The 144179-nt window shown below is 39.5% G+C and overlaps 1 protein-coding gene across 1 annotated transcript; it reads right to left on the reverse strand.

The window, feature by feature from the left end:
- Window positions 1-18724: 18724 nt before the first annotated feature.
- On the reverse strand, window positions 18725-81419 carry LOC126238506 (adenylate kinase 7-like). Its single transcript, XM_049947795.1, has 5 exons — window positions 81361-81419; window positions 69056-69207; window positions 59044-59183; window positions 40199-40357; window positions 18725-19015 (listed from the first exon to the last, which is right to left on the reverse strand). The coding sequence occupies exons 1-5, from the start codon at window positions 81384-81386 to the stop codon at window positions 18863-18865; spliced, it is 630 nt and encodes a 209-aa protein (XP_049803752.1). The 5' UTR covers window positions 81387-81419; the 3' UTR covers window positions 18725-18862.
- Window positions 81420-144179: the final 62760 nt, after the last annotated feature.

A 144179-nucleotide genomic window follows, 5' to 3' on the forward strand; every position in this document is an offset into this window, starting at 1 on the left:
TTCAGTAAGTCACAGCATCTTTGTTTTTTATATGTATCATTAGATAATTATACTACATCTATTTTTTGGTGGTGTGTTCCTTAATAATGCATGATGCCATCTCTTACAACTGGGTTCATAAGTTTTCTCCAGTTGAATGAGCTTCAATATTAAGTGCAAAAGGTAACCTATATGGTAAGATGCTTCATTTATGTTTTCATTTCAAATTTTGCAAAAGTAGTTTTCTGCTGATTAGGCTTTTCTGTTGAGTCACATTTGAAAAGTGAACATATTTCCTTTGTGATTGCATGCACTGTTTATATGTGCACTGCTACAGGAGGATCTGATAAACCAGTACACATGAAACCAACTTTTAAATAGCTTTGATCATACGTCTGTTTAGATCTATTTGTTTGAGACATTTATTCTTTAATATTATCTTTTGAAGAAATCTCAGTTGTGTAACCTTTTCTTCTTCAGTAGTATATGTATCAGTTGAATTACCACAGCTTCGTACCCTCAAATTTCTTCTATTTAACCACGAGTCCATGGACACTTTTCAGTAATATATAAAGTTTATAAAAAGAAAAACAGTTTTGATGAAACACCTTCTTTACACTCTAAATAATATATTTATAAAAGTATACTGGCTATAACTAGTCAATGCTAAGTTGAGGTTTAACTTCAAGGAATGCAGGAAGCATAGGAAGAAAATGGTTCCCACATGGTGTGTAGACAGAAGAGAGGAACTTTTCTATGTTTGTCTTTCACTGGTGACCATTCAGGCACGCAGCCACTTCACCAACTGCAGTACAAATTGCAAGTGGAAATAGCAAATTTCATCAAACACCCTCATGGAGTTGTTAACATTCAAACCCATCCATTGCATTATTTACTTCTCAATTAACACAAAATGTCATCACAATAGTACCACATCTGTCAGATCTTTGCCAGCAGTCAGAAACATAAGACAGTGGATGTAAAAATGTACTGACTTGCACCAACATGTGCTATGATTGAATTTCGAATGCTGCACACTACAGACAGCTTTCTTAGCATGTAAGCCCGATCATTTGCATAAGCAAACCAGTGTGAAAACCAAATCGCAGCATACAAAATTTTATCACCTATCATTATGTGTGCTGTCATTTTAATTGTAAATCCAGCCTTCAGCTCAACTGAATGCTTAATTGAATTTAGGTAAGAAAATAGGAACTAGTCTATTATCCAGTTAGAAAAAAAATTGTTCAGTATGAACCAATTCGGGAGAATGAAAACATGGATAAGCTGACCCACTTTTCCATTCTACTCCGACTTAGTTCATCTTGAAGAATTTATTCAGCTATGGTCACCATCAAAAACTCAGCAATGGACAATGACAACATTTAATATATATAAATGTGTTATTTACTAAGTTATACTCAAAAAAATAAACTGTTCTGCAGGTTGTACATGGATTTTAGGTAAAGTAATTGGTGCTTTATTTTATTTTTGGTTTTCAGTTACCCAGAATTCACTTGGGTTTTCAAAATTCATGAGTTTAGACTTAAGGTGTAAATTTTAGTCCCAATTACATTATGTAAAAAAAGTCAGAAAGCAATTTGAAAGCACTGAATATTGTATCAAGTTTAGGTGAGTATAATTCATGTTGCCAAGCCTGGTTTTAATGTATTAGCACCTATTGTGCTGACTTCTACAGTACCATTACAAGTAAATGGAGATTAATTAATACTGGGGAATGGAAGATGTTCTGTTCTGCTTCTCTGCACTGGCAGACCTACCAACTGGTAATTTTCATTATTTCATTGCCCTTATTCAGAGTGATATGGAGTGCCGTACTTTAATAGTATAAGTCACCGATTATACTGAGTGAAGCAAATTTGCCCAAACCCAACCACCATCTCATGTCATTATTGTAACAGATACAATCAAGAAATAGGAAGTCACTTGAGGTAACAAGGAAGACTTCAGAAGTGCAGAAGTCTCCCATTGCACATGTCCTGTTGGATTGTAGGTCAAACTGCTTAGTTATACCATACATTTTATCAGCATACACACAATGAGGTAATAATACTGCTGCAGTATCTTTATCAGATCTCAGTAACACTATGCCAGTATTTGTCTTGCTGTGTCAGAATCCTCTAGGAAATTTCATAGTGCAGCTCTTTCTGTGAAAGTTACTACATTGAGGAGGAGCTTTCAAAAGAGCACAGCAAGTTTCCCTTCTTATTTCTTCTGCAGCATCCAATAGAAGGTGCTATATGCCTCTTCATCTCTAATAAGATTTGTGAGTGGTACTGAAGAATCCATATGGTGCCTTCCTTTGGATACTGAAGAAATAAGAAGGAAACTTGCCATGCTTTTTTGAAAGCTCCTTCTCATGGTGTTAACTAAATCTCCTCAGAAATGACAGAGGAATCTGACATAGTGGTACTGAGAGATGGTGAAGGAAATGCAACAGTACTGTACTGTTTGCATAAGATGTGTGGTCTACTGAACAGTTTGACCTATAGGAGGACTGATTATGATCTTACAGGATGTGTGTAATGGAATATTTCTGCTCTTCTGAGTTCCTCCTTGTTACCTCAAGAGACCATCAAGAGGTTCAGACCACATAGTTACATACCATAAATACTGTATGGCCTTCCTAAGATTCATAAGGAAAATCTGCCTTTATAGCCAATAGTAAACAATATTGATGCCCTCACATAGGATTTAGCCATACATCTTGCTTCCTTGCTGAGGTCACTGGGAGCAATGCTCATATCATATACATATTGTGGCCAGTTTTAGCAACAGACTGAGGACTCTGTGTAAGTTGTCTGCACTGTTTAATTAGCTTTGATGTAGTGTCTCTTTTTACAAAGGTCCTTCTCAAATATTCTTTGGGATTACTTGTTAATATGTTCCAGGTGGATATCGGCTTTGTTCCAGAGTGCAACCTCAACCTTATGTTCAACCAACGACATTTTGAGCAAACTAATGGCATTGCCAATTGTAGCCCTCTGTTTCTCCTGGTGGCCAACCTTTTTATGGAGAACTTTGAGGGGAGAGTGCTTCTATCAGCAGCCCTTAAACCAACTCTCTTTTGGAAGTATGTGGATGATACTTTCATATCATGGCCTCATGGAGGAGATAAATTAATGGAGTTTATCCATCACCTCAACTCCATTCATAAGAAGACCCAGTTCACTATAGAATTAGAGAAAGATGGTTGGGTGCCTTTCCTGGATGTTTTGGTTATCAAAAGAATGATGGCTCTCTTTGGCATTTGGTTTATTAAGCCATCACGTACTGACTTCTATTTACAACCATCAAGTTGTCATCACACATCACAAACTGAGTGTGCTTAAAATAAGAGCTCACACAGGGTCAGATGCATGTAGTTTACTTACAGAGCTTGCTTCAGGGAAAATGGATATTCTACTTCACAGATTAACAGGGCACTATCAGTTAAAACCAAGAACCATGAAGTGGATGAAGAGGAGTGTATGACAGCTAAATCTCTAGCTTTTCTTCCCTTTGTTGGTAATATTTCATCCTCTGTAATTTTCTGGTGAAAGTAGTTTTCTGCTCACTGTCTAAGATTGCCAACCTGCTCGAATCAATGAAGGACAATTTATTATTATGTAAGGCTGGCGTTTATAAAATACCTTGCTAATGTGATATGGCTGCACTGAACATCAATGCTTCACTTGCCTTGTACAACAAAATAAGTCTGCTATTGCCGAACATCACACCTCCAACAGACATTCAATGGAGTATGATAAAACAATAATTTTCATTATTATAGAATACATGGAAATATGCATGGTGGAAAATCTGATGAACTGTGACAATGGCTGCAAGTTGGATAATAATGTGTGTAATGCTATAGTCTCTATGATTTGCTCAAATCAAAGGCAACAGAGTGCACTGAAGATTGCTGCAAGTGACAAAGCTGAGAACAGTGGAGTTTTGCAGCTCCACTAGTGAAGACATTGCCACCAGGCAGAGTGATGTGTCTGTAAGCTTGATTTTTATGTGTACACAGAGTACTAACAATGCGCTGTATATTGCTGAATTGAGGACATCTCCATCAGTCTTTGATAGCTCACCCAAAGAAGATTGGCAGGTGCCAAGTTGAAACATCGTGGAGTGTAGTTAACAACTGGCTGCACGGCTGACATTTCTACAAACATGTACTTACCTGTGAATGATGTATTATTCCTGCAGATCTGTTCCCTCCAGAATTTAGATGTCCATATGCTAAATACTAAACAAGTATTTTTCTGATGTATTTTACTCAGATTTATGAATAATGTATCAGAAGTGCTGCCATGATAACTAGCCCATTGGTGCCCCGAATACTGGCAACAGAGAAAAAGAGAATAATAAGGAATGCAGTTGCTGAGTGGGTTGGAGGTGTGTTGAAACAACTTTTCACTATCTTCTCTCTCTACCAACAACACAATCATGTCATGTTATTGGTAATCACATGTACATGATGTTTTTGGCACCAATAGCAGTCACTTGGGAAATTTACATCCGTTACATAAGTATGTCAAAATGTTGAGGGGAAAAAAGCCAAGTTATTAATAGTTCTTTGTGGAGCACTTATTCTCTTCCTGCAGAACACCACTGTTCTGTGGAACACAGTTTGGGAGCCCTGGCCTAGACCCACTGCTTCAAGAGCAGTGTGACTCCACATGTACTGAAATGAAAATGTGAAGTGCTTTGAATCAGTAACAATACATGACTTCATCAAATGCGTCACTTCTACTATCTGGTGTATTAAACTGCATTGCCCTTGTGCACCCAGGCAATAACCACAGGGGGGCTAAAATTTTAATGGAAAAAAGGTAGATGAAAAGCCTAGGACATTTGAGTTTAGTTTTATTATTATATTTTGTTTTTGTTAAATGATGTAGTGTTAAAATGATTAATAATGTGGATGTACATAAGGAGTGTTCAAATGATAAGGTACAAAGTGCTGCTACAACTAAACTGTTAGAAATTTGGGTATGTTGATTTAGGATAACATATTGAGACATCAAGGGACACAAATGTAGTGCCTGGTGTGGTTGTACTCATGTGTCACATCCCCCTAAAAATGCAAAGCTGTGCCCTAAATAGGCAAGGTGATGTTAATCGCATTTTTCAGTGTTCAAGTTCCGATATTCATCAAATTCCTTGAGCACAGAAGAACCATTAACTGTGTTGTGTACTGTTGTCACTCCATAGCCTATGCACAAGTCCATCAGGAGCAAATTAGCTGGACTGCTCCGAGAGGGAGTGATACTGCTCTGTGATAATGTGTTTCCACATGTCACTGAGGTTACACAAAGTGTAATGGCCAAGTTTAAGTGTGAGCAACATGAGCATCCACCCTACAGCCAGGACATCTTGCCCTCCAACTTTCATGTTTTCCCTGCAACTTTCATGTGTTTGGTCCACGCTTCAACTCAGTTGATGAACTGGAGGACACAGTGGAGGACTGGCTCCTGTCACAGCCACAGGAATTCTAGGAACAAGAAATCCTTCAGCTCGTGAAACAGTGGGATAGTTGTGTTCAGGCCTCTGGTGATTACTTTTGAATAAAGAATTAAATAATACTTAGTGCTGTTTTGTACTTCTACTTTGGACATCCATCATATATTGAGACAAATGGGGTAAAGTGTACTGTGGATATACCGATTATTGTGAATGATATTGGGATAAATGAGACATTGTATAAATGAATGATAAGACATAAGTATCTTGGAACTGCTATTGAAACACAGTCATGAAGATACATGTGAAACAATGACAGGTTATTGACCTTGTGAAGAAGTATACTATGAGAGAGAATCTTGTATGTGTAGAAAATGACCAAATTGGGACAGAATTGTAGACAGAAAAGATGTAGATTTGAGTTGCCAGAAAGAGAAAAATAGTTACACCTCATTAGGAAGTGCACCACTCACAAAACAATTATTCACTACAGAGTAGCAAGCCCCCTACATAAATGCTTTATTCATTTTTCGGAATGTTTTGAATTATGTTTGCAAAATGGATGTTTCCCAGATTAAGAAATACTTCAAAGTTAGGTGGGTGAAATATAAAACAGATTACATATAGGATGTATGGTTTCAAATCTGTTACATTTTTCAGCCAAATATTGTATCAGATTTAGAACAGGTAAGTTCATAGGCACTGTCTAGAGGAATTCTGACTACTTTGAATTGACCATAGTATACATGCATAAAGTTTCATGTCTCTTGATTTACCTTACTGGATATTTCCTTTTTCACTAGTACTAAAACCCTTATTTTGAAACTGACAGGCTTAATATTGTCATTATGTCTCCTACTCATTTCCGCATCCTTTTACTTTATCATTTCTTTACCTAACCTTATCTTTTCACCTTGAGCTATTTTGCTCAAGGAAGAAAACTCAGTCCCTTCCTAAATATTATTAGCAGGTTTTTCTCTGAATATTAGTTCACAAGGAGCAAATCTAGTAATTTCATCCCCTAAATTGTTGATAATGGTCTCAAAACTGAGTGTGTGACTAACCCAAGCAGATTGTTTCTTAGCATAGCATGTCCTGTGCAGCCTATTGATTTCTTTCATGACCCTCTCACGCATATTCCCTTGTGGAAAACAGGTGGAAATTTTTGTGTGATTAAGTTTGTGCATTTCCATAGATAGCATAAATCTTCCAGGTGTAAACTGGGGCCTACTGTTCGATAGCAGAGATTTTGGCAACCACAGATTTTAAAAATAATCATTTTCTAGTATTTTTTTACGCTAGTTTTGTGTTGGCCTTCTTTATAGGGGAAAGTTTCACATGTTTTGAAAAAGTATGCAGAACTACAAAAATATGTGAATATAATAGAGGGAAACATTCCACATGGGAAAAATACATCTAAAAACAAAGATGATGTGACTTACCAAACAAAAGCGCTGGCATGTCGATAGACACACAAACATACACACAAAATTCAAGCTTTCACAACCAACGGTTGCTTTGTCAGGAAAGAGGGAAGGAGAGGGAAAGACGAAAGGATGTGGGTTTTAAGGAAGAAGGTAAGGAGTCATTCCAATCCCAGGAGCGGAAAGAGTTACCTTAGGGGGAAAAAAGGACAGGTATACACTCGCACACACACACACACACACACACACACACACACACACACACACACATATATCGATCCGCACATACGCAGACACAAGCAGACATTGTGCTTGTGTATGTGTGTGTGTGTGTGTGTGTGTGTGTGTGTGTAGTTTGTTAAGCAAAATTTTATCAGTAGGCCTAATGGATACACAAACAGACAAGTTTACACCATAGGGTACCATGCAATATTTGTTACACTTACTTTCATGCAGAAATACTATACATGGTGTAAACTCTTTATTCAAACTTATGTTCCAGTATCCACAGTCATATCAAATGAAGTAAGGAAATTAGACATGGAATTTTTGCAAACATTCATTTTCACCAATGTTTGTTGCCCTGTCACTTTCCCTCAATAAATTTCATTTATTTTACTAGTATACAAAAAACTCTAATACACCCATTCTGTTTTTCAACTACTACCACTGGATTGTTGTACCTGCTCTCTGACCTCTCAATAATTGTTAACCATGTCACCGTTTTCTCTATTTCCTCCCTTACAGCTCTTTTTTTTCTTTTTATAGAAAATGGGATAGCACAAGGCTTGATAAAAAAAGGTTAGAGTTCTTTAAATTTTAACTTGCACTCAAAATCTTTCACTAGGCCGGGCTTATCTGACAATACTCTTCTATTTTGCACTGACATTTCCTCCAGTTCATTCTTTTGACTAGCTGTTGCACTTCTAATATTCTCTTTATTCCTGACAACACTTGGTCTTCCTCTGATTTACCTGTGTTACTTCTAGTAGCCAAGCATCCCAAAGGAAATCTGTCTCATCATTTTTTTGTAGAAACGTTATTTCATACAAATTTTCATCATACGCAAAATAAAATTTTCCAGCAGAAAACCAATGCTGACATTCCATTTACACAAAAATTCTGTATCCAAAAATCACATCCATGTTCAGGTCAGGTATCTCTACTTCTGAATCAACAGTTACCAACATTTCTTATTTAATGCTTTTGGACACCTTCCAAGTAGCTCATATTATTATGATTTCTGAAATGTGCAGTTTTACTTCTCCTCCTTTGTCTTTGATTGATTCAAAATATATTTGGAAAATACCATTTAATTCACTAGTAAACACAAGCAGGTATTCCTTGTAACTCAGCTAAAATCAGAGGATGCCACATTCTCTGTTACTTACCAGCATGTCTTCATCATGCAACAAATCCTGGTTAATCCTTCCCAAAGGAATACTATCATTCTTATCACCAAATTTATTTTCATTTACAGCTAAGTGACACACAGCATAATTCTTACTGACCTACCTCTCTTCCATTTCGTAAATCTTCCTCATTATCACTGTGTTTACTTATATCATTTATCCTTTCCTTAACATATTCCCTTCATTATCATAGATAAATTCAAATACTTTGCCTTCCTCATATTCTTCATTACTACTTCATATTTCACTATCTTCAACACTAATTGACCTGCTACTGGTGCCACTGTCAACTTTCAAATTCTTGGCTATCAGCTGTTCTCCTTTTTCACTATTTGGACATAAAGCAAGACACTTAAACTGTGTTGTTTTCTACAGCTGGCATCCTGGAAGTCCTTATGATAATATTTGTTACATTGATCAGTCCATAAATCTCCTATTTTATCAATCTGTTTGGTTATTACTTGTTTTAATTGTACAAGATCCTCCCCCACTGGAACAGTTTCACTGAGCACTAGACAAGATTTCAGGTTTTTACTTTCTTCACTATTTCTAATTTCACCAGTACTGTTTAAGGCTGGTCTATTTTAATTTACAAGTGGTTCTTAGCTATGTCTTGTGCCCAAGTGGGAGTCCCAACTGGAGCAAATGTTTGTTTCCCAGTTGGACCTATAATTGTTACCCCACAACACAGCTATCATTGGAATTCCTCCTCATCTCTTTTTCCATTTGTTATGGATTCACTGTCAAATTCCTTGTCTAAGCACACAATTTCGTTAATTCAACACTGACAAAACGCTCTAACAGTACCACTTATGCTATCATATCTGTCACCACACCAGAATTCACTCAAAATTCTTTGCTGTTTATTTTTAGACCAATATTCTTCTAAGAATGACTTCTTAAATTCTTCCCATGAATTACATATGGCTTGAAAATTTGAAATTTCTTACAGATTAAAAAAGAAGCTCCAGTAGGAACAGTAAAAACATGAACTTAACATGCCAAATTTTACTTACTTTGGTTCCAAATTCAATGAACTTACATTCTTTGTTTTCGTTCACATTTTCCATCTTTTCTTCAATAATTAATATATGTATGTTTGTACTTGATTCCCCAAAGTTTCAATTTTATTATTTAATTCTACTTTGATTTATTCAATTTGAGTTATGAGCTCATCTATGTTTTCATTAGACAATTTCTTTATCCTTACACAGGTTTACTGACATAATTAAATACAGGTCCCACCCCTGTTTCCACAATATTGTACAATTTTGTCTTTTTCTTTAGCTTCCCATTCTTCACTGACAGTTTTTATTTTTACATCCATTTCTTTATCACATTTTCTAATTGATTTTCAAAGCAAACCTTATGGCATCTTTATTTTTGTCCAATGTTTTAGATTCCTTTTTAATTTCATCACTATTTATGTCCATTTTTTGATTCAACTCACAAATATTGCTATTATTTTTGTCCAATTTCAGATGAATTTCTTTATTGTTTTTGTCCAATTTAAATTTAAACTGTCCACAGGCAGTTGTATTGATGTAATGCCATCAGCTCCATACCTTTTGTACACATCTTGTCTTCTTTCACAAAATTCGTGTTTAACATTATCCCATTCTGTCAGTTTGTAATTGTCCTCTTCCTGCTTCATATAACAGTATTCAATGGGTGAAGCCCTTGACATTTTGTTTAGTATCTGAATAGCAACAACTTCATCATAAAAGGTAAATTCTTACAATTTTACCCTACTATTAACATAAAGTTCACTTTTATTTACTACATTCTGTTTCTCTCCAAATACTAGTTCTTCATCCCTATACTCAAACATACTGTTTCCACAAGGTTCAGTTTTAATTTTTACCAGCTGGCCCTCAACATTAACGATGCTTTACCTTACGTTATCCTGGCACCAGTTGCTGTTACCATTCATGACTGACGCCCACTTGCTACTCCTCCCCCTAACTCCCACTTCAGCTCACCACATTGTTTTTATTTCTGGGGTCTGCTGATGGCATCCATTCACCTTTGCCTTCTCATTGGTGGAAAAAAGATGGATCCATTGTGGCAGAATCCATTCACTATTTGTCAATGCAGCATTGTGTTTAACTATGTCTACTATTGTTTTAAGTGTTACACACACTATCTTATCTATTGTCCACAAACATTTAGTCTCTCAAAATTCTTTTCATTCACTGTTTAATACCACTCATAAACTAATTAGTTTCCTATAATTCAAAATACTATACAGTAAATTCAGGATATCACTCTTTCTAATGGGTGGTGTCAATATTATCAGAGCTGCTGATTAGCTCACAAGAAATTATTATTGCATTTTGTAGTAAAAAGTTCATTTATCCACAGTTTTCAACTAACAAAGTTTTCCTGAAAATTGCCTACACTATGAGAATCAGCACATTAAAAATAAGATTCTGAAAAATAAATGCAACTGAAACTTATCCTTGTAAATGTTTTGAAATATTCACAAATGGCTACATGTATTGTAGAGTATGTATCAAAAATGGAATAATGCACACTCTGTAACCATTGGAAAAATTGCTTTGAGTGTAAAACTGATTAATTATGAAAGGCCTGTTTGTATAGGAATTATTTGAAAAGGAAATAACATTTTGTACCAACAATGTGCAGCTGTTTTGTAGCATCCTATCACTTTGTAACAACTTAATACCTTTCTGCAGCTGTTTGTACCAGTGATCAATTCGTGTGCTGAGTGTAACACACATCTGCTGAAAGTAAGTTTCATCAGTTATTAGTATGAGTATTGGACTCTATGATGTTCATGTTGCAATATATTGCATGTGTATTATGAGTGTTCCTAATGTCCAGAAGTCAGGACAAATGCTGAATCTTATGAGTATGAGTATGGATGGAGAGCAAACTAGAGTATCATGGCATTAGTGGCATCCCTCCAGCATGAATGCAATCTTCCCTTCATAACATAAAGCAGAAGTGCTCAGCAGAAGACAGGCATATGGAAAACAAGTCAGGCCAAAGTATCATGGGGCAGCGGGAGACAAGTATGAAATGTGTTCCAATCTTCTCTTCCAATTTTTAATCTCTACAATTCCCTCATCTCTTAACACATATTCTATCTTGTCAGTGTTTTCCATGTGTTACTTTCTTCTCCTATTCTAGGGAGAATCTCCTCATTGCTTATCTATCAGTCCACCCTATTTTCAGTATAATTCTGTAGCACCACAACTCAAAATTCTTTGGTGGTCTTCTTTTTCAGTTTTCCATCAGTCCATGATTCACTACCATGCAATGCTGTAGTCCAGATGCATATTCTCAGAAATTTCTTTCCCTAATTCAGATGTTTGATAATAGTAGACTTCTTACAGACATGAATGCCCTCTGTGCTTGTGATAATCAGCTTTTTACGTCCTCCTTGCTTCATCCATCACATGTTATTGTCGATTCCACTCAACATGTCCAGTAATTCTTCTCCACTTTCACTGGGGATTGCAATGTCATCAGTCAGTCTTACCATTGATGTCTCTTCATTCTGAATTTTAATCCTGCTCTTGAACGTCCATTTTATTCATGTCATTGTTTCTTTAATTTATAGACTGAACAGTAATTCTTGTTGTTCCCTCTTGATTGTTGTATATATGGATATTATCCATATAGAATTTACTCCTCTTTTTCCCTGAATTATGACATCTTGTACCATTTTACATTGTCGAACTCTTTTTCCAGGTTGACAAATCCTATGAATGTGTCTTCCTTTAGTCTTGCTTCAATCATCAATCACTATGTCAAAGCTGCCTCTCTGATTCCCTTATCTTTCTGAAAGCCAAACTGGTCTTCATCTAACATATTCTCTCTTTTCTTTTCCATTCCTCTATCTACTACTCTTGGTAGCAACTTGCATGAGCATGAGCTGTTAAACTGATAGTGCAATAGTTCTTGCACTTATCTGTCCTTGCTATGTTTGGGATAGTGTGGATGATGTTTCTCCTGAAGTATATGATATGTCTCTAGGCTTATATGTTTTATACATTAACTGAAATAGTCACTTGTTTTCCATTTCCTCCAATGATTCCACGAATTCCAAAAACATTTTATATCTACCTTCTCCCTTGTTTGATCACAAGTCTTCCAAATCTCTATTAAACTATGACTTTAACAATGGATCCCCTATGTCTTCCCTACTGACTCCCATTTCATCCTCAGTCACATCATCAGACAAATCATCCCCCCATCCCGCAGTAAATGTACTCTTTACATCTATCTGCTCTCTTCTCTGAACTTAACAGTGGAATTTGTGTTTCACTCTGTGTTGACACCTCTGCTTTTAATTTCACTGAAGATTATTTAGAGATTTTATACCCTGAATCAGTCCTTTGACTTTCTTTGTCAGTTTATTTGCATTTCTCCTGTGGCCAGTTTGGCCTGGCTTCCCTGTACTTAATACTTATTTCATCTCGAAGTCACTTATATTTCTGTGTTCCAGAATATCCCTGAAAACTTTTGTATTTCCATTTTTCATCAATTAACTGAAGTATTTCTTCCATTACCCAAGGTTTCTTTGCAGTTACCTCCTTTGTACTTATGTTTGTCAGTCCAATTTTTGTGATTGCCCTTTTTAGAGATGTCAATTCCTCTTCAAATGAATTACCTACTGTGATATTTCTTATCACAATATTTATACTCTCAGAGAACTTCAAATGCATCTCATCAATCCTTAGGACTTCTGTGTCTTACATTTTTGGACAATGATTTTTCCATATGAGTCAGCCTACCTTTCATCATTATTAAATTGTTGCCCCAGCCTTTATCTGCTACTGGATATGCCTTGCAATCCAATATCTGTTTTCAGAACCTCTGTCCAACTATGATATTTCCAGCAGGACTCAGGCCTTTTTCAATTAAGCGTTCTCCTATTGTGAATTTTGAATAATGTATTTGAAATTATTTGCTGAAATTTATTGCAAAACTCAGTAATTCCTTCTCCCCAATCCCCCATGATTATTAGATTATCATTTCCTTTTACATACTGAATTACCAATTTAATATCCTCAAATTCTTTCTATATCCATTCACCTTCACCTTGTGGTGCCAGCATGTATAGCTGAACTATTGTTATTGGCATTCACTAGTGGTAATTTTTTTAAACATATTTGTCTGCTGCTCAGTGCCTCTTATATTTAGTTAATCTATCTATAAAAATTAATTCAAGTTATGACGAAACTAAAGTCATGAATATCTACACATGAGATACTGTAAAGAAGATTTTGTCTGTCTTGCAAACTAGAACAGGACAATGTGTTTCGGAAGGCATCAGACATCTCTCTGCAAATCACTATAAAGTACATGGTTGAGAGTAAATGACTCATTTATGTTCTGTGTTCTTTTACTATTACCTAGTGGCAACAGACATGTATGTGACATTTTGAACAGGCTTCTTACTTTTGATAAGTATATGCAAGATGAACTGCCTTATTGTCAAACTATTTAAATAACATGGCATTTTCATTTGTCTCAATTCTGCAATTATAGAACCTCAACCACATTCTTTAAAGAAATGTCTGTTTGAAAAGAGTGCCCTGCCAGTATGTCCTAATTTACAGCTCCAACCATTAAATACACCTACCTTCCTAAGTTACATAGTCAAGTTATATATCAACAAATAACCTGTACCTCCAAAGTTTACACACATTTTCCACCAACCTCATGACCACTTTCCAGATTAGACCTTAACAAGCATAATTAATTTTTCCCCTTTCCTACATAAATCCCAAAACTACGTATTTCCTTTTGATAAAATATCAAATACCATTTCAAAAAAGAATCATTTATTTAAAACATCACAAAAGTATGACAATACTGGAATAATACGCCAACCAACAAAGTACAACCAACACCACACTGAAGTCAACTTAAGAAGTTCCAATAACAACAGCTGACAACCTTCAAAGATTGATAATGCATACACATAACAAATCATAATAAACACTGATACTTTCATACTCTCCTGTAATGTTTACACATATGTTACTCCAGACACTATACCAAGAAGTTCCATCACATGTAACTTTGCAAAATAGGAACTGAGGATTCACAAACAGCTGTAAGTTCTTCCAAATATAAGTCTGATGACACAACTGATTTTAGACCTTTACATGCAGCTACATATTCTGCCTCCATTGAAATGAGCTGTAATTTACTTTTCCATGTAATTAGATCTAAAACTTGAGTAGAATGCCATGTCTTGATTGTCTTGTGCATTTGTTCCCACCATGATGAGCATCACTATAAGCTTCAGTACTACTGTCTTCATCTTTCTCAAACTTAAAGCCACCTGTAATTGTTGATTTAAGATGTCTGAGTATTCATTTGAGCAATGTGAAATGTGCTTTTGTTAGTCTCGAACTCTTGATGCAACGCTAACAGTATATGTATATAATAAATCTGGTCTCCTAACTTGTGTTAAACACATCACACTTCCAAATATTTCTCAATAGAGTTCAGTATTATTCAAAGGCGGTGACACAGCTGGTATCCATCCTGGTTCAGTGTTTATAGATAATGTTTTTGCATCCATCATCTCACATTTCTCTACAATTCATTCCATATATGCAGACTGACTTATTTGAATAGAGTTGTCATTTATTTTTATTTGTAAGCCAAGAAGAAATCAATCTTTTCTACTGTAAGCTGAAAGCATTTACCCAACTGTTCAATACATTTAGTTGTTACATTAATAGAGACCAAAGCAAATCCATTATTAAAGTACCACAGAAATACCAGATTTTCACCACAGAACTCACATGCATCTGAACAACTCTCCTGTAAATGACATTCAGTAAGAAATTTAACAAGACATTCATATGAACAGTTTGAGGCTTCATTTTAACCATACCAACTCTTCAGTAATATGCACACACATCCTGCACCATCATTAAAGCCCTCTGGTTGATACAAGGAGACATCCTCCTTCAAAATACCATTGAGAAATGCTGTCCTTTCATCAGACTGCCTTACACACAATGCATGTTTAATTACAATACTCAACAGGGCTCTCGTCATGTCCAATCATGCTATGTGGCTAAATGTGTCAACATATAAAATACTGAGTACATCCTTCTGCCATCAATTGAGCCTTATATTGAACCACTTCATTATTTGATTTTTAATCACCCTATTTGTTTTAGTTTTATAAACTAGGTTCCATGTTTAATTTTTCTTTGGAGCATTGATATCTTTCTCCATTGCTTTCTTCCATTCTTCAGAATTTTCTGCCTGCACTGCTTATTTAGAATTCCTTGGTATCTCGCAAAGATGCATCATTCTTGGTTGATTGACTGAACCTTCACAATAACGTGATAGTTTCTTCACATTTATTCATATATGTAAATTGTGGCTTCCTTTGTCTTTTGCAACCATCACACCCAGATACATATCATTTTTAAGATTTAGCATCAAACTTCATCAATTTTTCGTAGGAATCCAAACATAGCATTCTGTCCCAAACGTCACCAAATTATAAAAACAATCTCCTTTCTTCAAAAATATTTCAAACCAAATACATATCCTGTTGAAAATTTAGCATCAAACTTCTTTACCAAATTATCAAAATGCAATTCTTTCTTCAATAATATTTTAAATGGAGTTTTACCTTTAGTTTTTATGGGGCCAGTTTGATTCAAAGTGTATATATTATTGCAGCCAAAATTGCATCACCCCACAATGCGTTTGGTAGGTATTCAACAAAGCAGAGACAAGAATGTACCAACTTGCAAAAATTCTACTTCCCAGCACAGCAACTCTATTCTGCTGAGAAATATGTGGTGCAGTAAGTGAATATTTTAGTCCAACTGAATTAGTAAACTTTCTTACTTACATTTTTACTATGGAACTCATTGCCTCTGTCTGTATGTAATTCTTTCTCAATGTCCATGTGCTTAGCTGGGTGGTAATGTGTTTGCCTACCATGCTGGCCAGATTGAAGATTTTCTCTGCTCGTGGTCTGCATGTTGAGTTGTCCTCATCATCATTTCATCGTCACTGACATGCAAGTTACCCACTGTACTTTTCTTTAATTTCATATTTTTGTTACAAAAGGTATGTTACTCTGAAACTGGAAAAAATCATCCTTAAAAACAACAAAGTGTCAATGATCCTCAAACATTTTTCACCATTCATCCACAAACATCTGCATAAACTAATTCCCCATATTTGGTGACTTGTGTGTGCCTGAGCCAAGGGCACGCAGTGTATTTGAGCAGTCACCCATCCAAGAACTAATCAAACCCGACGTTGGTCAAATGTCATGATCAGGTGAGAACAGATGGATCCAAAGTGGTAATGCTATTGATATTGAATAACTAATGAGAGTGTACTGAATCAAATTAGGGAAAGGACAAATTTATGGTACAACCTGACTAAAAGAATGGGCTGGTTGATAGAACAAATGATCAGGCATCAAGGAATTTTTAATTTTATAATAGATGATAAAAACTGTACTGGAGACCAAGACTTGAATAAATAAGCATGTTCAGGTGGATATTGGTTGAATCACATATGAAGAGCCTTTAACAGGATAGATTAGTGTGGATAGCTACATCTTCAAACTTAAGACCATCGCCACCACCACCACCACCACCATCACCACCACCAATAACAACAATAATAATAACATTTTTCAAGGACATAATTAAAATGTTATGGCTACCCCTAATATGTACTCCTTTATCAATGGGCTGTATCATTTTGTTTGGACTCCTCTAGCAGTATTGTGGCATGGGGATTTCCTTGTGAACCAGGACTGTAGATGTGTGTCTAGAAACAAACAAAAAATTAGTTATGTAGCTTTATTTCTTTAAGTGATAATTGAAAAGTTAATAATAACCCTTATGACTCTGTCTTAACCTTGTGCCTTTCCTTAAAAAAGATACACATGTATGCTCTTGTGGATCAGAATAATCTGATTGGTATTTAAGGGAATACTCTCATTTACGATTTTAAATTACATTCTATTATCTCACATATCTTTACCTTTAAAAAGGATTATGTAATTTCAAATGTATCTGCATCCACTTTACCCACTAAACTGTTATATGTCCTAACTTGGCATTTTCCCTTCATGCTCTTTGCTCAGACTAGTCACCAAAGCATAACACACACACTGAGATGCAACAGAATAAGTTCTGTGACATTACGGCAGGAAAGATTTCTCTACCTGTTTCTGGATCCCATAGATTCCATTTATTCACCATATAACTTACACACATCAGCCAGGAATAACTAACCAACTCAAACTTCAAGTATAATTTGATTTAAGTCTTCTCAACTGTCACTATAAACTTTTTGAACCTGAATATTAGCCACTTACATCACAATACTCTAAATATTATCATTCATTGGAGTTTCAAAAAAGGATTTTACTAACTTACTCAGGTTTTAAATGTGTTGTGGGACCAGGAGTCATTTTACAACATTTGCCTGGATTTTTTTCCAGTTTGTGGAAAATGTTGCACATTGCCATGAGAAGTTTCAATGACTGGAACGTCTTTTTATTCAGGCATAGGATGAATGCTATTGTCAGTGGTGTGATTTCCTCCTTCACAGATATTCCCCTCACTATCATATGCTTCAAACTGCTCATCAGAAAGAAATAGTGTCATCAGAAATTACCACTTTAGTTACATGGAGGGCATCAGCATCAAACACTTTGTAAAACATTATTGGAATGGCAGAAAAATACTCTGAAGGTGGCTCAAAAAACCATCTGTCAGGCACTCAAGTGTGAGTTGCAGAGTAATCATGTCGATACAGATATGGATGTAATAAGTGATCTGAAATGGTGTGTAACTTCACACATTTGAACAATAAGTAAATAAAGACCTCCACTGTCAGAAAGAAATACATTATGCATATTGTGAAAAGGAAAGTTGCTACTCACCATATAGTGGAGATACTGAGTAACAGATATAACAAAAAGACTGTCACAAATATAGGTTTCAGCCAGTAAGACCTTCATCAGAATTAGATAGTGAACACACACACATGCACACTCACACAAATGCAACTCGTGTTTGTGTGTGTGTGTGTGTGTTTTTTTTTTTTTTTTTGAGGCCTTACTGGCTGAAAGCTATATTTGTGACAGTCTTTTTGTTGTGCCTATCTTCAACTCATCACCTTTGCTATATGGTGAATAGCAACTTTCCTTTTCACAATATTGTTACATTCCATCCTGGATTTTCTATTGTTACATTATGCACATCTCAGACATGCAGGAATAAAATTTTAGTACTTATATTTGTGCATGTTGTGAAGTTTTAAACACCCAAATCATATAGGTCCAAGTGACACAATTTTAACAAATTAAGTTTAAATTTAAAAATATTATGGAAAAATAAACTCTAGTACTGTCTTTACTTCTGAGTAACTAAATGTAAAACATGGACAGTTTTTATTTACGACAAATAAAATTATTTTATGATCTTCTCTCCTGAGAGCTAAATATTGGATACAATTCACTCATAAAGCAAGCAAACAGGCTTTGAAACTTCGTAAACAATAAAGTCTAAATGTGATAGTCAGCTGTTACTACGACTCAGTATCAGTGGACTGGCCTCCTTCCCCACTTTTTCTTGCAATACTTTGAAATTTCTTAATGGATGCAAAGAGTTCCTCAGCAGCTGGATGATAATGTGGCTCCAACATTTTGCCTTCTGGATTTTCTCTGAATAAATATTCAGCCTGGAAAAACAAAAGGTCAAGTACTAGTTGTCAGGTAAAAAGTGAATGGTTAATTTTACTAGTTCAGAGCAGCTCAGTCTTGGAGCAAGTCTGTAATGTTCTGCAAAGTACACTCATTTTTTCCATCACACTTCTCCACAAGTAGACTATTAGAAAAATTTCAAGGAATATGACAATATTTAGACTTAATAATAATGGAAGTTCCTGGATGGAAGGGCATGACAGATAACCAAATGTCTACTTGTATGAATAGCCACTGCCAAACTGTGGCCAACTGCAAACTTGACCTGTCACTGAACATGTTGTGCACCACAACAAAAATGACTTTAACAGCTGATTCATTACATGTACCATTTAGATACTCCCCTCCAGCACCAGTTTCTCTGAACCACACAGGTGGAAATTGTCTCTTCAGCATATCCTGCACTAAACTTTCACTAACCTGTTTCCCACTGCCCCATCTTACATTTTACTTTTTCTCTTCCGTAATTGTCCACACCACTCCTTCTCCATACCAGTCGTATAGGTCTTCTCCTGCCACTGTTCCCCACTCCCTTTTCACCACTTTCCCTTTCTCTTTCCTCGTCCTTCCCTCACCATCTCCACCTTCCTCCCTCCCTTCCACCCCCTCCCCCTGCCCAACCCTCCACATTCCTTCTATATGTCTTACATACTTTAATGCCCTCAGAACTTGTTTTGTTTTATTTAGCAGGCAAAGAGTCATTTGTGTTTCCAAATCCTGCCTTGTACTATCCCACTACAACCTCCTTGCCTCATAAGTCCTTCTATACTTCCTCCCCACATTCATCAGCACAGCCAACTTCTCTCAGTACCAGTAATCAATCATCAGTGTGTTTTGTAGTGTGTCTATGTGTAACACAGCAGTCTGATAAAGGTGAATGGTTGCCTCCCTTATTTTACGTAAGGTTTTCAATTACTTATCTTGTACACTGTATACAGCTTTGTTTTTCCTGTATGATTTTTGTGCTTAAATTTGGCTTCCTCAGTATAGAGCACTGATTACATGGTTCTTGCAGTGGATCATATTCTTATGTGTAACTAAACTGATTCCTTTGGCTACGAGTGTACAGAAAGCACCAACATTGCACGTTTCTTGTTTTGGCAGTGGGTGTAACTGTAAATAATACTCTGAGAGTCCATTACTCATGATCTGTAACACGTAGCAGGCTGTGAGCTTATACCAACATTGAATGCTATTACCTACATCAATACTAGGAAAAGTATTTATTTACTGACGTTATTTTTTTTAAAAAAAAAAAAAAAAAAAAAAAACTTGTCTATTGGATAAATTTTTTTCATTATTTTGTTTAAAAATTATTGCTACAATTATATGTAGAACAGCAGATTGCCTCTGAAAGTGTTCCGTAACTACAGCTTCTCTTCTTTAAAATGACTATGTGGTCTGTCTTCAATTACACTGACAAATCTGGTGTTGTCCAGGTATTGATATTGCCAATTTCCTATTAGAAACAAAAGCAAAAAATGAACTGTGTTTGTAGTGGAGTATCGAAAAAATTTACATCCTTGTATTTATGAAAACACCTTTTAAATTATGAAACAGCCATACAAATAAATATAGAAATATGCATAATGTACAGATGTATAAGTACAGTATCCAAATTAAAAAATATGATCCCCCAACAGTTGCAGTGTTTGCATGTCTGCAATGCAATTGTATACACATCTCTATGGCAACACCTCTTTCATAGCTCCATAGACAGCTACTGTTTTTGCCTAGAGCCATTTGCGCTTTAGTGAATTTAAACATCAAGCAAGATGCAGCAGTTTTTCAAGCGTCTTAGTGTTTGACACGTTATCTCCTGATCTATGTGTCATACAATGATATAACTTGTAGGTACATTCAGTGGCAGATGTGGATGCTGTCTGCAAAACGTGTTGAGAAAAACAAATCACATCTCCTGAACTAAGTCTGATGCCATGACATACTTTTGTGGGTGCATTTACTGGTATATGTGGATACTGCTTGGAAAATTTATTGTGATTACAGTTTGTAGCAAATAAGTAATACATTTAAACGTCATGCATGATGCAGCTGTTTTTCCTGCATCTCATTGTTTATGATGCTGTGTCTCCTGCTCTACGAGGTCTATTCAGAAAGTAGGGAATGTTTGTCTGACACCGCTAGGGATGCGCTGATCGCACATATTTTAGTATGTGCATGCTCGGCAGCTCAGTTGGCAGCCATTCATGACAGTGGGAACGTCTCTGTGCATCTGGTTTTTTTGATATTTGAATTTGAAATGTGTGCTGCAATCGAAAATCGCGCCAGTTGTGAGGTGCGGTCTGTGATACGGTTTTTGCTGGCGAAAAACCTGAAACCTATAGAAATTAATCGTGAACTGTGCGAAGTGTATGGAAACAATGTAATGAGTGAATGTTCCATCCAGAAATGGTGCATTTGGTTTAAAAATGGCCAAACCAACATTCAAGATGAAGAGAAGACTGGATACCCAAGCATTGTGACTGATGATCTTGTCACTAAAATTGATGAAACAATTCATGAAAACCGTCGCTTCACAATAATGGAGCTTTTGCTTTGTTTTCCACAAGTTTCACGGACTTTGTTATTTGAAATTGTTACTCAAAAACCTAGGCTAACACAAATTTTGTGCATGATGGGTGCCCAAAATGCTTACAGAGCACCAGAAAGAACAGCAAATGGGGGCAACGTTGACATTTTATGGAGGCCTACCACAAACATGGTGACTCATTACTGGATCGAACCATAACCGGTGATGAAACTTGAGTGAAACACATCAATTGCGAGACAAAATTACAGTCCATGGAGTGAGGGCACACAAAGTCCCACCACAAACCAAGAAAATTTTGGCAAACCTTGTCAGCAGCAAGGAAGTTGATGGCAACAGTGTTTTGGGATAGGCAAGGTGTGCTTCTTATTGATTTTCTCAAATGTGGAGCAACCATAAATTCTGCCCGGCACTGTCAAACTTTGCACAGCCTTAGAAGAGCATTTCAAAACAAACTCTGAGGAAAGCTCACTTCACAAATTTTGTTTTTGCATGACAATGCCCGACCTCACACGGCAAACCGCACTAAAGAACTCCTTAATTCAATCAAATGCGAAATTTTCCCTCATGCACCCTACAGCCCCAATCTTGCACCAATCGACTTCCACTTGTTTCCCAAGATGAAGAGCTGGCTTGCAATGCAGCGCCTTGATGACGGTGCGTAACTCCAGGCAGGCGTGACTCACAGGCTGAAGTCTCAGGTGGCAGAAATTTATGATGAAGGTATTTCACATCTTGTCCACGGTTATGGTAAGTGCCTCAATGTGTTTGGTGACTATGTGGAAAAGTAGTATGTCAGTCACTCTTTCAGATGTGTATAATAAAATGTATTTCATGTACTTAGTTTTTTTTAATGCCAAAATGTTCCCTACTTTTTCTGAATAGCCCTCGTATGGTAGGTAGTTGGTTCTTAACCCCACAGCAATTGTTGCCTGACAGCAATGGATATGTGTACAAAGTTTGGTTGGAAAAAGTTCCAGTGGTTTATGAGGAAACACACACACACACACACACACACCACACACACACACACACACAAATAAAAACTATGAAGATGAGGGTTATCCTCACAACACATCTGTTGTTCCCATAATCCTCCTGGCTTCAATTTCTGCTAACCCACTGCACCCACACCCTCTACCCAACAGTCTCCCCTTCCTCTGTTCAGTCACACCCCATCCCAACCCACTCCTCCACTTCATTGTCATCGTGCATTGCACAATCTCACTGGTCCTGCACCTGTGTCACATTCCTATCCTGGGTACCTGCTGCCTCTCTATGCCACATTCCTATCCCACACACCTGCTGTCTCGCTCCAAGCTGTCAGCCGTCCCTCCCCAAACCCCTCATCCTGCATCCCACTTCCTTTTTCCCTCCACCCACCCCTCTCAACACGATGACTCACCCCAATCTACTTGATGAACTGCTTGTGCTTGCGTGTGCCAGTGTGCACGTGCTCGCATTGCCTGGTGATTTCTCTTGTTACACAGAAAATTCTTCCACAGTGTCCTGTTAATTGCTAGAATTTTAAACTGATTGCTACAAAACTAATGTTTAGAATGAAACTTCTTGAATTTCCCACTTTGTATACCATAAACGGAGAAACAAAACTGGAAAAGCCAAGACACACACAGTGGAAATATGCATCAAAATCATAATTCATGACAACATAGAATAAAAGGTGTATATGTAAACTCAGTTACAGTTATTGTCTTTTTAAACACATCTGTGGAATTCTTCTGAGAAAATGACTGCCAGAACTCAAGAGAAATCAATTTTTCTACTTACCATGCACCACCACTGAAACAGCAAGGAGTATGACTCAAGTACAATGTTTTATCTGAAATGCTTTTAAGATCAAATAGAGTGTCAATATTTGTAAACCATGCATTTTTGAAATCGGGAGAAGTTGATTTTTCTCACACAGTAATTTTTGGTATTTTCACATCTATGTGCCCTTAAATTATCCTCCAAAACAGGAAATGCCACATCATATACAGGTCAGAGGACTGCTGGTCTCCAATTAATCTTGAAAGTGTCCAAATGGTTGCCAGAGGAATTCCTGATTCATGAAATGATAACATGGATGCCATGTCAAAAACAAATTGAACCTATATCTGAATATACAGGGTGTTTCAAAATGAATATATGGGTTTTAAGGCTTTGTAGCACATATTACATTCACCTTACAATTGTAAATAATACATCAAATAAAAGAGAAACACAAACAGTTTTTCTTACAATTATTCAGTGTGAACACCGATCACACATTGAGTTGATAGGCGAATTGTTCCAAAAACTTGGTCAGTGTGTCAGAAGTAACTGTTGCAATATCACTGTTTCTAAGGTTGGATAGATCAGCTGGTGTTAGAGGCACATACACATGATCACATCAGATTGTGTGTGAACATGGAGGTCATGCAAAAAATGTTGTGTCAACCGGCCCATTGCGCCCTATCCACTGGTCAGATACAATGTTATTTAAGCAGTCGCATACTGAGTTATGCTAGTGAGGCGGCACACCATCTTGCTCCCAAATAAATATGTGTTGTTCAGCTTCTTCCCATTGAGGCAGTGGCCATAACTGCAGCACATGAAGATAAGAAACATCAGTTATAGTTGTTCCACCAAAAAAGAAAGGCCCATAAACTTCCTGTGGGGATATTTCTTGGGGCTAAATGTGAAAGACTCACACTTGTTCAACAGTCACTTTTTGTCATTCCATACTCTTCCCATTGCACACAGGTATACAAATAAAACTGTTTGAGTTGCTCTTTCATTTGGTATATTATTTACAATTGTAAGTTGAACATAATAAGTGCTACAATGCCTTAAAACCGGTATGTTCAGTTTGAAACACCCTGTATTTAAAGATGGAAAAAAGTGATTAATTCCATATGAATCTACATGCAAATGACACAAGAACAACGACAACTAGCCAGTTGAGGGTTTATTGATGAAGATATACAGAATCTGGCATATTTATTACCTTTCCGAAATAGTGATTCCTTTGTCTCGTAAAAGAGACAGGTTCCATTTCACTCACTCATACCTTTCTCTTTTTTGGCTGACGAAGAAACTCTAGGAACTAGAGAATAAGTTAGTGATTATATATAAAATGGAAATCCAGGATGAAATAAAAACAATATGGCAAGAATAGATTGTCTTGACTAGCAGACAGCCACAATGGAGTAGACTCCTAGATATTGTTTAGGTATTGGTGTAAGTTGTTCATCAGACACAGACAACAGAACTCGCACACATACATATGTGACCACTGAAATTTCTGGGCACTATGGTCAAACTGTGATGGTGTCCAAGCTGGTATTTGCTGGGAAAAGTAGTGGGTGTACAGAAGAGGCATGGGGTGAGGATGGGGGAGGGATAGCAGGATAGGGTAGGAGAAGATGCTAGTGCTACTACTGGGAGCATGCAGGGGCTTGGTGGAGTCAGGATAGTGGGCTGCTAGGTGCATTGGGAGGTTGTGGTGTGAGGGAGGGAGGGGGGAGGGCAAAGGGGAGAGGGGAGAGGGGAGCTATAGAGATGCAGAAAGAACTATGCAGGTGTACAGCCAGGCCAGGATAGAAGGCATGTATCAGGCTGGAGTGAGAGTAGACATGGGCATGGGCTGGTGGAAGATAAGGACTAACAAATGCCTTCTCTATGTGACGAGTTGCAACCTATCTTTACATATTGGTAATTTCATCTATTGTTGCTATTCCAAAACTGAAAGTATAGTCTCTTTTAAATCTGTTTGGACAGATTGACAGAGAAAATTGATAAAAAAAGTAATGAGGAAAGTGAGACTGGTTGACCACTTCCAAAAAATAATTAGGTGAGCCAGTCACTCTGATAAAAATGTAAAATCTTCTTCCCAATCATTTAAAAGGCAAATTAAGCATTTCACAAAATCTTAAAACTCACACCACACTCCTCTTTTTGTCTATAAAAACAGTAGGGATGTTATCTGGTAAATGACTGCCACAAATACTACACACTAGAGCATTCTCCCATCGAAAAATGAACCCTTTGTTGAGGACAGTGTCTAATATGGAAGTAAGATAATAGGACATGACTTAATATTGAGCAATAGCTGCTAGTACTTATGAAACTTTACAATGTAGGTATTGACTGATGTGTCTGCCAGTTTATTACTCCAAATACCTACACAACCTGGCACCCACTAGAACATACATATCCTTCCTCAGGATCCAGGAAGATGTTACAGTGATTAAGAAACAGGATTTGAATTTTAGAAAACCAGCTTCAGATTCCCATCTGGGTGTGCTTCCCATCATTTCCCTAAACTGAATGGCAGAATAGGCCCTTTAAAAGGGGAACTTTTCCATTCTTAACCAGTCTTAAATTGTGGCTCCACCTGTAATGAACTTGGTGGATGTTAAATCTTACTTTTTTTTTCTTTTCTTTGTTCCCCACAACTTTCAGGTGATGGAGGAACTCCTAGTTCGGATAGCTTTCTTATCTTGACACTTGTATTGGACAAGCTGCAGAAACAGTAGACTGAGAGTGTCTCTTTTTCTCCTTGCCCTTAAAGTCATATGTATTTCTCCATCACAGACAAGGAATTTACTGGGTGAGAAGATCTTAAGGACACAACTTGAGCAAACAAAAGAGCAGCCAATGTTATTCACCTATTTAGGCACACCAGTGTATAGTATTAAACAATTATGTACCTGGTTAGCAACAATAGCAGGTTTCAGCTGCATTCCTGAGTAAGGGCTACGAGTGTAGGACAGTAAATCTTTGACGAGGGCTGTTTGGTTGAGGTTCTCGCTGCAATGGAGCACTTCCTTTCATGCCGATCACTTGCCACCCTACACCCTACCTAAAACCTCTTTCCTCATTACCTTAGTAACTCACAACTTCTTCACTTTTGAAGGCCAGACATACCAACAATTAAAGGGAACAGCCATGGGTACCAGGATAGCCCCCTCGTACACCAACCTATTTATGGGTCACTTAAGAGGAAGCCTTCATGGTTACCCGGGCCTGCCAGCCCAAAGTTTGGTACAGATTTATTGATGACATCTTCATCTTCATGATCTGGACTCACAGTGAAGAAGAACTCCAGAATTTCCTCTCCAACCTCAACTCCTTTGGTTCCATCAGATTCACCTGGTCCTACTCCAAATCCCACGCCACTTTCCTTGACATTGACCTCCATCTGTCCAATGGCCAGCTCCACACATCCGTCCACATCAAACCCACCAACAAGCAACAGTACCTACATTATGACAGCTGCCACCCATTCCATATCAAACAGTCCCTTCCCTACAGCTTAGGTCTTTGTGGCAAATGAATCTGCTCCAGTCCTGAATCCCTGAACTATTACACCAACCACCTGAAAACAGCTTTCGCATCCTACAACTACCCTCCTGCCCTGGAACAGAAGCAAATAACCAGAGCCACTTCCTCATCCCCTCAAACCCAGAGCCTCCCACAGAAGAACTCCAAAAGTGCCCCACTTGTGACAGGATACTTTCTGGGACTGGATCAGACTCTGAATGTGGCTCTCCAGCAGGGATAAGACTTCCTCAAATCCTGCCCTGAAATGAGATCCATCCTTCATGAAATCCTCCCCACTCCACCAAGAGTGTCTTTCTGCTGTCCACCTAACCTTCGTAACCTCTTGGTTAATCCCTATGAAATCCCCAAACTTCCTTCCCTACCCTCTGGTTCCTACCCTTGTAACTGCCCCCGGTGTAAAACCTGTCCCATGCATCGTCCCACCACCACCTACTCCAGTCTTGTAACCCGGAAGGTGTGCACGATCAAAGGCAGAGCCACGTGTGAAAGCACCCACGTGATTTACCAACTGACCTGCCTACACTGTGAAGACTTCTATGTGGGAATGAGCAGCAACAAACTGTCCATTCACACGAATGTACACAGGCAAACAGTGTTTGTTGGTAATGAGGATCACCCTGTGGCTAAACATGCCTTGGTGCACGGCCAGCACATCTTGGCACAGTGTTACACCATCCGGGTTATCTGGATACTTCCCACTGACACCAACCTATCAGAACTCCGGAGATGGGAACTTGCCGTTCAATATATCCTCTCTTCCCGTTACCCACCAGGCCTCAACCTCGACTAATTTCAAGTTGCCGCCCCCCCGTACATCACTTGTCACTCAACAACATCTTTGCCTCTGTACTTCCACCTCGACTGACATCTCTGCCCTAACTCTTTGTCTTTACATATGTCTGCTTGTGTCTGTATATGTGCGGATGGATATGTGTGTGTGTGAGTGTATACCTGTCCCTTTTTCCCCCTAAGGTAAGTCTTTCCTCTCCCAGGATTGGAATGCCTCCTTACCCTCTCCCTTAAAACCCACATCCTTTTGTCTTTCCCTCTCCTTCCCTCTTTCCTGATGAAGCAACCGTGGGTTGCAAAAGCTTGAAATTTGTGTGTGTGTGTGTGTGTGTGTGTGTGTGTGTGTGTGTGTGTGTGTGTGTGTTTGTGTGTTTTTTATTGTGTCTTTCTACCAGCGCTTCCTCGTTTGGTAAGTCACAGCATCTTTGATTTTTAATTTCAGTGCAGTAATGTGTTCATTGTAAATAAGTGTGTGTGTGTTTGTAAGTACAATTTAGCTTCTGCACCATTTCAGTGCAGTAATGTGTTCATTGTAAATAAGTATTTTAGTAGTTGTATTGCACGTTCATTACCTTACAAATAAATTTAAAAAAACTTTTAAATTCAGTGCATTAGTATTTGTAAAATAATTCTTTCATATAGAGTTCATTAAAAAAAAAAAAATAAAAAAAAAATAATAAATGATGAGCATTCCACTTGGGACCTGTGGAATGGTACATCAGCTTATTTGTTTGAGTTGTAAATATGTGTCATGTATTGTTGTTTTTCTGACATGTTCCACATATTGGAGGACCTCCTCACTACGGATCAATTGGAATGAAGTAAATCTAATCTAAACTGATTGTCAGAAGCAGAAAGATCATACTCTGTGTCAGAATTGGAAAGCTTAGCTGTAATATGAGCATTTAAAAAGTTTGGTATTCTTGCCCCGCAAAAAATATTCAAAGTTTACTGTGACCATCAGTCACTTTCATTTCTTTTAAAATGTAAACTATTGCGCTAGTGGTGTCTATATTTACAAGAATTCAATTTCAAGATCATTTATATTAAAGGAAGTCAGAAAGTTATTGCAGGTGCCTTGTTCAGGTTACCGCAAGGATTAGAGGAATTTGGTGAAGTAACAGAGCAAGATGCAGATCTCAGAACGTTATTGATGCAAAGTACAACGCAACAGTCTAATTACTAAAGTTTTGTAAGGAATTGAAAATTATACAACAGCAAGATCATAGATGGAGTAAAGTCATGCAAAACCTCAAACAGGATGAAGGTGTAAAGGTAAGTAAATGGTATCAGGAGTACAAGGATAAGACACACACATGAAGTATGGGGACATTGTGGAGTAAGCAAATGTACTAAAAAATTGCAATACTTTGTTATTTTCCAAATTTGAGAAGGCAAGTTCTACAGGTATTAAGAAAATGTGCAATATGTCAAAAATGAAAACAGTCAAATGTGTCAAAATATACTGAGCTGCACCCAATACTCAAAAAAAAACCTCTAGATATAGGATCCCTGGAAATAGCTGGTAATATCCAAGAAGTAAAGGATGATTAAGATATGTAGCAGCACTATACGATATTTTCTTGAAACATATCAAAATATATGCCATTAAAAAGGCAACAGCTACAAATATCAGAAAAAGAACTGAGGGAGAGTAGTTTAGAAGAGCAGGTAAACCAGGTACTACTAACAGATAATGCTTCATATTTTGTTGGGCAAAAGTAGAGACAACTGATGACCTCACAGCACTTAAAGCAGATATTAGTAAGTTCTTTTCAGCGAGAAACAAACCCAGTAGAATGAGTCCTTAAAGAATTTAGCAGATTTATTAGGACATACACCCCTCACAAACACACCCTATAGCAGCTCCATCTGCTTTTTTTCCCTCCATTTGTTGTCCTCAGTGTTGACATACTGCCTGAAATATGGGGTAGTAATTTGGACACTGACTATTGTAAATAATGTAGCTGATAGATGCACAGTTGCATTTCAGTGTCTTTTTGCTTTCCCTTTTCACAACCCCTGATATACACATTTATATGGCCAGCACACTATTGTTTAACTTTCCATAATCCCCTTGCATGAATATTAAGAGATCTGATGGAAACCCAGTTCTTAGCAAAGAAGGGAAAGCAGAAAGGTGGAAGGAGTATATAGAGGGTCTATACAAGGGTGATGTTCTTAAGGACAATATTATAGAAATGGAAGAGAATGTGGATGAAGATGAAATGGGAGATACGATACTGTGTGAAGCAGGTGTTGACAGATGTGAAAATTACCGAACTATCAATTTAATAAGCCACTGCTGCAAAATACTAACATGAATTCTTCACAGATGAATGGAAAAACTGGTAGAAGCGGACCTCAGAGAAGATCATTTTGGCTTTCGTAGAAATGTTGGAACACGTGAGGCAATACTGACCCTACAACTTATCTTAAAAAGTAGATTAAGGAAAGGCAAACCTACGTTTCTACCATTTGTAGACTTAGAGACAGCTTTTGACAATGTTGACTGGAATACTCTTTCATATTCTGAAGGTGGCAGGGGTAAAATACAGGGAGCGAAAGGCTATTTACAATTTGTACAGAAACCAGATGGCAGTTATAAGAGTCGAGGGACATGAAAGGGAAGCAGTGGTTGGGAAGGGAGTGAGACAGGGTTGTAGCCTCTCCCCGATGTTATTCAATCTGTATATTGAGCAAGCAGTAAAGGAAACAAAAGAAAAATTTGGAGTAGGAATTAAAATCCATGGAGAAGAAATAAAAACTTTGAGGTTTGCCGATGACATTGTAATTCTGTCAGAGACTGCAAAGGACATGGTAGAGCAGCTGAATGGAATGGACATGGTCTTGAAATGAGGATATAAGATGAACATCAACAAAAGCAAAATGAGGATAATGGAATGTAGTTGAATTAAATCGGGTGATGCTGAGGGAATTAGATTAGGAAATGAGATGCTTAAAGTAGTAAATGAGTTTTGCTATTTGGGGAGCAAAATAACTGATGATGGTCGAAGTAGAGAGGATATAAAATGTAGACTGGCAATGGCAAGTAAAGCATTTCTGAAGAAGAGAAATTTGTTAACATTGAGTATAGATTTAAGTGTCAGGAAGTCGTTTCTGAGGGTATTTGTATGGATTGTAGCCATGTATGGAAGTGAAACATGGACGATAAATAGTTTAGGCAAGAAGAGAATAGAAGCTTTCGAAATGTGGTGCTAGAGAAGAATGCTGAAGATTAGATGGGTGTATCACATAACTAATGAGGAGGTATTGAATAGAATTGGAGAGAAGAGAAATTTGTGGCACAACTTGACTAGAAGAAGGGATCAGTTGGTAGGGCATATACTGAGGCATCAAGGGATCACCAATTTAGTATTGGAGGGCAGCGTGGAGGGTAAAAACCACAGAGGGGGACCAAGAGATGAATACACTAAACAGATTCAGAAGAATGTAGGTTGCAGTAGGTACTGGGAGATGAAGAACCTTGCACTGGATAGAGTAGCATGGAGAGCTTCATCAAACCAGTCTCAGGACTGAAGACCACAATAACAACAAGCCCTGTTAATAGTTTGCAGGTGAACATTAACATACTGCTACAATAGTTTCCTGTTGAAACTCTAAGAGCAGTAAAACCTAACCACAAAGTTCACAGTTCTTGAAGAATAATCAGGTACATATGGAGCAAACAATGCCACTGTTTTTACACACAGCCTAAATGTTTAACACTTATTCCACAGTTAATTTTAAGCATTGTTTTCATTCTAACCAGCACAGGTTACTTGTCTGAAACTTGGCAGTGGACTGACTGCCTCGTGAACAAAAATTGGGCCCTTATATATCATAACAATAATTGGTGCTGAAACTACACATTGTTCAAAGTTAAATTTAAAGAAATTACAATTAAAACTTAACTCATTAAATTAACTGAATACACCAAAAAATTGCTTCTTTATAATAGTATCTTCAACTGCAAGAGTTAGGCCAAATTATTTGTTTAAATCATGAAATTAACAAACATCGTTATGCAAACAATACTTTTGACAAAACTGTTAATTACTTTGGAATTAATTAAGGGCTGGTTTTGCTAACATGTTTTTGAATAGAGCCAAATAGATGATTTAAGATTACCACTATTTTGTCTTCCAAATGTTTGATTAGTACAGAATTTATATTTGTTTATATGTCAACAACAGAATGTAAGTTATGAAACAATTACTGATTTTGCCCTATAATGAAAGGTACTATCTAGCAATAGTCAAAATAAATTAGAAAATCAATTGCATACATAAAACTATGCAAAACTATGCACAAAATTAGATCTGGTGTTATACTCTTTAAATCCAAGGGCTAATCTCTCTCTTCTGTGAAAATGCAGATTATGTTCACGTATGTTAATGGCAGTTAGTTAAAAATGAAAAAATGAATTTAAGGAGGCAGATGGCAAAACAAGAGGGGAATTAAAATTATCCCACATTGCTTTGTCAGAACCCGATGGGTAGAATTCGTAACTCCATTCATGTAAGTTGACAATTACCTTCCGAATTCTTCAACAGATGCACAGTTAACAAATTGATGTTCCGGGCAAAACAAGCAATTGAGTGTGAGTTGCCCAAAGGTAAACACTGCAGAAAAGATACTATAAGACAAAATCTAAAAAGCCATGCTTACCCTTGGGGAAAGGGCTGAGTATAGAAAGAAAATTTATAATAAGAAACTGAAATGTGTTATATAATTTTTTGAAGGGCAACGAGTCCTCTTAAGGATGCACCCTAAAATTAAAAAAATTGGCAAACTGAATAAGAAGTGGCAATTACTCTATTCAAGGCCATATATAATTTCCAAAATACCATACCCTGGGACATACAGATTAGTCTTTGAGAAAACAGGAAGAGAGAAGGGTCTCCACCCTCACAAAGATATAAAAGCCTTTATAGAATGATGAAGCTAGGTAGCAAATGTTTCATTGGTCACTGAGCTAGGTACTGCAATTAGTTTTAAGGTAGTTTTAAGTTTTTGCCTTCAGCAACCAGTGCATCATCACAGTGCAGAAGAAGAGAATTATGTCGAGAGTAGCAGACACCAAATAAAGAAATGGGCTGCGCCTCGAGTAAACAATTTAGTTGTAAGGTTATTTATACAAAGGTCATAAGGCAAATGAAAAATGAAATATGCATTGTCGCAGTGTATCTCCATGATAATTATCAGTACCTATTTACTGCAGAGTACACATAAACATTTGACCATGAGATTTTACAAAAACCAATTAATTTTCATTGTGTCACATGAAAGCTTGAATAATGACATTTCCAGGTATTTGAGAAAGATAAGCCTACAATGGTTAAAATGTCATTTTCACTATAAGCTACACATGAATTGAAGTTAATACCACTAACACATGATGAAACAACATGGTACGACGTGAATGATTAGTCAGTACACATTATTTCCATGAATCAAAAGTTCCTTGGCTACTAGTCCATGACTGTATGAGCAACATTTCCTCATAAATCATTGAGTATTTCCTTTCTTCTCTCCCAAACAAAGGAGGTGGTGCCAAGCATGGTTAGGGCCAGCAATGCATAATGCTTTAGTCCTCTTTCCAATGTATTTCTCCCAACTCTACCTAAGGAAGAAATGAGTTCCCATAAGTGATAAAAGCCTGTCTATAAAATGAAGCATAAATGTATCATGTGCTTGTATTGTATCATGATAATGTGTATGTAATTAATTTGTATATGTGATGTGAACAAAGATAATTTGAAGCTAACAAACAGACTGTAGCAACAGAATCCAGTTAATGAAAATTTTATAACGTTTTGAAACTTAAGAAATTTATGTTTGTAGTATAAGTGATGGATGGAATCTCAGCCATAGATATAAGCTATCATGTTATGTATATTGTTGTAACACAATACTTGTATGAATTTGCATTAGAAACCAAACTGCATATGAAGAAATGAACTTTAAAAACAAGCAGTTTATACTATGTCTTGGATGGCTATATGTGTCTTTCAAGTGGGATGACATGAACATGCATGTGATATGAAATAATTTCTGAGTATCATGGCTCACAATGCTTGACACATTAACAAGTGAACTATAGTTGTTCGGGCCAGTACTTTCCTCTTTGACGGGCGCTGTTGGTTGAGGTTCTCTCTGCTGAAAATGTGAGTACAATGGGTAATAATGATGCCTGGGCCATAAAAATGGAGATCTTCTGCGACAACGTTGGATTTTGAACAATAAGTACACACCCGCTGCACCCAGAATGAAGACAAATGCCATGGAAATTCTTCAGTATGTGAGACTCAGGTGAAAGTGTGACACTCAATGTGAAATCAACACTAAGAAAATGAGTGCATGCACATGTGACAGTAGCAGCTGATATATTGACCATTGGCGACTAGTTCTTTGCAGCCAAATCTGCCAGTGCGCAAGCGCAAAATCTGGCAGCAAGAATGAAGCAAACTGAACATTATTGTTAGTGCGCTAAATTCAAATATGTAATAGGCTATCATTTATATTAAATAGCTGCTCTTTATCTGTTTTGCTAACCTACAATTTACTTGAGTATACTATTATTTTTCAAAGGCAATAACGGCCTACATCTGTACAACAGAAGCCTGTACACAGTATGCTACTACTCAGATAGACAGTCATTAGTTACCACATAGCTAAAAGAAATGTTCAATCCCTTAATCTAGACAGTCAGATAATATGTATAAGGAGAGGCTAATGAAGTCTGTTTTAAATTTCCCTTTGAATTTGTAGGGAATCCCAGTTCTTAATCTACATCAGACAGGAGATTGTTTAATGCAGCTGAACCAGGCAACATAACTGCAGTCAGAATCTTGGCCAAGGAGGCAAAATATACAGGAAAACTATTCTTCCAATGACAATACTGCTAAAATTGATTTTTATTATCAGCAAAAAAACAATTAAGGAGTAAATGTACTAGGAATTGCGTTTAAGCTTTCCAAGACTCTTAATGAGACCTTTGCAAGATGTATAATTATTTACTTTAGGTGGAATTTTTACAGGTTGCTCATAATGAATAATTACATTATTTAATTTAACAATATTGTGAGAAGGAAAGTTGCTACTCACCAATTAATTATGAAAGTCATTTTGTTGTGCCTATCTGCAACTCAGTATCTCTACTATATGCTGAGTAGCAACTTTCCTTCTCACAATATTGTTATATTCCATTCTGGATTTTCCATTGTTTGATTTCATTATTTAATTTATGTCCACTGCCCCACACACGTGCCAGTGTGTGGGTCTGTGCACCTTCATTTCTCACTGAACTCCAGTACTGCAACTGCATTTAGACAGCCAGAGTGTGGTAAAGATTTGTGGAGTGGGGTGGTAGAGGGAGTGGGTACGTGAGTAAGGCAACAGGGCACTCAGAATGAAAATCTGGTGAAATAAAATTAAAAGAAAAGATATATTGCGGAATGTAATCTCTCTATCCATGTCATCCCACACAACGATCCATCACTCCTGTCTAACTGCCAGGTTGGCACAATGTAGCACAGGTGTGTGTGTGTGTGTGTGTGTGTGTGTGTGTGTGTGTGTGTGTGTGTGTGTGTGTGTGGGCGCGCGCGCGCATACTTTTCCATGCTAAAGTGTTTTAAAAAAGATTTCATTCTTTTTGTACCTGTCAGTAACTCAATGCCTCTACTTTGCCTCCTACACGCAGTGTACATTGTACATTGACCGCAAGAAAATTGACACATAGTGTGTGGTCATTAATAAATGTTTTTGCTGCTAACAGGAACAGGAGAGGAGAGAGAGAGAGAGAGAGAGAGAGAGAGAGAGAGAGAGAGAGAGAGTAAGAGTGTCCATAAACCCTTTAATGTGGGCAACTAAATAATAATTAGGTGCACTTCAGAAGAAACTTGGTAAATGGTGTTGTTGTTGTGGTCTTCAGTCCTGAGACTGGTTTGATGCAGCTCTCCATGCTACTCTATCCTGTGCAAGCTTCTTCATCTCCCAGTACCTACTGCAACCTACATCCTTCTGAATCTGCTTAGTGTATTCATCTCTTGGTCTCCCCCTACGATTTTTACCCTCCACGCTGCCCTCCAATACTAAATTGGTGATCCCTTGATGCCTCAGAACATGTCCTACCAACCGATCCCTTCTTCTGGTCAAGTTGTGCCACAAACTCCTCTTCTCCCCAATCCTATTCAGTACCTCCTCATTAGTTATGTGATCTACCCATCTAATCTTGAGCATTCTTCTGTAGCACCACATTTCGAAAGCTTCTATTCTCTTCTTGTCGAAACTATTTACCGTCCATGTTTCACTTCCATACATGGCTACACTCCATACAAATACTTTCAGAAATGACTTCCTGACACTTAAATCTATACTCGATGTTAACAAATTTCTCTTCTTCAGAAACGCTTTCCTTGCCATTGCCAGTCTACATTTTATATCCTCTCTACTTCGACCATCATCAGTTATTTTGCTCCCCAAATAGCAAAACTCCTTTACTACTTTAAGTGTCTCATTTCCTAATCTAATACCCTCAACATCACCCGACTTAATTCGACTACATTCCATTATCCTCGTTTTGCTTTTGTTGATGTTCATCTTATATCCTCCCTTCAAGACACCATCCATTCCGTTCAACTGCTCTTCCAAGTCCTTTGCTGTCTCTGACAGAATTACAATGTCATCGGCGAACCTCAAAGTTTTTATTTCTTCTCCATGGATTTTAATACCTACTCCGAATTTTTCTTTTGTTTCCTTTACTGCTTGCTCAATATACAGATTGAATAACATTGGGGAGAGGCTACAACCCTGTCTTACTCCCTTCCCAACCGCTGCTTCCCTTTCATGTCCCTCAACTCTTATAACTGCCATCTGGTTTCTGTACAAATTGTAAATAGCGTTTCGCTCCCTGTATTTTACCCCTGCCACCTTTAGAATTTGAAAGAGAGTATTCCAGTCAACATTGTCAAAAGCTTTCTCTAAGTCTACAAATGCTAGAAACGTAGGTTTGCCTTTCCTTAATCTTTCTTCTAAGATAAGTCGTAAGGTCAGTATTGCCTCACGTGTTCCAGTATTTCTACGGAATCCAAACTGATCTTCCCCGAGGCCGGCTTCTACTAGTTTTTCCATTCGTCTGTAAAGAATTCGTGTTAGTATTTTGCAGCTGTGGCTTATTAAACTGATTGTCCGGTAATTTTCACATCTGTCAACACCTGCTTTCTTTGGGATTGGAATTGTTATATTCTTCTTGAAGTCTGAGGGTATTTCACCTGTTTCATACATCTTGCTCACCAGATGGTAGAGTTTTGTCAGGACTGGCTCTCCCAAGGCCGTCAGTAGTTCCAATGGAATGTTGTCTACTCCGGGGGCCTTGTTTCGACACAGGTCTTTCAGTGCTCTGTCAAACTCTTCACGCAGTATCTTATCTCCCATTTCATCTTCATCTACATCCTCTTCCATTTCCATAATATTGTCTTCAAGTACATCGGCCTTGTATAGACCCTCTATATACTCCTTCCACCTTTCTGCTTTCCCTTCTTTGCTTAGAACTGGGTTTCCATCTGAGCTCTTGATGTTCATACAAGTGGTTCTCTTATCTCCAAAGGTCTCTTTAATTTTCCTGTAGGCAGTATCTATCTTACCCCTAGTGAGAAAAGCCTCTACATTCTTACATTTGTCCTCTAGCCATCCCTGCTTAGCCATTTTGCACTTCCTGTCGATCTCATTTTTGAGACGTTTGTATTCCTTTTTGCCTGCTTCATTTACTGCATTTTTATATTTTCTCCTTTCATCAATTAAATTCAATATTTCTTCTGTTACCCAAGGATTTCTACTAGCCCTCATCTTTTTACCTATTTGATCCTCTGCTGCTTTCACTACTTCATCCCTCAAAGCTACCCATTCCTCTTCTACTGTATTTCTTTCCCCCATTCCTGTCAATTGTTCCCTTATGCTCTCCCTGAAACTCTCTACAACCTCTGGTTCTTTCAGTTTATCCAGGTCCCATCTCCTTAAATTCCCACCTTTTTGCAGTTTCTTCAGTTTTAATCTACAGGTCATAACCAATAGATTGTGGTCAGAGTCCACATCTGCCCCTGGAAATGTCTTACAATTTAAAACCTGGTTCCTAAATCTCTGTCTTACCATTATATAATCTATCTGATACCTTTTAGTATCTCCAGGGTTCTTCCATGTATACAACCTTCTATCATGATTCTTAAACCAAGTGTTAGCTATGATTAAGTTGTGCTCTGTGCAAAATTCTACCAGGCGGCTTCCTCTTTCATTTCTTAGCCCCAATCCATATTCACCTACTACGTTTCCTTCTCTCCCTTTTCCTACACTCGAATTCCAGTCACCCATGACTATTAAATTTTCGTCTCCCTTCACTATCTGAATAATTTCTTTTATTTCATCGTACATTTCTTCAATTTCTTCGTCATCTGCAGAGCTAGTTGGCATATAAACTTGTACTACTGTAGTAGGTGTGGGCTTCATATCTATCTTGGCCACAATAATGCGTTCACTATGCTGTTTGTAGTAGCTTACCCGCATTCCTATTTTCCTATTCATTATTAAACCTACTCCTGCATTACCGCTATTTGACTTTGTGTTGATAACCCTGTAGTCACCTGACCAGAAGTCTTGTTCCTCCTGCCACCGAACTTCACTAATTCCCACTATATCTAACTTTAACCTATCCATTTCCCTTTTTAAATTTTCTAACCTACCTGCCCGATTAAGGGATCTGACATTCCACGCTCCGATCCGTAGAACGCCAGTTTTCTTTCTCCTGATAACGACATCCTCTTGAGTAGTCCCCGCCCGGAGATCCGAATGGGGGACTATTTTACCTCCGCAATATTTTACCCAAGAGGACGCCATCATCATTTAATCATACAGTAACGCTGCATGCCCTCGGGAAAAATTACGGCCGTAGTTTCCCCTTGCTTTCAGCCGTTCGCAGTACCAGCACAGCAAGGCTGTTTTGGTTATTGTTACAAGGCCAGATCAGTCAATCATCCAGACTGTTGCCCTTGCAACTACTGAAAAGGCTGCTGCCCCTCTTCAGGAACCACACGTTTGTCTGGCCTCTCAACAGATACCCCTCCGTTGTGGTTGTACCTACGGTACGGCTATCTGTATCGCTGAGGCACGCAAGCCTCCCCACCAACGGCAAGGTCCATGGTTCATGGGGGGAGGTTGGTAAATGGTAAAGAACAGAATTAGAAGTGATATCCTAACACAAAGAATTTCTACTAAAGGAGAGAACCAAGTCTGCTCAGTAATTGTCCTGCGAGCAGAAGGTATGGGAAACATGAGTAAGGACACTCAATATGAAAAGCAACAAAGGAAGAAGGTGAAATAAAATTACAAAAGATATTGTGCAATGTACATGAAATGTCAAATTATTCAGTCACAAATGAAGCCACACTTATGATATTGAGCTCTTTGATTCATGTTTTCTCCTACAACTTGTGTGTTTCTCTTTTTATGATGCTTTAATTGTTCTTTTCTGGCATCTGTTTTATTTTTTGTATGTTCTGACTTCTTTTTCTACAAAGATGTGGAAATAGCCTAATCAATTATTTATTAGTGTACCTTTATGCTAATGACACTATAGCTCCAGTGCATTAAAATTAATTTTTTTAACAACTATCACTAATGTGCAACACTAAATACTAAATTTTTCATGTTACCATCACCCTTGTTGCTTGTGAACTTAATGAGATTCTGATTTGGTCTGTGCTCCAGGTGGGTGTCAATTTTTAAAGCCAACTATTGTTTTTAGATTTTGTGTAAAATTATAACCACATCATCTGAGAGCCAAAGGGTTGCAGGCTTCAGCTTGGTTGATGTTTCAAATTTTCATCACTGTGTCACATTTCTTTACCTGCCCAGATAGCCATGCATGTTAAAGTGCCTCTTTTGGAATGGGGATGTACACCACCCCCAAACTGAATCTGCCTGCTGGATTAACAACAAGGGGCACTGTGTCAGTCAGTCTGGATTTGATTTTTTGGCAGTTACCCACATTGCACTACGCAAATATCAGGCTGGTACCTACGTCCCACATCAGCTACACATTTTGTAAACATTTGGAAAACTTGCACTTACTTTGACATCAGCAACACAACACACAAACAGTTGAGGTGCCGGTATTTAGTCCCAGGGGGTAACAGGAAGGGCTTCCAGCCACCCCTTAAATTAACAATGCTAAATCCATATAACCATGCTGACCCCAAAAAGAAGAAGTCGGTGACACATTGCTTTCTGTAATATTTTGGAATATTAACTTCACCCTGCACAAAATCACATATTCCAGTCCAGTATTGATGTCTTAATCAAAAAGGGAAACTATACTACATATACAGATCATTATGTGTAAATAATTTTTTCTACAATCTTTACAGATTTATGTCTTGATTTATTGCGTAAAATACTGTACCATTGGCATAGTAATTATTATATTTTGATGTAGCATACTTACCAGATAATCTATGGGGTCACTAGGACGTATTTGAGCAACCTGCATTAGACCCTTTGTTAGTGTAGGAAATACATATTTCATAAGGTAATGACGCAATGGTAGTGACTGTATAGCCAGCATCTCCTCCTCTTCTTGTTTCATAGCATCCATGAGACGAACCTAAAACAATATTATCTGTACAGCAGCATATTTTTCTACAATACAAAAAGTTTACTTCAACTATGACATTTAAGTTAAAATCCTATTTTCATTACTTAACTTTGAAAAGCCAATGACGTAGACTTCAGAAAATTCATGAAAATGCCAAAGCATTCAGGAACCAAAAACATTACTCAAGCTGTTTTCAGCCTTATACTAAAAAACCGCTGTTGAAGTTGAAAAATGAAAATTGGGGATACTGCACCACCTTCTTTCATTTACTAAATATGTTTCTACACAGAGCATAAATAACATAGGGTTCTAGAAACAGATCTGTACATTTCAGAAATCCTGTGACTTAACATTCCTTGCTCTGCAAATACTATGATTTTAAGGAACATGTAGGAATAACTACAGTTTGAATGAAATGTAAACAACAATTCTCAAACAAAATGACTTTCCATTTTTAGAAGCAAAGGCATACTACACTAATAAAAAAAGGTGCAAAAGCAGATCAATCATTTGTGTGGTGTAGCACATATTGTATCACAAACTGTTTTGAAAGAAACTGAAAATCAATTTCAGTAGTATACAAAAGATTCATCAATAAGTGTGATTACAATTCATCTCTGGTTTTCAAAGAGAAAATTAACTGAAGGCAACAAACTGTTGAGTTAATAGAATAAAAACATTACACAAGAAATGTGTAACAGCCTCAATGGGAAGAACAAACAAGTTTAGAAAAAGCAAAGAAACTTTAATGAGTGGGTTCCAAAGGAGGTCCATAGTGATTAATTGTTATCTCATTAAGGTAATGTATAGGACATGTTCCAATGATTCTGTGGAAAGGGAAGATCTAGGGGATGATTATAATTACACTTGTCATTGAGAAAAGCATAAATAAGGCATCAACTGGACAGGATTGGGAATAGACTGCCCAGGCAAGTTCAATGGACATTCTCTGTAAAACATAGGATGTAAAAGTTTATGAATAATGGGCCAACACCATGGGCAATAACAAGAAAGGAGCTCTGATTCTAACAGGCAAAAAGTATTAACATAAACAGAATTCTGCTGAAAGGCAAACTTAGAGTAATGTGATAAATCCATACCCACAGTTAGTAATGCAAGTTTCTAAAAACAATTTACAACAAATGTTTCGGACTTGTAGAACCATTTGCATAATCTTGTCAGTCATAATGACATGAACCCAAAAAGTGGAAAGGAGAAATCATATCTGAGATGGACCTTGTATATGCATGATACTCAATATACTGTATAGGAGAGTCTTCTAGAAAACTTATGTTATGATCATTCTGATGAACTCTTTTGGTAGAAAATAATTTGAAGCTGACCATAAAACTTAATTTTCCTTCCTGTTTAGTAACATGAGGTCTCAAATAACCTCATTTTTGTTATTTTGACAGGAACTTAAAATCCTGAGTATACCTGGAAACTTAAGAACAGACTGCTGAAAAAATAAAACCTTGCTTATATCCATTTCGCCCTGATAGTTGAGTGTTCAGCCACTAGTGAGCATCCAGTCCTACACTTGTAGTCCGATTGTCATTTTTTGGTTGAGGTGTGTGACATTCGATATCACCATTACTGTGTGCAGTTTTGGATATTCAAGAACAAAACACACACTTTCAGTCTCTCTTCTGTGTTATTGTTTAGTCCTGCATCTTAAAATGGTTATAGTGATACTACATTTTCGACATTGACTCTATTGGCTCAGACAGCGAAGAAGACTGCAACGTTACATCATTGGAGACTAAAGAGTGATGATGGTTCATCAGGTGACTGACAAGTGATCACCAGTGTTATGAGCTAGGTATGTGCTCCAGACAGCTGCTCCAAGATTCACATTCACAGGAAACCAATGTGGAATATGTGATTTGACTTCATACGTACATGATTAATTCTGATACAGTTGTGAAAATTATTTATTTCTAAAAATGGAAGTACAACCTGGTTCCAGGACATATATCCCATCATCAACTGCATATTAAAATATGAACCCACAAAGGATGCATAACTGAGGTTAAAAATAGCTTAAAATATGTTTAAATAGTGCTCCCCTGGTACATGACATGCACAGGATATCCTCTTCAATCTGAGGCCTGCCAGAAAGCCTATCACAGTGGAAGACAACTTTCTGGACTTACGGGCACACCATACACAGATTTGCATGAAGATAGAAAGTGCAAATACATGGAACATGTCTCATAATGTGAATTAAGATGTAATATTGGAGATAAAAGTTTTAGTTTGACATTACAAAAAATGGAAGAGGAACTGTACATTTACACACATTAAGCAGTCTTTTTGTTATGAAAAATGAGGTCCAACTTAAAATGAACACATTTCACAACATTTCATTTTTGTAAATGTACAGTTTCACTTCAGTTTTCTGAAATTCTAAACTAAAACTTTTATCTCAAACATTACATTTTAATTCAGGTTATGAGACAAATTCCATGTATATTCACTTTGCTACAGACCTGACAATGACAACAAAGTCTGTTAAAACCATGGTGGCAATCACACAATGCATCAGCAACAGCTGATATGGTGCTACTCTTATATACTGTTATGGCTTGTATGGCAGCTTTAGACAGCCTCTGAGCAGTGCATTGAAATCTTGCACACAGCTGTCAATAACGTAGTCTTCCATATTCTAAAATCAGAGCTGTGGAAGTCACCTAATGTATGGTAATGCTATTGTGAGTACATTTTCACTGGCAGAATTAGCATATTCCATACACAAACTGCATGTTTTCATCCCATAGAAATGGAGATATTTTTCCCAGCACCCAGATTAAATGATAAATTAAGTAAAATGTTTTTAAACTACAAAGAAAAAGAGGGGGAAGAAGTTATTTTAAGCTTTTTTGTTTTGTTTTTCATGCCACAAAAATGTTATATGCCACAAAAATGTTATATGCTCCCGAAAAAGAAATGCTCAGCAGTAGTTGCTTTCTGGAGTAAGTGAAGAATACTAGTCAGAAAAAGCCATTGTCTTTTGACACAAGTGACAGCTGTCACTGAGTGACGTAAACCATAAATTTGAAGAGCTGGAGACTATGTTTATTTATTTATCTTTATTCATCCGAGGATCATCTCATGATGATACAGAATATGTATGCATAAAATATGCAAATCAATGGTGCAAGATATACTGCTGGCAAGCCAGGGAAACTTGTAAAGCCTGCTGGCCTCATTGCTAATCCAAAATTATCCTCTAAGGTCCAGCAGGTAAAACTCAGCCTTAAAATCATACACCAGAATCTTGGTGGCCTTAGAAATAAGCATAATGATCTAGATGTAATTTCACAGATTGACAAACCCGATATATGAGTTGTAACTGATCATTGGTACAATGAAGGTCTGATTAGCATTAGTCAACCACTGTGTTTGAAATTCTGCACAGCCTTCAGTAGAAAAGACAAGACTGGGGGAGGTGTAGCAATTTTCACTGTAAATGAAAGTAATTTTAATGTTATTGATGTGAGTGCCTTCTGCTTGGGAGGAGTCTCAGAATTTGCTGCAATAAACCTAAAATCGGGTAGAGATAACATAACAGTTATCGGTGTTTACAGGCCACCTGCAGCAAATACAGATACCTTTTGTGTAAATCTTTCTGACTTGCTTGTATATATAGAGACAACATTTTCTGAGCCAAATGGTCATGTAAATATTATAGTTACAGCGGATATAAATATAGATTTATTAACAAATGATGTCAGCACCAAAAAGTTACATCACCTGTGTGATGAATTTGACCTGACCCCACTCATTCGAGAACCCACTAGAGAAATTGGCAATAGTAAAACATGTCTTGACAACATAATAACAAACATGACGCACCTATCCCACAGTGCATCAGTTTTAAAACTAGCCATCTCAGATCACCCTGCAGTACAGCTTAAATTGGAGCTCCATGAGGCCCTCATTGTCACCACAAAGCAACAGTTAGTAACTAAAAGAATAATGTATAATGATAACATAAATAGACTAAACTGCATGCTAGCACAAATAAAATGGTTTGAAAATAATAGCGTGTCATATGATAGCTTTGCTGCTGACTTCTATTACTGCTTTGATATCACATGCCCAGTTGTAATAAAATAATAATAATAATAATAATAATAATATGAAAAAAAATTGGGTAAATAGTAAGGTCACTGAAGCAAGGGAAAAATTAAAACTACTCCACAGTGCAATGCTCAATAATAGAGAGATTCCTGAGCTAAAGGAAGCCTTCAAAATACACTCCTGGAAATGGAAAAAAGAACACATTGACACCGGTGTGTCAGACCCACCATACTTGCTCCGGACACTGCGAGAGGGCTGTACAAGCAATGATCACACGCACGGCACAGCGGACACACCAGGAACCGTGGTGTTGGCCGTCGAATGGCGCTAGCTGCGCAGCATTTGTGCACCGCCGCCGTCAGTGTCAGCCAGTTTGCCGTGGCATACGGAGCTCCATCGCAGTCTTTAACACTGGTAGCATGCCGCGACAGCGTGGACGTGAACCGTATGTGCAGTTGACGGACTTTGAGCGAGGGCGTATAGTGGGCATGCGGGAGGCCGGGTGGACGTACCGCCGAATTGCTCAACACGTGGGGCGTGAGGTCTCCACAGTACATCGATGTTGTCGCCAGTGGTCGGCGGAAGGTGCACGTGCCCGTCGACCTGGGACCGGACCGCAGCGACGCACGGATGCACGCCAAGACCGTAGGATCCTACGCAGTACCGTAGGGGACCGCACCGCCACTTCCCAGCAAATTAGGGACACTGTTGCTCCTGGGGTATCGGCGAGGACCATTCGCAACCGTCTCCATGAAGCTGGGCTACGGTCCCGCACACCGTTAGGCCGTCTTCCGCTCACGCCCCAACATCGTGCAGCCCGCCTCCAGTGGTGTCGCGACAGGCGTGAATGGAGGGATGAATGGAGACGTGTCGTCTTCAGCGATGAGAGTCGCTTCTGCCTTGGTGCCAATGATGGTCGTATGCGTGTTTGGCGCCGTGCAGGTGAGCGCCACAATCAGGACTGCATACGACCGAGGCACACAGGGCCAACACCCGGCATCATGGTGTGGGGAGCGATCTCCTACACTGGCCGTACACCACTGGTGATCGTCGAGGGGACACTGAATAGTGCACGGTACATCCAAACCGTCATCGAACCCATCGTTCTACCATTCCTAGACCGGCAAGGGAACTTGCTGTTCCAACAGGACAATGCACGTCCGCATGTATCCCGTGCCACCCAACGTGCTCTAGAAGGTGTAAGTCAACTACCCTGGCCAGCAAGATCTCCGGATCTGTCCCCCATTGAGCATGTTTGGGACTGGATGAAGCGTCGTCTCACGCGGTCTGCACGTCCAGCACGAACGCTGGTCCAACTGAGGCGCCAGGTGGAAATGGCATGGCAAGCCGTTCCACAGGACTACATCCAGCATCTCTACGATCGTCTCCATGGGTGAATAGCAGCCTGCATTGCTGCCAAAGGTGGATATACACTGTACTAGTGCCGACATTGTGCATGCTCTGTTGCCTGTGTCTATGTGCCTGTGGTTCTGTCAGTGTGATCATGTGATGTATCTGACCCCAGGAATGTGTCAATAAAGTTTCCCCTTCCTGGGACAATGAATTCACGGTGTTCTTATTTCAATTTCCAGGAGTGTAGTTTCCAAAAACGTGTTAACTGTTATAAACACATACATTCTATCCCCTGTAGGTCCAGTGTAAGAATAGGCCTGAGGTATTCCTGCCTGACATAAGAGGTGACTAAAAGGAGTCCCTCCCCCTCAAGGGGGTAGTTTGCACCTGCGTCCGGAGATGAACGGTTGAACGACTTACATTTGTGGCGATTTTGGTTTTTCGCTTATTCTGATTTCTTCCTTCCTCTGTTTGTTTCCTTTCTTTGTCCTTCCCCCACTACCACTGTCTTCCTTACTTTCTACCTTGCCTTCTTCTCCTTGCCTTCTTGTCCACCCTATGGTCTCCGCCTCGGCGTTGAGACAGTCTGTCCTTTCTTTCCCTCTCTCCCTTTTTTCATCCTATTCTTCTTTCCTCGCGTGCATGCCTGAAGGCTGACCCATGTGTTCGCATGCATAGCCGGTGATGGGGTAAAGTGTAATTCCCCGCCTTGGGTAGAAAAGTAGGGCCCGTGTGTACCCCCTGGTAAAGGCCAGGCTCGAGGATGGGTGATTGCCCGAGCTGACACCTTCCGACCATGCTGATTAGTCCATCCGTCCATTTCTCGGGAGGTGTGACCTGAGGTGTAAACATTCACCTAAGGCGGGTGCGCCCTCTGAGAGGGTCCCCACAAGGAAGGAGTGCGCCATCGGAGACACTGGATATCATGGGGGATTCATCCACAATGGATTTCTCTTCTTCTTCTCTCTCAACTTCTGCACAAAAATGGAAACTTGACCAGCCACCAGTGACAAAAGTACTACCACCTGCCCCAAAGTTCCTCGTAGTTTCTAGATCTGAGGACAGAAAGGATTTTTTATCTGCCAACCCTTTCGTTATTCAGAAGGGCGTAGATGCCACAGCCGGACCTGTCAAGTCTTGTACCAGGATGCGTAACAGTACCTTGTTGTTGGAAACTGAGAGCGCCTTTCAGGCACTAAAACTCCTTCGGGCCACACTCCTGTACAACCTCCCTGTCCGGGTGGAGGCTCACCGCACTTTGAATTTGGTATCTACTAGATCACTCGACATATTGACTGACGAGGAGATTCAGTCTTTCCTCGCTAAGCAGGGTGTGACGGCTGTCCATAGGGTCATGAAAAAGGTTGACTATGACCTTGTACCGACCCGAACACTGTTCTAGACCTTTGATAGTTTTCAACCATTGCGCATCAAAGAGGGCTATGAGGTTATTTCTGTTCACCCCTATGTACCTTCACCTGTGCGCTGCTACCAGTGTCAGTACTTTAATCACACCCACCAGTCTTGTTCTAATATGGCTACAGCCTAGGTCTTCGTGACAAACGAATCTGCTCCAGTCCGGAATCCCTGAACCATTACACCAAAAACCTGATAACAGCTTTCGCATCCCGCAACTACCCTCCCAACCTGGTACAGAAGCAAATAACCAGAGCCACTTCCTCATCCCCTCAAACCCAGAACCTCCCACAGAAGAACCCCAAAAGTGCCCCACTTGTGTCAGGATACTTTCTGGGACTGGATCAGACTCTGAATGTGGCTCTCCAGCAGGGATACGACTTCCTCAAATCCTGCCCTGAAATGAGATCCATCCTTCATGAAATCCTCCCCACTCTACCAGGAGTGTCTTTCCGCTGTCCACCTAACCTTCGTAACCTCTTAGTTCATCCCTATGAAATCCCCAAACCACCTTCCCTACCCTCTGGCTCCTACCCTTGTAACTGCCCCTGGTGTAAAACCTGTCCCATGCACCCTCCCACCACCACCTACTCCTGTCCTGTAACCCGGAAGGTGTCCACGATCAAAGGCGGAGCCATGTGTGAAAGCACCCACGTGATTTACCAACTGACCTGCCTACACTGTGAAGCTTTCTATGTGGGAATGACCAGCAACAAACTGTCCATTCGGATGAATGGACACAGGCAGACAGTGTTTGTTGGTAATGAGGATCACCCTGTGGCTAAACATGCCTTGGTGTTCGGCCAGCACATCTTGGCACAGTGTTACACCGTCTGGGTTATCTGGATACTTCCCACTACCACCAACCTGTCAGAACTCCAGAGATGGGAACTTGCCCTTCAGTATATCCTCTCTTCTCGTTACCTGCCAGGCCTCAACCTCCGCTAATTTCAGGTTGCTGCCGCTCATACCTCACCTGTCGTTCAACAACATCTTTGCCTTTGTACTTCCGCCTCGACTGACATCTCTGCCCAAACTATTTGCCTTTACAAATGTCTGCTTGTGTCTGTGTATGTGCGGATGGATATTTGTGTGTATGCGAGTGTATACATGTCCTTTTTTCCCCGTAAGGTAAGTCTTTCCGCTCCCAGGATTGGAATGACTCCTTACCCTCTCCCTTAAAACCCACATCCTTTCGTCTTTCCCTCTCCTTCCCTCTTTCCTGATGAAGCAACCGTTGGTTGCGAAAGCTTGAATTTTGTGTGTATGATTCTGTTTGTTTGTGTGTCTATCAACCTGCCAGCACTTTCAATTGGTAAGTCACATTATCTTTGTTTTTATATATATTTTTCCCACGTGGAATGTTTCCCTCTATTATATTCAATTACGTTTGTTATTGTCTTCCCCCATGAACCATGGACCTTGCCGTTGGTGGGGAGGCTTGCGTGCCTCAGCGATACAGATGGCCGTACCGTAGGTGCAACCACAACAGAGGGGTATCTGTTGAGAGGCCAGACAAACATGTGGTTCCTGAAGAGGGGCAGCAGGCTTTTCAGTAGTTACAGGGGCAACAGTCTGGATGATTGACTGATCTGGCCTTGTAACATTAACCAAAACGGCCTTGCTGTGCTGGTACTGCGAACGGCTGAAAGCAAGGGGAAACTACACCCGTAATTTTTCCCGAGGACATGCAGCTTTACTGTATGATTAAATGATGATGGCATCCTCTTGGGTAAAATATTCCGGAGGTAAAATAGTCCCCCATTTGGATCTCCGGGCGGGGACTACTCTAGAGGACATCGTTATCAGGAGAAAGAAAACTGGCATTCTACGGATCGGAGCGTGGAATGTCAGATCCCTTAATCGGGCAGGTAGGTTAGAAAATTTAAAAAGGGAAATGGATAGGTTAAAGTTAGATATAGTGGGAATTAGTGAAGTTCGGTGGCAGGAGGAACAAGACTTTTGGTCAGGTGATTACAGGGTTATAAATACAAAATCAAATAGGGGTAATGCAGTAGTAGGTTTAATAATGAATAAAAAAATAGGAGTGCGGGTTAGCTACTACAAACAGCATAGTGAACGCATTATTGTGGCCAAGATAGACACAAAGCCCACGCCTACTACAGTAGTACAAGTTTATATGCCAACTAGCTCTGCAGATGATGAAGAAATTGATGAAATGTATGACGAGATAAAAGAAATTATTCAGGTAGTGAAGGGAGACAAAAATTAATAGTCATGGGTGACTGGAATTCGTCAGTAGGAAAAGGGAGAGATGGAAACATAGTAGGTGAATATGGATTGGGGGGAAGAAATGAAAGAGGAAGCCGCCTTGTAGAATTTTGTACAGAGCATAACTTAATCATAGCTAACACTTGGTTCAAGAATCATAAAAGAAGGTTGTATACCTGGAAGAATCCTGGAGATACTAATAGGTATCAGATAGATTATATAATGGTAAGACAGAGATTTAGGAACCAGGTTTTAAATTGTAAGACATTTCCAGGGGCAGATGTGGACTCTGACCACAATCTTTTGGTTATGAACTGCAGATTGAAACTGAAGAAACTGCAAAAAGGTGGGAATTTAAGGAGATGGGACCTGGTTAAACTGAAAGAACCAGAGGTTGTACAGAGTTTCAGGGAGAGCATAAGGGAACAATTGATAGGAATGGGGGAAAGAAATACAGTAGAAGAGGAATGGGTAGCTTTGAGGGATGAAGTAGTGAAAGCAGCAGAGGATCAAATAGGTAAAAAGACGAGGGCTAATAGAAATCCTTGGGTAACAGAAGAAATATTGAATTTAATTGATGAAAGGAGAAAATATAAAAATGCAGTAAATGAAGCAGGCAAAAAGGAATACAAACATCTCAAAAATGAGATCAACAGGAAGTGCAAAATGGCTAAGCAGGGATGGCTAGAGGACAAATGTAAGGATGTAGAGGCTTGTCTCACTAGGGGTAAGATAGATACTGCCTACAGGAAAATTAAAGAGACCTTTGGAGAGAAGAGAACCACTTGTATGAATATCAAGAGCTCAGATGGCAACCCACTTCTAAGCAAAGAAGGGAAGGCAGAAAGGTGGAAGGAGTATATAGAGGGTTTATACAAGGGCGATGTACTTGAGGACAAAATTATGGAAATGGAAGAGGATGTAGATGAAGATGAAATGGGAGATAAGATACTGCATGAAGAGTTTGACAGAGCACTGAAAGACCTGAGTCGAAACAAGGCCCCGGGAGTAGACAACATTCCATTAGAACTACTGATGACAGGCGAAATACCCACAGACTTCAAGAAGAATATAATAATTCCAATACCAAAGAAAGCAGGTGTTGACAGATGTGAAAATTACCGAACTATCAGTTTAATAAGTCACAGCTGCAAAATACTAACGCGAATTCTTTACAGACGAATGGAAAAACTGGTAGAAGCGGACCTCAGGGAAGATCAGTTTGGATTCCGTAGAAATGTTGGAACACGTGAGGCAATACTAACCTTACGACTTATCTTCGAAGAAAGATTAAGAAAAGGCAAACCTACATTTCTAGCATTTGTAGACTTAGAGAAAGCTTTTGACAACGTTAACTGGAATACTCTCTTTCAAATTCTGAAGGTGGCAGGGGTAAAATACAGGGAGCGAAAGGCTATTTACAATTTGTACAGAAACCAGATGGCAGTTATAAGAGTCGATGGGCATGAAAGGGAAGCAGTGGTTGGGAAAGGACTGAGACAGGTTTGTAGCCTCTCCCCGATGTTATTCAATCTGTATATTGAGCAAGCAGTAAAGGAAACAAAAGAAAAATTCGGAGTAGGTATTAAAATTCATGGAGAAGAAGTAAAAACTTTGAGGTTCACCGATGACATTGTAATTCTGTCAGAGACAGCAAAGGACTTGGAAGAGCAGTTGAACGGAATGGACAGTGTCTTGAAAGGAGGATATAAGATGAACATCAACAAAAGCAAAACAAGGATAATGGAATGTAGTCAAATTAAATCGGGTGATGCTGAGGGGATTAGATTAGGAAATGAGAGATTTAAAGTAGTAAAGGAGTTTTGCTATTTAGGGAGTAAAATAACTGATGATGGTCGAAGTAGAGAGGATATAAAATGTAGACTGGCAATGGCAAGGAAATCGTTTCTGAAGAAGAGAAATTTGTTAACATCGAGTATAGATTTAAGTGTCAGGAAGTCGTTTCTGAAAGTATTTGTATGGAGTGTAGCCATGTATGGAAGTAAAACATGGACGATAACCAGTTTGGACAAGAAGAGAATAGAAGCTTTCGAAATGTGGTGCTACAGAAGAATGCTGAAGATAAGGTGGGTAGATCACGTAACTAATGAGGAGGTATTGAATAGGATTGGGGAGAAGTGAAGTTTGTGGCACAACTTGACTAGAAGAAGGGATCGGTTGGTAGGACATGTTTTGAGGCATCAAGTGATCACAAATTTAGCATTGGAGGGCAGCGTGGAGGGTAAAAATCGTAGAGGGAGACCAAGAGATGAATACACTAAGCAGATTCAGAAGGATGTAGGTTGCAGTAGGTACTGGGAGATGAAGAAGCTTGCACAGGATAGAGTAGCATGGAGAGCTGCATCAAACCAGTCACAGGACTGAAGACCACAACAACAACAACATTGTCACTGTTGCATTTCGAAATCTTTTCTGTCATCTTATTTTCTCTTTCTGTTTTTGCAAGTAGTTTCACTTTGTATTCACCTTCTCCTCTTTACCGTAATCTACCATACAATTTTATCCCGCCTATATATACTCAATAATACGCAACCCACTCCCAAACCAAAACCAAAAAAAATTTTTTTTTCCCCACTTGAAAGACTACCTCTGCTATAAAATCCACCGTTTCCAGTTCACAAACATTTCCTTTCACCTATTAAACAACCATTTCGGCTATTTCTAATAACTTTTGCTTTATTTCCATTTCCGTTTTTCCCACATCACTGATCATTTTTAACCGCTTCCCACAGGTTTTAACGTCATTACTTGCTGTCATTACTTGCTGTTGCTGTTCCAACAGGACAATGCACGTCCGCATGTATCCCGTGCCACCCAACGTGCTCTAGAAGGTGTAAGTCAACTACCCTGGCCAGCAAGATCTCCGGATCTGTCCCCCATTGAGCATGTTTGGGACTGGATGAAGTGTCGTCTCACGCGGTCTGCACGTCCAGCACGAACGCTGGTCCAACTGAGGCGCCAGGTGGAAATGGCATGGCAAGCCGTTCCACAGGACTACATCCAGCATCTCTACGATCGTCTCCATGGGAGAATAGCAGCCTGCATTGCTGCGAAAGGTGGATATACATTGTACTAGTGCCGACATTGTGCATGCTCTGTTGCCTGTGTCTATGTGCCTGTGGTTCTGTCAGTGTGATCATGTGATGTATCTGACCCCAGGAATGTGTCAATAAAGTTTCCCCTTCCTGGGACAATGAATTCACGGTGTTCTTATTTCAATTTCCAGGAGTGTAGATAAAGCATCGGCCACTATATTACTTTTCCCAGTTACATATCTCACTTCCAAATCAAATTGCTGCAAATACATGGCCAACCTAGTTAACCTGACATGTTTCAATTTACATTTTTGTAGGTGGCTCAAAGCTTTATGATCTGTATATACTATTACGTTATGACCCAACAAATAGTACTCAAACTTTTGACACCCAAAAATGATCATGTAATGTACGGCTGGCAAAGGCTATAGTTATGTGTTCAACACCAGTTTCAGTCATAATCAACTGAAAGATTTTAACTCCCAGCCCACAAATACTGGCATCAGTACTCATACAAAAAGGTTGTGAAAATTCAGGATGGTACAATAGCTTACTGTTTACTAATCCTGTTTTTAATTTCTGAAAAGCTTCTTGGCATTCCTCTGTCCAAACCCATGGTTCATTTTTTTCAGTAATTTACCCAAACATGGATTATTGAATGATTGATCTGACACATATTTTCTGTAGAATCCAAATAGACCAAACATAGCTTTCAATTCTTTCTTATTTCTGCGAGGCGGAAATTCAGCAATTGCAGCCAATTTACTTTTGTCTTGTAGTATCCCTTGTTCATTAATTCTGTGTCCCAAAAATGACAGTTCCTTCTTAACAAATTCTGATTTACTTAATTTCAGTTTCATCCCTCCTTGGTATATAGCTCTCAACACAGTTTCCAAAGTCTTACAGTGCTGAAACCACTCGGAATTTGCAACGAATATATCATCTACATATACTGTTATTTCCTTGGATAATAAGTCTCCTAATACTTTATCCATAGCCCTGATAAAAACACATACAGATATACACTCCTGGAAATTGAAATAAGAACACCGTGAATTCATTGTCCCAGGAAGGGGAAACTTTATTGACACATTCCTGGGGTCAGATACATCACATGATCACACTGACAGAACCACAGGCACATAGACACAGGCAACAGAGCATGCACAATGTCGGCACTAGTACAATGTATATCCACCTTTCGCAGCAATGCAGGCTGCTATTCTCCCATGGAGACGATTGTAGAGATGCTGGATGTAGTCCTGTGGAACGGCTTGCCATGCCATTTCCACCTGGCGCCTCAGTTGGACCAGCGTTCGTGCTGGACGTGCAGACCGCGTGAGACGACGCTTCATCCAGTCCCAAACATGCTCAATGGGGGACAGATCCGGAGATCTTGCTGGCCAGGGTAGTTTACTTACACCTTCTAGAGCACGTTGGGTGGCACGGGATACATGCGGACGTGCATTGTCCTGTTGGAACAGCAAGTTCCCTTGCCGGTCTAGGAATGGTTGAACGATGGGTTCGATGATGGTTTGGATGTACCGTGCACTATTCAGTGTCCCCTCGACGATCACCAGTGGTGTACGGCCAGTGTATGAGATCGCTCCCCACACCATGATGCCGGGTGTTGGCCCTGTGTGCCTCGGTCGTATGCAGTCCTGATTGTGGCGCTCACCTGCACGGCGCCAAACACGCATACGACCATCATTGGCACCAAGGCAGAAGCGACTCTCATCGCTGAAGACGACACGTCTCCATTCGTCCCTCCATTCACGCCTGTCGCGACACCACTGGAGGCGGGCTGCACGATGTTGGGGCGTGAGCGGAAGATGGCCTAACGGTGTGTGGGACCGTAGCCCAGCTTCATGGAGACGGTTGCGAATGGTCCTCGCCGATACCCCAGGAGCAACAGTGTCCCTAATTTGCTGGGAAGTGGCGGTGCGGTCCCCTACGGCACTGCGTAGGATCCTACGGTCTTGGCGTGCATCCGTGCGTCGCTGCGGTCCGGTCCCAGGTCGACGGGCACGTGCACCTTCCGCCGACCACTGGCGACAACATCAATGTACTGTGGAGACCTCACGCCCCACGTGTTGAGCAATTCAGCGGTACGTCCACCTGGCCTCCCGCATGCCCACTATACGCCCACGCTCAAAGTCCGTCAACTGCACATACGGTTCACGTCCACGCTGTCGCGGCATGCTACCAGTGTTAAAGACTGCGATGGAGCTCCGTATGCCACGGCAAACTGGCTGACACTGACGGCGGCGGTGCACAAATGCTGCGCAGCTAGCGCCATTCGACGGCCAACACCGCGGTTCCTGGTGTGTCCGCTGTGCCGTGCATGTGATCATTCCTTGTACAGCCCTCTCGCAGTGTCCGGAGCAAGTATGGTGGGTCTGACACACCGGTGTCAATGTGTTCTGTTTTCCATTTCCAGGAGTGTATTTAGACCAAAAGGAACCACACAGTATTGGTAGCACTTACCTTCATGTAAAAATGCTGTACAGGACCTAGATCTCCTTGCCAGACTAATGTTCCAGTATCCATAAGTCACATCAAAAGAAGTCAGAAATTTACACCCATAAAACTTTTGTAAAATCTCATCAATGTTAGCTGGCCTGTCACTCTCTTTTATTACTATTTCATTCAATTTCCTAGCATCAAGGACCAGCCTAACACCCCCATCCTTCTTTTTTATTACAACTAAGTGGTTTGAGTACCTGCTGTTTGATCTTTCAATTATGTTCCAGGACAACATCCATTGTATTTCTTTCCTTACAGCTTCCTTTCTAGAAAATGGTATAGCATATGGCTTTTTAAAGAATTGTTCATGCTCTTTTAACCTCAGTTCACATTAAAAGTCCCTTACTAAACCAGGTTTATCAGAAAAAGATTTACTATTTTGTAACAACATCCCCTTCAGTTCCTCCTTTTGTTTGACTATGACGCCCTCAATAGCTTCTACCTTCTTTACTATTTCATCTTAATCTTTTCTTCCTCACCATACTCAGTTTGTTTCCACAGACATATATCTTAAAGGTAAATCTAAAGCACTTTCATTAGCACTATTAATCTTTTCTGAAAATGTCATTTTGTACATATTCTCTTGGCTCTTAAAACTAAATTTACCATTTGCAAAATCAATGTTTACTTGCCATTTACTTAAAAATTCAATCCCTAAAATAACTCCAACACTGAGACAGGGAACCACTAGGAAGTTGCATTCTAATAGTTGGTCTGCCAATTCCACATTTAAGAGTACTTCATGTTTTATGCTTCTAGATAGTTTACCAGTAGCACCAATAATTTTTATACCAGATACATGCACAACAAATATTCCTTCAGTATCTTTTATAAATTCAAAGAAAGCTTGTGAAATACAGTTTAAATCACTACCACTGTCCAGCAAACATTTCACAGGTACACCCTGTATCTTAGCAATAATCACAGGATGCCATATCTCACCAACTCTAGCCTCTGTGTTCTAATTATGAAAAAGATCTTCAATGATTTTCTCCCTGCTGAAATGGTCACCTGGTTCCCCAAAACCTTCATTAACCACAGCTAAGTGACAGATAGCTTGTTCCTCTTCACTTACCATTTCTTCATCATTTGCTACCATTTTTTTTCATTACCTAATCAGACTTACATTTAATATTCCTTTTACTTACTAAATTATTCTCATTATCCAACACAAATTCAAACACTTCATCATCATCATCATCATCATCATCAGTACTAGAATCATCACTATCCTCACCACTACTTATACTATTCTCACACTCTGAACTACTGTCACTTTCACTTTCTATCAATAATTGATCAATTAAAATTAATTGTTTCTTACCCTCTTCAGATGACCATAAGGCTAAACACCTGAATTCTCTCTGATAACTTGTACTCTAAGCATCTCCTATCATAAAACCTCTGGCAAAAGACATTTTCTCTTTATCACTCCAGGTATCAGGTAAATCATTGAATTCTCTAACAAAATCTAATGGATGCACTCCCCCACATGGGTCAAAGTTACTGAATTTCTTACAACTAATAAAAGAACTATTTACACCATTACACGAGTTGTGCTTCACAGTTTGCACTTTCTTTTCCATTTCAGCTAACTTACACTCTACACTAGTGTTTACATTCAGTAGCTTAACATCTAGTTCACTCTTTACATCCCCAATTTTGCTTTCAATTTTAGATCTATTTTCAGCACAAAATTTCATAGTTGGTTGTACTTCCAACTTACCCCTTTTCTCAACAGCCTGTACTGTATTCACAAAGTCCTCACATAACTTCCTTCTCCCCTCAACGCAACTAGTACTCACTTTTTTAAGTTTGTTATCAGTCTCTTCCCTTACTTTTATCATATTATTATCACAGCTCTTTTCTACTTCATTCACATGTTGTTCTAATCCAGACACTTTTTCCTGAATGAGACTAACTTCCTTTTTAATGCCATTAGCTAGTATGGTCATTCTGGTACCCATGCTAATCATATCACTCCTCACCTTACCAAGTTCATTTCTAAGTTCACTACTTATATCATTACCCATATTATTCACAGACCCCATGACTTGCATGAGCATATCTTGTAAATTATTCTCATTTGTCAAAGCCTTTACCCTTTGAGCATCACTATCAGTGTTCTTTTCCTCACTGAAGTCCTTTCCATCAACATTACTCCCCTCTCTTCCCACTTTGTCTCAAATTGCAGTGGACGAAGCCTTAATTTCCTCATCCTGAATACCACTTACTTCACTGTCAGTTATGGTCAAATTTAATTCTGACCTATACCTACTGTCGTCTGTGAATTCTAATACTTCAACTTTTCTACCCTCTAAAGTGTCACTCCCTTTCATTCCACTCGCAATGTCACTAATGTTTTCCACCCGCTCAGTCTCTACTGCTTTGTTTTCCTCACTTTCCATTTTGACGAAAGTTACAATATATATACTGCTCATACGATATCTTAAAGTTCCGGGTGTCTTCTCCGCCAGTCGTCAGCCGGTGTCTCGTTTATGATGTCCGTGGTCTGCTACTACTGCTGTTGCTGCAAACTCGCAATCTGCCAAGCTGCTCCCATTCATATTCGGCACCTGCTGTCACTGACCCTGGTCAGCTATGTCCGGCTTGCATGGATTGGCTGCTGCTTCCACCATGACCACCACTGCTGCAAACTCGTTGCATTCATTGGCTGCTACTGTTGCGGCTATTCTTAAACTGCGTCTGATGTAGTTATATGTGCACGGTTCTCACTTCTGCCGTTGTTGCCACTGATTTCACTCTCACTCAAAGTCGGTCTTCCAAATATAATCTTAAGGTTCGTAAGTTCGATATCCTCAGCCAAAGGGGCACCACATGTAACGTGCCGGGCTGTTTCCTCACCCGGGGTACCACATGTAACATGCCGGGACATGTCCTTTTTTATTAGTGCCACTTAAAGTTCACGTCACAACCGGATGTAACAGTATTGAAACATTTCCTCACCCAGTAGATAGTGCGCAGTGTTCTAGACCTACCTTGCTTTGCTTATTCAATATTGTCTTCCTGGTAGCTGCGTCCATCTCACCTAAATCACACTGAAATTAAGAAGCCAGGATCCTAGGTTAAGTTTTCCAAAATCAAAAGTCAAGATCGTATTCATTGTTGAACATTTTTGTCAACCACAGTGCGATTTATTTGTTATCACTCGCACACACAATATTCATGTGATCAGGCTTCTTACACTTAATCGTCACATTAGGTAGGTGAAAAACTTCCAGTCTTAAACAAAGTTCACTATTACAATTACCAAAAAATTAACCAACTTGCCGCACTTTTGCTCCAAGTGAATCTGACCGTGAACTAACTTAGAACTGCACCAGCTCGGACCTTATACAGACGAGCACTTGGATATTTGACTATTTACATTAATATATTATAGTTTATAATTTCCCAGGGTTAAAATATCTATTTAACTAATAGACTTTAGGTTAATTTCAACACTTTGCTGGAATCAGTAAAATTTAGGCTTTCTTTTGGATGCAGTCTTATAGCTGAATTAGATCTTTAGCTCAATCGAATTTTACTTAATATGTATTGCACAATATACATCACTGATTAGCTCAATACGTTCAGAGTAGACATTAGAATGTACTGAAATAATAGATTTTACTAGGGGAATTTTATTTAAACTACTTCTGAATTCTGTACTATGAGGCTGAAGGCCACAGAATGTGTAGTCAGAATCTGAGTAGTGAAAATGAAAAAAAAAAAAAAAATAAATAAATAAATAAATAAATTAAATAAATAAATAAATAAAAGTTCATTGCTTAACTAAGTTACTGAAGGAATGTAAAACCAAAACAGGATAGCAGTGGGCAACCTTGATTCGTTACAACTGTTTTCTCATTTTTCTCAACAGAAAAATAAAATTGTAATTGTCACTTGAAAAAAGATATCTGACAACTTAGAGTAGAGGACCAGTATATGTTTATCAGTTAGATTTCTGTATTGGGTCATTTAATGTTAAATTCTGCTGGCATTATAAAAAAACTGTCAACTTACCCATTCCTCCATTTTTTGCATGTGTGTCTCATGGGCTATTCTTTCTGCTTCTTTCCTTCTTTCCAGGTCTTCTTCTTCCTTTTGTTTTCTTTCTTGTTCTGCTTTCCATGCAAGCATCTCAAGCTCTTCCTCTGTTGGGCCTGGACAAAAATAATCAATGGGTCCAGTAAATTGGAAAAAAATGGCAATCTGGAAATGTAAGTGATATGCTGTAAAGGGGCAATACAAGTAAACTATAAAAGTAACAAGTAAAACGCAAACAAAGTGCAAAACATTTTACAAAATTACAACAGATGAAATTACAAAAGTAGTAATGCTGATGGCAGTATAACACAGGAAATTTAAGTAATATTCTGTCAGTTCTTGGAGGAACATGGGTATATTAAAAACTTGAGTACACAGTATTACTGTGGAACATTAACATTGTGTATTCAAGTTTTTAATAACATAGAGTACATAGTTTAAAAACAAAGATTCCATGACTTACCAAACGGGAAAGCGCTGGTAGATAGGCACAAAAAAACACACAAACACACACACAAAGGCAATTGCCTTTAAGAGTGTGTGTGTGTGTGTGTGTGTGTGTGTGTGTGTGTGTGTGTGTGTGTGTGTGTGTGCGTGCGTGCGTGCGTGCGTGTGTGTGTGTCTATTTTCGACAAAGGCGTTACTGGCTGGAAGTTTTATTTGCGGCAGTCCCTATCCGGCAGTCTTTTTGTTGTGCCTATCTGCCACTCAGCAATCCCACTATGGTGAGTCAAAGAATTAATTTGGTTGAGTCACATACTAAGTGTATTAGATGAAATGCCAGAACAATTTCCAGCACTTTACATTGATGATGCCAATGCATTACAACTAGCATATTGAATGAGTGCAATTTAATGTGCTATGTGCAGAGACTGGCATGCAGAAAATCGAACAGTAAATCTTTGTTTATTTATTTGATCAACTTTTCCTGTTAGAGGAAATGTTGCAATAAAAGAAAAAAATGTAAATTAATATTACAAGGTGTTTTTTAAATGGCACTGATTTTTTTCTAAAGAATTCTTTCTAATTTCTTCTGTTACTGTTACTGTTCATTTCATATCCCGTAAAGAAACCATTTGTAAATGAAACAGTGTTAGTTGAACTTAATAATTTACAGTATCACTTAATGCAATACTCTCATTGTATATCTCTCTAGAAAGAAATAACTCCAGTGCCTCTGAAGATTATGCCTTAGGACAGAACTGAGTGAAGCATGTGGAGTATGCTAACAACCCTGTCTCAAGTCAACACAGTGGGAGAGGTTTCAGAGTGCAAAGCAGGCACAACTGAGATTTTTGGTTAACTTATCCAATTCTAGAGCCACTTTATTGTCCATCTGCATGTCCAGGAATTTTACACATGTAGCCTCACCCAGCGTATACCCAATAATATCTACCTCTGATAGCTTTAAGTAATTTTGATTTGTTTTGGATTGTGTGATATGAGTTTTTATAAGATTAAGGACTAAGCTGTTGTTCTGATCAAGTTATATACTTTTTCTTTTATTCTCCTGCTTACATCTTATATGGATGTGTTTGGGCCCTTTATCAACATCCTTGTGTCATCAGCAAACAATTTTTGAAGAGGCTTCCAATGTCACAGATAGATCATATATAGAGACCAAGAACTAGACTCATCCTAGCACCAAACCTTGGAGCACACCATATTTAACATTTCCGCACTTTGAAGGTAATCTTAATCTGACAACACTGTGAAAAGGATATATTACTACTCACCATATAGAGAAGATGTTGAGGCACAGACATGCTATATATTTGAGCTTTTGGCCAAAAGGCATTCTTCTATAGCAGGAAAAACATCCACCTACTCACACAAACACACACACATTAATGCAAACACAACTCTCACACACGACCGTGTGTGTGTGTGTGTGTGTGTGTGTGCGTGTGTGTGTGTGTGTGTGTGTGTGTGTGTGTGTGGGGGGGGGGGGGGGGGCATGTCTGGACAATTTGTAGTTGCTTTATATTACGAAGCAGCGGGGGGGGGGGGGGGGGGGGGTTGCTACGGCATGTCTGGACAATTTGTAGTTGCTTTATATTACGAAGCAGCAGCATATAATGTAATACGAGGCAACTGCATGTTTTACACAGCCATGTAGCGTTGTTATTGATTACTAATGATTATAATTATATGTTTCTCTACTTCTGCAGGAGTTCCGACTCCTGGGGAGGTGGGTGGGTTATTTTTTTTTTAATTATTTTATCATTTCATATCTACTTCTACACATTGATCTTGCCAAAAGCCGAGAAGCGATTCTTCTTGGTGTTTTAGCTCACTGGGGCACTCTGGGATGCTCTCTGAGTCACTCTGGGATGCTCCCTGGGGCACTCTTGGATGCTCCCTGGGGCACTGTCTTATTATTTCTGTTTCGTATATTCATGTTTAGAATTCTTTTTATAATTAAAATTTTATTCTTTATTTTATTGATCAGTTTAAAGTTGCGAAGCATCCTTATCTATCTCGTGAGATTTTTTTTAAAAAAAAGACTAGGTCTAGTTTCACTTGAAATTCTTATCTTTTAAATCTGTTATTTAATTGTTTATTGATATTGATATTAAAGATGGCACCGATAGAAGAGTGTTGTGACACATCTCAGTCCTCAAAAAAGGTTAAATTAAATAGTTCATCGTGTAGGGAATGTTCAAAACGCGTCATGAAAGGCATCTTTTGTGTGAAGTGTAACTACTGGTTTCATGAAAAATGTGCGAAAGTGAATTTAAAACTCATAACAGACGAGTTTCCATGGTTGTGTCCACATTGTTTGCATATTGAGACGGCTGAACTCATAAGTACCGTGAACTCAAAAGAAGAAATTATTAAATTGCTTCAAAGCGACATTGAAGCACTGAAGGCGGAAATTTTAGCATTGAAACAAGAAAATTCTGAACTGGTTATTGAAAGAAAACCCTGTGTGTGTAGAAATCAACCCATTACTGAACAAAGTGGCAAACATCCGCATGTGTGTAATATGGCGAATAATACCACAGAGAACTCTGTCAGTGAAACAAGTGATAAGTATAAATGGAAAACAGTTTCCTATAATAAGAAGGACAAACGTAAAAGTGCAACGAACAAAGAAGATGACAAAAACGATTTTCTCTTAATAGGTGATTCTATATTAAAAAATGTTATTGTGCCGGACTGCAAGATCGATGTTCGACCTGGAATCCGATCGCATCAACTCAACAAACATTTTAAGAATGTATTGTCCACGAAAAGAAACACTGGTGAAACTGGTAACAAAACTTGAAGTACCGGCGATTACAGAGGTGTCTTAATCCACGTGGGCACAAACTCCATCCGCAGTAACAGTGAGGAAGAAATCGTGAATGAAACACGGACTCTGATTAGATCGGCGAAAACTGTATACCCAACATCCCGGCTGGTAATTAGTGGAATTATTCATCGAAGATCGGTAAGTGATACTTACATCAACAGGATAAATACCGGCATTAGGGAACAATGTAACAGACTCGGTACAGTATTCATTGACCCAAAAAAATTCTTAAACTGCAAGTGTCTGGGAAAAGACGGCCTGCACTTGAATAGATTAGGCTCTGTGAACCTTAGTAAAATGTTCATAGACGTGTGTAAAGTACTAAGAAGCAAGGGAAACTAATTCATTGTGATAGGGATGACAAAGAAAAAATTCAAACTGAAAATAAAAAGTTTAGGTACCAAACAAAGGATGCACGTGAAATAACTAAGCAAAAATGATCTATTGATGCACTGGAATATAAATGGCTTAGGGGCAGAACTACAAATTTGACAGTGGAAATAAGCACAAATACTGCTTAGACTTGGGTATTTCAGATCACTCAGCTCTGTTTATTGAGCTCCCAAAAGCAAATAACCTAAAGCCTCCAGAAGTGTGTATAAAAAGGGATCTCAGTAAAAGTAAAATGGATTTATTCCGCAGTAAATTAAGTAGAATAAGCTGGCCTGTAGACTACAATAGTTCAAGCTCGATAAACTATGACAAATTCTTAAATTGTTTCTTAGAGGTATTTAATGAATCATTTCCTCATATATATAAGCAAAAGAAAGTAAATGGTAAACTCAAATGGATTACAACAGGGATAAAAATCTCTAGTGCCAGAAAGAGAGAGCTCCACAATGAGTTAAAATCAAACAGAAATCCAGATTTTGTTATTTATGTCAAACAGTATAAAGCTGTATTTAGGAAAATTGTAGTGGCAGCTAAAAAAATGACAAATAATAAATTAATATGAGAACACAGAAATAAGACAAAAGCAGTGTGGTCAGTTGTTCAGTCTGAACTAGGAGTCAAAGTAAAAATTCATGAGATTTTGAAAATTAGACACGAAAATGAAATTATAGTAAACCCTGTTCAGATGTCAAGTTGTTTCAATGAATTCTTCCTAAATGTAGTAAGATTGTATGTGGATATGACATTCTATCAGGGCATCACAAATTTGGAAAACAGCCAGAACACATCTCTTAAACAATTTGAAAAAATCACCCGAAGGGATGTGGAAAAGGAAATATTGTCTCTAAAAAACAAAACCTCACATGGGTGGGATGAAATAACAACATCTGTAATCAAGTATGTGCACAATATTATTTTCCAACCACTGTCAACTATTATAAATCAATCTTTTGAACAGGGATGCTTTCCAGAGGTAATGAAATATGGTGAGATCAAACCTCTATTCAAGAAAGGATCGACAGAAGATATGGGGAATTACCGCCCTATCTCTCTCTTGCTGGTCTTCTCTAAAGTGTTTGAAAAGATTGCAGCAAAACAAATTAATAACTTTCTTACTGTAAATGATATAATTTTTAAAAACCAGTTCGGATTCCAACAGGGTAAAAGCACTGTGAATGCTATAAATGAGTTTATCCAAAAAATATGCTCCACGTTAGATAAAGGTAGAAAGGTCACAGGTATATTCTGTGATCTGACTAAAGCTTTTGATTCAGTGAACCATGCATTACTTCTCCACAAATTACAGATGTATGGAATCAGAGACACTGCTTTGAAATGGTTTAGCTCTTACCTGTCAGGTAGGAAACAAAGAGTAATTTTAACTTTAAATGGAACCAATTATTCATCAGACTGGAAAACAGTTCCCCAAGGAGTCCCACAAGGTTCGATATTGGGTCCCTATCTGTTTCTGTTTTACGCAAATGACCTACCACTTGCTATTGATGTTCATTCAGTCTTATTTGCTGATGATACATCAGTTCCAATTGAAAATGAGGTATCCGAAAATATTCCAGAAAAAGCCGAAAATACTTTAGAAAAACTTGAATCTTGGTTCTATCAAAATGGACTAAAACTAAGTGTAACTAAAACCAAAATGATGCAATTTGAAGCTAAATCAGTAGAAAGGAGTGAAATAAAGATAACTTGTAATGATCAGGATATCACAGAAGCAAACCGCATGAAGTTCGTAGGCCTAAATCTTGACAAAAATTTAAATTGGAAGGTACACATAGATTACTTAGCAAATAAACTGAACAACTTAGCATTTGCCATGTGTATTTTGTCAGGTACCACAAACATGGATACCAGAAAGATAGTTTATCACTGCTACTTTGAGTCAGTTATTCGTTATGGCATAATCTTCTGGGGAAATTCTGCAAATGTCACTAGGCTCCTAGTATTACAAAAGAAAGTAATTAGAAACATGTGTGTTGCAAAAAAACGGGAATCCTGTCGACCACTGTTAAAAAATTTAAAAATACTATCTATCCCCTCACTTAACATATATGAGATGGTGGTGTTCCTATATAGAAATCAACATACACTAGACACTTTCCGTTTTGACCACAACTACAGCACTCGCCACAGAGATAACTTCAAACTTCCAACACATCGTTTAAAACTTTATGCCCAAACGCCAGAGTATATAGGGTTAAAAATTTTCAATAAAATAAAAGGCAGTAATATATTTAAAATGGAGATTGGTTCACTGAAAAGATTGCTCTTTACTCTTCTGGTGGAAAAGTGTTATTATTCTGTCGATGAATTCATTGAGGACAGATTCACAATCTGAACAAAGGGATTGTATTACATTTATTATTTTATGTACATGTGTAGCTGTAACTTAGAACTGTAAAATATAATGTAAACTTTCGTATTTCTCTTAAAAAAGTGAAAAAAGTGTATTTTGTAAACCTTGACATGTCTCCTGTACATCAAATCAAATGATTTGAAAATTGTATGTAATGAGATGAATAAACCACATATCACGTATCACAATAGCAATCTGTCATTTCATAATATTGTCATTATTTCATTCAGTGTTTTCCATTTTTTATCTCATTCCTGTAGTTTCATTTGCTAATGCGATCCCCTGTTTTCTATTGCAAAATTATGATTCCATACATGCAAAGGGAAGAACTTTAAATGTCACATCATTTTAGATTCCATGCTGAAGATTAGATCGGTAGATCAAATGATGAAGTATTGAATAGAATTGGGGAGAAGAGGAGTTTGTGGCACAACTTGACAAAAAGAAGGGACCGGTTAGTAGGACATGTTCTGAGGCATCAAGGGATCACAAATTTAGCATTGGAGGGCAGCGTGGATGGTAAAAATCATAGAGGGAGACCAAGAGATGAATACACTAAGCAGATTCAGAAGGATGTAGGTTGCAGTAAGTACTGGGAGATGAAGAAGCTTGCCCAGGATAGGGTAGCATGGAGAGCTGCATCAAACCAATCTCAGGACCGAATACCACAACAACAACAGCAAATTATTATGATTTACACAATCAAAGGCCATGACAACACAACAGAGAACGCCATCAGAGTGATTTTCACTGTTTAGTTCTACTAAAATTGAGTTTGAGATCATATGTTGCCTTCTCAGTAGAGACACCTTTTCAGGTGACAAACTGAGCTGTTGTTATGGGCTGTTCTCAGATGGACAGTGTAGTATATTGTTGTCATATCTTTGTCAAAAAAATTGAGATTCTGTGAAGGAGACAGATTAATCTATCATTAGACGTTGTAGTGATTTGAGAATTTCTGTGTAAATTATAGAACCACTCACCCTTCTACCATCTCGAACACACGATAGTCTGGATATGAGTGTGGGATGGTAGACTCCTACCTATTGCATGTCACATGTTAGTGTGTGCAGGTTTAAAATCAGTTGTGGGAAGAATGTAGATGCGTCAGTCGAACAGCACCGACAAGTACCTGTTGGGCAATCCACAGATGTTTTAGAGATTGTGTAAGGAAGAACCATGGAGTTTATATGGAGCTCTATGCTTATTGTGTCATTGACTATTGTTATTAAAACAAGAACAGTTCAAAAAGTACTCCTGTAGACTCTTGATGCAACCTTGTTAGAGGCAATACTCATTTTATGATTCATATTAATAAAGGTCATGGTATCCAACCCAACTTTCTTTTAACTGTAACGCTATTTGTTTCTAATGTCTGACTGTATGAGAGACTTGCAGGAAGTTACATATTCATGTGGAAAATGAAATTTTTATTGTGTATGAAGGTCAAATACACTCCTGGAAATTGAAATAAGAACACCGTGAATTCATTGTCCCAGGAAGGGGAAACTTTATTGACACATTCCTGGGGTCAGATACATCACATGATCACACTGACAGAACCACAGGCACATAGACACAGGCAACAGAGCATGCACAATGTCGGCACTAGTACAGTGTATATCCACCTTTCGCAGCAATGCAGGCTGCTATTCTCCCATGGAGACGATCGTAGAGATGCTGGATGTAGTCCTGTGGAACGGCTTGCCATGCCATTTCCACCTGGTGCCTCAGTTGGACCAGCGTTCGTGCTGGACGTGCAGACCGCGTGAGACGACGCTTCATCCAGTCCCAAACATGCTCAATGGGGGACAGATCCGGAGATCTTGCTGGCCAGGGTAGTTGACTTACACCTTCTAGAGCACGTTGGGTGGCACGGGATACATGCGGACGTGCATTGTCCTGTTGGAACAGCAAGTTCCCTTGCCGGTCTAGGAATGGTAGAACGATGGGTTCGATGACGGTTTGGATGTACCGTGCACTATTCAGTGTCCCCTCGACGATCACCAGTGGTGTACGGCCAGTGTAGGAGATCGCTCCCCACACCATGATGCCGGGTGTTGGCCCTGTGTGCCTCGGTCGTATGCAGTCCTGATTGTGGCGCTCACCTGCACGGCGCCAAACACGCATACGACCATCATTGGCACCAAGGCAGAAGCGACTCTCATCGCTGAAGACGACACGTCTCCATTCGTCCCTCCATTCACGCCTGTCGTGACACCACTGGAGGCGGGCTGCACGATGTTGGGGCGTGAGCGGAAGACGGCCTAACGGTGTGCGGGACCGTAGCCCAGCTTCATGGAGACGGTTGCGAATGGTCCTCGCCAATACCCCAGGAGCAACAGTGTCCCTAATTTGCTGGGAAGTGGCGGTGCAGTCCCCTACGGCACTGCGTAGGATCCTACGGTCTTGGCGTGCATCCGTGCGTCGCTGCGGTCCGGTCCCAGGTCGACGGACACGTGCACCTTCCGCCGACCACTGGCGATAACATCGATGTACTGTGGAGACCTCACGCCCCACGTGTTGAGCAATTCGGCGGTACGTCCACCCGGCCTCCCGCATGCCCACTATACGCCCTCGCTCAAAGTCCGTCAACTGCACATACGGTTCACGTCCACGCTGTCGTGGCATGCTACCAGTGTTAAAGACTGCGATGGAGCTCCGTATGCCACGGCAAACTGGCTGACACTGACGGCGGCGGTGCACAAATGCTGCGCAGCTAGCGCCATTCGACGGCCAACACCGCGGTTCCTGGTGTGTCCGCTGTGCCGTGCGTGTGATCATTGCTTGTACAGCCCTCTCGCAGTGTCCGGAGCAAGTATGGTGGGTCTGACACACCGGTGTCAATGTGTTCTTTTTTCCATTTCCAGGAGTGTACATTGTTAGTTGACAAAAATAAAGTTTGTATGTCTACTTATTTCATAAGTAGAAAGAGTCTAAAATTCCTCTACCCAGCATTATTTGACAGAGAAGAAGTCAAGAGGATTTCTAGCAGCTGGGTAGTCAGTAAAGAAGAGTGGCTGCAAATTCCAAGTAAGTCATCTAGTAAAGAACTGGAAGGTGGTTTGGGGGTACAAACCAATATAACCCAGATCCATACTCACACTTTAAGTTATCAAAATGTTAGAAGGTCAGTTGCTAATCTCCACTTTTCTGTATTGGTATTTCTGCAACATACTTCAGTCTTCCAGGAAAATACACATGGATTCATCATCTGGTTATGGAGTTAACTCAATGATGGTATTACCTGGTCAACACAAGATTTTAAAACCACCATAGCAGGAATAGTTATTAATTTTTAGTAATATAATGATTTTTTTTATGTTTCTAAAAGATGATTTGGCAAAATGGATGTCAAATGCTGAAGTCTGCACTGCCTGTTAAGTTTATTGCATCAGTTTTTGACTGACAACTTTTTGTCCCCACGTTTTCAGCTAGCCTTTCAAAGTAAATCTAATGGACCTGCTTTCAATGTGCAGTTTTTGCTTGCCTGTTTTCTGCTACTGTGAGGAAAAATTTGTTTAATCTACCAGTGAATGATATAAATCCAACATCATCTTTCCTGCAGATACTGTCATTGGGGAGTTGAGTATCTACATCTACAGCTATATTCAGAAAACCATGGTAAAGTGAATACCAGACATCATTTCTCAGTATGCCACATATCCGGTGTTCTTTCTACTCTGTTCATATATGGAGTGCGGGAATAATGACTGCTTAATGTGCCTGAGTGCACTGTCATTACTCTACACTTGTTTTTTTCCTTTTCCCCCATAGTATACATCCTTGACTTACTAATGGTTATGAACCGTGTACTGTAACTTCCAAGACAAAATATGCCATCTTTAAGCTGTAAAATGAGTAATACAAATCATTAGAAAACAGACACACAGTGTTTCAGTAAGAAACTATTAATAAGAACTTACCATAGTTGCGTGGCTTGCCAATTTTCTCACTAATAGTTTCAACTATTGTGTTTAAAGTAGGACTTAGGTCTTCTTCAACAGATATTAGTATAGGATGAACTTCCATTTCATCAAAAAAGTTGAGTACTGTGATATCATCTGTGTTGTTCATCCTGTTAAGAGAGTTGTTGGTGTTAAAAGTTCCATATGTAAAATACAGGAAGTTCCAATAGCAGCCATTCTTGGTGATACTCAGAAAATTATAGATATAGAGTAACATGTTCTTTCTTGTTCAAGTCTTTAATGTTACCTGTACCAATACAAATACATCACAATTCTACGGTCAGCAAACAATAAACATAGCTTGATTTTAAACAAAAGACTTAAAACAACAGATATGTAAGAACAACAATAATGCCTTACTAAATAAACACAAATTAGAATGACTGCCATGAAACAAATACTCCCCACCAATGTTAAAAGAAATATTATAATTTTTATTACAAAGTAAGATCTTTTAAAGCACCTTTCATATCTCAGTAGAGATAAGGGACAGAAAAGGAGAAATTTATTTCTGTTATTTTTTTTAAAAAAACTGAGGTAGTGTAACAATGGTTTCCATAATTTGAAAGTGTAGATAGAATAGGTGTGTGTGTGTGTGTGGTTTGAGGTTTTTGGGCGCTAAACAGCATGGTCATCAGCACCCAAACGCATAGAAATAGGAACACGTGTTATGAAGGGACGAAGACGGACAGTGAACAAGGAGAACGGCTAAAAGACACAGACCTGACACAGTTCCAAATCCTCACATACAGAGGCAAAAGAAGAGGAGAAGAAACACATTAAAAAAGGAAAGGCAACACAAGAAAAAGAGAACAGAAATTGAAGTGAAACAAGTAGGTAATCGCGCAGCACATTAAAATCTTCTCCCTAAAATCTGAGGCAACAAATTGGAGAGGACACAAAACCGTAAGACCTTAACCACAGTCATTGTGTCGTCTTGCAAAATAGAGGGCAAATCCGGAGGCAAGGAAACCACCGCCCTCTGGTCAGAGAATAAAAGACAGTCAAGTAAAATGTGGCGGACGGTAATCTGGATGCCACAAGCACTGCAGATTGGAGGGTCCTCCCGCCGGAGTAGTAAAAAACCATGTGTTAAGGGACTGTGCCCGATGCGGAGGCGAGTGAGGAGAACCTCATCCTACCTGCATGACTGGTAGGACGTCTGCCATGGCTGCGTGGTGGCCTTGACCAGACGCAGCTTATTTTCAGTGACTGCCAGCCACTCCTCTTCCCATTGATGCAAAACACGAAAACGCAAAAGGGTGGTAATAGCATGGAGGGGGACGGCACATTCAACAACGTGAGGGAGGGAACAGGCATCTTTGGCAGCCACATCTGCCAGTTCGTTTCCCCTAATACCCACGTGCCCCGGCACCCAGCAGAAAGAAACCTCCTTCCCCGGCCGTTGCAGGTGGAGTAGGGCATCATGGATGTTCTGGACAACTGTATCCACTGGGTACAAGTGTTGCATGGTCTGAAGGGCACTCAGGGAGTCAGAACAGATGAGAAACTTAAGACTGGGAACACATCTCATCTGCTCCAATGCCCGCAAGATCGCAAACAATTCAGCATCAAAGATGGTAAATGCCGCAGGAAGCCGTAACTTGATGACTCGATCAGGGATAACAACAGCACAACAGAGAACCAACAGAGTCCCCCTGTTTAGAGCCATCTGTAAATACTGGTGTTCTGACGAGGAATACATTGTTGCAGTAAAAAAGTTTTAATGGGTGTGGGTGTGGTGATTCTCTGCTGAAGATGGGATGGAGTGTGCAACATCAGGAGAATGTCATTGTGAGGACACAATAACTTCTTTATTAACTTCATTATTTTAATACTAATTTATACAGTTTGGATTCCCCCATGTAACTGCTCAGAAGTGGCTGTGGAGAGGCATGAGAATGAAGACAAGAAGTCTTTAATGAATCCTGCCAAGTCATATAGTCATTTGAATGGGTTTCCATTTTCACATAATATTCTGAAGCTGAGTGGCAGGCACTGCAATGCCAGAGTATGGTGGCAAGGCTGCTAACTCCGTGGAATTTTGACTGATTGTGCTGACTAAATGGTCGCATGTGGCTCTCTGTGGCAGGAGATGAAGTAGCAGCAGCAGCAGATGTAATGGTATGTTCAGGTACCTCCCAGAACCTAGCTCTAAACTGCTGACTGGGCTGCAGTGACAGGCTGTTGGCAGACCCCAGCAATGGCGAACAGATACATGGAGGTGATGGCTGCATTCTGGCTGTCAGGGCAGGGACAATCAGGCAGAGGTCTATTGGTTGCAATCCAGTAACAGCAGAGTTATGGTGAAGACTTCAGGGCTACATGATGACATACTCGGCCAGGCTGGTGTTTAAATGCTGCTTCTCAGTGCTGAATTTGTGGATGGGCTGCATTTGTGGGCCAGGGCGAATCATCTGGAGCAGTGCAAAGGCAAGGGCCTGGCATAATCGGCAGTGTGCTTCAACGACACAGAAGTTGGTTGAGCCAGAGTAATCTCTCAAATACTGGCACCAGGACACTGGCAGCTGTAACAGTGTGTGTGGCTTGTGCCCTGATTTTAGCACTCCAAGTTCTGCTATTGTTCATCCCGTTACCTTTCTTTCCTTCCACAAAAAAATTTGCCCCTGAATTTTGGCTGAAACAAAGTCGCTGTTTTAATTATAATTATATACACTTCACATTTCCACTGTCAGTGTAAGTTTATCAGCATTTACATTTATTTTCCTTATTGATCATGCTAACACTTGACTTACACCTGAGTCTTTATGTCCTAATTTGCATTCTCTTCACTGTAACTCACTTTCTGAGATCTGTTAGTACATCATTGGACATCATGGGAAAGCAATGGGGTTCAGGAAAGATAGCCCGTGAGCTAGTGACTATCTGCATACCTAGCAGAAGGGCTGGCTTAGTATCACTATCCTACAGCACAAGGTCAAAGTATGAATATTACACACTTCCTCTTATTTAGTCAAACTAAGGAAATCAGTTGGTTCATTTTGCATTTAATATGGTCTATGGTCGGCCTTATGGGCCTTATGGAATTACCATTAGTTCACAGGAGTTTCCTTAGGAGACGTCCAAAAAGATTTATTTTCTCATTTTTTCATATCAACACTGAGTTGCAGAGTCCAACATGGCCATACAGAGCAAATGATGTTACTAAGATCTTGAACAACTTGAAAATTTTATTGATATCTTTATCCACTTCTGATATAGAGAGGTTCAATGTTACCTTCCATGTAAACCCTCTAATGTAAAATATACATGTAAATTCTATTGTGGAAAGAAGTCTAACTAATAAATAATTGCAGCAAATTGCTAAATTTTAACTGTATATTCTCAATGCATTTATCTAGAAGTGGTGTCTTCCTGTTTTCAAATATCTAATAGTTCATGGACAGTTCTTTAGAAAACCTCAAAAAATGTTTATCATTTTTTTGTACCAAAACAGAGCTGAAGATTCCAAGACAGCTATGCTCGGCAAATAGCTGAAATTTTTATGGTTTATTCCTAAGATCCCGATCTCAAACCACCTTGAAAATTTTCTTGATATCTTTATCCACTTCGGAGATGCAGAGGTTCAAAATTATTAGCTCAGTGACAATTCCTTAGAGAACCCAAACAAGTGATGTTCTTTTTTTTCTTTTTGCTCTTTCAAAACTGAGCTGCAGATTCCAGGATGGCCATACACAGAAAATTACTGAAATTTTTATGACATACTCCTTAGATCCCAATCTCGAACAATCTTAGAAATTTTAGTGATATCTATATCTGTTTCAGAGATAAAGAGGTTCAAAGCTACACACATTACGTATGGGATCCTTACACATAAAATATGCATGTAAATTCCAGTGTGAGGTGAAATTTAAATAATAAATAGCCACAGCAAATTGCTCAAATTTTAATGATACATTCTCTATCTCCAGGCATTTATTTTGATGTGCCATCTTCCCTTTTCAAAAATCTTTATTCCTTATTTAGAAACAGCCCAAAACATGGTTTTCGGTTACCAAAACCGAGTCGCATATTTCAAGATGGCTATACACAGAAATGAAAGTAATTTTTATGATTTGTCCCCAAGATCCCAATCTTGAACAACATTGAAAATTTTATTGGTATCTTTGTGTTTCCAAGATACAGAGGTTCAAAGTGGCCCTACCCGTGCATGAAAAATATGAATGTACAATCCAGTGTGAGGCAAAAATGTAGTTCATTAAGTGATGTAGCACACAAAAATATGATGTAAAGTGTCTTCATTATCATCAGAAGGGTTCTGCGAATCCCATGTTGTAGTACTGAAGCACATGCTAAATTGTTGTGCATGTAAATTCCGATCTGAGGTATAGGATTAATTCTGTGTAATTTCAATTTCACAGAAGTAAACTATCAACATTTTACTGATCCCTAAAGTTCTTTTCATATGAGTGACATGCCCTGCTGTGACAAGGAAATGCAGGGAAAAAATGGGAACCAGTGGAAAAATGCTCCTCTTGAAGCACAAATAAGTGAATAAGTTTATGTTTAAAAGAGTCTTAACTGAAAAGTGGGCTACCGGTTGACTCATTCTACTTTACTCAGTATCTTTAAAAGTCTTCCCATAAATTTTGGCATAATGAATGTACTCATGCTTTTTTTATGCTGAGAGAGAAACAGACATTGGCAGTGGGAAAGATACAGAAAAATAATAAATACTGGAAGTTAATCAACAGTGGCTGTGGTATAGAAAGAGCAAAGGAGACAGCAGCAGTGTGTGTGTGTGTGTGTGTGTGTGAGAGAGAGAGAGAGAGAGAGAGAGAGATACAGTGGACGTGGAACACGGTGAAAGTGACATAACAGTCCTAGGAAAATAGTGAAGGGCACAGTGCCAGTGGCAGGAGAATATAGAGATGGAGAAAGTGGAAGTGGGTGAGAGCCAGTGGTAATGAGAGACAGAGCCTATTACAATGACAGTGAGGAAGAAAGTGATAGTGACAGTGGGAAGAGACAGCAGCAGTGGGAAGGAAAGAGTGAGATGGCAGCACTAAGAGACAGGAAGAGGGAAACAGTGACAGTGAAAGGAGACAGTAGTAGTAGGAAAGAATGAAGGAGGTCATGGCTGTGAGATATGAGACAGTGATAGACACAAAGAGATCATGACAATTAGTTGGGCTAAACGAGTGAGAGAGAGTGGGCAAGTGGAAGTGGATGGGTATGAGTGACTTACAACAATGAACTAGTGGGTGTGAGCAAGTTACAGTTAGCCCAGTTTATGGGAGTGAGAGGTGAGTTGCATGTTAAAAAGACTGAAAATATTTTCATATGGCAAAATATTTGCAAAATTTTTTTAAAAGTGATGAAGAAGGTAGAATGAAGAAACTAGTACCCCACTTTTCAGTCAGAGTTCTTTAAACAGGAGCATATTCACCTTTTTTGTGCTCTGATAGGAGTATTTGTCCACTGGTCTTCACATTATGATCTAAATCGGTAGTGAAAACTTTCTACACAATAAAGATGATGGTGGAAGCAATTCCACTGTCACGTTCTTAATCATACTGATAGACAGAACTCTACAAGAAACACAACTCACAGACTTGATCCTCACTCTACATCATACTCATAACTCTAACTTCTCTTCTTCACAATAAATACTCAATACTTCATAATAAACCTCATTAACTCCGCAAACAGATACCACTCATTTTGAAAGAAAAAAAGTAGTCCAGTGGGCCCACTTCACTCAGATCTGTGATACTATGGATGAACTTCCTTTGTCACAGTCACTTTCCAGTTACCCTGCCAGACCCATAATATAGGTTTAAAAGAACTCTGAGAAATTCTTCCATCACATTCTCCCACGATAACAAGTTTCTGCAACATCAATGATAAATTTACAGCTATTATGTGCACTGTGTTCCAGCAAACCTACAACCATTTAATTGACAATGTTGGGGCTAGTGACTTGTCTTGCACCCTTGGCGTGCTTTAGCAAATTGCTGCTTTGGGTCTGTCACTCATAATTTATGGATAGAAAATCTGAACCATCTGTTTCTGTTGTGACTCTTATATCATGCCATACTTTGTTAATACTGAGCTCCATTGGTTACATTTACCTTATTATTACACATTACATGAAATGGACAGTTGCTACTCACCATAAAGGGGAGATGCTAAGTCGCAGATACGCACAACAAAAAGACTATCGGAAAGTGAGCTTTCAGCCAACAAGGTCTTTGTCAGACATAGACAACACACACACACACACACACACACACACACACACACACACACACACACACACACACACACACACACACACACACCTCATGCACATATGACCACAGGAGGCAACCAGGTGAGGGTAAGGAGGAGGCTGGGGCAGGGAAGAGGAGGGAAGCAGGGCAGGGGTGGGTGACGGTAAAGTGCTGCTAGTTGGAGTGTACAGGGACAAGGTGGAGTGTAGGGCAGCTAGGTGAAGTCGGGAGGTTAGATGGAGGACGTGGGAGAGAGGGGCAGTAGCAGAAATCCAGAGAAGTAAGTAGACTGGGTGCATTGGTGGAATACAGGGCTGTGTAGTACTGGAATGGGGATAGGGAATGGGTTAGAGGATAAGGACAAACACTAACAAAGGTTGAGGCCAGGAGTGTTATGGGAATGTAAGATATAGTGCAGGAAGAGTTCCCACCTGTGCAATTCAGAAAAGCTGGTGTTGGTGGGAATGATCCACATGGTACAGGCTATGAAGCAGTTATTGAAATGCAGAGCACTGTGTTGGGTAGCATGCTCATCAGTGGAGTTTTACAGCTGGTTCTTGGCCACAGTTTGTCAGTGGCCATCCACATAGGATGCAGCACATTGGCTCCAGCTTAGCTTGTAGATCACATGACTGGTTTCACAGGTAGCCCTGCCATTGACGAGATTGGTGATGCTTGTGACCAGACTGGAGTAGATGGTGGTGGGAGGATGTATGGAACAAATCTTGCATCTAGGTCTATTATACGGATATGAGGCAATGGGTTGGGAGCAAGAGTTGTGTAGGTTTGGATGAGATTATTGTGTAGATTTGGCGGGTGGCAGAATACCACTCTGGGAGAGGTGGGAAGGATAGTGGATAGGACATTCCTCATTTCAGGATATGATGTGAGGTAATCAAAACCCTGGCAGAGAATGTGACTCGGATGCTCTAGCCCTGAGTGGTACTGAGTCATGAAGGGATGCTCCTCTGTGGCCAGATGGTGGGACTTTTGGAGGTGGTGGGAGACTGGAGAGATAAGTCATGGGAGATCTGTTTTTGTACATGGTAGGGAGGGCAATTATGGTTCGTGAAGGTGGCAGTGAGACCCTTGGTGTATTACGAGAGGGACTGCTCATCACTGTAGATGTGATGGCCACAGGTGGCTAGGCTTTATGGAAGGGACTTTGTGGTATGGAACGGGTGGCAGCTGGTAAAGTGTAGGTATTGTTGGTGGTTGGTAGGTTTGATTTGGATAGAGGTACTCATGAAGTCATCTTTGAGGTGGAGGTCAACATCGAAGAAGGTGACTTGTTGGGTTGAGGAAGGCCACCTCAAAAAACTCTCCAAGTTGTTCACTTCCTACTTCTGCCTTGGACTACCACTATCCACAACTTCTACAACAACCTCCCCCACATCCTCTCATAGCTGACAAACGCTGCCTTGCAGACCTACTACATTTACCTTAGACTCAAAAATTCTCTCCCACCACCATAGAGAGTCCAGAACATAAGCATATCCAAAACACAGTCATGAATCTTTCCTCCAAAAGCATTAGCCCCATAGAAGCATCAGTCCTTTCCAAAGGCCTCACCTTTTGCCCCACTCCCAAATTCAGTCATGCAGGACTTATTAAAGGCCTGCTTTCCTTCTCCTGGTCCCTACAGTGAAAACACTTTTTTGCCACCAACCTACCAATCAGCCTCAACCAAAGACCAATGTTGAACCCTACTTGACTCAGTTCACTCCTCCATCCAATCGTGATTGACTCCCACTGCTCCCAAATCACCCTCTGTTAACTTTCGAGAATTTCTTAACCTCAAACTTTGCCTCACCATCATTCCCCAAATCCTTAAACATGCAAACTAACCTTACATCTGCGGAAAGAACTACAATCCACTACCTAAAAACTGATCCAAACCTTATAATCCTACTTGCTCACACAGGATCCACCACCTTTTTTTGAACTGTCATTCCAGAGATCCAGCAGGACCTTCAGTCTATCCTGGGATCTTTAGACCCATCCTAGAACCTCTACCCAGGGTCTATGTCTCTCCAAACCCTACCACAGCCTGCACTCCTACCTTCTACATGCATTTTAAGGCATTACCTACAAAGAAATCTGGGGTATGGCTAGGGGCACTCACATGGCACCTTTCTATTCCAACCTATTCATGGGTCATCTAGAGGAATCATCCCTGAACACCCAGAATCCCAGACTCCTCAACTGGTTCAGATTCACTGATGACATGTTCATGACCTGGATCAAGGCTGAGGACACCCTATCCAAATTCCTCCAGAACCTCAACAACTTCTCTCCCCCATTCACTTAACCTGGTCTTCTCAGCCCAACAAGCCACCTTCCTCAATGGTGACCTCCACCTCAAAGATGGCTACATTAGTACCTCTGTTCCAATCAAACCTACCAACCACCAGCAATACCTCCACTTTGACAGCTGCTACCCATTCTATACCACAAAGTCCCTTTCATACAGCTAGCCATGACATCTGTGGTGATGAGCAGTCCCTCTCGAAATACACCAAGGGTCTCACTGATGCCTTCACAGGCCATAATTGCCTTCCCAACCATGTACAAAAACAGATATTCTGTGCCTCCAGTCACCCACCACCTCCCAAAGTTCCATCATCTAGCCAAAGAGGAGCATTCCTTTGTGACTCAGTACCATCCAAGATTGGAGCAATTGAATCACATTCTCTGCTAGGGGTTCAACTACCTCTGGTTGTGGCCTGAAATGAGGAATGTCCTACCCACTATCCTTCCCACCCCTCCCAGAGTGGTAGTCTGCCACCCAACAAACCTATACAATATCCTTGTCCAAACCTACAAAATATCCTTGTCCATCCCTACACAACTCCTGCTCCCAACCCCTTGCCTCATGGCTAACATCCCTGTAATAAGCCTAGATGAAAGACCTATTCCGTACATCCTCCCACTATCACCTACTCCAGTCCAGTCACAAGCACCATTTATCTCATCAATGGCAGGGCTACCTGTGAAACCAGACATGTGATCTACAAGCTAAGCTGCAACCACTGTGCTGCATTCTACATGGGTATGACAACTAACAAGCTGTCTGTCCACATGAATCGCCACCGACAAACTGTGTCCAAGAACCAGCTGGACAACTCCGTTGCTGAGCGTGCCACCCAACACAACATTGTTCATTTCAGTGACTGCTTCACAGCATGTGCCATCTGGATCCTTTCTACCAACACCAGCTTTTTTGAATTGCACAGGTGGGAACTTTTCCTGCAATATATCCTATGTCCCCGTAACATTCCTGGCCTCAAGCTTCTTTAATCTTTGTCATTACCCTCTAACCGCTTTCCCGTTCCCATTCCACCACTACATAGTCCTCTATTTCAGCTGCGCACCCAGTTCTTTACCTCTCTCCTTTTCCACTAACCATGCCCCATCCCCCCCCCCCTCCTCCCACCCACTGTCTAATCTCCTGACTGCACCTAGCTGCCCTAGCCTCTGTCCACCGCTCCACCTCATCCCTGTATGCTCCCACAAGTAGCACTTTGCCATCTACCACCTCTAGCCTGATACCACTCCCCCTCCCCACCCTAGTCTTCTCCTTACCCCACCACCGGGTTGTGCCTTCCATCATACGTAACTGCTCGCAGTGTGGCCTCAGCAGCCAGAGACTGTGGTCACGGGTGTGTGGGTTACATTTGTGTGACTGTGTGTGTTTATGTTCTACCTCTAATGAAGGTCTTGTTGACCAAAACCTCATTTCCTTAAAGTTGTGTTGTTGTGCCTGCCTGCAACCCAGCATCTCCACTATATGATGAGTCACAACTATTCTTTTCATGTTATTATTACATTCCATCCTCGATTTCTCATTATTATTATTATAAATGCTATGTTTCAATATACACATATTCCACGAAGCATGAGTTTTATATAAAAGCTTCCCTGACCTGTTACTTAAACTTTTAAGTATTTACAGTTCTCATTCAATTTTCCCTTAGTCCTCTCAGCACGTCTAAGCCAAGTATATTCCCGACACTGGCTTGTGTAATGACCTTTTCAATGGCAAACCCAACAAACCACATTGTGTGACTCATTGCACAGGGCTGAATGCTGATACAAATTACGTTGTGTACAAGTTACTGGCCCGCATCTCGTGGTCGTGCGGTAGCGTTCTCGCTTCCCATGCCCGGGTTTCCGGGTTCGATTCCCGGCGGGGTCAGGGATTTTCTCTGCCTCGTGATGGCTGGGTGTTGTGTGCTGTCCTTAGGTTAGTTAGGTTTAAGTAGTTCTAAGTTCTAGGGGACTGATGACCATAGATGTTAAGTCCCATAGTGCTCAGAGCCAAGTTACTGGTATTAGAGGTTTGGCTCTTGAATCTTTGCCAAACACTACAACTGAGTCTACACCTGATATGTCAAACAACAGATACACAAGGCTATGAGGATACAAAGATACAGAATGTATGGATTCCATTAGTGAAAAATTCCTCTGCTGCTACTTACATCTGTTGCTGTCCCTGTTGAACCTTCAGTACTCTATCTGCCATCCATCCATTTTCCTTCCCCCAGTGGAAAGGTGTATGGAACTATGATTCTGACTGCTACCTTCCTGTTGTCCATCTTTGTCTTCATCTTCAGCAGTCTTCCTGAGGCAAATTGTCAGAGGGAAAAGTGGTTCCACAGAAGTGAGGCTGACTGGTGTAGCAGAGCACAATGAGGGGGGGTACCAGCTACATGGCAATGGCACTGCCTGAAGTCTGGACTGATGCTGAAGAGCAGGGGCATATGGCGGGCAGCATCTTAACTGCCTGGATGGGCAGTCAAGCAGAGGTCCATAGGTCACAGTTCAGCGGCAGCAGAGTTTACAGTGAAAATTCCAGGGCTGTGTCAGTAAAACTCAAAGTGACGACTAACAAACTGCAAGTGCCATACATGGACCTGCCATACTGAAAATTAAGCACTTGGCTCATTTGACATTTAAATGCTGATTCTTGGTGTTGAATTCACAGAAGGGTTATTTTTCTAGGCCACTGTGAATCATCTGGAACCGGGCACTAGCCAGGGTCTGGCATAATCAGCAGCACATGTCGACAATGCAGATGTCGGTCAAGCCTGAATGGCTTCTTGGAGGTTGGCCCCAGGGCACTGACACCTGAAATGGTGTCGTGGAAGTCTCGCTGCTGCTAAATAGTGCTGATCAAGTGGGGGCTGACTATGTCTGATGTCCATGCTTGTGGAATGATTTTGGCACTCCAGGTTCTGTTACAATTGATCCCATTACAACAAAAATAAGAAAATCATGGTACACTAAATGAAAGCCATGGAATGGAACAAATAAAAAGGAAGGTCAATATAACATAAAACAAGTATGACTGTCTCACTTTCTTGTAGGGTGCAGTAAAATACTTGGTATCATCAACAAGAATGTTGATCTGGTGGTACAATACCTCCTATATTCACACATATAAGTGAAAATACTTCATATCTGAAAGTTAAAGCTGTATGTAATGCTACTGTAAACAGAAAATCAATACTTATACTAAGCACTGAAAGAGAGATATGCAGATAGGGCTGGCAGAGGGCACCAGACTAATCTTATGGTAAAATTCCATCCTCAATGAGTTGTTTTGTTCCTAAGAAGTGCTTAAGGCGTCAAGCATCAGGGAGTGATGACTGAAAATAATATCAGTGAGCTTAGCATGCAGACTCTGGACAGTCATGGGACCAATACTCTTTCCAACTGATCAAAACTAACCTATTAATTGCAATCAGTATTCAAAGTCTTATGCATGTAAAGTCTATCAAATAAATTAACTTGAAATATATGTTGCATAGCACATAAATGATTTGTTACAAAATGGACCCTCAAATTGTAAAATTTTAATTTTATATTATGTAATAATACCAAATGAATGAAAACATTAGTTTAATAAAAGTAATGAAACTGTTAAGAGAACTGCATATGTAATGCTCTACATTAGTGTCCTTATATTTTCATGTGTTGAGTAATGCTGCACATAAATGTATGGGGTGTAACTAAATGGCATACCTATATTCACTGAGGCATTGCAGCATGGGCTCTTCAGCATAATGTGTGTTTTGCACAACACTTTCAGGCAGCAGCATCACTTTGTTACACAAGAACTCATCACTGGCTTCCAGACTAATTACAAATTCTGAAATTGTAAGATTACCAGTTTAACACAACTCATATTGTAACATATTGGAAAAGAGTGGTTGTTAGCCACAAGAGCATTTTCTTATAATCTGGAACTAAGAACTCAAAATGTAAAGATCAAAGCAATAAAGAGTACTATAAAGAGAGAAATGAGTAGAAATAGCAAAGAGACTTTGGGCATTATAGAAGTAATTTATATTGACAATACTGTAACACTGGCATGAAATGCTGAAGGATAGGATGTGCATAAATTTATTGCTGTTTGCTGATGATGCTAGGTCATCCTTGAGAAATGGTAAGAGGCTAAAGAATGACTTACACAGAATTTCTATGTAGTTTGATGAATGGCAGCTTCCACTAAAAGTAGAAAAATGTAAGTTAATGTGAATGAGTAGGAAAAACAATCCTGTATTGCTTGAGTATAGTTTAGTAGTGTGCTTCTTTCAAAGTCACATCAATTAAATGTGTAGGATTAATGTTTTAAAGCAACATCAAATGGAATGAGCACATCAGGTTGGCACTAGGGAAGGTAAATGGCTGATTTCATTTTATTGGGAGAATCTTGGGAAAGTGTAGCTCAGTAAAGCATACAGAACACTAGAGTGATCCATTCTTGAGTACTGCTCAAGTGTTTGGGATACTCTCCAGTCCAATTAACCACTTAACCTATAACCACGTATGAGACCCATGGTCCAGTAGTGGGGCCAAATGTGATTGTTGTGAGTCTGACTTGTGGTACATCAGTCAGGCAAAATGTAAACTTCATGGGCCTGACAGAGTATGTTGGTCAGGCGAAATGTAAATTGCATGAGCATGGCCCCTGGTGCATTGGTCAGGTAAAATATAAACTTTACATGCCTGGCCTGTGATATGATGGTTGCATCTGGAGATGTGTCCCACACACACAACACAGCCCAGGCTCATGACAGATTCTTATTTTCTTTTTTTTATTACATTTAATTACATGTTTTCTTGGTCCTGTTTGCACACTGACATATATGTTCTTAAATATAAGGGATGTATTCTCACAAAATGTTTATAAAACATAAATGTTATGATGAGAACAGAGAGAATATATTGGTACTTCTGCTACCGAAAATGACAGAAGCAACATAATACATCCTGTATGACCAGAATGCAGGCAGTTACTTATTGAGGATGATACTGCAGATGAAGATCACATACCAGAGCCCTAGATTTGGAAAGAAATATGAAATAGCCCAAAAATCTAGAACTATACAATGACTCTTGAGCAATCTTACATCAGGTGGGAGTAAAGGAAAGAGAAGTAGATATATTTAATATGATATTTGAGAATAAGTTCTGGGAAAATATTGTCATCAAGACTAAGTGGTATTTAGAACAAATATGAATTAATCCAAACAGAATAGAAAGAACTGACAACAATTGGTTTCCTGTGGATTGTGATGAAGTTAAAATCTATTCTGCACTCTCCTTAATAATGGTGCAGGTAAAAAAAACAAAGAATTCAACTGAATAGGTCAAAGAGGACTGTTATAGAAATGCCCATATTTAGAAGAACAATGCTACTGAAAAGATATCTACAAATTACAAGATATTTGCACTTTGTAATTAATTATCTGGTTGCCAATACAGATAGATTGGGCAAAATATGACCTACAATGAGGCATTTGAATCACAAATTTAAAGAAAAGTATACAGTTAAAAAGGGCATTACTATTGATGAATCACTCGTGAAATTTAAGGGACGCATATCTTACAAGCAATTCAGTACATCAAAAGGGACATGATTCAGCATTAAATTTTACAAATTATGTGAATCAGATTTTGGTTATTGCTATGACTTTAAAATATATACAAGCCATGATAAGATAAATTGTGATGACAGTGCCTCCAGAAGTGTTGTCAAAGAGCTACCACAGTCAGTGTAACACAGAGAACACACATTATACCTAGATAACTGATGTTCTTCAACATAATTATTTATGACACTACTCCACAACTATAAAAGAAATGTCATTGTTACTATACATGTGAATAGAAAGACTGTACCAAAAGATTTCTGTAAAGTAATATGGAAGGGGAGGGGGAGGGATACAGAGTGAGGAGCTGCAATCAAATACCTGCTATAAAATGGAAAAACAAATGAGATGTTCATGTTAAGGCAACAAAACACAAAACAATAGAAAGGATTACACATGGACCCAATCATACTTTGAGACTGAGTTGTGTTGTTGAGTACAATGAGGGAATGACTGGAACTGATGGGCAAGACCAAATGCAAGCATACTTCCCAATCATGAGAAACTACATAAAATGATATCAAAAAATTATGTTATCTGTTTGATTTTGGTATTTTTAATTCATACGTTTTGTGCAACAAAATAAATAACAGGATTGAAATAGCTGAATCATTATTGTACATGGGCAGGGAAGGGGGGTATAGGTTGTTGGGTCCAGCTTGCAATGACAATGTACAGGAGGTCAAGCAGTCAGGACTTGTAAGTGGGCATCCAGGGCCACCATTAAATGGCAGAACAGGAAATTAGGTAATATAAAGAGAATATGTTTGAGATTACAGAATACAAGGGGAGCAACTGTAATGGAAGTTACCAGATGTAGGCCATCTAGGAGGTCGAACAACTAACTAAAATAGGCAATGGAAGGGGAGGGTTCATGTTAATTGATGTCGGTGACTGGTCATGAAATGCCTAGCTGGAGGCTCTGCCTCCCACGAAAGACACCTGTTCTGCTCAAGATCCGAATCACAAGAGAGCAAAGCAACTGTGTTCTGCACTGCAGAATCCTCCAGTGCCCACACACATGACCTGTATACCATGCACACTATTGGCTAAAATGGATGGTGTGAATTCACTGGCAGTTTCAGAATAGGTCTCAAGGTTTCTCTTGTCAGCAGCTTTAACTGGACATAACTGCCTCAGTTCTGAAATGCAGGGAACCTGTGTCACATAGGTACAGTGGAAGTTGCACTGGAAGAAAACTTGTAAAGATTTGACTAGGCTGTTGAAATAAATTTTTTAAACCAGTTCCCTAAAATATTCCTTGTCTGGCTGCCACCCTGTACATCCCTTCCTCCTTCCAGGGAGTGGTGACTCACATTGTGTACAAAAGGGTGTCAGTCAATCCCCAGAAAGACAGTTTGCCCTAGTAGGGACCTTATTGCTATGGGAGAGATCTGTTACAATATTTCATTTAGTGTAGGTGGGAGGGGACTAACATGCAGTCAAGTTCATAAAATTTCATGAGTTAAGAAAACAATAAAATATTAACTGTTTAACTTTTGTGCAAAAATACAATAGCTTCTGTAATATATTAACAAACTATTCTCTATAACTAAAATTACAACTGGGAACATTGAAGGCCAGGTCCAAAAACAGCACTTGTTGGACTCTCAACTGACAGTGAGGATCAGCTACAGCCTTATTTTTTCATCTAAAATGACAAAGTTCTAGAAAAATATCTGTCCCGTCAACTGTTCTTAGAGTTTACAGTTTTTAGATTATCAGGTGACCTTCATTGGCATAACTTAAGCTTATAAAATGAAGTTATAGGCATGAAGAAACACAAGGCAAAACTCAAGGAAAGATAATTTAAATATGTGTCCATACTGACGAAACAGCTAACAATATCCTTGTCCTATTCATAAAACTTCACATAAAATAAGGGAAAGAATGCAGTGAGTTTACAATCAGTTCATAAAATATGAAGAGATTCACAGCTAGAATGCAGTTCTGTGCTACAGAAGTTCATGCATTGCTTGTAATCAAACTTCCAATTGACTGGAGAAGAGTGTATTGTGTGTAACATCGACAAACTTTAATGGTGCATCTCTGTAGTAGCGTGATGGAGGGGAGGGGTATTATCTATGGCATAACGCACATCTTGTGGGAGGGGACAGAGCGGAGAGATAGGCACAAGGGAAGAGGAATGGTGAGAGGGGCAAGAGAGGTGAGGGGGAGGTGGCACTTTCAGCACTTGCCACAGCACACATATGCATGCTAAAGCGATCTTGAAGAAAATGCTTTTTGAAGCACAGCTGATGGTGTGTACTGGCAGGATAATGCAAAGTACATGTAAAAACACCAAGTACAGAGTTACACTAAAGTTGTACATGCAAAGATCCTAACTTCTGTATGACAAAACTAAATGCAAGACTACACAGTGCACAACATTTAAGAAGACTCACTTCAGATCATTAGTGCAATACTTGCATTAATTCTGAAACAGATATAGGATGACAGTGCATTTCTGTGTCGATTTTCAGCAAACACAAAATTCAGAAAATGCTGACCAGTCGTTTATGGAATTTGTTGTCTGCATAAAAACTACAACAGAGTCACCTCAATATGATGAAAATTTTGATACAGAAGGACCGAGGTGTGATAAGGACTACTGCAGTTTTGGGCAAAATTTACACTGGTTAAGGCAAGGGCAGGGGAAGAGTGTTTATTGATTTACTGTAAACAAGTGAGAAACATTTTATAATGGGAGACTGAAAGGAAACGGTCATTTCAATGGACTTAAGAATTAAAAATTCACAGTTATTGGTAACTCTTAGTGACACCTGAAAGAAAACAGGGCAATAAATGCTTCTAAACCAACAGTGGACTTAACTCATCTGCAAAGCAGCAGAACAGTGGAACATTAGTTGCAAAAGTTAGATGAAAATTGTAAGTATCACAATCTATTGAACAATTAAAGACAAATGTAATAGACCCTGCAAAGAGGGGCTCCACATGCTAGGTTTGACAACAAAACAAAACATTCAATGAAGCAGACTTGTAATAAGTAGCATTTTAGAAAATCTTTAGTAAGGTAAACTTAATGCACTCTTTCAAAAGGCAACACAAAATCCTTGTCAATAAAAGAGATCTACAAGTGAAATAAAGTAGAACACCAAAATTATGCAACAAAGTGGAATAATGCAAACAGCTTAATATCATCATATGACAAATAACTATACAGTAGTTGGGAGAAGGTACCTTTAAAAATCTCAAAATCTCCAGAAATATCTAAACTTTTTACATAAAATAAATAGAGGTGCACCTGGATCTTCCTTCTCATACAGAATATTAACTGTTACTTACAACCACTTAACAATATCAGAGAAGGTAAGTTGCTACTCATCATGTAGCGGAGATGCTGAGTCACGATAGGCACAACAAAAAGATTCACGCAATTATAGCTTTCGGCCATTAAGGCCTTTGTCAGCAATAGACACACATACACACATGCACACACACACTCATGCAAGTGCAACTTGCACACATGTCAGCAGTCTCAGAGAACTGAAACCACACTGCCAGCAGCGGCACCAATGCATGATGGGAGTGGCGGCTGGGTGGGGGTAAGGAGGAGGCTGGGGCAGGAAGGGGGAGGGATAGAATGGTGGGAGTGGTGGACTGTGAAGTGTTGCAGTTTAGACAGGGCAGGAGAGAAGGTGCAGAGGGGGGAGGGGGTAAGTAGCGGAAAGGAGAGAAATAAAAAGAAATTAAGAGACTGGGTGTGGCAGTGAAACGACGGCTGTGTAGTGCTGGAATGGGAACAGGGAGGGGGCTGGATGGGTGAGGACAGTGGACAGTGACTAATGAAGGTTGAGGCCAGGAGGGTTATGGCAACATAGGATGTATTGCAGGGAAAGTTCCCTCCTGCACAATTCTGAAAAGCTGGTGTTGGTGGGAAGGATCCATATGGCACAGGCTGTGAAGCAGTCATTGAGATGAGGGATATCATGTTTGGCAGCATGTACAGCAACAGGGTGGTCCACTTGTTTTTTGGCCATAGTTTGTCGGAGGCCATACATGTGGACAGACGGCTTGTTGGTTGTCATGCTTACATAGAATGCATCACAGTGGTTGCAGCTTAGCTTGTAAATCACATGACTGGTTTAACAGGTAGCCCCACCTTTGATGGGATAGGTGATGTTAGTAACCAGACTGGAGTAGGTGGTGGTAGGAGGATATACAGGACAGGTCTTGCATATAGGTCTATTACAGTGTGTGGGCCATGAGGTAAGGGATTGGGAGCAGGGGTTGTGTAAGGATGGACGAGTATATTGTGTAGGTTCAGTGGATGGGGGAATACCATGGTAGGAGGGGTGGGAAAGATAGTGGGCAGGACATTTCTCATTTCAGGGCAAGACAAGAGGTAATCAAAACCCTGGTGGAGAATGTAATTCAGTTGCTCCAGCCATGGATGGTACTCAGTTACGAGGGGAATGCTCCTCTGTGGCCAGACTGTGGGACTTTGGGAGGTGGTGGGAGACTGGAAAGATAAGGCACAGGAGATTTGTTTTTGTACAAGGATGGGATGATAATTATGGTCAGTGAAGGTTTCAGTGAGACCCTCGGTATATTTTGAGAGGGACTGCTCATCACTGCAGATGTGATGACCATGGGTGGCTAGGCTTTATGGAAGGGACTTCTTGGTATGGAATGGGTGGCAGCTCTCAAAGTGGAGGTATTGCTGGTGGTTAGTAGGTTTGATATGGACAGAGGTACTGATGTAGCCATCAATGAGATAGAGGTCAACATCTAGGAAGGTGGCTTGTTGGGTTGAGTAGGACCAGGAAATGGTTGGTATCTTTTATATAGGAGGATAGGTTCTGGGTAATAGTTTGAAGGTAATAGGTTGAAGGTGTTGGTCTATGAGAGCAGAGATTTTCTCAGTTGAGAGACAGTAACCAGCCAGAATGGGGTATCCTGGGTGGTTGGGTTTATGGATTTTAGGAAGCATGTAGAAGGTGGGAGTGTGGGAAGTGGTAGGGGTAAGTAGAGAGATGGACTCTGGGGAGAGGTTCTGGGATAGGTCTAAAGATTTGAGTAGTGACTGGAGATCCTGCTGGATTACTGGAATGGGATCACTGTGGCATGGTTTGTAGATGAAAGTATCTGACAGCTGACAGAGTCCTTCTGCCATGTAATCCTTGCAGTTCAAAACAACTGTGGTGGAGCCTTTGTCTGCAGGTAGGATTATAAGGTTGGGATCAGTTTTTAGATGGTGGACTGCAATTCTTTCTGGGGATGTAAGGTTAGTTTGCATGTTGAGGGATTTGGGGAACGATGGTGAGGCAAGGTTCGAGGTTAAAAAATTCTGGAAAGTTAACAGGGGTTGCTTTGGAGGCAGTGGAGGTGAATCACAGTTGGATGGAGGAGTGGACTGAGTTAGGCAAGTTTCAATATTGATCTTTGGTTGAGTCTGATTGGTTGGGTTGGTGGCGAAAAAGTGTTTCCACTGTAGGGACTGGGAGAAGGAGAGAAGGTCATTAACTAGTCCTGCATGGTTGAATTTGGGAGTGGGGCAAAAGTTGATGCCTTTGGAAAGGACTGATATTTCTGTGGGACTAAGGCTTCTGGAGGAAAGGTTCATAACTGTGTTGCAGGTCTGTTTAAGTTCCGGGTTCTGTGTGGTGGTGGGAGGAAGTTTTGGAGGGTGGGGTAAGTGTAGTAGGTCTGCAAGACAGGGTTTGCCAGCTATGAGGGGGTGTGGGGGAGGTTTGGAGGTTGTTGTAGAAGTGGTGGACACTGGTACTCTGAGGCAGGAGTAGGAAGCGAGCAGGATGGAGAGCTTTTTGAGGTAGCCATGTGCATGTTGCTCAATTTCATGCAGGGCAAGAGTAGGTCTTTAGGAATGAATTACCAAATAAAAAATACAGGGTGCCATTTAAAAAAGTCATACTGATGTTCATATCTTTGTAAGAAACAAAGCTACAATGAAGGCAGTCATGCTGATTGATGTCCCCCTGATGGCTAAAGAACATTCGCTTGAAATATTTTGTAATTTGTATCTGGACAAATAGTTATTTAGGGTGGTCAAGATAAATGGGACATCCTATATACTAATAATTAATATGCCGTATTCCAAAAGTTCAATGAAGTAGCTTTCAAATAATAGTTCTTCGTTCAAGCAATTAAAAGTCTGCCTGACTTCAAAGCTTAATGAGTCTTCTACTAGAATGCACAATCTCCCACAACTGTTTCTTCTACAAAAACTCGCTGCTAAATTGTAACATGAAATCGAGTTTATCAAGTTTACATTTTCACTTTTAAGCTAGTGCTCATTTAAACATATAAGTTTTACAGGACTTGTATTCTCCAGAAATACTTCCAGTTCATACAATTTGTTCATCATTTCTACTTATAGACTGCCTATGTAAAGATGCATTATGAAATTATTATGAACTAAATCAAACAGAAAATCATTTAATTGGTCATCAAATGTGGCACCTGAGTGGGTCTTTAGTTCTAAATTGCATTCTGTTATTTTGTTTCTCGTGGACCAAATTCCATGGGAATTGGTCCACTCTGTTAGTTTCCCTTTGAAGGATTGCCCAGCACAATAACTGACTTATTTCTGCTTTTGTTGATGAGAGAGATCTCTTCAGCAGCAATGCTTATGTTAGAATCTAACATCCTTTCACCGTATTTGTTGAGATGCATTCCATGGTATGTGAAACAGTTTCTTTCATAGTTACTAATATCTATCACCTTAACATTCACAAACTTGGTGCAGAAGTTTTTCAGCTTCAAATTAGTAAGTTTAATTTCTTTGTTAATGCATGACCAGTATGGTAAGTAATACCTTAGTGGCAATGTTGTTACAATGACATTGGCGAAATACAGGAACTGCAGCACTTTAAACAGCTTTTTAATAAAGACACCAGCTTTGTTCCTGTGGACATTATTAGCAACCCCTATGAGCACAGCACAATCAGTCCTTGTGAAATCAGAACATTCTTCATTAACTCTCAGTGTTACACTATCAAAATTTGCTCCAGGTTTCATGATGCCGGAAACATGAACACTGTCATTCAAATTGTTTGTCAATAACTCTGGAATGTTTTGTGCATGACTATCACCAAATAGTTTCACTTTCCTATTTTGTAGCTGTTTTTCCACTGCTAAACCATTGTTTGACATACTTTTAGCATATTCCTTTAAAAAACTGTTACTACATGACATGGAGATGTCTTTATTAGTTTCCTGGTGTTTATGGCTGTCTTCTTTTGACGAAGTACAATTTGTATGGTGAATCAACATGTCTGCCTTGTTTACATTGGATTCTTCATTGTGACCTTCTAGCTATGGAGAGAAATGTATTTTCTTTTCCAAAAGTACACTCTTATTCTTCAGAGCAGTATACTTTTTGTTTGGAGCAAGCATATCACTTTGAAGTGCTGTGATATAATATTCACAGTCAACGTCTATCTTCAGGAGTTCTGGGAACCAGGGTGCTGCAAAAAGTTTTTTGATGTGCGTATTTCTCAAAATTAAACCAGTTGTATCTTACACATGTACTTACATTCTGTAAATTGTGCATAATCTGTGTGACATTAAACCAAATCGTTGAACCGTGGAATGGTATGAAAGCTGGGTGATTGTATTAACATGTTTGCATTTTGCACCCAGGTAGTTGGAACTTGAATTGTAGGTTAAGTGGTTAAAGGAAGACACTGATGAAATTCAGAGGCATGCAGCTAGATTTGTTACTGGTAGGTTTGACTGGCACACAAGTGTTATGAAGATGCTTCATGAACTCAAATGGGAATTTCTGGAAGGAAGATGACATGCTTTCCATGAGGCACTATTGAGGAAATTTAGAGAACTGGTATTTGAGGCCGACTTAGGGGTTATTTTTACTCATCGTATCTGGCAATCTATTGCAGCATAAGTCCTGGAGACAGTTACTGTAAAAAAATAACTACAAAGTTATTTTTTAAATAATTAATCTTGTTTTTTGTTTCCACTGAAGATTTATTTTAATCTCAAATTAATTAAAAATATCTTTACAAATCTGAAATAAGTTGTAATATACTTACAATAATGAAATAAATCAAGGTCAACAAGCTAAATACTTTCTGTCTAAATACACTCAAAGTACTGACTCCCCTATGCCAATATGGCTACCCCTATATATATGTTCTAAACAATCCCAAACAATCCTCAGCATTGTTTAAAATGAATATTTGATTAATTAACAATTAAAATTTATACAAAAAACTGAAAATACATACATAAACGTATGTCTGCTCAGTACAGTAAGTACACTATGATATTAGTACATGTCTGTTATTTCTTTTGAGAATAAACTCTCAAATAAGAAATTACAATAATACATTTATATTTTTCATTAATTACTAGAGACTCCCATTGTGGGAATTATTCCCTTCATTTACAGAGCTTCTATACTTTGAACTGGAATAGATTAAACAGTTATTTTTTCAGTTATAAGTTTTTCTAGGCGAGTTACACATTTTGTTTACATGTGCGATCTTCAATTAGACTGGGAAATGTTCGTTTTAAATAGGTCTTAATGGGCTGTTATGTTTCAACACCCCCAAAAGGATTTGTGCAACTGAAAGTTGAACAAAACCTTTTCTGACAGATCTATGTAAAAGTCCTCATTTTACAATAAACTGGAGGAACAAGCATTTTACTTATGGCATGAGATAAATCCTATGTTTGATTAAAAATGTAAATTAATTATGAAGCATTATGCAAAAATTATTACTCAATAGTACAAGGGTAGAACAAGTTATTTCTTAACCGTATGAGCTAACATGCAACTTAGAGTTTCAAACTAGTACAATATTCCTAAGTGTAAATGTACTAATTTCTGTACTTTACATAAATGTAAACAGTCTTGATGTTTGCAGTTCACAGACTGCTCCTCAGTGAATCTTGAAGTATGCAGTATGCAGACTGCTTTGTTGAGAGTCTTGAAGTTAGCAGTACGCAGACTGCTGTTTGGGATGAAATGTCTGACCAATGACAAATCTTACTATTTTTCATTTGTCAAGACACTTCCAATGCCACTTTCCCACCTTTACAATCATTCAAACATAATACGTAAGAGTGCAGTTACATAATACATCATACTGGTTGTGTTTTATAAGTCATTGAAACAGCACCGACAACTATGTGGTTGGGCCTTATTTACAGGTCCGTGTTCACCACTTGGGTGTGAATACACAATAAATGAATCTTAAATAATTGGTACATCATAACAATTATTGGTTGAACATTTATAAGGTTGAGCATTATCAGGAAAAAGGGAAGGAGAGGGAAAGACGAAAGGATGTGGGTTTTAAGGGAGAGGGTAAGGAGTCATTCCAATCCCGGGAGCAGAAAGACTTACCTTAGGGGAGAAAGGGACAGGTATAAACTCGCACACACACACATAGCCATCTGCACATATACAGACACAAGCACACGAACACACACACAAATTTCAAGCTTTCTCAACCCACGGTTGCTTCATCAGGAAAGAGGCAACCTTGGTTTGTGAGAGCTTGAAATTTGTATGAGTGTTTTTTTATTGTGTGTACCTACCAGCACTTTCTTGTCTGGTAAAGTCATTCCCTCTCCTTCCCTCTTTCCTGATGAAGCAACTGTGGGTTGCAAAAGCTAGAAATTTGTGTGTGTGTTTGTGTGTTTCTTTATTGTGTCTATCTGCCAGCACTTTCTCGTTTGGTAAGTCACAGCATCTTTGTTTTTTAATATATTTTTCCCATGTGGAATGTGCCCCACTTGTGGCAGGATACTTTCCAGCAATGGATCGGACTCTGAATGTGGCTCTCCAGCAGGGATACAACTTCCTCAAATTCTGCTCTGAAATGAGATCCATCCTTCATAAAATCCTCCCCACTCCACCAAGAGTGTCTTTCCGCCATCCACCTAACCTTCGTAACCTCTTGGTTCATCCCTATGAAATCCCCAAACCACCTTCCCTACCCTCTGGCTCCTACCCCTGTAACCGCCCCCGGTATAAGATCTGTCCCATGTACCCTCCCACCACATACTCCAGTCCTGTAACACGGAAGTTGTACACGATCAAAGGCAGAGCCACACCCACGTGATTTACCAACGGACATGCCTACACTGTGAAGCGTTCTATGTGGGAATGACCAGCAACAAACTGTCCATTCGCATGAACGGACACAGGCAGACAGTGTTTGTTGGTAATGAGGATCACCCTGTGGTTAAACATGCCTTGGTGCATGGCCAGCACATCTTGGCACAGTGTTACACTGTCCAGGTTATCTGGATACTTCCCACTGACACCGACCTATCAGAACTCCGGAGATGGGAACATGCCATTCAATATATCTTCTCTTCCTGCTACCCACCAGGCCTCAACCTCTGCTAATTTCAAGTTGCCGCCACTCGTATATCACTTGTCACTCAACAACATCTTTTCCTCTGTACTTCCACCTCGACTGACATCTCTGCCCAAACTCTTTGCCTTTACATATGTTTGCTTGTGTCTGTATATGTGCCGATGGATATGTGTGTGTGTGTGTGTGTGCGAGTGTATACCTATCCCTTTTCCCTCTAAGATAAGTCTTTCCGCTCCTGGGATTGGGATGACTCCTTACCCTCTCCCTTAAAACCCACATCCTTTCGTCTTTCCCTCTCCTTCCCTCTTTCCTGATGAAACAACCATAGGTTGTTAAAGCTTGAAATTTGTGTGTGTGTTTGTGTGTTTTTTATTGTCTCCTATCAACATACCAACACTTTTGTGTTGCGGTAGTGTTGAATGCGGCAAAAAAAATTTTTTTTGTTTTTTTGTCGCTTCAAACACTGCCGCCGCTATAAAATCCACCATTTCTAGTTCACAAACAGTGCCTTTCACCTTTTAAACAACCATTTCGGCTAGTTCTAATAACTTTCGCTTTATTTCCATTTCCGTTTTTCGCACATCACTGATAATTGTTATCCGCTTCCCACAGGTTTTAACGTCATTATTTCTTCGTCAGACAATTGTTAGCCTCATTTTCATAATCTGTCACCACAAAACCACTCCTTTTAATATATTACACGCAGTGTTTTCGAAATTTTCCCGAATTTCTCCGTCCTTTAACGTGTTTTGGCGGCAACACAACCACCTAACCTTTGTGCACATCGTTGTCTACCAACACAAGTCCAACATAGCCCAGCTGTAACCAACGCCTTCTCGCCTTTTCTCACACCAGATCTCCAGTTACTTTCCAGTTCACCTTTATCTCTCCCCATATATTTTTATTTTTATTTTCATTTCAGCCTCATGTTACACTTTCCACCTTCTAATACCATGTCACCCTCACAACACCCCCACAACGACCCCATTAAGTTTTATTTACATTCCCTCCGCAAACATGCCTTCGCCCTAGCCAGATTACACTCCCATATTCTATTTTCTCAGGCTTGTCTGACATTTGGCATTACCCCCAAAGGCCTCACACTTAAAGTTCCCATCTCTGGCTGCAACCCTTCTTTCCATCAGTCCCTATACCAGTTCAAAAATGAACAATCCATTGCCCTCACCCACCTAATCCTCCACCTACACATCAACTCAGCCAATGAACACACCCGTCAACTCCTATCCTTAATAAAAGTCCTTAATCTTTCCTCTCCCACATCCACACCGGCTGTTCAGAGCATCCTCCTACAGGCCAACCGTAAATTAGAACAGCATGCCACCCTCCACCTCAAAAAACTATCCAATCTCCTGGTTTCCCACCTCCAGAAAGGCAACTCACTCACCCTTCACACCCTTTCCAGCAAACGTCAACCTCCTCTCACTGCACACAAACCCAGTCTCTCCCATCTACTCAATCTCCCACTTCCAGCTCCACTCCCCCCAAAACCTCAAAATTCCAATCAACACAATCTGGAACCTCAACACCCTAATTCAGTAGTTAACCTTTCCTCCAAACCTCTCTCCCAATCCGAAACCTCTGTCCTATCCAAAGGCCTCACCTTCAGCCCCACTCCCAGATTCAACCAAACAGCCGTCGTCAAAGATTTACTGTCCTAAACTCATACTCTCTGCTGGAAATATCACTTTGCCACGAAGAAAAATGATCCTAATCCTACTCCTAATGATCCAACTCCCCAAGACACCATCCAAATTTAACCCTGCCTGGAACAGTTCCGTCCTCCGTCGCAGCAGGACCCACCTCCTCTTCCTCAAAATCACCCTCTCCAAACCTTCCAGGAATTTCTGACTTCCAGCCTTGCATCTCAATCCGTCTTAAAAAACCTTAATCCTACTCCCAACATCACCACTGCTGAAGCCCAGGCTATCCGTGATCTGAGGGCTGACCGATCCATCGTCATTCTTCCAGCGGACAAGAGTTCCACGACCGTGGTACTTGATCGTCGGGAGTATGTGGCTGAGGGACTGTGTCAGCTTTCAGACAACACCACATACAAAGTTTGCCAAGGTAACCCCATTGCCGATGTCCAGGCGGAGCTTCAAGGAATCCTCAGAAACTTAGGCCCCCTGCAAAACCTTTCACCTGACTCCATCAACCTCCTGACCCCACCAACACCCCGCACCCCTACCTTCTACCTTCTTCCTAAAATCCACAAACCCAATCATCCCGGCCGCCCCATTGTAGCTGGTTACCAAGCCCCCACAGAATGTATCTCTGCCTATGTAGATCAACACCTTCAACCCATTACATGCTGTCTCCCATCCTTCATCAAAGACACCAACCACTTTCTCGAACGCCTGGAATCCTTACCCAATCTGTTACCCCCAGAAACCATCCTTGTAACCATTGATGCCACTTCCTTATACACAAATATTCCGCACGTCCAGGGCCTCGCTGCGATGGAGCATTTCCTTTCACACCGATCACCTGCCACCCTACCTAAAACCTCTTTCCTCATCACCTTAGCCAGCTTCATCCTGACCCACAACTTCTTCACTTTTGAAGGCCAGACATACCAACAATTAAAGGGAACAGCCATGGGTACCAGGATGGCCCCCTCGTACGCCAACCTATTCATGGGTCGCTTAGAGGAAGCCTTCTTGGTTACCCAGGCCTGCCAACCCAAAGTTTGGTACAGATTTATTGATGACATCTTCATGATCTGGACTCACAGTGAAGAAGAACTCCAGAATTTCCTCTCCAACCTCAACTCCTTTGGTTCCATCAGATTCACCTGGTCCTACTCCAAATCCCATGCCACTTTCCTTGACGTTGACCTCCACCTGTCCAATGGCCAGCTTCACACGTCCGTCCACATCAAACCCACCAACAAGCAACAGTACCTCCATTATGACAGCTGCCACCCATTCCACATCAAACGGTCCCTTCCCTACAGCCTAAGTCTTCGTGGGAAACGAATTTGCTCCAGTCCAGAATCCCTGAACCATTACACCAACAACCTGACAACAGCTTTCGCATCTCGCAACTACCCTCCCGACCTGGTACAGAAGCAAATAACCAGAGCCACTTCCTCATCCCCTCGAACCCAGAATCCCCCACAGAAGAACCACAAAAGTGCCCCACTTGTGACAGGATACTTTCCGGGACTGGACCAGACTCTGAATGTGGCTCTCCAGCAGGGATACAACTTCCTCAAATCCTGCTCTGAAATGCGATCCATCCTTCATACAGGGTGTTTCAAAAATGACCGGTATATTTGAAACGGCAATAAAAACTAAACGAGCAGCAATAGAAATACTTCGTTTGTTGCAATATGCTTGGTACAACAGTACATTTACAGGCAGACAAACTTTCGAAATTACAGTAGTTACAATTTTCAACAACAGATGGCGCTGCAGTCTGGGAAACTCTATAGTACGATATTTTCCACATATCCACCATGCGTAGCAATAATATGGCGTAGTCTCTGAATGAAATTACCCGAAACCTTTGACAACGTGTCTGGCGGAATGGCTTCACATGCAGATGAGATGTACTGCTTCAGCTGTTCAATTGTTTCTGGATTCTGGCGGTATACCTGGTCTTTCAAGTGTTCCCACAGAAAGAAGTCACAGGGGTTCATGTCTGGCGAATAGGGAGGCCAATCCCCACCACCTCCTGTATGTTTCGGATAGCCCAAAGCAATCACACGATCATCGAAATATTCATTCAGGAAATTAAAGACGTCGGCCATGCGATGTGGCCGGGCACCATCTTGCATAAACCACGAGGTGTTCGCAGTGTCGTCTAAGGCAGTTTGTACCGCCACAAATTCACAAAGAATGTCCAGATAGCGTGATGCAGTAATCATTTCGGATCTGAAAAATGGGCCAGTGATTCCTTTGGAAGAAATGGCGGCCCAGACCAGTACTTTTTGAGGATGCAGGTACGATGGGACTGCAACATGGGGCTTTTCGGTTCCCCATATGCGCCAGTTCTGTATATTGACGAAGCCGTCCAGGTAAAAATAAGCTTCGTCAGTAAACCAAATGCTGCCCACATGCATATCGCCGTCATCAATCCTGTGCACTATATCGTTAGCGAATGTCTCTCGTGCAGCAATGGTAGCGGCGCTGAGGGGTTGCCGCGTTTGAATTTTGTATGGATAGAGGTGTAAACTCTGGCGCATGAGATGATACGTGGACGTTGGCGTCATTTGGACCACAGCTGCAACACGGCGAACGGAAACCCGAGGCCGCTGTTGGATCACCTGCTGCACTAGCTGCGCGTTGCCCTCTGTGGTTGCCGTACGCGGTCGCCCTGCCTTTCCAGCACGTTCATTCGTCACGTTCCCAGTCCGTTGAAATTTGTCAAACAGATCCTTTATTGTATCGCTTTTCGGTCCTTTGGGTACATTAAACCTTCGTTGAAAACTTCGTCTTGTTGCAAAAACACTGTGTTCTATGCGGTGGAATTCCAACACCAGAAAAATCCTCTGTTCTAAGGAATAAACCATGTTGTCTACAGCACACTTGCACGTTGTGAACAGCACACGCTTACAGCAGAAAGATGACGTACAGAATGGCGCACCCACGGACTACGTTGTCTTCTATATCTTTCACATCACTTGCAGCGCCATCTGTTGTTGAAAATTGTAACTACTGTAATTTCGAAAGTTTGTCTGCCTGAAAATGTACTGTTGTCCCAAGCATATTGCAACAAACGGTGTATTTCTATCGCTGCTCGTTTAGTTTTTATTGCCGTTTCAAATATACCGGTCATTTTTGAAACACCCTGTAAAATCCTCTCCACTCCACCAAGAGTGTCTTTCCGCCATCCACCTAACCTTCGTAACCTCTTGGTTCATCCCTATGAAATCCCCAAACCACCTTCCCTACCCTCTGGCTCCTATCCTTGTAATCGCTCCTGGTGTAAAACCTGTCCCATGCACCCTCCCACCACCACCTACTCCAGTCCTGTAACCAGGAAGATGTACACGATCAAAGGCAGAGCCACATGTGAAAGCACCCACGTGATTTACCAACTGACCTGCCTACACTGTGATGCATTCTATGTGGGAATGACCAGCAACAAACTGTCCATTCGCATGAACGGACACAGGCAGACAGTGTTTGTTGGTAACGAGGATCACCCTGTGGCTAAACATGCCTTGGTGCACGGCCAGCACATCTTGGCACAGTGTTACACCGTCCGGGTTATCTGGATACTTCCCACCAACACCAACCCATCCGAACTCTGGAGATGGGAACTTGCTCTTCAATATATCCTCTCTTCCCCTTAATCACCAGGCCTCAATCTCCGCTAATTTCAAGTTGCCGCCACTCATACCTCACCTGTCATTCAACATCATCTTTGCCTCTTCACTTCCGCCTCGACTGACATCTCTGCCCAAACTCTTTGTCTTTAAATATGTCTGCTTATGAGATGTCTGCTTGTGTCTGTATATGTGTGGATGGATATGTGTGTGTGTGTGCGCGAGTGTATGCCCGTCCTTTTTTCCCCATAAGGTAAGTATTTCCGCTCCCGGGATTGGAATGACTCCTTACCCTCTCCCTTAAAACCCACATCCTTTCGTCTTTCCCTCTCCTTCCCTCTTTCCTGATGAGGCAACAGTTTGTTGTGAAAGCTTGAATTTTGTGTGTGTGTTTGTGTTTGTTTGTGTGTCTATCGACCTGCCAGCGCTATATATATATATATATGCAGACAGAGTAAATGACAAATACAATGCTGTATTGGTTAAGCAAGTAATAAATGCTAGATCCAACAGCTGACTTATAAGCAGTCCCTCTATTATCTGGTTTTGATCAAACATAATCAATTACATAAACATATAACATTGAAACCTGTGACGTATCTGAGACATATACATGAAAATTACTAAAGCGGGGTACAGAATTACTGTGTTCCTCCGATATCTGTTGCTGCTCAAACATAAATTATTACTTAAACATGAAAAAATAGAAATAAGGTAGTCAAATGCATCGAATTACAGTATATCTCATATAAACAAAATAAACAATGATAACTGCCTCACTGGACGGATCATCCAAGTGTTACAATGTTCACATTATATGAAATACTTTCATATACATCAATATATTTGCTTATGAATATAATAGAGGGAAACATTCCACGTGGGAAAAATATATCTAAAAACAAAGATGCTGTAACTTACCAAACAAAAGCGTTGGTATGTTTATAGGAGACAATAAAAAACTCACAAACACACACACAAATTTCGAGCTTTCGCAAACCAAGGTTGCTTTATCAGGAAAGAGGGAAGGAGAGGGAAAGACGAAATGATGTGGGTTTTAAGGGAGAGGGTAAGGAGTCATTCCAATCCCGGGAGTGGAAAGACCTACCTTAGGGGGAAAAAAGGACTGGTATAAACTTGCACACACACACAAATATCCATCGGCACATATACAGATGCAGGCAGACATGTGTAAATGCAAAGAGGTTGGGCAGAGATGTCAGTCGAGGCAGATGTACAGAGGCAAAGATATTGTTGAATGACAGGTGAGGTATGAGGGGCGGCAACTTGAAATTAGCGAAGGCTTCAACCTCTGCTAATTTCAACCATGAAGAGGGAGTAGAGCAGTGGTCCCATTACGCTGCCTTACAGTAATCCTGCCCTGATACGTTGTCGTGTAGAATTCCCCTCAGGGATTCTAACGTGGAAGGTGCAACATTCCAGGTATGTGGCTATCAGCCGGACATGAGACCCTGGAAAGCCAAGTGAGAATAACTTGTAGAGTTGCCCTTTATGTCAGACTGAGTCAAACGCTCTAGACACATCGAGGAGTATGGCCCCGAAGTACTCACTACATTCTATGGCATCCAGTGCCTCTTCTACAAGGTGCAGGAGTTGGTGGGTGGTTGCATGACCCTGCCTGAAGCCAAACTGCTCATCAGGGAGGACTTGTTCTCGGGCAATGTGGATCAGCAGTCGTTTAAGATACAGCCTCTCGAACACCTTGGAGATTGCGGGCAAGAGGCTGATGGGATGGTAGCTGGCAGGGGAATGAAGATCTTTCCCAGCCTTGGGGATGGCGACCACCTCGGCATGTTTCCAGCCAGTGGGAAATTGCCTGGTTATGAGGATGTTATTGAAGGTGGCCGTCAGGATGGGAATAGAAGCTGGGGGCAGCTGCTTGAGGAGGGCGTTGGTCAGCTTGTCAGGGCTGCCAGCTTTCTTGGAATTGAGGTACCACAGTTGCAGTGCAACCACTTCTTTGTTGATGGGAGTGATATGATCCTCAGGGTCATGGATGGCAAAGAGTTGTGGGAGGCATGCTGTCACCAGGCAGATATGGTCATGGTTGACGGGGTCATGGACCGGATTGAAGCTGTGCGCGAAGGCGTCGGCCAGGCATTTGCCTTAGTGTCAGGTTTGCACTCAAAGTCATTACCAACCTGGAGGGGGGAGGGATCCATTGCCCTCATCGCAAAAGGCATTTTGTGAGCCGCCAAGCAGATGGATCACTCAGGTCAATGGCGGAGATTTTGTCCGCCCATGCCTGATTGCAGTGGTCTTGCACCGCAGCCTTGATTTGGCGCTGCAAGCTATTGATTAGGCACTTGGCAGCTGGGTTCTGAGTAAGCTGCCATTCTCAGATGGTCCAGTTTTTCTCTGTGATGAGAGCACAGATATGAGGAGGGAGTGGACGCAGATGGTCCGGGGGTTGTTCCGGATGGTGAGGGGTCGCTGCAGCTGCAGCATCGAGGGCGATGGTGGTGAGGTGGGCAAGGGAGCGATCTGTGTCCATTTGATTGACAGCAGGAATGGTGGGTAGGGCTGCCAGTCAATAGTGTGGATGTTCAGGCCATCATGCGGCGTGACCATAAGTCCAATGAGATTGATGGAGCAGATGACCGGCTGGTGATCGGAGGCCAGAGCAATGCGGGTGGCTGCAGTGATGGGGTGGGGAAGACCTTTCACCACTGTGATGTCTAATACATCTGGGAGACGTCCTCCAGTGGGATATATGGTGCGATTGTGGGGGCTGATGGTGTGGGTGTGATGCCGTTCAGTGACCCGGAGGAGTCAACCACCTGAGGTATTGGTGACTCTGTTGTGCCAGGCAGCACGCTTGGCATTGAAGTCACCACCAATAAAGATGTCATTGCTGAGCGACAACAATGCCTAAAAGTCTGGTGTTTCTAGAAGTCCTCGTGGTGGTCTATAAAGAGCCATGAACATGATAGGACCCCTCACTGTGTGGATGACAACGCCAGTGGCTTCCACAGTGTTGAGTTGGGGGAGGGGGATGGGGTGTTTGCGGAGGGAATTACGCACTTACACCGCTGTGCCACCATAGGTGGTGGGCCTGTCAGTCCTGTAGCAGGAGTATTTCGCTACACGGACAAAAACACCAGGTTTGAGGTGCATCTCAGCAACAAGGCAAATGTCAACCCCCTCATCGAGGAGGAACTGTCGGAATTTGCCCTGTTATTTATGGATACCATTGGTGTTCCAGATCATGGCTGTCAACCCATGGTGTCTAATAGCCATGACCAGAAGGGGCAGAGGTGGCAGTGGTGGGGGACATGGAGAGGGAGAGGGCGGAGGCAAGCTGGTGAGGGATGGTTTGGAGGAAGGAGTTGAAGGCAGTGGTGATTGCCGAGGTCAGAGCCTCGACAACACTGGAAATGTGCTCACCAAAGGGGGTAGGAATAGAGGAAGGGGTGGGGAGAGGAAGCTGCTGTGACTGTACTGGAGTGGGAGGGGGGGGGGCAGCAGAGCTTGACACCTGCTGCTGAGGTGGGGAAGGAACAGCAGTGCATGACACCCGCTGTGAGGGAGGGGAAGCAGAGCTTGACACTTGCTGGGGAGGGAGGAGGGAGAGTGGTGTGGGGGGGGGGGGCATGGGATGGGAATGGAGAGGAGGGGGGCAGGTAGGAACCCAGAAGGGCCAGATGGGAGTGAGAGGCGTGGTGTGGATAAGTCCACGGTGCCGACCTCCCCAGGGTGCCAGAGTAACTGACGCCCAGACGGTCCCTGCCGAGGCCCCTGTAGATTGACGCTGATTTGCTCTGAATGATTTAATCTTTGGGCAGCCCATGTAGCTGCCCGTACGGTTCCCACTGCAGCGGGCACAGGTGGGAGAAGCCTCTCAGGGTTTGGAGCACTCTGAGGAAGCATGACCCTCAGTGCACTCCACACAGCGCACCCCGCGGGTGCAGTCACCTGCGAAGTGTGCCAGGCCCTGACATCGGTAGCACACCAGGGTCAGCCTCCTGGAGCGTGGTTTCTCCATTGTCATGCTGAAGCAATCAATGGAGGTGAGGGTGGGGAGGAGGCGATTTTCCGGCATGTCTGGGGCAGAGATGAAGAAGAGGGGAGTGGGGTGACAGGTACGGGGGGGAGATGATTCGTGAAATGACCTTTGGTGTAATGATGAGGGCGGTCAAGGCCGCCTTCAGGTCATCGTCAGTATACTTAATTGGAAGTCCCCTGACAATGACCGGTTGGTAGTAAGACTTGGTGGGGAAGGGGTTGGAGAATCCAATGCTGAGGGTTCGGAGGGTGTGGAGGACTTAGATTAGGTCCCCAGGGGACTTTACGGGCAGGTGGAGGAGTTCCTTGCCTGCCGTTTTGATATGATAGGGGTAGGTGGTAACTGAGCTGAGGATGTCAAGGAGTCCTTTAAAAGGCTCCTTGTATTCGATGATGACGGGTGGGGAGGCTGGGTGGGGTTGGTGGGGCTGGGGGGAGGGGGGTGGGTGGGGGAGTGTCTGCCATGCCATCAATGGCCGCAAACATGTTGTGGACAGGCACATCTGCAGCATTTGCGGTGAGTTGGTGGAGGGGTGCCATTTTGCGCAGCCTTCCACATCAATGGCCACCTTCTTCTTCTTCATTTGTCCACGTTCTTCCACAGGCTGGGTGGCCTCCGAGTCAGAGGAGGCTAGCTGCCACTTCCGACAGTCAGCGACAGGGCGCCAATGGTCATCATCGTAGTCCATCAGACTCCCGTCATCGCTGTCGTCGGCCATACCAGCCATGTTGGGATAGAGGAGGGCCTGTAGCCGAATGCTTTCAGCTTGCGGGCCCCCCCCTCCTTGGTGGCATTGCGTAGGGCGAAGAGGTGCTCAGCGAGCCCCCCTCAGGATGTTGGCATTGGTCAGAGTCATCATGTCGAGGTTGTCCCCTGTCCCAGGAGACGATTCGGGGACGTTCACCACATCCTGGATGTCGGGCATATCAAATGGGGCCCAAGGGTGGAGAGGGGGGGCAGGGAGGGGGGAGTGTGATCGAGACCTCAGTGCACGCAGGCTTGTCCCACATGCAGGGGGCCCTGGTGCGCCAGTTTCCCTAGTGTCCCTAGGTGTAGTGTCATTGATGGCTGTATCAATGCAGCTGCGACCGGGAGTGGCGATGGTGGAGCATTTGGCAGCAGTTGTGATGGTTGTGGTGGTGATGGTGGAGGTGGTGGAGACCGGCGGCAAGGGTACATCGCCGGTCGCGACATGCTTCATCCTTTTGGTGGCTGAATCGATGTTCAATGACATCATAGGTGGGGGGCCGGATGGGGCCGCTGATGGAGCAAGCTCCTCCGGTTGGTAATCTGTCACACCCTTAGCTCCAACACACACATCCATCATGTGCGGCATCCCAGCCAATATGGCTACCCCTATATATATATGTCCTAAACAATCCTGAACAATCCTCGGCATTGTCTAAAATGAATATTTGATTAATTAACAATTAAAATTTATACAAAAAAACTGAAAATACATATATAAACGTATGTCAGCTCAGTACAGTAAGTACATTATGATATTCGTACATGTCCGTTATTTCTTTTGAGAATAAACTCTCAAATAAGAAATTCGAATAATACATTTATATTTTTCGTTAATTACTAGAGACTCCCATTGTGGGAATTATTCCCTTCATTTACAGAGCTTCTACACTTTGAAGTGAAATAGATTAAACAGTTATTTTTTCAGTTATAAGTTTTTCTATGTGAGTTACATGTTTTGTTTACATGTGCGATCATGAATTAGACTGGGAAATATTCGTTTTAAATAGGTCTTAATGGGCTGTTATGTTTCATACCACTGCCAATAAAAGCAACTGAGATGTCAATTAGAGAGAGAGAGGGAGGAAAACGCTACTAAGATGGATAAAATATCAGCCAGAGTAGAAACAATATTGCAGATTTGTGAAATAAATACTCTATCATATATTTAACAAAACTGTTATGCAAGGATATATGCCTAGCAGATGCAGATATGCAATTGTCAAACAACAGTGCCAGAAATATGATAAAACAAAAATTTGAAATTGCTATCTACTCTTCCTGCTAAGTAGCCCATCAAAAATTCTAAAAAAAGATTATGTTCAGTTGGATTGTTGAACACCTCAATAAACACAATATCCTCTGATTACAATGACACATGTGGATTGGTATCTTATTGCATCCATACCACCAAACTTAGCATATCAGAAAGCGGACCAGAAAAAAAAAAGCACGACCTGAAACTTATTTTAAAAATGGCAATAAATTTAGCTCTTCCCTGTACCCTTACAATATGCTGCCAAGAGTAAAATACAACTTATTTTATCCACTGGTAGATTAAGGCTTCCTGAGACATCACTGAATGTATGATCATCAAGTTTTGATGCACACAAGTAGCTTATTTCTGCCTGTTTCATGATGTTGTCTACTCATCTTACAAGTACATAAGGTTTTATCTATATTGTTTCTTTATCACTAAACTAATGAAAGTTTTTTGCTCATCTGTCTACTGTCATCTCATCCGGTTAAATGCACAATCGATCTTCCTTCAATTTCAAAACAATTACCATAAAATCCCCCCACCCCCCACACCCCCACCCCCCACCCCACCCCTTCACTTTTTTCCATTTTTGCTGGTCTTCCTTTCTCTTTCATGACTCAGTGAGATTTTGCTATAACTGAACATACACTCAACTATTTACGCCAATGACGTACAGGAACGAACACACTGAAATCAAATAGTTACTTGACTGAATCTTGAGAATGTGTGCTTAGGGGAAGAGCTCATTCACTGTAGCAGTAGCAATTTCTTTCTTTTAGGTGTTCAGTAAGAATGCACTAACTTCAATTACATAAGTGCAAACAAAATTTGTGTTACGATACAACCTATCTGCGAAAAAAACTGGATGGATTTTGAAAGAGATGGTTGTATACTGTTACAACTATTATTCTTTCATCCTTATATTAAGACTAAAAACTAAACATTGCTCAGTTCCACACACAATGTCGGAACAACAATCATTTTATGAAATACACTTGTGATAAGGATCTATTATCTGGCACAGTTATATTCAAGGTAAAGATACACTTTATTTGGGAAAGTGAAGGATGCATTGGAATGACATTTTCCAACATCACAATTCGGGAAAAGCGGTGCTGAGAAGGAGGGTCCAAGAGACATGGTATTCAAGTAACTTTAGAAGTCACATTGGTATTGTGATGTATAGCAAGGTCAGTAATTGTACAACCAGATTCACAGTTGATCACAGTTTGATTCATGTAGATAAGATTTTACAACTTAAGTCTGGGGGAACATTCTTCTTGGCATGAACATCTAACTACATAAGGCTCTCATGAAGATTGTTTACAACAACAGTGGTTTTGTTACTTTATTTCACACAAGTTCACATCCAAAAAAAACCTTAATAAATGGTGAAGTTTGCAGCAGGTGTCATCTACAAGTTTTTTTCCATAAGACAACAAACCTGGCATTATACGGCGATCATAATTCAATGGAGCTTCCTCCTCTTCCTCCTCGCCTGCTGCTTCTTCTTCTTCACCTTCTCCAAGGCCAAAAAGTTCTTTAGCTTGCCACAACAGTTCTGGATAACCATCAAGTACATATCCCTGATTCTGACATGGGGCTGAAAGCATACGCTCCTTCAATAACCTGCAAATTTTTGAAATAATTTTTTTATTGATAATTAACAAACACCAACTAACAAATAAATGTAACCTTCTTCCAGAATATTTAAGTTACTTAGTAATAATTTTTACAGTATACATGTGGTTATGCCTACACTCACTAGTGCACAGTGGGCACTGTTCTTAACTGCCTTAAGAAATGAAATATCAATTTGTTCACAAATTATTTTATATAGGACTGGTCTCTCTCAATAAAGACTGTGTTGAGTCCAAAACACTAAAAGGAAGATAAAAAAGGATGAGGAGGACGAGGAAGAGAAGAAGGAAGAGGGGAAAATAAAGGACAAATAAAGAACAACAAAGAAAAGGAAGAACTGGGATGCAAAATGTAATATCAAGACTCAAAAGGGCTCATTACAATAATCTTATGATTCCTAAGCATTTTTCCTGTCCATTGGTCAAGGAAATTCTGATCCAAGTTGCCAAATACATTAATCCTGATATTGCAGTTGTACGATGCAGGCACAACCTCTTTTCACATGAACAGTAAAGTGAAAAATGGTTAATAACTTTTTACCAATATTGAGTTATCTGAAGACTTTCATAAGTGATTTTGCAAGTAGTACAGACAATCCTGTGAAATAGTTCTGTACAAATTTTCTGTAACTTGTCTTAAACAACTAATTTGGCAACTGACTACAATAGGAATAATTTAAACCTCAAAGCTACAAACAGGCCTGATCTTATTGGCAGTGTAAGTATAGAGATAAGGACTAGTGATCATGAAGTCATCACAGTGTTGACAGTTACTAAACTTAATAAATCAAGCTTGGGTACTATGTGGTGAGTAAGTAGATTAAGGATGGAAAAGACCCATCATGGCCTAATAACAAAATTCAGAAAATGCTGAGGAATCAGAGATTGTTGCAATGTGCAGATAATACAACTTCCATCATCATCATATCTTAGTGAAAAGAATGTTGAGAACCTGGGAAAATTCTGATCTTACATAAAATCACTAATTGTGTCCAAGGCTTCTCTATCTAGTCTCTTGTCAACTACTGGATCTCAGCCAAGTGCCTATGCACACTGGCCACCTGCAAAACAGATTTATTAGGTGGGTCCTGGATAGAGTAGAGGTCAGCATGCAGCTGTCAGTCAGAAACTAGGTAAAACCGGCAACCCCCAAGAGGGTCAGATATGTCGCTAGAGGTTGTGACATACATGAACTAGTTTATCATGCCTTGACACATGACTAAAAATAGTGGATTGAGTATTCAGCCATGGGCAGCCCATCTAAGGCTGTGCACACACCACAAAAGGCATTCTACACCAAGTAAGCCCCTGGGCCAGGTGCCAGAACAACAGCTCTTCTACAATCAGTGGCTTACTATCCAGGAAAATGCATCACAGTCCGCTGCCAGGTACACCACCAAGTTGTCCTCCCAGGGGAACAGCAAGCCTCTGGACCATTATCAATCAACAGGTGATGCTGTATCAACTGTTTGGACTTGTTATGAATACTGGTTATTAACTTTGACTGCACTCAACCCTAAATCCTCTCACCCACTGTGGACCTCAACTATCAGTGATTAGTGTTTAACTCCAGAAACAATTATTGGCCTACTTGTCATTAACCAGGTTTACATTGACAGCCATCAGCCTCATTTCAGACAGTATAAGCCATTTTCAATACCAGTCTTCCGCAATAACTCATTAGGTGATGTATTAACTGTTGTTCTTACAAGGGAACCTCCCAATCGCACCCCCCTCAGATTTAGTTATAAGTTGGCATAGTGGATAGGCCTTGAAAAACGGAACACAGATCAATCGAGAAAACAGGAAGAAGTTGTGTGGAACTATGAAAAAAATAAGCAAAATATACAAACTGAGTAGTCCATGCGCAAGATAGGCAACATCAAGTAAAGTGTGAGCCAAGGAGCGCCGTGGTCCCGTGGTTAGCGTGAGCGGCTGCGGAAAGAGAGGTCCATGGTTCAAGTCCTCACTCGAGTGAAAAGTTTACTTTTTTATCTTCGCAAAGTTATGATCTGTCCGTTCGTTCATTGAACGTCTCTATTCACTGTAATAAGTTTAGTGTCTGTGTTTTGCAACCGCACCTCAAAACCGTGCGATTAGTAGACGAAAGGACGTGTCTCTCCAATGGGAACTGAAAACATTTGATCGCAAGGTCATAGGTCAACCGATTCCTCCACAGGAAAACAGGTCTGATATATTCTATATGACACTGGTGACGGCATGTGCGTCACATGACAGGAATATGTTATTGACCCACCTAACTTGTACACTTGGCGAATGGGTAAAAAGATTCTTCTACCTTGCCCGATTTAGGTTTTCTTGTGGATGTGATAATCACTCCCAAAAAAGTGATGAAAACATAATGGACGGACAGATAATAATTGTCTGAAAATAAAAAATTAAAATTTTCGCTGAAAGGAAGACTTGAACCAAGTACCTCCAGCTCCGCAGCCGCTCACGCTAACCACGGGACCACTGTGCTATATAGTTCATATTGGCCTTGATCTTGCATATCTTACGCTGTTTGTATATTTTGCTTATTTTTTTTTTATAGTTCCACACAACTTCTTCCTGTTTTCTCGATTGATCTGTGTTCCGTTTTTCAAGGCCAATCCACTGTGCCAACTTATAACTAAATCTGAGGGGGGTGCGATGGGGAGGTTCCCTTGTTAGTAGAATTGGCCTTCTGTCAAGAGCTATTCTACTGTCTGGACATTTAACCAGCAATTATTTGTTCTTGTTGTATTTTGGTCTTCAGTACAATTATTGTTTTTTAATTAGACCTTCAGCCCACAGGTCACCACCAATGGAAAGGGACCTGTGTTTGTAGGAAATAAACTTGGTTTCTTTTACTCCTTGAGACTCATTCTTGTCCACTGACTGAGGATATAGCAGTGGTGATAGGGACCTCCACACTTCTGAAATATGGCCTATATGTGTAGTTTATCACTGATAGTGTGTGTGCATTTGGGGTTTGCTCTCAGGATTTGCATGTGTGTTCACAATGTCTGACCCTTAGAATGTATCCCACCAGGTTGTGCTGCTGCTCCAACACATGCAACTCACCATGATCAGATGCTGATGACCAGTCAAGTCCTGATGGAAGTCCCCTTGCTGGCACAACCAGATGTCTCCAACCACCTGTCATGGTTCAACACAACGGTGAAGTATTTCTGGATGGCACAGTCACTTTTTCAGCTGTTTGACACGAAAACAGAACTGTGGGTGAATTACGTTGCATGCATGGAACAACTTGTCATCACACATGGCATATCAGGGGACACTTAGCAGCCTGCATAGCTTTTGGACTATGCAGGTCCTGGAATCTATAATCTTCTGCAACATCCCCGTATGAAGGTGGAACTGCATGCCATTCGCTATGGGGAGTTGAAAGTAAGCCTGTCAAGTTGTTTAGATTCTCAGGTCCCCATGACAGCTATACAGCACAAATTCTTTAGCAGTCTTAACCCTTTCAACTGTGTACATAACTTTTACTGTGTCTTAGCTGCAACAGAAGTATTTACTCCCAATGGAAACCTGAGGTACACATTTGTGAATGTTCAACCTTTTCATCATGTGCAAGAGCTGCCAACTGCTGGGCATCGCTGTAAAAATATCAGCAAGTCAATGTAGCAGTGAGTAGCAACTCATGACAGTGTGCTGCATCTCGTGTCCACCAGAATACATGGATGTAGTTCGTTCATTAGCTTTCACTGTATAATTTAATATTGTTATTGTTATTTTGCATGGGAATTATTGAATGATCATTTTATTATTTATTACAATAGAGAATATTTCATAATTAGTTATTTTAGTTCATAAAATTAAACCAAGTGTACAAAGCATGTTTTGAAAATTGGTGCATATTTTTGCATAAGTCTAGCATCTCAAACCATTAAAAAATCACCCAAGAGCATTACCACATTAATACAAATCTTCCTACCCCCAGAAAAATTTCAGGTCAGGGATTATGCTAATGTGCAGATCTGCAGAGAGTGGACTGCTCACTTTCAAGGGTTATCCAAGGACTGCCAGTTCCTTTGTGCCAACCCTGAGAGTAGGCAATCACATGCAGCTTCTTCAGTCGGTGACATTATTCTCGATAGCCTATGCACAGATTTGATAATGTTAAAGGATCCATCATTAGACATTAGTCTTCCTATATGGGCATTTGAACAGTAATTGAGGTTGACTGCCCCTGTGCTAGATACTTTTTCAGTTTACACTGACTGACATGCTGACCCCACCAACCTTCTCATCTGACCTGTTGGTCAGAAGCCATCACCTCCAAGGAATTCTCGGCTAGTTGCTGCTAACATCCCCTACCATTTTATCAGAACTGTTTCCTTCAGCACCCCCGACACTGATGGCCGCACAGGCCACCAAGTGCAACACCTGTGGTAAGGAGGGGACATAAAGCAGAAGTGCGTCAGTCATCTAACAAAATGATGGAGGATCCTACTTGCTTTGATCCTTCCACTTGAGAGGAAGAAAAGCCTGAGGATTTCCTGGATGTTTCCTATGTGCAGTCAGTCTTTTGCCATACCCACAAGGTGAATGTCCTTTCTTTGAGGATTAATGTTGTCCCCATTGAGTTTCAGATCTATATGGGTTCATCTTTCACCAATATGGATTGGACTTCATATGTGCAGGTGGTATCACAACCACTACAAACATATGATACATCTCACTGCAACTACAATAAAGATATTCTCAGGGTCCACAGCCAATTTTCGGTCACTATTCAGTATCACTCTACTATGACAAGGGCATGCTCTGGCAGATAACTTGCTGGGTATGGATGTTTTCAGTTCCTTAGGACTAGAAGTGCAGGACAAGATTTTTGCCAAAAAAAGTCCTTGTTTTAATCATAGGAGTTGACATTTTCATATTATATTTGATAAATAGTTTGATAAATTCATTTACTGCTCTTAGTATGTCATTCTCTTTTCTTAAAAATCAGGGTGAGATTATCACTATAAAGATATGAATTCAGCAGCCATAAAACATTATGGCATAAAGTCAAGCACCAGCACACCAGTCAGGAATGACTGGGAAGAGAAGGCTGTGAGAAGAAGTCAGTCAATTGCATGCTGACTGGATCTCCTGCCCAGATGACAAAGTGATAGCAATGGCCCCTACGTGAAGAGGACATAAGCACTGCGACTGAATGGTGATGGCCTAGTTCTATAACAGCTTCAAGATTACCCAGTTCAATGACAGCTTCAAGATTAGTGACTTCAATAGCAGTGTCAATGCTAGATGACTTTGCTTGTACTCTCTATGTAGCACAGACTTGGGATTGTTTATACTGAAGAGATTGATTATTGTGTATGTCACCCTTTGCTTGCCACACATCTGTGTACTTGTCAAAGTTAAGTATTATAATTTTCTTACTGTAATAAAACTCATTAATATAGCTGGTTGACTGTTTGTCCAGCGAACCGAGTATGCATGCTTCCTAGACACCACATAAAACACTAATTTCTACCATCTGCATACAGCAAAGTGAATATAAGTATTAAATGGAGTAGGAGATAGGCAGAATCTTTGTTACACACATTTATTTACTGGTACTGAAACTGTTAATTTTGCATCAATATATAACACTATTCCATCATTTTTTGGGCATAGCCCTATATCTGGGATATTTTTAGTTGTTTTTCTGATATATTGGCTGGCAACCTTTCAGCCATTCTCAAGGTGAGAGTCACTTGCAAGTTCATGTTTTTATTCACTTTTAAAAACTTACAAACAACTCACCTTGAGAATGGCTGCAAAGTTATTAGCCAAAATATCAAAATAAGAATTAAAAATGTCCCAGATACATGCCTAAAAATGATGTAATATTCAATCTGATGGGAAAACTCCAAGGAAAACACTGTGTAATATATCTGTCATGTCTTCATTCTTCATTTCACTGCTAATATAATGTGTAAAACATGGTCTAATAAAATACAAAAACTGATAAATGCAAATATCACATCATTTGTGGAATGACTTCCCTAAAGCAACTTTTCATTCTGAATGGATGTCTTCTGCTACTGTTATAACTCTACTGCTAAAAACTTTGGTATGTAATATCTTCAAGGGTGATAATAAGAAATCAAAGTTGGAAATTTTGTCATGGACCCTCCTCCTCCTCACCCTGTGTCTCCCCAAAGCTTATCAATTGCACAGGAAATGAGACTGGCAAAGTTTCAGTTCAAACTGATAACATGACCCCTGCCACACTGTGGTTAAAGTTTAGAAAATCTTCGTTTTTTAGTAAAAAATCACAGTTTTTCCTTGATAAAATTGAAAAAAAAAAAACGAAAAAATAACCACCAACTCCATCTGCTCAGGCTGGAGTTGGCAGTCATCTGTGTGTGAGGTGTGGTTGCTGGTGTGAATGAGTGGTGTGTGTTTCTCTTTTTCCAACAAAGGCTGAGGCTGAAAGATTATGTGTAAATGTCTTTTAATTGTATCTGTCTGCAACTTGGCATGTTATCTTTATGGCAAGTAGGAATCAATCTTTTCCTAAGTTGTTGATATTTGTATCTGGAGCTTCCATTGTTTTATTCTGTAATTCTGTTTGTTTATTAAGTATACTGTCAAGTTGTTTCTTCATTTGCATGTATATTTGAATTTCTTCTAAAATATTTAATAATCTGTCTTTTTCTGCTCAATGAAACAGAGTTATGGAATAAGATGTATGTACAATATTTCAATAGTGTTTTAACAGAATAAGTTTGGTTTGGAGTCTCTCCATATCCTGCAAGTAAAATTATATAATTTGACATGATATGTTGGATTATTTTGCAATTTTGTATATTCTGTCTTCATATACCAATTGTCAAAAGATTATATTTTACATATATGGATGCATGTCATGGATTTATATAATCAGGGTCTTAGAAACAACAAAAACAGGTAATGTAGACTCTTTGACCTCTCAGTTCCATGTTTACACAATATGACAGTTATGTCAGACACGATCAATAATAGTCACTGCCTCAGATTTGCCAGCAGTAACATACACAACAACCTAAGTACTATGTGAAAGAATGGATTTCATATCCTATTGTTTTAACTGACAATGCATGTCATTCCTATAAAGATAAATAATATAAGTAAATTTATATTTCTGCTATTGTATATACATTTGCCATGTTGTAGAAATTGAAATATATAAAATTGTTTGCTTCTCTATATCAGATTCCATTGACAGTGGGTTATACACCCAAATGCCAGTCTGGCACATAAGCATTTCATGTGCAGCTCATGGCGCTTGGATGATGTCATTTAATAATGTCTTCAAGATATGGAGCACCGAGCATTCGAGATTTTTAGGCTGCCTTGCACATTCCTATGTTTCTCAGGAACACAAACTGACCTCCCTGAAATCAGCTTTACTGGTATTTCATAAACGATTCATGTCACTATTTTGCCACCAAGACTTATTAAGTTGGCAGTTCTGTAATATTCATACCTGCAGCAATTGCCTTCTTTGGAATTGAAATTATTATGTTTTTCTTTAAGTCTGAAGGTATTTCAGCAAAATCATACACCTTGAGTGCTAGGTGGAATAGTTTTGTCACGGCTGGTTTTCCCAAAGATCTACAGCTTGAATGGAGTGAATGCACCCACATCAATAATATACACATTCAGTTACTGAAAAACATAATTTAATTTAAAATAAGACAATACTTTTGAAAATTACAATATGTGCTGAAAACTGTAACCCTGCACCCACATGCATTTTTGTGGTCATGAACTCACATTCAGACTCACTTGACACAGGACTATAACACTGGTTGTTTCAATACTTTGGCATATGGTTTTTTCTGTTATAGGGTTATTTTCACAAATCTTTTCTTATAAATATTCCCATAGATAAATTTCACACGCAAGCAATACTGGGGAATGACAGTGTCACAAAACTTTGTTTATTGTGCATTCTTCTCTTACAACTTTGTAGTATTCATTGAACCACCAAAAATTAATAGAGGTCTGTTTAACATACATTTCAACCTTAAACTTAATACACATGTGGTCAGATAAGGATGGCTTCATCACCACATGCCATTGTTTGACATTACTACCCATTTGAGTAGACCCAACAGTTATGTCAGTTATTTCTTTCCTTCTTCAGTTCTTGAAGGTAGGTTCCCTACCCCTACTCAAGATATCCAGATTATTTTATAGATGAAATTCAAGTAGGCACTCACACCACATCTGTTGTTCCCCCACCTGTGCACCTCGACTGGTTGTGGGCACTGGTACCACAACCAACTGGCAGTTGTTCCTTCTGCTGTGAGCAGCTATCTACCAGTCTCCTCACTCCCTGGTAAGGAGCACTGTCCTTGTAAGGAGGATATGTGTATCTGCAATACATGCAGCCCCCAGCTTGCTGCCACCGTCACTTCTGATATCTTTGATTATCCTGACAGCAACATGGGAAAACCATATGTACAATTTCAGGTCCTCTTCTCATATTACCATCAAGGGTTATTCACCAACTTTGATCACAAAGGTTTGGCCATCCAGTACAACCTTTTGCTTGATTACCCTCCAATCCTTTGTCAAATCTCCTGATTCTGCACCCTTATTTACCTGAGCAGAGATTTGAAACCTAAATTGATACCTTTGTGGTCTTGAAGAGCTCAGATGCTCTCTTAACCCAACAGTTTTGTCTCCTCCCATCGAGATATCTTGGGCACCATCTCCTTAAACCCATCCATTGTTCCCATTCACAAACAGACCAAGGTAAGAACACTATTGACTGGATAAACCCTCCTGAATTTTGGGTCCTGGACTTTTGTCACCACAAACATTCTCAAAGAGTGCCATCTTAACAAGCTCCATCTATTGCATTGGATCTGTTTATCCTAAAAAAAAATGGGAGTATTAGACTCTTCCAATGTTTTCTTGTTCCCGGTAGAGCTAGAAGGGGTCCGATTACCCCAACATCTCCAAATTTAGACATTAAACACTGTGTGATTTTTGTAACTTATTACTAAAATGTCTGAAGTGTATGATAATTCTCTTTCATCAGAGACATAGTCTGAACAATACAGCAACCATCTCTGACAACAGCAGCTATAGATAATAATATCTTTTCTTTTTCTATAAAAAGAAGCTGTCGTAACTGTTGCTACATCTTCTGTCTGTCTTACTTTTGTTTTTGCTGTTCTTGGAGAAAGAGTCACTTATGTCGAGGAGGTGTATATGTTGTAATTGTTAATGTATGTATGAAATGTTAGCCTTCTTATTATTTAAAGTAAGCTTCTGATCCCTCATGTCAACGTTTTGAACATTTAAACATATTCTATCAATTTACAGCTGCCAAGAAACATAACATCATTGGTGTGCAACAGTCAACTGCCATTACATGTCAATTTCAAATATTACAAAATATTTCATGTCTTTTTACACAGCAGCAGCCACAAAGCAGTTTAAGGCATTTTATTTAATAATAGCTTGCGAAGCAAAGAGTTTACTTTATTACAGTGTCAGTATTTACAGTAGTTTAGATCCAAGTTAGATACAGCAGCTTTGGCCTTGACTAAGAATGAAAGAGTCTTAAAATATATAAACTGTTTGGATGGTTCTTATGATAAAAGTAAACCCACCAACAAAAAGTACATCCAAAGCCAGTATTTTATTGTCTTTACTTATTTTTATTTCATTGACTTGCCTATGGGAGTCTGACCTGAAGCATATGCAAGTTTACAAAATTATGGATTTTCCATTGTTTGATATATGCAAGTTTACATAATTTACAGGCAAGCTTGGTGTCAGAATATCAATCAATGGACCTGTAAGCAAGAAGAAAATGAAAAACCCCCTTCACTCTGAGACAGTCTGTTTTGGAGTTCTTAGGTTTTTCAAGACCTTTTAGTTCACTCCACTTAGGTTTAGGAAGCCGTTCTTTATCTTTTTTTCTTTTTTTTCTTTGAGGAGCCTCCTCCTTTGAGCCACAGACAAGGCTTTGGTCTTAATCTAGTCAACTTCTCAATAACAGTTTCTGCTTTTTGGACTTGTTTACCACTTGATCCAATTGTGGAAATAGCTTCTATCGGTTCCAATCTTTTTGCTTGGGTGTTTGAGATCTCATTAAGTCCCACAGTTTTTGTTTTACTTTGCATGTTCTCGAATTTGGTGCCAAGAGAATTGGGTATATATTTGGTTGACACCACAGAAACCTAAGCAATGCAAGGCTAATTATTCAGGAAGGTAACCTGGTATCCCTGTGGCTCCATTACTGACACAGCTTCCCATGTGCCATGCACTCCTCACCATCGATTGCATCACATCTTGGGTTTGGTATCTGGAGAATTGGGGAAGGACAATTTGAATCAATAGGGGAGATAAGGTGCATTGTGGGGCACTTCTCATCTGGTTCATGCGTTGGGGCATGCCTGGTATGGTCAAAACTACCTGTAGCTGTGCAACTACTGGCATAGCCCTCATCTTCTTGCACACATGCAAGCCTCTCTGCCCACACAGACAGCGCTTTTCCAAGATGGTGTCCACTGGAGAGGGCTGGGAGGGAGGCAGCATGTGTACAGGATAGGAATGCAGGAGGGAGAGGCAGCAAGTGCATGGGATAGGAGTGCGAGTGTCTGCCAGTTCAGTTTCTTCAGCATCTGTGTGACACTCTCCTATGGGTCAAACAAACCTGTGACCATATGTGCTGCCATTCTCTATACATGTTTAGTATTCCTTGTAAGTCCTATTCGGTATGGGCTCCACACATTTGAGCAATATTCTATGATGACACACATGTGCTATGTAGGCAATTGCCTTTGAAAACTGATCGCATTTTGCTAGTATTCTACCAATAAAACAAAGTGTGCCATCTGCTTCACTTACAACTGAGCCTATGTGATTATTCTATGTCACATCCCAGCAAAGTGTTACAAACAATTATTTTTACAGACTGACCAATTTAAACTGTGACAAACTGATATTGTAGTCTTGGTACACTACTTGTTTCTGGCTGAGTGCACAATTTTACATAGTTTTAACATTTAAAGTAAGTTGACAATCTTTGCACCACTTGGAAATCTTATGAAGATCTGAAGGATTATTTATGAAGCTTTTTTCAGACTGTAATTCCTTATAGATAACTGCACCATCAGCGAAAACTCAGAGATTACTATCAATATTGTCTGCAAGTCAGTAATATACAATATGAAAAGCAAGGGTCCCAGCTCACTTCACTGGGGCACTCTCAAAGTTACTTCTACAAACATCAATGACTTTCCAGCCAAGATAACGTACTGTGCCCTTCCCTACTAAAGAATCTGCAGTCCACTCTTAAATATTGCTTGATACCTCATACAAGCATACTTTTGGTAATAAGTGTAAATATGAAACTGTTTCAAATATCTTTTGGAATTTTAGAATACTCTATCTACTTGACTGACTCAATTCATGGATTTCAGAATGTCATGTGAGAAAAGTGTTAGTTGAGTTCAAGATGATTGATGTTTTCTGATTCCATGTTGGCTTCTAGGGAAGAGGTTATTCTGTTCAAGATATCTCAGAATATGTTCTCATATTCTACAAAAAAATGGATGTCAAGGATAATGGTAGTTTTGTTGCCCATTTCTGCTACCCTTCTTGTAGTTGTGTGTGTGACGTGTTTTCTTCCAACTACTAGGCACAACTTTTTGTTAAGGGGGCCTGTTGAAGATTGTAGTTAAAGGAGGCACAAACACAGCCTCAAATTTGGGATAGAATTTGACAGGGATTCCATCATGCCCTGGAGCTTTGTTCAGTTTTAAACATATCAGCTGTTTCTTAAAACCACTCATGCTAATATGTATACCACACTCATCTTTGCACCAGAGTGAGAATTAAATTGAAGTGTTAACTTTGGATTTTCATTTGTAAATAATGTTTGACACTCAAGTTCAGTGTTAGTGCTTTTGCTTTGCTACCCTCATTTTTGATTCCTTTCTTGTCCATGAGTGGCTGGACACTAACTTTGGTACCACTAAAAGCTTTCCGTATGACCTGAGTTTCTCCGGGTTTTGTGACAAATCTTTTGACAACATTCTACTTCAGTAGCTGCTGAAGGCTCCAGTATTTTCCCTCTGGACAGCCACGTCTGTTTCACTTAGCATCTCCCTATCTCTAGGCCTTCGCTTTGTTTTATACCTATTATGCAGTAGTCTCCAATTCCTTAGAAATTTCTTTACAGTGACGGTATACCATAGTGTGTGCTGTCCATCATGGAATCTTCCACTAGATATATATCAACCAAATGCATGGACAACTATTCTTCTAAACCTTAGTAACAGTTCTTTTACATGCTCATCTCCAGAGCTAAATGTTTCATGTTTCTTACTGAGATACAACACTACTACCGATGAAACTAACTTGGATTTCATAATCTCATACTTTGTAGTACCAGTCTTAATCATCTTGATGCTGAAAGTTTAAATGAGTGCGGGAAGGTGTTTGTTCAAAGACTTACATAACACCATATTTTTGTTGGCATCAATGAACAAATTTTATTCCCTTCAAAAGTCATTATTAAGTACAGTGCCCAGTCTATACACTACAAAAAAGTATATGTGATTGTCATTATTAAGTCATTGCTTGTGTCTGTATGTGTGGATGGATATGTGTGTGTGTGCGAGTGTATACCTGTCCTTTTTTCCCCCTAAGGTAAGTCTTTCCGCTCCCGGGATTGGAATGACTCCTTACCCTCCCCCTTAAAACCCACATCCTTTCGTCTTTCCCTCTCCTTCCCTCTTTCCTGATGAGGCAACAGTTTGTTGCGAAAGCTTGAATTTTGTGTGTATATTTGTGTTTGTTTGTGTGTCTATCGACCTGCCAGCGCTTTTGTTTGGTAAGTCTCATCATCTTTCTTTTTAGATATATTTTTTCCACGTGGAATGTTTCCCTCTGTTATATATATATATATATATATATAAAGATGATGAGACTTACCAAACAAAAGCACTGGCAGGTCGATAGACACACAAACAAACACAAATATACACACAAAATTCTAGCTTTCGCAACCAACGGTTGCTTCGTCAGGAAAGAGGGAAGGAGAGGGAAAGATGAAAGGAAGTGGGTTTTAAGGGAGAGGGTAAGGAGTCATTCCAATCCCGGGAGCGGAAAGACTTACCTTAGGGGGAAAAAAGGAAAAAAGGGAAAAAAGGAAAAAAGGACAGGTATACACTCGCACACACACACATATCCATCCACACATACAGACACAAGCAGACATATAAATTGTGCAATTACTTTTGCTTCAAAAGTGAATATGTTAAAGATTCTTCCCATTCATGGCTCATATGCAACAACAATTGTGGAATTTGTTTCTTCTGTGTTGGGAAACAGTTTTGTTTCTTTTGTTCTTTTATTATCATGTCTGTGTGATTTTCCCTTTAGCTACAGTTGCGGTAGCTTATATGCTATGTTAAATAATGTAAATATTACACTTCATACATGTTTCCTATGTTCCGCATTCACTCATTTGACTGGAAGTGTAGTGAAGAAAACATCACATTTTTGATTAGATACATGACACCTGCTGTTTACTAGAAATATTTTGTTCTCAAAAATCACAACATCTTCCACTAAATATCTATAGGTTACACGAAAATTATAAATAAACCTTTCTGTAATGTAACAGTTTACACCTCCTAGGATCATTAGGAAATGTAAAACGACAAATGTGGTGTCTTCTTCTTGTTACTGCTGCAATTTACTGCACTACGGACACTGCCATTTGTAAAAACTATTCTACAATATTGGTCTCAATATAAACAATTACAATTCACTTTCACTTTCACAAGAACTCACAAAAAACAACAGTCCCAAATTTCTGGCTGCTTGGTGCACTATCAGCACAGTGGCTAACAAAAAAGAGATGATGTATCACGACTGTTGAGTTAGACTTTGTTAGTGTGATGTCTACACAGTTTTATACTGTGAAGTCTACTTGACCCAATTAAACTGCCACTAGCTACAGAAGGAAAACACACAGCCCCTCATGTTAGATTCTGACACCTTTAACCATACTTCATAGTTTTCAGTTTAATTCAATATGTTCATCAATTTTTGCTATTTTTGGGAGAACAAAGGAAGGAGGTCTCAAAACATATGTTTTGACATATTATTTGTGGCTGTAGCTTGATGGAAAATAGCTCAATTACCTTGTACCTGGATACCAATTTCAATTTTGTGACGAATTTTTACTAGTTGTTACACATCTCAGATTTATTAAGAACCTACGTAATTCAATACAACAAATTATTGTGTGAACACTGTATTGCACATTTAATTTTCTCCACTTATGCAGATTTTATACAATGTATTGCTGAGGAATACAATTTTTAATCATGTACGTCAATTACATAAGGTTGTTACACATCTCAGATTTATTAAGAACCTACGTAATTCAATACAACAAATTATTGTGTGAACACTGTATTGCACATTTAATTTTCTCCACTTATGCAGATTTTATACAATGTATTGCTGAGGAATACAATTTTTAATCATGTACGTCAATTACATAAGGTTTTGCTCCTAGTTTGGGATTTCAACTTTTCCCTCAGTTCCGGATTTTCATCAATTTTGCATCTTGAAGTGTGGATTGCATGAAAACGTAAAATAGGGGTTTCACTCTTTTATCATTATGCAATGTAGATCCCCTCGTACACACGAATAAGTTCCATATTGAAAATTAGAGTAAATTACATGAAACTATTAGTTAGTGAATTAATTACTCAGTGCTGCATGTCATCCTGTACAGAAAAATTTAAGTGACAAAAGAAAATTGTCGAAGTTCAGAATCTAACAGTAGTTATGAAGAAAAATGTGACAGAATATGGGGCTGCTTATGAAGTTCAAACTAAATTATTTTATAAGATAATCTGTTTTAGGTAATTTCAAATATGTAACTCGGGAGTTGGAATGCTTAGTTTTCTGTTGGTGTGGAGCATTATATGGATATGCTGATTACCTCACAAAGTTTTGCATGTACTGAACTATATTACACACTTATATTAGGTATAAGTTTCAATTATGAGTGGCCCAATGAAAACTAATTACAGCAATAGAATTAGAACAGCCAAAATAATAAACTGAATAATAATTTCCAGTGAAATCCAGTATTCCAGTCTAAACAAGAACTTGTGGGTGATTTCATCTCAAATCATACAGGTCATGTCAACTCGTGGTCATGAATTTCTCTGGAAAAAATATATATATGACCACTATATCATAAGTGTTAAGAAGTAAAGTATTTTCATTTTATCTTAATTTTTGTAAATAGTACAGCCCTTTTAAAAATGTTTATTTTGTGAATAACTCTTAAAACAGTAGAGAATATATATATATATATATTATATATATATATATAACTAAAAAACCAAAAGTACTGGAGACCTGACCGATTTTTTGTGTGAAAGCTCCGTCTTGGTGTGATGAAATTTAGTTGACACCTGCACGGTTGTGGGCTTTCTTTAACTTAGAAATACAAGAAGAAAATACGAAATTTAAGTTAATATTTTCATTAAAAATTGTTTTCTTTCTAATGTGGAAAGTCACAGAACACTATCTTTTCTGTCATATTACCAGATACTACTGATGTAATTATAAACAGTATCTTCTCTGCTCCAGCTATCTGAATTCTGCAAATATTGATTACTAAACATGTAAAAAATTGCATTTTTATGAGTTTTAATGAACTCAAAAAACCCCATCCAAAAACTTTTGAGAATTACACAAAATATTTTTTGATTAATATAGTCAGTGCCAACACACTGGGCAATATTTTTCTGTGTAAAGTGTCAAAAATTTTGCAAAATTCAGCATATTTCGCATCACTGAATTTATAGTGTAAAATATGCATATTGGCAACACTGTTTCCAGTGCTCTTCTGTTTATAACAAATAAATGAGAACTTGCACATAAACCATTCTGCATAAAGTTTTGTGTTTGGTTTGAACTTTGTTAGATCCAATATCAATGAGGAAATATAGTAGTCAAAGTAGTGTGTGGACTATGAAAAAAGGACACAAGAAAGTGGTGTTTACGAAAATTGAGAAACATTTACAGTTGTTGGAAATCTGTCAGAGGTATTGCAGAAATATCATCTTGGTCCTCAAGTAATGGTATTAGCATCACATCCATTGTGGTGGAATTCCTGCATTCACTAAATAATAATAATAATAATAATAATAATAATAAAATAAAAATAAAAAAAATAGTGACAACAAACCTGAATGATCACCATCACCCAAATGTGAAACTGAAGAAGACAGTGCAGATGTTTACAGTCCTGGGTGTCAAGTTGTTGATGTGTTGAAAGTTATCATTTCTGCTGTAGTCCCTACTATATCCCCCCTTAAACGCCCAGGAAAGGTAAGAAGCACAAGAAGAAAACAGTATGTAAAAAGAAAAGTGGAAGAAATTGAAACAAGGCTTACAGAAGCAACATCCTCAAAACTTTCTGGAATGTATAATGTAGATGCACTTGGTGAAGAATTTGAAGATAGTGATATGTGCACAAAATTTGATGTGTGGTTTCAAAAACTAAATACTGCTATGTCAGCAGCCACATATACTGACACTGATACCAGGTAGCTACTCTAAGCAGCAGATATGGAAATACATAACCACTTCCTCACATTATTTGATTTCAAAAGCTGGTAAAATAAAGAATGAGACAGGTATTTGTGCATGCCCAGATTCTTACTGTGGGCATCCATTGCAAGATGGTATGCTTACTGTTGCTCTGAAATATTACCTAAGTGATGACAAAGATTGCAGCAGGTGAAGTCCTAACCAGGATGATGTTATCTCTGTTAGTTAAAATGATGAAAAAGTTAAAAAGGTAAAAAGATATACGACAAGATCAATAAGAGTAGCATATCTCCTAATGAAAAAGGAGAACCCAAATTTAAAAATTCGTCTCACAAAATGCTACTCCTTACTACCAAAATGCCTCAAATGCCAGCCAGTGAAGTATGTATGTACATGTACTTACTGCACTAATTTGATACTTGTTTGTTTCACCATAAGCAATGTCACAGGAAAGAAGTACACAGAGATGGACCTGATGCTTTTGTGTATATGTCAAGAGCTGCAAGGTAAGTGTTGGTTGCAAGAGTGTGCAATGTGTCCCACACTGAAGTGATGACTGTTGATGCATTACACCTTCAGGATACTGACAATGACAAAACCGATGCAGTGTGGGAGGGAGAAGAGACAGAGAAGTTTGTTACTGTAGGCATTGGGTCATGAAAGGAATAGCTCACCATTATATCCAGAGGATTCAGAGACAGGCCATAGCAGAAGTGAAATCAGCCACATCCCAGAATATTGACACATTAGTTGTTCATTTCGACTTTGCTGAGAACTGGTCTGTTGCTTTGTGGAACGAAATTAAAAATTACCTCTGGCACACATCACATGTATCTATATTCAGATGTGTTGCTCACTTCCTTGGAACATCACACTGTTTTGCTATTGTCAGTGATGATCTCATTCATGACAGTGCACCTGCATGATATGGTGTCAGCATGATAGTTGATGACATAACATCTAGAGACCGAGCATTTCCTAAGCATGCATATGTGACTGATGGTGCAGCATCTCATTTTAAAAGCATGCGTTCAACTTTACGAGCTTGTTCAACACTGTAGTACAGGAATTAAGACAAAAAAAGGATATTTTCAGCAACAGGTCACAGAAAAAGTGCATGTGTTGGTGTAGGAGGTCTCTCTAAACATCTTGCAATGAGATTTAATCTCCAGCATGAAGCTGTTGATGTTATTAGGGATGCTACTGGATTTATACACACCATATCAACATTAGTAACAAGCATGAAACTTTTAATTCTGAATGAAAGTACATTAATGGAATTCAATTTACAAAAGAGAGAAGTTCAATCAAGTCACTACTGTGTTGCGTCCCAGAGTGGCACATAGATTGCAAGTACAGTTCTCCACGAAATGCAACTTGTTACTGTGTGTGAAATGCAGAGACCATAGTATACATTAGAATACTTTTTAGTGAAGCACTTCATTTCTTCTGTGTATGACAATTAGTGGTGGGTGGAATGTAACAATATTTGAGAGGAAAGTTGCTACTCACCATATAGCGGAGATGCTGAGTCATGATAGGCACAACAAAAAGATTCACACAATTATAATAAGTGTCTCTCGTGAGTTTCAAGATATAACCATCTCCTTTATGACACCTCATGGTCCTTCTAATGCTTTCAAATAGCTGTCATCAAAAGATCAGTGTGCAGTTCCGATTTCCCAAGTACTGCTCTTGTTGAATCACCCTTGTCCATGTGCAAATTTGGATCGATGATACAAGTTCAGTGAGAAGCAGATGAAAAAAACAAATGAACTCTTTTCAACAGTGTAGCGTTGATTGTTACAATGAAGGCAATTTTAACTCATCAAAAGTCATGAACAAGTAAAATCATGACAGAAGACAATAATAATTTGGGGATAAACATCTTAAAAAGAAAAACATGTATCAATATCCTATATCTCATTTTTGTTACAAAATGCTTTAAAAAAATATAAATCATTTTACCACTAGCTTATAATGATGGAAAATAATTATTTTAATTCAGAAATACCAGTTTTGCATGACATTTACTTAAAATCGGTTATCAACTTAAATATTTAAGTGTCCATGACTTTTTGACATTGAGAGCGGAGCTAATTTCTCACATTTTATACAGACAAGTGCTGACCACTCTGATTGTAAATTCCCTAAGTAAAATGACAACTAATGAACCATTAAATTTTTAGAACATTTAGGATGGGGGTTTTGGAGAAAATAATTTCTAAGTGACCAAAAAAATTCAGGTTCTTTAATCTCTATGTACAAATACTTTGACAGTTTAAGAATTTCATGCATTAATGTCATAGCTTACAGTCTGCAGTCCTCCCACTTTATCATTTCTCAAGACAGTTAACATCCTGTGACTATCCATATTTTCAAGACATAATCTTGAAATTCACAAAAAGTTACAAATTTTCATAGTTTATTTTTCCAAAAAAAGAAAATGAAAAAAAAAACCCTCTGAAGTGTGTACATATTAATCATGTCTCACAGTATTGGGAACAAAGTATTTACTGAAAATAAATTCAGGCCTATATCACTTTTGGTTTCTTTACTACAATTTTTCAATTTTTCAATTTTTCCTTTCGTTACGACATTTTCACAAATACTCTCATTTAGAGAGGTCTGTAGCACTTTAACAGATCATCAGAAAATCAAATTATTATAGTTTTGGAGATGTATCCTTTGGAACTTCAACACATATTTGTTTCAGCAAATTTCAACTAGTGATGAAACACATTCACTTTCACATGTATGATTTGAGATGAAATTGCCCTTGAGATTTTGATGTAGATATTGACAGGTCAATAGATAAATGAAATGAAAATAATATAAAAATCAGCAAAAAAGTTTGGCTATTTATGGGAATAGAAAAACACAACAGATGCGAAGAATCTGTCTGCTGTGTCAAAAATCACCACCAGAATAACCTCTTCAGTATGCTGAATAAGGCCTCCAGCGATATGCACGGAGTGCACATGGTATTCCTTCTCAAACTTTGCTGCCATTTCCCAAAAGGATAGTAAATATTTGCCGTATGTCTGTACTTCTGACAATTGATTCTGCTCTTTTGTGGTTGCCTCCCCTCAGCATATATCCCAACAGCAGGTTGTGGAACAACAAACACCAGAAATAAGTGAAACAGCAGCATCACCATAATTATCATCAGGAGCAGCAACAACAACAGCAACAAGAACAGCAGCAGCAGCAGTAGCAGAACCAACAACAACTGGAGCAGCAACACAGCAATGCTTAAGGACGGGCCAAAGGAAAAATACATCTGTGTCATTCAGTGATAATTTTTTATGGTTTCAAGCCAAGAAGGAAATAAAAATGTGAAAAACCAGCCTGCTAACTCACAGATAAGTCACAGCAACATCTTATTTTAAAACATTCAGGGTCTTTAAAGTAAAGTTGAAATTCTGGAAGAGTCATTGCCACAGCATAAATATTTTATCTTTTGTCTATCTGAACATTGGCTTAAACCAGAACAAATACAATACTATGTACCAGAAGGTTATAAACATGGAAACAGTTTTTACAGGTCTCAATTCCGTAATGGTGGTACTGTTAATAATAATAATAATAATAATTTTATTGTCATTCGGCCATTACAGCAATAGACAACGTCATATACATACTAAAATACAATTAATAGTTTGAAAGAAACAACAGGTTTCTTGTTAACATTATAGTATTATATTACAGTTGATAAATTCTCTTATGTCATAGAATGGGTGGAGGACTAGCCAGTCATGAATTGTTTGTTTGAATAATTGTTCAGGTAATTCTTGAACAGATTGAGGAAGTTTATTAAATAATTTGTACCCCATGATTTCGTAGCTGTTGAGTGACTTTGACAACCTGTGGTAAGGAATATAGAGGCACCTATTCCTTCTTGTATTGTGGCTGTGTACATTTTCTCTGGTTTTTGTTTCTGGTAATTTCTTCTTCGTATAAATTAGAACATAGTATATGTACAAGTTTATAACAGTCATGATTTTCTGTTCACAGAACAATGGTTTATAGTGTGCCTTATATGCAGAACCAGTAATTATCCTAATAGCTTTTTTTTTGCAGTATTAATATGTCATGTACACAGCTAGAGTTCCCCCACAAAATAATTCCATGTTATTATACTCTGAAAGAATGAAAAATAGGATGTTCTAACATATTTTTCAGGAACACAATCCATAAGTCGCCTTAACAGGTAAATAACTCTAGACAATTTACCACTAATATATTGTACATGTTGACCCCAAGATAATTTATCATCAATGTATACCCCCAAAAATTTGACATAACTTGGATCATCTGACAGAAGCTTGTCTCTAAGACTACAGACCATCTGCTGTGTTTTGTTTTCATTCAGTAGGAATCCATTTGCCTTGAACCAATAGGATGCTTGGTCAATTGTCTTTGCTGCACAAGTTTTAAGGCTATTGAAATCCTCACTAGCATGAAGAAATGTTGTATCATCTGCATACAACACAGTGGTGTACTTGATAAATGACGGCAGATCATTTATCATTATCAGGAACAAAAAGGGGCCCAGCACAGATCCCTGCGGAACACCTACCTTGACTTGCTCTATACTCGACATTTCTCTCCCTACACAAACAACTTGTTTACGATTCTGAAGATATGATTTTATTAATTTAAGGCTGTTATGTCTAATGCCATAGAATTCCAGTTTTTCTAGGAGTGGCTTATGCTTTACACAGTCAAAAGCTTTGCTTGGATCACAAAATGTGAGTTGAGCATAGCCCTTATCCTCAAACACTTGATGTAAGTATTTGACTACAAAGTCTATAGCATCCACAGTAGACAACTTTTTCCTAAAACCATACTGAGATTCACTAATTATTCCTAATTTTTCAAAATAGACAGATAGCTGTTGGTAAATTACACATTCCAGTATTTTAGAAAAAGCTGGGACTATGGAGATTGGTCTGTAACTGCAAGGTGAGTCCATATCTCCCTTTTTATATATTGGAATTACCCTAGCCACTTTGAGTTCTTCGGGAAAATATCCTTCAGATATGCATTTATTTATACAGAATGTTAAGGGGATACGGAATCGGATTTTGGGTTAAAAAATCGAATTTTTTTTATTGGCGTATTATATTCTGCCATGTTTCCTCTTTAAAATGACGTATCATACATAGCTCTACTACAATTATAACTATTTTATTTTTATATATTTGTGAGATCGGGTATTGCGCTTTAGTTATACACGTCTCTCGTGGCTGACCATGAACTTTTTGGCAGTACCTTTAAAGTGACATGAATTCAAATATCCCGGTTTCCAGCGACTATTTATACACTAGTTGCCCGAAAATGTTTCTCTCTGGTTTCCTCAAGTTACTCTTTGACTTTGTGGCGGGACTGTTTTGTAAACAGTGTGATATAAGAAAGTTGTTGTTGTTGAGTTATTTCGTATTTAGTGCTTCATTTTTCGCAGTGAAAATGCCTAGAGCTAAAGCAAAAGTATTTAAAAAGCGTGTGAACTGGCAAAAGAAAAGAAATAATGATTCATTAGCAAAGCAAAGCAGTTCATCATCATCACTGTTGGAAAATGTGAATCCACTTATTACTGATTTGCCGAACGAACTTACACCAAATGAAAACAGTGCTTCTCATAAAAAACTAAGAGATTTGGAAGAGAAATATAATTTACTTGATAGAGGGAATGAAGTTTTTGAACTCATTGATGCGAATATATTGTGTGAAGCTCTTGAAAACAGTTTGTGCTGCAAAAAATGTCATGGAAACGTTTCTCTGAAAGTAGAATCCCATGTTGACCTGGCTGCCCAGTTTAATTTAATATGCAGTGTTTGTAAATACAGCTGTAAGTTTCCAAGTTCGGTTTCAGTAACTGTAAATAATGGATACAAGAAAACTGAACTTTATAGTGTAAATATTACGTTAGTTTATGGATTGCGAGCAATTGGTAAGGGTAAAGCAGCTGGTGATATGCTATGTGGTGTTCTAAATCTTCCAAGTGCACCTTCAAAGTTTGAAGCTTACAATTATGTACTAGGATCTGCAGTTGAAGATGTAGCACAGAAGTCAATGCAGGTTGCTGTGGAAGAAGCAGTGGAAGAAAATGACGGCAGTCGTGACCTCACAGTGGCGTTTGATGGCACGTGGCAGAAAAGGGGCCACACCTCCAACAATGGTGTTGTAACAGCAACTAGTGTTGATACTGGCAAGGTTATTGATGTTGCAATAATGTCTAAATACTGTAGGTGCACAGGCAGGCTGAAAAATGAACACAGTGATGACTGTATTGCTAATTATTATGGTAGTAGTGGTGGCATGGAGGTTGCTGGGGTGAAGAAAATTTTTCATCGCTCTTCACAGTGGTATAATGTTCGCTATGTCAAATATCTGGGAGATGGTGACTCTAAAGCATTCAAAGAAGTTTTGGAAAGCAAACCATATGGGAACAGTGTAAATATAAGCAAACTTGAATGTATAGGACATGTGCAGAAGAGAATGGGTGCCAGGCTGAGAAGGTTAAAATCAGTTATGAAAGGGAAAAAACTAGATGATGGGAAAACCTTGGATGGCAGAGGAAGATTGACTGATTCCCTAATAGACCACATTCAGAACTGCTATGGCCTTGCAATCAGGCAAAATACAGGCAATCTTGAAGAAATGAGGAGAGCTATATGGGCTTTATATTTCCACACCGCATCCACGGATGAGCATCCACAACATGGTTTGTGCCCCAAAGGTGAAAACAGCTGGTGTAAATACAATAGGGGACTAACAACAGGAGAGAAATACATTCACCACCACAGTCTACCATCAGCCATCATGGCAGAAATAAAGCCCATTTTCAGAGATCTGGCTGACAGAAGTCTTCTGATGAAATGTCTTCACGGAAAAACGCAGAACCCCAACGAGTGCTTGAATAGTGTGATATGGCATCGTCTCCCAAAAACAGTGTTTGTCGGAATTAATACACTACATTTTGGTGTGTATGATGCTGTGGCAACCTTCAATCTTGGAAATATAACTAAATGCCAGGTCCTTCAAAAGTTGGGTATGTGTGTTGGTTCCCGTACGGTACGTGCTATGTTCTTTTTAGATCAGCACAGACTAAGGCATGCTGATAATATAATCAAGACATTAGTGAAAAAAGCAAGACAGGTGCAGAGGGGTGCCAAAAGAAGACTTGAAGATGATTATGAAGACTGTGAAGGGGGTATTAGCTACGGATCAGGAATGTTTTAATCTTCTTTCTCCGTTTCCCGTAAGTTTACTTTTTACTTCATCTGGGAACATTATCTCAGGTACTGGTCAACCTAGAAGTCTGAAATTTTTATGACGTAGTGACATAGGTCCCTATTACATACTGAAACAACGATTTTTTAATTACTTGATTTACAAAAGACTTAGGGGTGATAGTCTAGTAAAAAGCGATGGAAAAAATTTACTTAAAAATAAATGTACAATATCTCTGTAAGAAAATACTTTGACAATAAACTGTTGTTTCAGTATTGTTGTAACATATGAATGCACATACAGTAAAATTTTTACCTCTCTGTCTCCAGTAGTTTGTGAGAAAATGTTCCCTATAGTAGGCATATATTAACATTGCGGGGATAGGTGATTCCGTATCCCCTTAAGGGGTACACAATATAGTCTATTACTTTCTTTAGTAAATTACAGGATATGTCGTATATATCTACACTGTCTGAAGATTTCATCCGTTTTACAATGCTTAGGACATGACTAGGTGAGACCTCGGAGAACATAAACGTACCTGTGTCTGTTGGTGTTCTGCAAACATTTTTAGAAAGTAACTCTGATGAATTGATATCAGGTTTGATTATAGTATTTCCTACATTTTCAACAGATTTAATAAAGAAATCATTGAATTTTTGGGGACTTATATTAATTTTTTTGCTTCTTACATCTTTAGCAACACCATTTATTAATTTCCATGCAGCTTTGCACTTATTTGTGGAATTATCAATGGTATTGAAATTATGTGCTTTTTTGGCTTCCCCGATGGCTTTTTTATACTCATTCCTGCATTTTATATAGGCTAATCTGGCATGTTCTGTTTTCTGATTGCTACATATATTGTGCAACACCATAACTTGGTTTTTCATACTAGATAATTGTTTAGTGAACCATGAATTTTGTCTGTTTGTAGCCCTGTTTGTAAAGCCTTTGTCAGTTAATTTGCATTTTTTTATGGGGATATTGTCATTAAATTGTGTCAGAAATGTTTTAAAAAATCTCTCAAATAATAGTTTCCCTGACAAATCAGCACTAAGACTATAACTTGTGTCACCATGACATTGGTTGAACCAGTCTCTCTCAGCAAGGGACTTACAGAGCTGAACCATTTTGTCATCTGTGACAGGCCTGGTGATTATAACTTTTGGGACAGGCTTAGGAATATTACTATTATCAATACAGAACCTACTTGTATAGTTTAAAGATACAGAGTCATGATCTGAAAATGGAAACGCTGTAACAGCACATGATTCTTCTGTAGTTTTAAAGTTGACAAAATTATTGTCAAGACATGCTTTATCTCTTGTGGGCCTGTTATTGATTGAGTGCAAATTGCACTGTCTTAAAAGGTTTTTCAACTCAGTCACAGTACGTTTATGTGTTGTTATATCAAAATCTGCATTCAGATCTCCACCAATTACTATGTCATAATGCAACCATCTGGTCCCTCTTAGTACATCTAACAGCATGTCCAATTTTTCTAGAAATACATTGATGATACCCTTAGGTGACCTGTAAAGGGATACTATTACTAACTTAAGACTGTCCATAACTATACCAGTGGCTAAAAGTTCTGTTCCTCACATAAATAATCTAGGTCCAACTTAACAATAGAGCAGCTGAATGACTGATTAATATATATTGCCACACCACCTCTTATATGCAGTTTTCTACAGTAACTATTTGCTACATTATAGTTATCAAGTTTGACAACTGTAAGTACACTCTCAGTAACCCAATGTTCACTCAGACAGAAAATATCAAATTTGTTATCTAGTCCAAAACTGTTTACAATAAATTCTTTATCTATTAGTCCTTGAACATTCAGATAGCAAATTTTAAGATCATAATTGTTGTTTATTTTAGATTGAACGTTTTGGTGAGGTGTTGTGAAATTTGTTGCACTACCTATCTCCTGGGCTGCTTCATCTTGCTGCCTTCCACTAAAAAATCATTTAGACGGACAGGAGGTGCTGTTTTCCATCTACACGTAACACTTGATGCTGCTTCTCCTGCTGCAATTCTCATTTCTCCTTTTAGAGGCACTATAGTTACTGTTGCTGGTGAAACTTCTGCTGTTGATGCTACTGTTACTTCCTTTTCCACTGCTGCTACTGATAATGCCACTGGTGACTGTGACGCTTTACATGTTTGCACAGTTGTAATTTTTTCATCATAGGGTGTATCTGCAGATGTTTCTTCCTCATATGCTGTTGGTGCACTTTTCTTTTCTGTTGTCATTGGCAGAAAACCTGTTGCAGGTAGTGCTATTTTTACATAGGCACCCACTCCTGCTGTCTTTATCACCTGGAGAATTTCTTTGGCCAGCACTTTCTTGCCTAGGTTGTTTCTGTGCAGTCCATGTCTAGTAAAATGCTGTCTTACTGAACTCGTTGCTTCAATGAAAGTTGTGTGCACAAAACCGCTACAAATCTTCCTGAATTTCCAATTTGTCGCGATGATTTCTTTGTTTACACACGAGTCTTCCGTTAAGTCGTGTCTGTAGGGAATGTTTACAACAAATACCTTCGCCTGTGAAATTTTTCCTAGCGATTCTTACAGCAAGGTTGCTTTCATTTTTATAGACATCGTTTCCCCCTCCGATTATGACACAGTTGACGTCGCTTTTCACGGAACTTTCACAGTTTTTCAGCACTTCTCGTAGAGGAGCACCAGGTTTCGAAATTACAATCACTTTGTATTCGGACTGCATATCAGACATGATTGTAGCCAGTCCCCTGCCATGACTCGTCGATAATATGTATATTTCTTCCTTCTTCTTCTCTGTTTCCTTTTTTGTCTCGTGTTCAGTTTTATTACAAGTTGCTCTCACACGATTTTTTCGTTTAATAGTATTTGATGGTAACGTGTTTCTGCTGGCACTTTTTTGTTCAACAGATCTTTCCGAGCAGTTACCTGTTACACTGAGATTTTTTGTCCATGATTCTGAGCTGTATGCACTCTGAACATCGTATTTATTCATTAGTGGAACACGAAAAACATTGGTATTTAAGACGGGTCGAGAGATTTTCTTAGGCCTAGTATATACACACTCTTGTTATCTATGTTTCAAATGAAATAGAGTGTAGACACTAGATCTTAGTTGGGCATGTGTAGAGAAACACTTTGAAATTATCGGGATCATATGTGATATAATGAAACTTTTCATAGTATGTATCTACCATTCCCCTGACTCAGATGATAAAACTTTTTAGATAATTTAGACAGTGTACTCTGCTACATAACAAAGTGGAAACAATATGTAACTGTAATTGGGGGAGATTTTAACTCAAGCTTTGATGTAACATGTAACAAACCCAGTGTAAATAAGTTACTGAATATGACGAGGCAGCACAACTTCCATCACGTAAATTCGGAACCAACAAGCCTAAAAGCATGCTTGGATAATGCTTTTGTCAACTGTGTTCATGATATGTACTCCACCAAGCTAAAGGAATTTGTTTTCTCAGACCACTCCATGTTAACAGTAGAGTTAAAGACATTTTATAAAAGGGGATGAGAGCAAGGCTGCACAAAAGTTAAAAAAATCTAATACCTTAATATTAACAAAACACAATCTCAGAAAACTAACACACCAGCTGAGCATTACTAACTGGGACAAATTATTTCAAAACTGTGATTCCAGCACCCAAACAGTTTATGAAACATTCCACAATTACTTCATAGGTACTTTAAAAGCCCATCTTGTTCAAAAGAAATATCATAAAACAAGAAAGGGTAAATTGTAGTACACCAAAGAACTGGAGAATCTAAAAAATAAGCTACTGCTGTTGAAGTGCCTTGGAAAAGTAAATAATTCTAATGAAACTAAGGATCTCAAAAAAAAAAAAAAAAAAAAAAAAAAAAAAAAAAAAAAAAAAAAAACTAAGAAACTGTATAAGAAAGAATTACAATTGGCAAAACAAAGATACAACACAAATCTCATAAAAAATAGTAAAAACCAATGCAAAACAGTCTGATCAGTAATTAGTACTGTTAAAGGTGAAGTCAGAAACTTTGACAAGACAGTCCCAATACCAGCAGATACATTCAACAAATATTTTGTAAGTTGTGCTGATGATATCAAAAAGTTGATCAGTAAACCCAATGTAACATATATAGATTAACTTAAGACTGCAAAACTAAAACATAATAGGGCCAGATCATCATTGAAACACTTTGAGGTACACCAACATGAAGTTCTTAAAATAGTCAAAGAAATGAAACATTCATACAGGACAGATATTTTTAATATGTCAAACAATCTATTGAAACAAATCACACATTACATTGCAGCACCATTAACATAGTCTATAAACCTATGTCTCATAGAACGGGTTTTTCTTGATCCTCTTAAACTATCCAAGGTGACTCCAGTCTTTAAGAAGGGTATCAAATCAGATCCTGCAAACTACAGACCAATTTCACTAATTCCAGAACTAGGAAAAGTCTTTGAAGGCATAATATATATATATGCAGATGTATGAGTACCTAGGACTAAATGATATGTTAAGTAATCACAGTTTGGTTACAGAAAAGGAAGGTCAGCTATACATGCTATAGACATTTTAGCAGCATTCGAGGACTATGCTCACACACAGGTAACCTTATGTGATCTGAGCAAAGCCTTTGATTGTGTTGACCACTCACTTTTGCTGTCTAAACTTAAGTACTATGGCATATGTGATAAAAGTTTAAAACTCATCAAATCATACCTCAATAAAAGGAAACAGGTGGTGAGCTCCGGAAGTCATCTGTCAAACACACTCGAGGTTCAACACGAAATGCCGAAGGGATCTAAATTGGGACCACTTCTCTTCCTTGTACACATAAATGACTTACCAGGAAATATAAATGTAAAAACGTATATATATGTAGATGATACAACTTTTCTATCTGTACACCATACATTTGATAACCTTGTAAGTGGTATGAAATTGGCAAAAGAAAATGCAACATCATGGTTTAATGCAAATAGTCTATTATTAAATGAGCAAAAGACCCAGAATATGTGGTTCTGTCTATCAAAGATTACAAAAATAGAAAAACAAAAGGCAAAGTTTTTAGGTATCATACTTGACAACAGTCTAACATGGAACTCTCATGCTGATCACATAGTGGTTAGGTTGTCAAGAGTTATATATTTGTTGAAGAGACTGATGTGTTGTGTGACATTTGAGTGCGTAAGGACAGCATACTTTGACTTTTTTCAATCTGTTTTAAGGTATGGGTTAATACTCTGAGGAAACCGCAGAAAAATAAATGAAATTATGGTGATCCAGAAGAAAGCAATCAGAGTAATGGCTAAGGTAGACAATAGAACACATTGTAAACCATTGTTCATCAAATATAGAATTTTAACAGTTATTAATTTATATATTCTTGACAGCGTTAACTATATACTTGCTGAACTACCTAAATTAAGTGTAACAAATCAAAGGCATGACTACTATACAAGAACCTGTACTTCTCTGCTGTTGCCACAAAATAGCTTAGGTAAAACTAACAATAGTCATAAGTATATGGCAATTAAAATATATAACAAGTTGTCTTAGAATGTGTCAATCAAGCATGACAAATTATTTAAAGAAAATATACATAACTTCTTGTTAACTAATCCATTCTATTCATTAGAAGAATTTTTAGAAATGCCCAATATCAACTTAAATATGTAAAAATTTATTTTGTAAAATTAATAGGTTAAGTGAACTGACGAAGTCTATTGCATGTAATAATGATGAATGACCAATAAAGAATCTGAATCTGAAGTGAGTTTCACTGGCTCAGTTCTGGTTTCAGTGAAAGACAGCACCTTGAACTTGTTGGTTAAGAGGATCAGTGTAATACCCTGACCTCTCATTGGTCGCTGACTTCTTCTACAGGACACGTACAGTCAAAATGGTGTAAGATGATTGCTGACGGCTCATAGCACTGTTGTCAGTTTTCAACTGTGAACTGCTAATGGCTGCCAGCAAAAACATTAGCCATCTACAGAGACATGACATCACGGAAGCAATGCCACAGAGATATTTACAAAATCACATTAAATTACTGGTTGAGGTAGGCCCACAAAGATGCCATGCCTGACCCACTAAAACTGCCAGGGATCAACTTACATTGATTCAACTATAGCCTGCCCACTGACATACCACTTACAGTCAAATGGGTGAGTTGTGATAGATCTCATACTTCCTGTAGAGGAGACAAGATCTGCAGGATGGGATAGTATTTGAGTTTTCTTTGGAATCTGTGGAACACTATTTTCATGGGCTCTGCCAACACCCCCATTCACTGCAGCTTACAGTTGTTTGACAGTAGTCAGGGTGATTTCCGGATGCTTACAGATGTCAACTAACACATCCCATGTTTGAGAACAGCATCACAATTTGGCTGTATTGTGGCTGGTGCAGTGTTTCACAGCTCAGTAAACAAATAACTTCAAAATAAGATTGTTGATTCTCTTTTAACTTCAGTAACTGCTGCAACTAAAGGTACTACTAATTCCCTATAAAATTGGAAGCAGTTACTATACAAAATATTTTTCTGTTAAGACAAAAGAAAAAACTTGGAATGTAAATTACTAGTTTCCTAAAACTTTTTTGAGATTATAATCACTAATAAACTCAAAAATAGCATTAATTAATGGTAAATGTAAACTATATACACTGCTGTTGAAAGGGAAAATTAGATGTAACACAATATTTTGATGACAGTAAGTGCTGCAGTAACAAAATCACAAATGCTGATTCACTAAGAAATAGGTTAGCCTACATACAGACTTATAACTTCCACAAATTCTCAAATATTATCATTTATTCTAGTTGAAATATACTGAAACTTGGGGTGAATGATTCTTTGAAGAATAACTGTGAACCAGAAACACCAGCTTGCTACAAAATAAGTTATGCTAAAAACTTGTAACTTATGAAAATCCTCAAAGACATATGTTTGCAAGCGTCCAAAAATTCTCAAAAATATACCTATTTTTCAAACAATTGGGCAAGAGTTGTTAGAAATACAGTACAAATTTTTCATGCCACTCACTAATGTTTGAAAATACACAATATATCATGATACACCTAAGTATTGACACAATAAGTGAAAGGTTAACCACATGAATCTGACACACAGTCTCATATATAGTAAAATTCAGAAGATAGCATATATAAAATCTGCAAGTGATGCCAATGAGTTAGTGCAATGTATGGTGACAATGAGAAGGAGAAATGACAGAATGCAGGAAGGTAGACTGTTGGGAAAAAGGTTTGGGTGCTGGATGGGTGAGGTATGGGTCCTGAGACAAGATGTAGGTGGATGTACAGAAAGTGGCTAGCAGACATCGAGGCCAGGAGGTTTATATGAAAAGTGGATGTTGCAATAACAAGTTCCACCTATGTAGTTCAAAGAGGTTGGTATTAAGGGGGATGGATCCACATGTCATGGTGTGATGAAGCAAGCTGAGATAATTTTTGTTCCACTCTTGTTTTGCCACCTGCCACCTTAAATTCGTTTTGTTACTTTTAACTATTTTCCATTAATGTATGTGAATATAATCTGAATTTTCATAAAAGAAAAATGTTGGCTCTCAGTTTTAAAGAATATAATGCCAGATCTAATTTTGTGATTAGTTTTATGCATGTAATTGATTTTCGAATTTATTTTGACTATTCCTAGTTAGTATCCTTTGTTATAGGGTGAAATCAGTAATTGTTTCGTAACTTAAATTCTATTGTTGACGTATAAACAAATATAAATTGTGTACTGATCATAAGTATTTGGAAGATGAAATACTAGTAATCTTAAAGTATCTATTTGGCTCTATTCTATAACATGTTGGCAAAACCAGACCTTAATTAATTCCAAAGTAATTGACAGTTTTGTCAAAAGTATTGTTTGTGTACTTCTATTTGTTAATTTCATGATTTAAACAAATAATTTGGACTAACTCTTGTAGTAGAAGAAACTGTTAAAAAGGAATGAATTTTTCGATGAATTCAGTTAATTGAATGAATTAAGTTTTAATTGTAATTTCTGTAAATTAAACTTTGAACAATATGTAGTTTCTGCACCTATCTTTGTGAGGATACATACGGACCCGATTTCTGGTCATGAGACAGTCAGTCCATGGCTGAGTTTCAAATGAGAAACCCGTGTTGGTTAGAACTACAACAATGCTTCAAATTAACTGTGGAATAAGTGTTAAACAATTAGGCCATGTGTAAAAACAATGACAGTGTCTGCTCCATACATACCTTTCTATTAGGCAAGAACTGTGACCTTTGTAGTTAGGTTTTACTGCTTTTAGATGTTCAACAGAAAACTATTGTAGCAGTATGTGGAGGTTTGCCTGAAACCTGTTAATGAGGCTTATTGAAGATTAAACAATAGTGCACTGGCCATATCACTGTGCATTATTGGGGTGCTGTGAAGAGCAAAAGTAAAAGACTGTGGAACGTAACTGTGCATCTGTTGCCTACATTATTTACTGTAGTCAGTGTCCAAATTACAAACTCCATTTTTCAGCCAGTGTAGCAATGCAGTACATTGACACCAAGGACAACAAACGAAGAAACAAAGTAGACTGAACTACTACAATGGGTTGTTAAGCAGCCATTGAAATTGAGCATTTGCATTCAGCAGCATATTCCACCAAAGGATGGGCAACTCTGTTCTTGGTGATAAAATGGAGTTGATCATTCATTTGAGTGGAGATCCCATATAAAATACTATTCTAAGGATGTACTGCAATTGGATAGATACAAAATTTACACATTAAGAGGTGGCAGGAGAAAACACATATAAAAGGTATTATGTGTGCAAGCTTTTGAGGCCAGTGGCTCCCTCTTCTGGCAGAAGGGCTCACAGCGAAGGAAGAGGGGTGAAGGAAAAGGACTGGTGAGGTTTAGGGGAAAAGGGATAGAGTTCAGGGAAGTCACCCAGAACCCTGTGTCAGGGGGACTTACTGGACGGGATTCTGTCTGGTAAGTCTCCAATGACCTGGGGTTCTGTGTGACACCAGTCCTTTTCCTACACCCCTGTTCCTTCCCCTTCAACCCTTCTGCCAGAAGAAGGAGCCACTGCCCCAAATGCTTGCACACATAATACCTTTTCTATGTATGTTCTCCTCCTGCTGCTTGGTAAGTAGATTTTTTTATATACCCAGTTACATTGAAAATTTGATTATTTTCAATGACATATTTGAAAGATGCAGTTGAACTGGTATATTATTGACTGCTTTTGCAGGTCGCCCTGTTTCTGATGGAGAGTACAAGCCTGTGATGGGACAGGGGTAAGATGTGCCAGATGGGTGTACAAACAGGTCTTGCACAGGGATATGACCCATATAGCATGTGACTAGAAGTGGGAGTAGCAAAAGGTTGGTCTAGGAAATTGTGTAGATTGGGTCGGTGGTAGAATACCACTTGGGGAGGAGTGGGAAGAATTGTGGGTAAGATGTCTCTCATCTTTGGGCAAGATGATAAATAGTCAAAGCCCTGGTGAAGGATATGTTTCAGTTTTTGAGGGTGGGTTATCTTTTGCAGTTGGTTGTTGGGGTTGGTGGCAAGATTAGGAGTGTGTGGGAAATCTGTCTGTCTGGATAAGATAGGGGGGTAGTGCTCATCTGTAAAGACCTTAGTGAGCCCCTTTAGCATAATGGGTTTCTTATTTTAAATGAAATGATATTTTTCATTGACTGAGTGTCTGTTTTATTGATGTGGAGCCACTTTTATCTTGGATATATTGGGTTTGACAAACTGAGCAGAGTTATAAATCTAAAAATTATCATCTTCCATTGAACAAATATATTCAACTAAATGATTCACACACAAGTGTTAAAATTATTGGTAATTTGCAAGCAGGGAAGGTGTCTTAATTGTTTTCATGTGCTATGTTATGCTACAATACTCATAAAAGTAATTCCGGTCATTTTTATGCTGCAGTGATCAGAGCTAACACTAGCCTACACAACAAACACAGTTGTGAATCTTCAAACATTGAGCTGATTTTCAATGGAAGAGTTAGCAGATTTGTGAGCTGCAGTTGGTAGCAGTAATGTTGACAGGGCAACATTGAAGCCTTTGAAATCAGCAACAGCACCATGAGTTGCTGTATAATAACTTCAGGTTAGATTTCTCCATTAGCTTCAGTATTTTGGTGACAGGAGAAGAGCATACAGATAATCCAACAAGTGTAGAGCAGTCTGACAGTACAGGACTTAAAGGTTAATGACATCTAGATAAATATTAAAATCCACTGCTTGGACGCCATCAGTGTGTATGTAAATGAATGGAGTTGCATTTCCCTGTGACAGATGGAATGGCCACCAGAGTGCATTTTTGGTATTTGCGTTTAGTGTTATTACCAGATCTGGTAAGGTGTATAAGGCTTACAAACAGTGTCAGAAGTTGAGTGATCACTGTAAAGGCATGGAGATGTGGTGTAGTTTACCCTTGAGTGCAGTGACTGGGAAGAATGGACTGCTGATGAAGGGCATCACAATGTGATCAATGATGAATCACAGTTCTAAGCTACTCTGGATGAGCATCACCGGTGAGTAGGCTGGCAACATGGGTAGAGGTCTCATTCTTCCACTTCTGTGATAAATAAACCAGTGTGGCACACAGTGCAATCTAATAAGGACAAATTCTCCACTATGTATATAATATTGTTTTCAAGTGGATCACATAATAATGAAAATATGAGATACAATAAAGTGTGATGACATAAATAGAGCTGTCCACATCAACATACTCTAAACACCAATACTGAATCCTGCCTAAGTCAGTTCGCTCCCCCATCCAACTGTGAACCATACCCACTGCCCTCAAATTACCCCCTGTTAACTTTTCAGAATTTCTTAATCTTGAACCTTGTCTCACCATCATCTCCCAAATCTCTCAATGTGCAAACTAACCTTGCATCCACAGAAAGAGATGCAGTCCACCATCCATGTCACTATAGATGCCATCTCCCTTTACACTAACATCCCTAATGCCCATGGCCAAACCAACAACTCCTTCCAAGTAGCCGTGACCAGCTCTATCCTTACCCACAATTACTTCTCTTTTGAAGCTATTACCTACAAACAAGTCCAGGTTACAGCTCTGGGCACCTGCATATCACCATCCCATGCCAATCTATTCATGGGGAATCTAGAGGTATCCTTCCTAAACACCCATAATCCTAAACCCTTCACCTGGTTCAGATTCACTGATGCCATCTTTGTGATTTGGATCAAGGGTGAGGACACCTTATCCACATTCTTCCAGATCCTCAAGAACTCCTCCATTTGTTTTACCTGGTTCTACTCAACCTAACAAGTCACCTTCGAAGATGCTAACCCCTACCTCAAAGGTGGCTACATCAGTACCTCCATCCATATCAAACCTACTAACCACCTGCAATACTTCCACTTCGACAGCTACCACCTGTTCCATACCAACAAGTCCCTCCCATACGGCCTAGCCACCCATGTTCATCGCATCTGCAGTGGTGAGAGGTCCCTCTCGAAATATACTAAGGGTCTCACTGAAGCCTTCAAAGACAGTAATTATTCTCCCAACCTTGTACAATAACAAATCTCCCATGTCTTATATTTCCAGTCTCCCACCACCTCCTAAAGTCCCACCTTCCAGCCACAGAGGAGAATTCCCCTCATAACTCAGTACCACTCAGGACTGGAACAACAGAATTACATTCTCTGCCAAGGTTTCAACTACCTCTTGTCATGCCCTGAAATGACAAATGTCCTGCCCACTATCCTTCCCCTCCCCCCTCCCTCAGTGGTATTCTGCTGTCCACTGAACCTACATAATATACTCATCCATCCTTACGCAACCCCTGCTCCCAACCCCTTACTTCATGGCTGATACCCCTGTAATAATTGTAGATGCAAGACCTGTCCCATATATCCTCCCACCACGACCTACTCCAGTCTGGTCACAAACATCACCTATCCCATCAAAGGCATGGCTACATGTGAAACCAGTCATGTGATCTACAAGCTAAGCTGTAACCACTGTACTGCATTCTATGTGGGCATGACAACCACCAAGTTGTCTGTCTGCATGAATAGCCACTGATAAACTGTGGCTGAGAAATAAGAGGACCACCTTGATGCACAACACGCTGCCAAACATGACATCCTTCATTTCAATGATTGCTTCACAATCTGTGCCATATGGATCCTTCGCACTAACACCAGCTTTTCTGAATTGCGCAAGCAGGAACTTTCCCTGCAATACATCCTACGTTCCTGTAACCCCCCTGGCCACAACCTTCGTTAGTCACTGTCCTCACCCATCCAGCCTCTTCCCTTTTCCCATTCCAGCACTTCAAAGCCATCATTCCACAATCACACCAATTCTTTTTACTTCTCCCCTTCTCCATAGCCCCCACCCTTGCGCCCCCACCTCTCCCCTGCCCTCCATCCAACCTGTGTCACTTCACTGTCCACCATCCCTACCCTACTATCTCTCCCCTACCCTGTCCCAGCCTCCTCCTTACCCGCAGCCAGTCACCACTCCCATCATGCACTGGTGCTGCTGCTTGCAGTGTGGTTTCAGTTGCCTGAGACTGGAGTCATGTGTGTGAGTTGCACTTGCATATATGTGTGTGTGTGTGTGTGTGTGTGTGTGATTTATTTTTTACTAAGGCCTTACTGGCCGAAAGCTTTATTTGTGATGGTCTTTTTGCTGTTCCTATCCTATCTGTGACTCAGCATCTCCACTATATGGTGAGTAGCAACTTTCCTTTTCATAATATTGATATCCTTAATACAAATACATGGCTCATGAAAATGGCCAAAGCCTGAAACAGCCAGTCAGTAAATAAGCAGCAGCTTTGTGTTAAAATGCCTTTTCTTCAAGTACTCCAGTGTGGTGTGGGGGAGCCATCAGGTATATCTTCAGGTCATGTAACTGGTAGGATGGCACAACAGTACGTCACAGACTTCCTGCTTCTTCATGTGTTACTCACGTGATGGTAATGTGTTGTCGTTTTTCAATAGGATAATGCTTGTTCACACACGGGATGTGTGTCTATAAACTGTCTGTGTGATGTGGAGGTACTCACACCCAGATCTGTCTTGATAGAACATGTGGAACCAGCCTGGACGTCAACTCCATCCCAGAGCCAGTATCCAGGATATCATGGACCAGTTACAATAGTTGTGGGCCACCTTGCCTCAAGGGATGATACAATGGTTTTATGATAACCTTCCCAACCTAATCAATGAGTGCATCCAATCGTGCAGGGCTGCAATGTCACACTGATAAGTGAGCTCATTACTATCGAGTTCTCTGTAAATTTGACTCAATTTCATAATCACTGAAATAACATAATGTACTCTCTCAATCCCTGTACTTTCACTGCATTGCTTCCTCACCTTCTGGGTTCTTCACTTTATTGTCAGATAGAGCAGAGGAGCCAGAATGTGCCATTTAGTATCAGTCAGGGAAATGGGTGTGTGAGGTGGAACTTGGGAATTAGAAGCAGTACATAACTTCCTGTGTGACATTTACCAAGAAGTGATGATATCATGCCAAGTGAAAGGCTCAAAATTAAATTTATTCTGAGCCCCATCATAGACACTATCAATGGACAGAACTTTAATAAAATGGAGAGAGATCTCAAAATTGTTAGGAAGTTAAAATAGTAATTGCTCTAGCTATGAAAGTATCTCTACCAGAATTTTAAAATTTTGGCATGTTATACTGGAATCAAGCTTGAGC

The sequence above is a fragment of the Schistocerca nitens genome, chromosome 1 (genome assembly GCF_023898315.1).
Source record: "Schistocerca nitens isolate TAMUIC-IGC-003100 chromosome 1, iqSchNite1.1, whole genome shotgun sequence".
Classification (NCBI taxonomy): domain Eukaryota; kingdom Metazoa; phylum Arthropoda; class Insecta; order Orthoptera; family Acrididae; genus Schistocerca; species Schistocerca nitens.

Coding starts and splice junctions, on each gene's coding strand:
- LOC126238506 (XM_049947795.1), bottom strand. CDS start 81,386: ATGCTGCAATGCCTCAGTGAATATAG. Junction 40,358..59,043: donor TGCAAAAAATGGAGGAATGG/GTAAGTTGACAG, acceptor ATATTGTTTTAG/GTTCGTCTCATGGATGCTAT. Junction 19,016..40,198: donor GTGACCCCATAGATTATCTG/GTAAGTATGCTA, acceptor TTGTTTTTCCAG/GCTGAATATTTATTCAGAGA.